The following is a 144,179-nucleotide window of genomic DNA, read 5'->3' on the forward strand; positions in this document are numbered from 1 at the left end:
GATCTCTGGATCTTTGTAATCTGACCACAATGACAAGTGGTGTGTTCAGCGGTGTGGACACAAGACGATTACTTTGGTTCTGTTTTCTTACCTCAGCAGTGGAAGCCAGATGTTCATCACCTCTGTATCTGACTGTTAGAAGTCAGGTGAAAGAGTCACATTTAATAACTGATGCATGACTCCTCCATTGTTGTTAATGGGTGCAATATTTGTGACATCACTGGAGGACCTCAATAGTGCCATTTTCTGTCACAGAGCAACATCACCATACAACGTGTGCCAGTATTCAGTTTATCTAACTCAAACATTTGAATCTCTCAGCAGAGCTTAAGACGTTGGTGGCACTTAACTATGCTACATAAAGTTAGGGTTAGCCTTAAATTCATATTTATACTTTTAAATACTCCCAAATTTTACTTTTTCATCACATAATTCCACCTCATCCAAAAGTAGAATCCAATTTAATTTGGCCTCTGTCATTCTGTCAATCTGTTTATTTTGCTACTCAGTTCCCTTAAAACTATCTATATCAAGTTTCTTTATTTTCCTAACAGTAAATATTTCATTTGCCTTCTTCTAATATGTTCACATTAAGCCTTTTAGAATCTCCAGATGACTCCACAGGACACTAAAGCTCTGCATGTTTCTGCATATTTCAGTAGCTTCACATCAGTAGTCGACATTCAGATTGATTCAGGTGACGTCATTCCATGAAAAGACCATGTATGCAATCATCATATCACAGGAAGAGCAGATCAGATTTTAATTAAGAGACCACTATATGAGCAGATATTGTATTGAGATAACAGCAGGAGTGTATTCAGTCTATCAAACTCTCAGGGTGGTTGTGTTTTGACAGAGCGGACCTCAGTTCATCTCTCTGCACTGTCAGTGACCTGAACCTCTGTCTCATCCCAGGGGAGAGTTTATTTTCTACTGTCATGTTTATCTTTGCCTTGCACGCACAGAGTATGTACAAAACTACAGAAAGCAAACAAAAACAAAAAGTTATGAACAGAGTGTAAATCCATACCTATACTTGTTAATAATTATTAAAAAAGTTGATTGAATTGTGTCATAATTTTGTGTCAAGCTTGTTTTTATTCCTCATGTGAGTTTAATGTGCCTCCTTCCACACATAAAGCCTGCACATAAAAAGCAAAGGCCAAGTCATCAGTAGCCATGGAGAACAATTATGTAATGGAGGAGGCTTATCAAGTCTCTGTCAAGAAAATAACCTGATGATGTCATCAGTTATCTCAGCTCAGAGTTCACTACTACAAATCAGGCCTGGACTGGGAAAAAAATTCAGCCCTGGACTTTTTGGTCCAGACCGGCCCACTGCAATCCATGCACAGATACTGTGCCAACTCGCGTTGATGCACATTTAAACACACAAGCCCTTAATAACACTAGTATACTGAACAATATCCCTTATATTCTGGAGACTTGAATGGGCTTGAATTAGTTTTAACTGTATCACGTGAAACTGTTGAACGAGCAATAAACCATAAACACTGACTGAAAAAAATATGTAACATCATAGGCTACATATGTGTTATGGTGTTAGATCAATGTCCTTCATGAAGAAATTAGACTATAGGCACAAAGAAAGGTGAATGTTGACACTTAAAACACTTTAACTCCAGTGACCTGATTTGGGGGAAGTCATTATAGATAGAAATGATCAGCTCTACATGCTCAGATCACATCACATTGCAACATGTGAACATGTAAACTTGCAGATTTGTAATTATATGCCATCCTTTGATGAAAATAGTGGTTAAGTGGTTAATAAAAGCAACTAATCAATTAATCAGGATAGTATATGAATATGATTGTTTTCCAATACTTTAGATAACTAGATTTAGGCCTAGTTGTAACACACCACACTATTCAGAGTTTGTTATTTATCATGTTAAGTAAAGTTCATCCTAGACAGTTAGTAACTTTTCTGAACATTTAATGAGTGTTTATTCACACCATGCTGCAGGCACACACCTGCTTTGGACTGTATCACCACAGAGTCTTCCTCAACCTGCTGCTGCACCACCATGGCAGCGGGACCCTCACCTGACTCACTGTCCGACACCTGCTGCTGAGAGGGACCCACTCTGAAGCCGCCCCGCAGCAAACATTTCTGAAATGTTTTTGCTCGTAGCAGCGTCGGTTGCTAGAGCTTTTCTTTTTTTTTATCTCTTTGTTTTTCCGCTCCGCCTTTTCGCTTTTTAGCCGCATTGTCCATTTTGTTGTAGTATCTCTCACTATCTCTAATCTGATTGCTTGTCATCAAAGGTGATTGGACAAGGGGGGGGGGCTCAAGAACCAGCGTGGGTGGGACTCCTGGGCCTCTGTAGCCTATCATAGGGCCACTGGGCCAGGTATTCTTTAGACAGACAAGCCAATGGGCCTCTAATGTGTCTGCAGGCTGCAGCGGAGCTCTGTGGGCCGGTGCATGTTTCTGCCCCTGGGCCGGGAGAGTAACCATGGCAAAGCGCAGCAAAAACTAAATAAACAAATAAAAAAAATAAAAAAACGGCAGCCACCGGCCCATTATTGACCGGCCCACCGGGAAAAGTCCCGGTACTCCCTATGGCCAATCCACCCCTGCTACAAATTAAAGGAGAGAATAACATTTTTAAAGTCTTTATTAAAAGTGCCTTTGTCTTATTGATCCTCCAGTCCTCCCCCTTTCTCTTCAATCCATCCCATATAAGGTGAGCAATCAGTATAACAGAATTCATAAATCAATAGAGTTGCATTATTGGAAATGTAGGATTCATTGTTTTTGGAGCCTCACATATCCTGATTCTTAGTCCTGTATGAACCAATCTCACTCATTACTAACAACTTTAAACATTTAAACATTAACTGCTCTTTCTGTGTCCCCTCCAGTAAAGTCAGTAATCTCTCATTACCTCACCATTATTTTACCATTACACCATCTTTTATGTCCCCTCAAGCAAAGTAAAGCATCATTCTACAAAACTAGCAATAGAATCTAAAGTTTTTACTGGGAATCCAACCTCAGCTCCTTCATAATAAAGCAGAGAGAGCAGGACTGATAAGATAAGATATTCCTTTATTAGTCCTACAGTGGGGAAATGTTTACCATATTGCAGCAAGTGGACAGTGAAAATAGAAAGAGCATCAATAAAATAAAATGAATAAAAATGAATGAATAATAACTAAGTACACAAGCAATAAAAACAATAGTAGAAAAAAATATAGTAAAAAAAGTAACATTATGTAGAAGAGTAATATTGGTGTTGAATGCTAATATACCTGAGTTACAGATTTTTAAGTGAAAAATATATATTGCACAATTGAACTGAAAGTAATAGTATACCTGAACTACTGATAGTCATATTCAGAAAAGGTATGCATTCATATTCAAATCCACATCATTAGAGACTAGCCTGTAAGCATAAGCTACATCACTGTGTAATACATGCTGTAGATAGACACTTTATTAAATCTGATGGAAATTGAGGCATCAAGTAGCTCATACGACACATACAAATCACCAATACATGCAAGGATTTTGACAAAGAATGTATGTTTCTTATAATCAGGTAAAAATATATGTATATATTTAAATCTATTTTACATCAACACCACCACCTGGTATCACTGACATGAACATTTTTATTATTAATACATTGCTAGCTGCTCAGAAAGTAATGTAGCTTACAATAAAGTGTTACCAGAACATCATGATGAATTGCAGTAAAAGGATGCTACAGTTTTTCACTAATACAATTGATAAAGTAAGGATGTCAAAGATGCTGATTCAGGGTTACTAATGTATTTTTATTGTAACTGTATATTCATAAAAAGTCAGCAGAATGCAGGAAAGCAGGTTGCTGAATCTGAACATTTTACAGGAGGACAGTGAGGCTGCAAAGAGTTATTTTATGATGTAATGATGTAAGTATGGAGGGTTCAAAGCTGATTGCAGTGATAATAATGGTTGCTTTATGTCTCTGCATCAGGATCTGAACAGTTAGTTACTGTGTATTCTTTTGCGATTATAAGGAAGGAGAGTCTGTGTATGTCTCTAACTATTCATATTATGTGGTGAAACTGCTCATTTTTATTTCACAGCGTCTTCCACAACTCTGTGTTCTCTCATTACAGCTTCTATTGTTCTTAATTATGCTCCATTTCTTCCCTCATGGCCCCTCAGGGATCAGTGCAGTTCCAGTTTTTAACCTCAGTCTAGTTTGTAGTGTCAAAGAGCAGCGAGGCGTCTCCCTGCTGCAGGATCAGAGGACGCCTGTTAACTACACTGTGATCATAATGAATGACAAGACACAAACAGATCTGGGACACACTGTATGGAGTTAGATATGGTCATTGGTTCTGTATAGACATGTCATCAGACCTTCAATTCAATTCCTGTGTGACTCATGTCTGGCTCTGACACTAGGTAAAACTGTTAACCCTCACTGTTCATATTCTGACTCATCATTAGTCTCTACACCAGTTCACATTCATAAATTCCCCATCAGTCATTAATAATGTTTGATTAATCCTTAATGAAGCTGTGAGAGAGCAGACAGAGTGTATTCTGTTTGTTTATGAGGAAAAGACATTCACAATCATTAATTTATGATCCAGTAGAACATTTTATAGAATATGAGTACAACATGCTTGAATGCAGATTTTTGTAAAATATGGACATTTGCATGTATCAGCTGCACAAAATAAAAAATAAAATAGATGCATTTTATTTCCATTTTTGTATTCTGTGGGTCATATTAGGGGGAAAAAGAAATATATAATAGGGTGTTTTTATAGCTCTTAAAAGTAAAAGTTGGTCAAACTCTTCATTCTAGATTATTTGTTGTCATCTGATTTTACAGAAAATCCAAAGTCTTCTGATTTGTTACAAGTTGTAGCACACGTACGGTGAAAAAAATCAAACATAAGTTATAAAAGTTTAATTTAGATTCTATATAAAACTTTCCAGGGGTCTGTAGGTACATTTACATTTACTACAACAAGACTTTGAATGTCAAACACAGTTGTAATCAATGACATGAATCATTGCTGTGTATAGTTCTGTCATGATAACTACTTTTATTAGATGATATATTGTCTCAGAAATGTCATTTGAAGATCATTTTATATCACTGATATATGATATATATATGATAATATAATAGCATTATAATGCAAAGAGGGTGGGGGTCATGTCCATGTGTCATGATAAGTCCATATATAGACATGATGATTTATTATTTGTGTCAGTTTGGGACTGTTGTGTGTGCATGCTGACTCACTGACACGGCTTAGCAGGACACTTTAAATAACATAGAGCCATCATAAGTCAGTTATTAGTTCCACCTGCTTTTGTGCTTTTTCTGCTATGAAGTCAAAATGTGTGTTGTCATTAATGATCTGTTAATAGACACTTCAATGGCTGAGCAATACTATATATATGGTGGCTTTCAAGTGCATTATGTAATCTTTAAAAACAACTACATAAATCCAGTGGTTTGAAATAATACCTGTACATGCACAGTCACAATAGCACTGCAGCCAACTGTGCAGGCAAATGACTAGTCAGTGTATCCTGAGGTCCTCTGCTCATCCATGTACCAACATGAAAGTACACAGATGAAATGTACAGCAGCATCTCCACTCCAATCAAAACCCAAAGATATTGATGAGTTCCATCATGATGCTGCAGAAAAGAATAACAGCATCAAAAGTAAAACACGAGACAAATCTGTCATTTAAACACATTTAATGTACATTAATCCAAGATAGATTTTATAACAATATAAAGGAGTATACATTTAATATAGAACGTGTTCCAGATTATAGACTCTTTCTTTGCATAAGAATATTTCATCTTCAGTCTAAAATTAGAGCATCTCTGTCTTCAGTTTCACATCTCACTAAAAATAAAGCATCTGCAGGGTTCATGAAAAACAACAGGCATCTAGAATGTATCAGGTAAATTCATCACTGACTGTACCACTGCCTCTTTGGCTTTCATTTACTTCTTCAGCATCATTTTCAGAAACAGGTGAGTTCTTATTCAAATAGAAACTAGTTATATGTTCAGCTGTAAACAGTGAGCTCTGTGGATGATCCTGAGTAACAGTGTCTGGGGTGTATAGTTTCTGGAAAGATGCTGCGAACCGAATTTCCATTCACCTCCTGTGCTACGAGATGCTGACAGAAGTCTCACGATCTCAGCCAATCAAAATCAACCTGCATGACATCATTTTACACTGTGACTGTTCACTTTCTCTTAACATGCTGCTAATGAAGGCCTAGTGAAATAAATAACCCTGAACCTTGTGTGTGAGGTTCAGGTTTTGATGGTGCTGGTTAACTGTGGAGGTGCTTACTCACTGCACTGTACTGCACTGTACTGCACTGTACTGCACTGTACTGTACTGGGAGGTGTTCCTGTTATTTTCTTCTTATAATGTGGACATAAGTAATATTTCTTCTTCCACGTAGAGCACAATAACCATGGCACACAGTGCGTGCCTTCATTTACAAACTCACTGAAACACAGAAATGTGGAGAAACATTACGAGGAGGTATAAACATGATGATTGATGAATTAGTCATAAATAAAGCCAACATTGCTGTGTGTGATAAAAATGATTTAAAGGACAATACTGATGCTTTTTTCATCTTTTAGCTCCTACAAATCACACAGACGTCACATGACTGTTGACCATTTTTCTAAAGCATCTGTTTTTAGACTGATCCTCTACCTTACAGACAGACAGTAGTGTTTCTGCTCGTTTCATTATGACATGAAAATCAACTTGCAGAGAACTTGAACATCATCACATTAAAAGTGATGTTTTGGTCATGTGATAATAAAGCTGCAAATAGGGTCTGGTTTAACTCTTACATACTGTTCAGGGATAAATTTGACCTGTTTTTACATTTGAGAGCTTGAGATGTGAACCACAGTTTACAAAAATGGAAATAAAATGCGTTTTTTATTATAGTGTAGCTGATACACAGCATTCAAATGGGTTCAAATGTTCTCCTGGAGCATAAAATAGTGATTGTGAATGTCTTTTTTTTTCTCCATAATATTAATCAAACAGAAAGATGAATCAAACATGTATTAATGACTGATGGGGAATTTATGAATGTGAATTGGTGTAGAAACTAATTATGAGTCAGAATATGAATAGTATGTAAGGGTTAACGTTCTCTTTTTATTCTATATTTGGAGCCCCATTAGCTTCCTTAAAAAGGTTGCCATTCTTCCTTAGATCCACAACTAGGGGTTTGGGGGTTTTTTCCCTTTATTGGACACTTGGTGGCAGAGAGGCCAACAGGAAACAAGGGGAGAGAGAAATTAAAGGGTTAGGGTTAGGGTTAGAGGGACGTTGCAGGTATATAGCATGCACTATAACCACTCAACTAAGATTGCACCACACATACCTAGAGCTTTTTATGTATATATGAAAACCCTCAAAATCCCTCATGAAACAAGTAAACCAGTAATAAAAAGAATTAAGCAGCCAGGTTCATAAGAAATATTCCTCTTTGTCCAGATTTGACACTCAAGCAAGTTTCAAGTCGCTGCAAGTTGGCATACTGACATGAAGGGACGACTGTCTGAAAGGTAGGACACTAAAAACTTCACCGCCCATCAGAATGTATGAACAGGAACAGATTGGACTATGTGACATGTGAACATCTAAAATAATGGGGTCGTCACAGAGGGTTAAATAGGTGTGTTCCTGCCCTTTCCTGTTTCTACGTTTACTTAAGCCTCGTCTTCGTCTGAATTTCTTGGCTCCTCTGGCCGGAACAAAGGATTGTGGGTCAGTTTTTGCAGGTCATCCGCAGTTATCTCTCGCATCCTCCCGTCCATACCGAGCTGCATGGGCTGAATCAAGTTGGTCCTGCAGGGAGGAAAGATGAAAATGTAAATGCCACTAAATGCCTCTGATTGTCTGTCTTATCATTTTCAGTTATAACGGATTGACTAATTAACAAAAATCCATATGTTCATGTATACAGTTAATCAAATATTCAGTGATATGTTTAATTATACTATACTTCTTACAAGGCTTTCTACTCTGAAATGAATTATAAAGAACCCAAACAGAAGAAGTAGCAGCAGAGTGTACTGATCTGCTCAAACTGACTGCTTCATGTGTTCAAGTGTGTTTTTATCAGTTTTTATTGACCTTGACAGTTTATCAAACATTTGGACCAGCTTCATAGCTTCATATTCTTTCTGCTCCTCTGTCATTCCCTCCATAGGATTGGGCTGCTCCTCCTCTACAACACCTGTAATTGGGTTTATCCTGGAGACATAGACAGAGACAGAAAATCAAAAAGACAGAACATAAACTTTTTCTTTTTGGGATCGAAGCCACTGCAAAATGAATGACGTACTTGCCTTTATCACACACTTTAACCTCAGTGACCCACAATATTGAGCTACTGTCCTGCTTAGGCCAAACAGCCAAACCCTGATTTTCTCCACCGTCAACAAAGCTTGCAAAGATAGACTTAGGAGTATTAAGTAAAGTACTGCCAATCAGCCAGCTGGCATGCTGGCACGTAGAGAACTTGCTCAAGGGGCATAGAAGGTTTCCTCTCTGATGCAGGAACTGCCCCAATCTACTGCAAGAGGTAGAATAGGACTGAATATAACCCTCCTGTTTTACTCGAGTCAATTTTGAGAACAGACATTAACTCAAAGGGAGGTATAATTTAATTAAATTAGGCCTATTGACCATAATTTCTAATAATAGGTGTAAAGCTTGTGGTAATAATTTGGAATGAAGTTGGTTAAAAAAGGTCTAACACAGAATTGGGTGATCATTTATACCTTGTTCTTTATAAACAGTCAAACCAAACCGGGTCAATTTTGACCTGGGATAACAAAAGTTACCAATCAATGGGAAAACAACAGGAGCGATAGTCGGGCTCATCAATATACCCAGCACTGCCTCTAAAACACACTCCTGGAATGGAGCTGGACATGCTTCTTTTCTCTGAGTTGGCCAGGGTGAGAGGTATCAAGCAAGTACAGGGGTATTCACAATGTCCTGGCTTGTGTCCAAACAAGAGGGTCACTGAGGCCCAATTTACACCTGGTATTAACATGTAATCCATATCTGGATACCTTATCTGCATAATGACACTTTTCACCTGATATTAAAATGTGTTCTTGTTTTGTCAGCTGTGCCTGCATTGTGATGGATCTTAATATGCAAATGAGCTATAAATAGTGCATTCCAGGTCAAAGAAATTGCTGCCATGAATGGACGTCATTCATTTTTCTGTGAAGGAAAACTTGTAACTATTGTTGCTATTTGTAGCTTTTACAGAGTTTGCTTTAGCTGGCAGGAAGAGGCGGAGCTAAGTGACCTTTCACCTTACTGGCATGATGTTTTTATATGAAAGTGTTTACACCAGCTGAGGTCCAATCACAATGCAAGTTTGACCACCTCTAAATGTGGTCTGGTGTAGTCCAATCACATTCTGATCACAATGCGTTGAGTGCATTTACATCTCGTATTAACATGTGATTTTCTTTATCCAGATACAGATCACATGTTAATACCTGGTGTAAACAGGGTATGAGTTTCATTGTCGCTATGACCATAACTGTTCAGAGAACCTGGAATTCTTCACTTCAACACTCACAGGGACAATTATTGTGACACCTGGAGTGGGATGATGCAGGCCATATGAGGAATGGCCTACATGGCATTGTTCTACTACTTCTGTGGTATAAATATCCATAACAAACATATGTCCTCACCTTTACCTGAGTTTACCTCACAATCTGACTGTTAGAGATAAGGTAAGAATGTAAGAGGAGTAAAACTGCCGCTCCTTTGTGTTAGAAGGATGCAGGCATCTAATTGGGATGCCTCATGTGGATATATTTCAGACATGCTCAACTGGTGGGAGACCCAAGACCAGGCTGGAAAGATCATATATCCTATCAAGTCTGGAAACACATGTGGGAAGTCCTTGAGGTCTCACTACTAATGTCTGTAAGGTTCATTAGTTAAAGCTACACAATATCACATTAGGAAAACAATGAATCAGTATACATCAGACACTGAGATAAGGTTACAGTGGTATGGTGGTACTGACTGGGATTTGGCCTCTCTGTACTCTTCTGTCTCAGAGTCTTCATCTTCAGAGTAGACCCCCGAGTCTCTGCCCCCTCTAAGCAGTCCTCTGGCAGCCAGCAGGCCTGCAGCATTTCCATATCCTGTGTACTTAATGAACCTTGCAACTTGATAGAGAACATAATGCTGTTATTAAGGCAGTATTCCAATACATCAAAAAACACTAGATACTATGTCAAGACAAAAAAACAATCCAACAGTCCAGTTTACATCTTTACATCAGCCTTCATGAAGTGATTCTTCAAAGATGAACTAGCCAAGATTTAATGATCACAGATGTTTTGATCTGTGGGCGGCTGTGGTTCTGGAGGTAGAACGGTCATCGACCAATTGGAAGATTGGCGGTTTGATTCCCGGCTCCTCCAGTCCATATATTGATGTGTCCTTGGGACCCCAAATTGCTCCTGAATGTGTATGAATGGTTAGTTTTGATAAGCAGGTTGGCACCCTTCGTAGTAGCTTCTGCCATCAGTGTGTGAATGGGTGCATGAGATGTAATGTAGAAGTGTTTTGAGTGGTCATAATGACCAGAAAAGTGCTATATAAGTACAGTCCATTTACCATCTAAGATGAAGACACAGCTCATATCGTAACAGTTTGTTAAGCAGAACTTCTTACAACCAACAGCAAATTTTGACGATTGGAATGATGTGGAAATTTCAGTTGATCAGTCGAGATAGTCGACAACACAGATGACCCACTGACTTAAAATCAATCATACAAAAATCAACTAATGGACATTTCCCTCACCACTTTCTTTGCAGAGAACAAAGAGGAATTCTGCAGCGCAGTCCTTAACGTCAGTGTCGATGTGTGTCATCAGACGGACTAGTTTGTTCCTCAGAGCATTGCCCACCTCTGGCTTGTTCTTTACATCGCGCAGTGGGGGCAACACCTACACACACAATGACATGGATATCAATAACACATTAACTCTCATTGTTTATGTCTTCATCATCATTCATGTCTTCACTGCCCCAGCCCAATACTGACCTTTGATCTGAGGAACTTCCTGGTTTCTCTATGAATGCGAGCACTCTCAGTCAACAAGTTCAATGATGGGAGGAGGGTCTCCTTCAGCTTATGTCCCTGTGACACAGACAAGCAAACTTTTAAAATGTCATAATAAATACCACCATTCAGTTTGACTATCAAATGACTCAGCCTCCTCAAACACATCCTCGTACAACATTGAAACATTGTCAGATTCACAATGGACAAAATCAATGCAGCAGAACCACAGACTGACTTTTTTCATTCCATACATTCTTCCTTGTCAAAATCTTGCACCTACATTACCCGGAAAGCAACTCGACTGTCAGTTCAGTCAGAGATTCAGGTGTGTTATGCTAGTAGTGGCTAAGGGAGCCTGGAGCTGCTAGCCTGGAAACATACTTTGATGGGTAAAATCAGTTGAGTTCCTCTTTAAATCAAGTTTACAATAATACAATCTAATATTGTTATTTTAGACAATGCAATCCAAAGGGCCATTTTATCCAGATTATCTAAAGCACCTCATTTGGAGGCCAACTTGTGAGCACACCTAAAATATTGCTAATATCTTATTTGCTGTAGAAGCAGCGCAGAGGTTTCTGGCACATCTTCACCAATTTCAAGGTGCACGGAGAAGGGAAAAAAGTCTAAAAAATATCCCTTATTGCACATGGCTGTATTAACCTGTTGACTTGGGACCCTGCGCCCTTGTCGATGATGTATAACAGTGGAGAGCAAATTCCTAAAGTCTACAGCCAGTCTAATTTAAAAAAACTCAATAACATGCATGTTTGGTGCTTCTAGGTGTTTGCAGCTCTGGTAACAATCCAGCCTTGGGTGTTGCACATGAGAATAATGTGCATACAACTAAGGTAAATACAATAGGTCAAAGTTGAAGCCAGAAGTTGGTCTGTAAACAGTTTTTGTAATTGGTTGACTGGTGTTTCTTGTGCTATCACATTCTGTTGTGTGAATGTTACAATGTCTCTAGATCTCAACAATGAACTAATGACTCATTTCCACCATTGACTGTCAGGAACATTGTTCATTGAGTCTTTCTACTGATGTACACATTTTTTGTTATTTATTCACAAGTGTATGTTTTACGTGTGGAACCGTAACTAGAACATTGTAGAAACCAGATGTCATCCCATTGCTGTGTGACTGTTAGAATGCAATGGAAACTATTCATTTAACAATTAACACACAGCTCCATCTAGTGACAAAGATTATGCTAAATATAAAAAATATACTAATTTGTTTCTTTTTACCCCCGATACAATAGATCATAGAACCAACCAAGCACTGTATAAATATAGCACATTAAAATATTTGATTCAAATTCACACCCTCTTACTTGTTATCAGGTAATGAACACACATACACATGGAGCCTTATCTCACCCTGTCAAGTTTTTTTTCCATGAATTCCAGCAACATGTTGACAGTATCCATGTTGACCCCCATGTACTCGATGGAGCCTTGTTGCACCTTGGGCATCAACAGTACATCCAAACAGGTCAGAGGGAGGTTACCCAGCAGGTTAACAGTATGGCTGGAAAAAAGAGAGGGATCGGTAAGAGGGTCAGTCACTGAAGAGCAGGGTATGTTACCCAGAAAAGAAGAAACCAGTTTGACTGTATGAAGTCATCACTGACAGGATGGGTGTTGTCTTACCTGTGGAACTCCTCAGTCCTCTCATCTCCATCTGCACAGCTCATTAGGCAGTGTCTCAGTATGGCCCCCAAATGTCTGTACTCTGCTGCCTCCTCCTTCACACACAAGTGTTAAACACATATTATTATTATGTTCTCATGTGAAACCTCATCACTGTGCATGTGTGGATTCATGTTAAACAGATTAACTAATGGTCAATTGTTGAGCTTTTGACATTGAAAGCAATTGTTTTCTGCTGTCAAGAACATCTCTTACATACAACATCTTCCAAAAGAAGGCATATACATCTTTATAACTAAAGACTTCTTACATGTGTCTAATTACTTAACAAGAGAAAGTCGCTAATGTAGTAGTCTTTTCACTGGCTTTACTTTTTAGTAGCCAGACTAATGGCTCTATGGGCAGCACAGTCAGTCAGTCAGTTCAGTCCAATTTGGTACAGACTGAATTATCTCATGACTTTGATGCCTGGACTTTTCATATTGTGGCACCTTGTTTCAACAACTGTTGCCTGGATTGGCAAACACTTGGTACAGACATACTCGGTCTCATAAAGGATGATAATAAATAATACATTTAATATGGACCATACTTTTTATTCATAGTGAAATTCAAAGTGCTTGAATTTCACTATGATGAATACCACTGAACACATAACATAAAGACTATAGTAATAGGAGTTCAAAAGAAAAGCCTTTCTGAATAGAAAGGTTTTTAAGCCTTTTTTAAAAGAGACTGGGGTCTGTGCTGCACTCAGATGAAGGAAGGCTGCTCCACAAGCATGCTGCAGCAGAGCAGATGGCTGATACCCCATCGGGTTGAGCTTGGAACTGGGGACTGCTGGCAGATTTGAGGGTGCAGGAGGTTTGCGTGATCAGTTCCTGGAGATGGGGAGCCAGTGCAATGAAACAATTGGTGTTCTGAATATACTGGAGGCTTATGAATACTCCTCCTCATTACAGTGGTCTAATCTTGAGATAGCAGCATCTGATAGGGATTTTAAATGTTTTTGAGGTGGTAGAATGATGTTTTGCACACCCAGATTAATGTCTGAAGAGGAAAGGGACTGTGAAATGGCTGTGGCTATCAAAGGTGAGATGAAGTGTGGGGGATGACTGAATCTGACGTGGAGTGCCAATGAGGAGTACTTGAGTTTTGCTGCTGTTTAACTGGAAGAATTTGTAGTCATCCAGGCATTTATCTCCTTAGGTGCTGAAGTGTGACATGGCTGTGGAAGAGCCTGATATACAGCTGGCTATCATCAGCATTGCAAAGAAAAAACAGCTCTTGTCTGCTGACGACATGTCCAAGGGGGAGCATGTAGATGGTAAACAGGATGGGGCCAAGAACTTATCATTGTGGAATACCACAGGTGACAAGGAAGCAATTTAGACTTTCATGATCCCAGTGAAACATAACCAATCCTACCACAAAGGTAGGACTGAAACCACTTAAGAGCAGAGTATGACAGTCCAATGATGGTGTGGAGGTAGTGTGGTGGTACAGCAATGTTTCAGTGTTGTGTGCTGAACGAAAACCTGTCTGAACACACCTTGGACAGGAAAGGGAGGTTGGAGCTAGGTCTGTAGCTGGCAAGGATTTCTGGGTTCCAGAGTGGGCCTCTTGAGGAGGAGCCAGATAATTACGACCTTTAAGGCAGATGGAACACTACCACTTTAAACAGGAGAGGTTGTATAGTTTGGGTGATCAGGGCCTGAGAGTGGGGATGTATGATTTGAGCAGAGCTGTGGGAATGGAGTCCAGAACACAAGTACAGGGTTTCATCTTCCTGAGGATTTCCTTAACTTGGCTCTGCCTGATGCCACTAAAATGTTGTCACGTTGTTGAACTTGACTCTGAAAAAGTTAATAAAGCTGTTACATTGCTCTTCTGTAGCCCCAAACGGAAGATGACTGCAGCTTCAGGATATAATTACATTGGAATGGAGCTGTGACCAAGGATCTTTAAGGGACTTTGAGTAAGTTCTTTGATGTTAACAGAAGGCCAGTTTATGGACAGCGAACCCAGAGTGTGCGAAGTGTCATTCCAGGACATTTCCAGCTGTTTTTATTTTCTACAGTTTGTGACTGAACAAGGGAGCACAGCATGAAAACTGACCTCACTCATTTTGACATCGGCATGAAGATCAAAGACTGCTCAGAGATGTATAATGTAGAGTGCTACTAGTTCACCCACTGATGCAGAAGCTGGGCAAATGATGTGGATGGAGGTCCACAGTCATTATGGCTGGGTCACTGTACTTTTGAAGTTCCAAAAAAAGCATTTGACACTTAGGTTTAGTAGAAGGTGACAGCATGGTCAACTCCACTGACACCACCTTCTGGTGGTCAGACATACCTAGACACACCTAATTAACATGATGATACACATTAAGACTGGTGTGTGGACTTGGCTTTACTGTATGTTAAATACAGTAAATTATTGTATTAAAGTCTGTGTAAAGTAAGAATAAATATGTGTTCTGAGTTTGACATACCACAGTGCCCACCGAGTTCGCTGAAACCCCGCCCCCTACCAAGTGTCACCTGTCAATCAAAGTCACCACCTCTACCAGAAACATGGACGCTATGTCTGAGCGCTTTCTGCTGCTAACTCAGCTGCTAACTCGGCGGCTAACTAGCTAACTGTACACCCCCCATACTCAAGTAGCGGCCCGCGGGCCTTTTGTGGCCCTCGGGGTGTCTTTTAATGGCCCTCGAGCTGTTTTGAAAAGTTTTTTTGATTATTAAAAAAAAAAAAAAAAAAATTGCGCTGGGTGCTCTTATTTTGAAACCGCGCGCCGCGATCTGTACCAGAGTCGCCTAACCAACGAGCACGTGCATCAGTGTGTCTCCCTGGCAATCACACCATATCAGCCCAGGTTTGAAGCATTGGCCAAAGAAAGCAGAGGCCAATTCTCCCATTAAAGAGGACATGTGAGAAATGTGAAATAGTTTGGTAAACAAAGCACAAAAATGGGCTGTCTGAAGGCTATTTGTTTTTTTTGTTTTTTATCTTGAACAGGGTTATGTTTGGTTTTATTTAGTTATTTATTTTAATATATGCCCAAATTAAAATTATATTTTTATTTTAGGAAATATTTTTGTTTTTAATAAAAAGGAAATGTTATGTTATAAAATGTTGTAAATGGTTTACATACGTTAATGTTATGATATGTTATCGGACGTACACGGTCCCAATAAATGGCCCCTTGAGTCACTGAAAAAAATGTTTGTGGCCCCTCATCATTTCTACTTGAGTACCCCTGCTGTAGACTGTAGTAGTAGTAGTGTGTGCTGAATGTATTTATACCTCTACAGCAGCAGGGGCGGGTTATACCAATTTTCAGACCCGCCCACTAAATCCTGAACACAGAAATGTTGAAACACAGTTTGTGAAGCCTAGCTCCACAATTCAAATCTAAATGTTTGAAATGCTTTTTAGACATTTTTTAGAAATACATTTATGACCTACTTAAAATGTCTGAATTCAAGTTTACAATTATTAGTACACTATTGGCAGCAACAACTCAATGGGGTTTCAACCTTTTCATGGCTAATGTTGTACAGAATGTGTAACTATATTTAGTACCTCGTCAACCTTGCGCCTAGTTGTGTCAAATGTAACATTGAACAGTATTTTCAGTATTTCCATGCCGCGTTCTATCTCCTGCCGGCTCAGAGGTGGGAGGTCTTCAGGTGGGACGCCTTCTGACCCTGCCCTGGCTGTCTCCAATGTATCTGGCCAACACAGACCCATTGTAGCATCCAGCTGGTTCCCTAGAACATACATATGACATATGACAGGAAATTATAATATTATATAATAATATATTATTTTATACATGTATTTTTATGTGTCTTGTTTGATTTACTTATCAGGTTATTGGACTTGAAGACATCCCAACATGATAAAACAAACATGATCATGTTACCTGGGAGACTAGATAGAGAGCTCAGTGAAATGTGTTACCTAGCAGACTGACGCCGTGAAGCTCCTGAGCCAGCTGTGCCCTGACGTCCACTCTCAGGGCAGTCAGCAGAAAGGTGAGGCGCAAGTCAAAGAAACGGACCTGGACAAAGAGATAACAGGCATGAAGTCTTACAGTATTCACTATTCTGTATCTATCTGCTTTTTCGTCTTCAGAGTAAAACTACACTTTTAGAACAATGTTTTAAAATGAAAACGTTCTCCGTCTACGTAAATGTTAAATGAAATTTAATTTATGTAGAAAACATGTTTATATTCTTCAAAGTATGATCTATGTTTGGCTATTGGTTTTGTATTGGTAACAGTACTTAAACCAATTTCAAATACCAGCACACCAGTCTTTACAATTTTTATCATTATGAGGAAACATTAAACACGTTCTATAAACTGTTCACTATAAAAAATGAAAATTGAAAAGTGATTATTATTATAATAATGTTCATACTGAATGCATCTGCACAATATTCTCTATCAAAACTATTCATTTATTTTCCTATAACATTGTCTCATGTTTAGGTAAACTAACACTTGGTTAAGATTAGGCAAATATGGTGGCCTTGGTTCCATTTTGGAAAAGTGAACACTTTCAAAAAAGCATTTGCTAAAGCAGATTAGTAACATATAAACACATTTTGTAGGAGACAGGATTCCAGAGTAGTGGGACGCTGGAGACACAGACACAACACATGCAGTACTAGCAGTCAGTAGAGTACAGATCTCTGCCAGGTGTGTACAGTCAAGATGGAAGAGAAGATAACAGAATAGTGAAGCCTTGTTTTTAGCTTAGCTGATTGGAGGAAATGTATACTTTAAGTATACTTTATAAGGTCATGTTAAGTTTACAAAAGTACACTTTCAAGTATACAACAAGTACACTCATTTATATACTACTAGTGTACTAGGTATATACTTCTAGTCCACATTTTAGTTTATTGAAGTATACTTAAAGTATAGCACAAGTACACTCTTCTGTATACTGCCATTGTACTAGTTCTATACTATATAAGTTTATAACAGGGGTAATACCTCAAAGCTAATGTGTGTAGTGAAAAACAGTTTTATTCTGCTAAATTAAATGTAAGCACGAGTCAATGACTTGACCTTATTCTGTACTTGGATCAAGATATACTAAGTATTAGTACTTTGTGGCAGAAAGAAGTAAAAAGTATACTAAAGTACAAGTATAAGCTTTAGTATTAAAGTATAAGTCTAAGTCTTAGTATTAATGTACTTAGTCTTAGACTTTTCTTTATACTTTTCAGTATAAGCCAAGTATACTTCACTATACTATTCTTAAGTATATAAAATATAGTATATAAAAAGTAAACTTCAAGTATACTGCCTCAGTTTTAGTATAAAATAAGTATACTCGTAGTACACTTGAATAAACTACTTTTTGCTAAGGGTATGGGAAACCTTGGAGAATCGTGAGAAAACACACTCACAAAATGATAATTTATGATCCTCCTAGCTTTCATTATTTTTGCCAGGTTAACTCTCACACTTCTCATCCAACTGTCACATTAAAACATCTACCTCACTAAGCATCCATACCTCATGGTTCCAGGTGGGATCATAACACTGCTTCAGCCTCTCTGCCACTCCCTTTATCAGCTGCAGATCAGCTGCTACCACCTGCCAAGATGAATGTAACAGATTAGAACCATGGAATCCTAAGCAGCGATCATTTATCTGAGGCTCTGTATGAATGGATGCAGGTGTGAGGGGAAACACGGCAGACTGACCTGTCCTATCTCGTTGTGTAGCAGGATGTTACAGATGGACTTGAGCGCCTCAACGATCACTTCCTGGTCAGGATTTTCTGCTGCCTCTTTTCCTCCATCACCCTCCTCCCCTGGTAGGAGACAGCAGGGAAAGGTCAGGTAGCTACACACCCCCAGTCTATATTTAGGATTCTTCACAGGGGGAACGTAGGATGAAAGATACATAAACTGAGCTGATGATGTGCCAGCTGTTGCATGTCTTTTTCATCTCATTAGATTTGTGTTTAATAGTTCCACAGAGGTGTGCTGTCCTGAATGTGAATCACTGCACAAGCCAGCAACAACTCTGAGCATCACACTAATGTCAAATAAAACAATGATTGTGGATTGTATCCTCCATCACTTGGAAGCAGAGGGATCTTCTAATAGTCAGTATAAACAGGAGGAATGATTACAGCAAGATAAACCTGTTTCAATGCCCACATGAACACCTGATTGTTATTTTAACCCTCCTGTTTTCCTTGAGTCAAGGAAAGAAGGAAGGAAGAAGGGAGGTAGAAGGAAAGAAGGGAGGAAGAAGGAAGGAAGGAAGGAAGGAAGGAAGGAAGGAAGGAAGGAAGGAAGGAAGGAAGGAAGGAAGGAAGGAAGGAAGGAAGGAAGAAGGAAGGAAAGGAGGGAAGGAAGGGAGGAAAGGAATGAAGAAAGGGAGGAAGGAAAGGAAGGATGGAGGAAATAAGGAAGGAAGGGAGGGAGGGAGAAAGGAAAGAAAGAAGGACAGAGGAAAGAAGGAGGGGAGGAAAGAAGGACAGAGGAATGAAGGAAGGAAGGAAGGAAGGAAGGAAGGAAGGAAGGAAGGAAGGAAGGAAGGAAGGTACAGTCAAAACAGACAGGATCAATTTGACCCGGGAGGACGACAGGAAGGTTAACACAGAATTAGAAAAACTGTGAAACACAATTCATAAAAGTCTGGTGTTCCATGTTGCAGGGGGAAGATAATGTGATGTCTAACATAAAATGGGGAAAAGTGTCAGGGAATTTGGGGAGGGCAAGCAATGGAGGAAACAGCAAAACAGAATCAGCATGAAAAACCTGGAAGAGCTGTCAGGAATTACCTTGGTCCTCCACCTGCTGGTTGTGATCAGGTGTGGCGTTAGTAACCACGGCAATGCCGGCGTATCGGGCGAGTGTGGACATGGCAGCGCGGCTGATGAAGGGGGCCAGACAGTGTTTGTCTCTGGATAGAATCCGTACCGTTTCTAGACAGGCCAGCTGGCAGGAAGGCTGCAACTCCCTGTTCAGGAGAGCGAGCACCAACTCCCCCAGACGCTGCGTCACACGAGAAAAACATCACACAACACCTTCAGGGTTAGATCTGAACTATACTTCTTACAACATTCAACTAGAATTACTCCAGCATGCAGTGCTACATTCCCATCATTGACAAGGGGATGTTTTCTATCATCATGTATTTTGTGATGTCACTGTGGAAGATCATGATAAAAATAACACAAAATAACCAGCTCTACATATGTGTTTGATAACCACATTTGAGGGATCATTACAAAAAAATGCATGTTTATGTATATATTCAGTGTACACATAACATTATCAGTCAATATATCAATATCCCTAATATCAGTATCTGCATCAGCTCCTAAAATACTATCAGTCTGGCTGTTATTAAGTACTGCATAAGCCCATCAAATGTTGTCCTCATCTCACTTACTGCATGTCTCATTATTACTTTGTATATAACCAGTATGTTATATGGTGAAGATGCTGTTTGAGAGGAAATGGTGACTAGTATATTCAGTAGTGAGTCTGTCAGTCAATGAATAATAAAAACATTTCCAGTAACTTGTATCTTGCAGTTTGATGCACTGACCACATGTAGGCAGCTACAACTGGCACTGATATATGGTAAGCTGTCTTTCATAATATCCTCCTATAGAGTGTGTGTATGTGTATATTCAGTGTGTGTATGTGTGTGTTGGCTAATAAAGGCATAAGATGACAGTTAATCTGCACTTGGACTGAATTCAACCCTGAACTCTGAACTAATCTACCTTTCTTTCTGTGCCTCTGGGCTTTAGAGCCATTTTCATCCTCTGCTGTCACAGTGAACTAAAGTGAATATAAACAAGAACGAGGTCACTGTCTCGTGTACTGTGCAGCAGACAGGAGGAAGACGAGACAACTTGGTCTTCATCACTGAAGCCTTTTCTCTCAATAAAACCAGAACATACTGTTTGAAAAATGAACAGATGATGGATTACTGGATACTTTCATGTGAGGAGTTCATTTTTGGGGTTTTCCGTAACAGGTGAATGGAAGAACTTTTTTCTTTTTTCCCCTCACAGTTTTCAAAGGCATTTTTCCTTTTAAACAATTTCTATGGACGTACACATGTGGTAAAAAAAAAGAAAAAAAAAGGTTTTGGGGGTCACCATAAATAAGTAGAATTTAGAGATTAAGGTAAAAACTAAATTCGTAAAAAGTGACAACACAAACAATACATGCAAAAACCCAATGATTTGATGTTTAACTGTTTGTATCTATAAGTACAACACTAATAAACTATTGTAATGAAATAAAAGGGATATCAATCTATTATCACCTCTCTAATACTTTACCTAAAGGCTTGACCTAACTTCAAACCACAAGAGAACACCAAATCCGGAGATCTTATCCTGTTATGAAAAAGCGTCATCATGGAAAGTACATGGATCTATTTTTAGGTTTGGACCTAATGTCTGCTGTATACTGTACAATCCCTTTAACTTCCTGCAGGTACTTACTCCAAATCATGTTTTAGCAGAAATAGGACAGTGTAATATAAAGTATTTATGTCTATGTTCTGGACTAAGATGATCATGATTTATTGATATATTAAAGTTGATAAGGTGAAGATGATAACTCCAATATGTGTCAAATACTACTCCACTAACTGAGGGTGGTCTCTTCTGCAAATCTGAGATATTGTGTGAAAAAATGTCAAATATAAATGTTGATTTGAAATAACATAATCTGTGAATGTATATAAATGTGTTGGTTACTTTACCATTTACAACCACAATGACTCTTTTCACCTACAAACTATTCACCTCAATCAGCTCAGAGATACATTGTTAGAATCTATAACTCAACATATAGAAAGTGGGCGGATCATCGATGACAACTTTTTAAAGTCAGACTTCAACTTGTTTTCAAAGGTTCTATTAGCTCTATCATTTAACTTAACCCTTACATACTGTTCATTTTTACATCCAAGAGCTATAAAGACACACCTTTTTCTTTTAGCCTGAAAATTGATGTCTTCCCCTAATCTGACCCAGAATATACAAAAAAATACATATTATTATTATATTATTATATTTGAGAAATTCATTTGATCATTCATTTTTTACATTTAATATAATTCATTGAAATAACTCTCATGTTTTATGTAACATTGGACCACAATATAGTGTCTTTAATAAAGTTTTTTTTTATCATAAAAACTAAGAAATAACTCTCTCTGCTCTATGAAAGCTTCATTAAGGATAAATCATGTTTATCTGTGACTGATGAGGTATTTATGAATGAGTTGTGGTTCAGAAGTTTTATGTGAGGAAATACTGTGACAAGTCAGAATATAATAATAATAATAATAATAATAATAATAATAATAATAATAATAATAATAATAATAATAATAATAATAATAATAATAATAATAATGCATTCTCTAAGCGCCTTTCAAAGCACTCACCTTACATACATAACATAACAACAGTATATCAAACAAAATAAATCAGGTAACATTGAGGTGGAAGTTCAGTTTTTGCAAAGATAAATAAATAAATATGAATATGACTACATAGTGCAATAGTACAATAAATAAACAAGAATGTGATTGCATAGTTAGTGTGAGACAGAGTATGCCAATCATATTCTCGTTTTCAGGCAGGAATATGAACAGCAATGTGAGAGTTAAGTGTCATTTTGATCCATGCTGTAGAAATGAAAATGAAACTGGACTTTTAAACTAGTCCTCTATAAACTAGTTTTATTCTTTATTCTGAGCCCTGTTCACTTCCTTGCTAGTGTTGCAACAAAGTGGTTTTAATGTGGTTTGTTCATTTCAACTCTCTGAGCTGATTGAGAGGAAAGCAAACTGACTTTATATCTACATCTACTGACAGAAACCCACAGTTTATCTTGGATTTAGCGTGTAAATATCATGATCAGGAAGTCATGGTGCCTGGTTGCTGGTCCCCCTGCTTCCAGTCACTGCACTAAGCTAAGATAATTGCTTCCCAGCTCGCAGCTCCATATTAACACAGAGATATTAGAGTATCTGACGTATCTGTGCTTCTCATCTAACTCTCTGCAAGAAAGCCAGAAAAATATATTCCAAAATGTCAAATGATTCCTTTAAATTAACAAAGTAATATTACATTGCTCACATGATTTAAATCTGACAGAATGCGGACAGGATACCCAAAACTGTCATGATACCATTATGACAGTGTAATGAAGCGGAAGGGTTAGGGTTAGGGTTAGGGGTTGGGGGTTAGGGTTAGGGTTAACCCATTTTCTGGTCATGTCACTTTGATTAATGTCAAATTGTCATAATCAAGACAACCCAAACAATGTCAACTTGTCATTACAAAAACCGAAAGACACTTAATGACAACAGTTTATGACATTGACATAATGTTTATGACGCATTCATGGCTGTGTCATGTCACTCTTATGACGATACCTTCAAGTAAAGTGTTACCTTATTTCCTGCATGACTGTGACTTTAACTCTACCATACTCTCTGTCTCTCTGTCTCAGTCTCTTTCTGTACCTATTTGTCTCTTCCTTCACAACAACCACCAGGGGAGTTGGATGAGACTTTGTTTCCACCCAGACTTTGTTTTCCTGTATCATTCCCTGGAGTCTGGCTCCTCTGTTTCCTCCTTCCTTCCATACAGCCTCACTGAGTTATTAGTTGCAGTATTAAACCAAGGTAGACATCATTAATTATAAGAGGATAAACTGAACTTACTTATGTTTTAATATACTGTCACTACATCTGTTTTTTTTATACTTACCTAATCCTCAAGCTGAACTGAATCATCAGTAATGTAACTGAATCAGTAGGATTTAACCTTGGAGCTCAACGCAGTGACTCAATGAACTCAATTGCCCTGATCAGAAAGTAGCAAATTAGCAAATCAGCTAACCATTAACCTCCACAGTCCACTATTTACACCCATTAAAGATCCCCTCCACATGTGTTTTAAGGCATATGGAAATATGATTTTTTTTGTGACAGTTTGTCCACAAAAACAAGTCAATTACATGAAAATTGTCAAAATCACATTGTCTCCTTCTCCCAGAATCTATGATTATGCAAATATCATTTCAGAAGTCAGAAGTCTCCTTCTTCACTGTAAAGTCTATTCTCAGTGTGTGTGTGCACTGAAACCTTCAGACTTCCACATCACACTTGTTTAAGGTGCATCCTGGACCATGACGATGATGATCCTGCTCATATTTACGTGCCAAGAAGAAGAAAAGTGAAGTGGAGTGGGACTTTAATGAATCACTATCATCTGGGTGACTTCCAACATCTGCTTTCTGGTTGTGGTAAACTGAAGCCAAAATTCTGGAACATGGACTCTGTTATGTGGAAGATAAACTGTGGGCACTGTTTTACAAAAAGAGAAGTGTAACATGTGGTTTACTGCTATACTCATACCTTTTGTAGCTTTTCTTGCTAAAGCACCAGGCATGTATACACACACACATACACACACACACACACAGATGATACAGAAGAGGTGAGAGAGTGTTAGAACAGTTTACTGTCAGTTTCCATGTGTTCTTTTACTGATGATTTCTGTGTTACTTTGGGGCAGAGTTGCAATTTTAACCCTTTCATGCATAGTGGGCACTACAGTTGACAGCTATTCAAAAGCTGTTTTCTTATATATGAATAGATTTTGATGGCAAAGTTGCACTTCAGCCATCATAGTGGACACTAGTGCATCATCCCATACACTACCACTTCATCTGCAGTCACTTTTCTTGGTTGTAAATCAGTTACTATAATGTAATTTGATGAAAAAAAGAAGTAATTTTTTTTTTTCATGCCTAAAGAGAAATAAAAACACCTGACTGAGGTTATCATAATTCATGCATGAAAAGGTTAAGACATGTTCCATACATTCCATATTGATTTTTTTTACAGATAAATGTGAGCTTCAAAATGTGACATATACCCTTACAAATACCCTTGACAAACAGTAAATGTACAGGAGTCATACCTCTCTGTCCTGTCCTTCTCCCTCTCTGAATGTAAAGCACTGGTTCATCTGTGGGAATTAAAAAAAAGCACAAAGGCAGGTGTGAGATAAACAAGAAGAGCCAAATAAAGGAGTGGAAACAAGAGGAAGAGGAGAGAAAATGGAAAAAAATGCAGGAGAAACAGTGTACAAGCATCATAAAGAAGTGTTAGTTACAGAATCATCAGACAAGCAACAATGAGTTCTTTTGTCTAAGAAGCAAAACGTGGAAGTAGTGTGACATTGTTGTAGTGCCACCAAACCTCAAATGGAGAAAGTTGAGGTGGATGGCTGACTGTACAAAACATAACCTCTCAAGTTATTTCCTCTTAACCACTATATGAACTGATTTGGCCATGAGAGGACACTGGGGGAAAAACAATCACTTTTATTGTTATTGCCTATTTACATGTCCAGCAGACACACAGCTACATTATCATTCATTAGGAATTTGTTTGTGTCCACCTGATAAATATTCACTGTCCTTTCAGGGCTGGATGGATTACAAGAATACTTACATGAGAACACGGGACATTCGCAACAGAAAGTGACATTTTCTTAAACCAGTTTTAAAGCTGCATTGTTTTACATTTGTTTGCTTTTTGTCACTTGTGGCAGCAGACATTTCCACTATGTTCACCAGCTTGTCTCTAGTTATGTCTTGTCTACTGTTTGGTGCTGGGCAGGTAGTGTACAGCGAGTCAATCAGAGCTTTTTCATTGGAAACATCTGTCTGCTGCTGCTAGAAAGAAGGAAGTTGACAGTGGAGTTTATGGGCTGGAAAACCCACACACTGAGCTGAAAGAGGCTGTTCTGTAGAGCTGAGGGGAACTTCAGAGTTGGTGATAATGATCTGTTTGTAGTCTTTTAATACATTGTTAATGTAAAAATATTGATTAGGCAAGTTTTAAAGACACATTCACTAATTTTCAAGTCAGGAGCCCAAATGAACATGTAAAGCTGTTTTCTTGCTGTAATGATTCCTCCTGTTCATACTGACCATTAGAAGATCCCTTCATAATACACTTACAATGGAAGTGATGGAGGACTAAATCCACAGTCCTCCTTCTGTGTAAACATGGATTTAAAAGTTAATGTGAAGTTAATATGAAGCTTCAGTGTCCAGATGAGTCAAATCTTCATCTTCTATGTTTCAACGTTACAGTGTTTTTAGTAGCAAAGTCTTTTTGTTACTATACTTCCACCACAGCTCAACAGGAAACACTAAGAGGTAATTTGATGGTAAAAAGACTATAAATGTGTCAGATATCACTTGATATGACTAACTCACACTGCTGAAGCTCAATAGAAGCTGATCATCTACTTTTAAATGACTGTGTGGACACACTGTGGATTTTGTCCTCCATCACTTCCATTGAAAGCACATTTGGGAACCTGACTATTGTTTTAAGATAACTTGAAAAGTTACAAAATTGTTAACCTGTCCTTTAATCAGATAGTTTGCATTTTTGAAGTGGGGTCATATGAGGTACTTATACATAGTCAGTGTATTACCTGCAGTAGACATTTTCTCAGCTGTAGAACTTCACTATTCCTCTGCATGCCACACATTGTCACAGCACTTTCTGAAACAAACAGCTTATCTGCAGTGCAATGCAGTGCACAGCACGCATAGGAATATGGAAGTTCTACAGATGAGAACATGTCATTTATTTTAGTTTCATTACTTTCTGAAGTGCATGTAATGTACAGCAGACAGAATAAACCAGAGGAAAACTGGGGGAGGTATATAACAGACAGCATGCAGCTTACATCCCCTTCAACACTAAGCTCCTCATTTCTGAGAGCTCTTTAGTACAGTAGGATTTGACTTGGCTGTAGGAGACTCTATTTGTGTATCAGAGAGAATCTAATCCTATTGCCTTTAAGATCAACTCCCACACACCATAAGTGTCTGTGAGAGGCTGAGACCCATGCAGCACCGCTCACCTGGGGTTGGCAGACAGCATGTTGCATGGCTCAGGTGACATTTAAACAAATGAAGCAGACCCACTTTGAGATTTAAACTGCACTGCAGACATAATATATATAATATGTAAGATGTGTAAGTATATTTACAATATGTGAATTGAGCATTTGCAGTTATAATCCTCCACAACAATTGACTGAAGTTTTATGTTGGGTTGAATCAATACAAACAATCACATTGCAAGAAAGTGAAAGATTTTTGGATCGATTTTGTATCATTTTACTATCTGTGGACAATATTAGACAACAGCATTGTAAGTGTGAAAGCAGAAGCCCTTAGTACCTGTAGCACCAAGCAGATATATAATAATCAGCCACCACTCATAATAACTTTAGAAGATGATAATATGTCAATGTTGTGTTTGCAGTTTGTTTTGCTGCCCCCATGTGGTCGAGAAAAGTTATGAATGCAGCTTTAAAACTAGTTCTACCTGATAAAAGTTTAAAGATCCCTTCCAGATATTTTTAAGATGTCTATAAAATACTCTACTTTGAGTAAGCATTTGTGTCTTTGTGTGGGTTTTCCACAAAACAAGTTGAATTATCTTGTCAAAACCCTTTACAATTACATTTTCTCCCTCATTAAAAATTCTAGAATCTCAGAAGTTTGACAGGTGGACACAAGGGCTGCATTCACACTGCAAGCCAAAATCCGATTTTTAGCCAATCTAGATTGGAACCAGATGGCTCTTATGAAGTCTGAACAGTCATAACATGAGATCCGATTTTTGCAAACCAGTTTGAAACCGCCTTTGGGAGGAAGTTTCAAATCGCATTTGGACAGATGTGTCTGAGTCTGAACAGCTCCAAACACTCATATCGGATTTGACTGTCTGTGACGTCTCTCTACGTCTCTACGCTACGTCACTCTATGCGACACCAGACCTGCGCTTATTCCAGTTGTTGTTGCTAGGTGATATCACTGGAGGCAACGGAGGATGTCGAAAACATCATTCCATGGATAGAGGATGAAACCATACTCTTAATCTTTGGGGAGATGGCTCGGTTCAAGCGAAGCTCGAGGTTTTGCTGTTGCTGTCGCAATTATATGACATCACACAATACACGGTAGATGACGCCTCCACTCCGACGACGTTGCCACAGCAACCTGTCAGATTGGTCATTAATGTGGCCCAGTCTGAACAGAGCCAAATCTCATTTGGACACTTGCTAAAAACAGTGTGGACAGTCAGGCTTAAAAATTAGATTTGAGAAGGAATCAGATTTGAATCAGATTTGCCTGCAGTGTGAACACAGCCAAGATGTCTCCTACTTCACTTTAAATTCCATACTCAGTGTTTGTGCACTGGAGGTTTTGAAGTTTCTACATCACACTTCTTTAAGTTATATACTGGATCATGATTGGCTTGCAAACTATTTGTCATGTCGCAAAATCATGTTTGTAGGCCCACCTCTTAAAATTATATGTTCAATCACGCATGAAACTTCAGGTTTGAAAAGTGAAGCCATTGCCAGAAGTGATTTGAACCTGAATTCTCTCAAATATCCAGCAGGGGGCAGCTTAGGCATTTTCTTTTCGCTAATTTGTGTTTATTAGATAGCATATTTGATAGATGCATTATTAGACAAATAGATTCATTATTGGTAAGGGGATCGTAGTGTCCTCCACCTTAAATTTGTTTTAAATTTAAAAACAAATTTGCTACATTTCTACCAATAAAGTCACAAAACAGCCACCTGCACTAGTCTAGATTAGTTAGATTGAGGGTGCTATGAAAACCAAGAATACACCAATAACAGTATATAAATGGGTCGGTCAGGACAAGAAATTATTACTAAACGTATGTCTATTTCATTTGAAATTATATAAAAAATATTATGTATCCTGAAATGATAGTACGTTACCTAAAAACCTATTATTGGGAATCGCAAGAAAGTTTCAGTGACAGAGACACAGGCAATCCTGTAACCATATTAATAGCTATACAAGAAGTACTGGAAGAACTGACATTCAGATACTGGTCAACATGCTAGTCATGACATGCTGCTCTGTCTTGTCTGTCTTTGCGCTATCAATGTCTTCTTTTCACGCCCTGACATTATCAGTCATGAATTTGTTTTTTACTGCATGAGAAAATGGACATGTAGTGTGAGAGTGTGTGAAAAGTATATGAGTCTCAGGGTTAATGTGTTGGCAGCCCTGCATTTTAGTCAAATATGATCAAGTCATACTTATTTATAGAGCATATTCAAAAACAACGTACGCTGACCAAAGTGCTGTACAGAATAAAAATAGGCAATAAAAACAGATTGAAAGACTAAAAACAAAACAACCATATAATATATAGCACAAATCAACAAACATAGTCATAGAATAAGAGCCATTTTAAGTGGGTCCAAATGCTAAAAAATAAAGTGAGTGTTGCATTAGTCTAAGTGGGAGAAAATGAAGGCATTGATGCCTGCTATTAGGTCTCACAAAGAGGAAAGATAGATATAACCGCAAGGGGTTTAACATTGAGTTTGTTAAAGGTGGACATGTTACCTAGGCTGTTGGAAATTGATTTGGTGGCAGTTCATAAGAATAGATTGCACTGGTCCATAATGGGGAGATACAGCTGTGTGTTATCTGCATAGCAATGGAAGGAAATGTATTTTTGGATGATTTGACCAAGGATGGACAAAACAGAGAACAGAGAACAGGATGGGACCTAGGATGGAACCCTGTGGGACACCGCAGGAGAGACTAGCTGGGAGAGAGAGGAAAATTGCCAATGATGATAGAAAAGCTTCGGCTGCTGAGGAAAGATGCTAACCAGTTTAAGGCAGTGCCAACACCAACCCCAGGAACCTGTTGTTCTGAAAACAATGGAAGTTTAGAGATTGGTCTACAGTTACTAGGCAGGGTGGGATCTAGGTTGGATTTTTTCCAGAGGGTCTTGACCACTGCATGCTTGAAACAGTACCAGTGGCCAGGGAGCTGTTGATTATGGAGATGATGCTGGGACCGGCTATCAGAAGTGGGAATAATATCAAGGGTGCATGTGGTAGTTTTCTTGGGATCTTTATGAGGGAGGGTAACAAAATAGGTTGAAAGCTCTTCAAGGGAGATGACAGACCAATGAGACAGCCAGGTCATGGGTGGAGGGGGAAATGTTTAATCCGATGTCTTCAACTTTGAAGATCAACATTTATTTTTATTTCTACTTCCGTTCTGTTTTTCTGAACTCCCTCCTAAGGGCTCTAGTGGTGTCAATAAGTGAAGGCAGGTTTTTAGGAGTATGGTTTCTTTATTTAAGGGGGGCAATAGTGTCAGGAATAGCAAGACAGGTGGTGTTAGTAAGGAAGTAAGAGCCTCTGAGCTAAGGGCGGAAGAGAAGGCTCAATAGTGCAGGTATTGGGAACAGCTATGAGGGCATCAGAGAACTTAGATGCAGTCGAAGAATTAATGAAGCGAGAGAAGCGAGCAGGGAGAGGAGGTTTAGTTTGAGAAGAAGGCGGGGAGGCATCAAATAAAATTGTACTATGATCTGACAGACAAGCATCAATTATTTCCATAATGTGAGTTGGAAAACCAAACATTAAAACTAGGTCAAGTGTGTGGCCTAGCTTAGGGGCCAGTGATGAGCTGTGTAAGGATAAATGATTCAACTAGTCTCTTAAAAAAGTCTTGTTCAGTGTTTAGTTGTACTAAAAGACCCTTTAAGGAGTTGGATGTTTAGTTTTTTCCAGAAATTATATTTTGTTTAATTAGTTTTATGCCTAGCATTAGCATTATCACAGTTAACCACATGCTGTGTCTCAAATCACATACTTCTGTTAGTACACTTCTGTGTAGTACACATTACATTATGTATTTGCTTGTGTAGTGCACACATTTCAACACCTCAAATCAAACACAGCCGTTAAGCACATGACGATTAGCTAGAAAGCTAGTTAAAACATCCTCAGCCTCCATTTCCTGTTTAAACAGTGTTCCTTCCCTTGTGCTACATAGCCAAGATGGCAACCTTTGACAATGAGAAGTGTTCATAGTTACACACTCCATTTTTTGACTGTTTTGAGTGCACCATCTGGTTACTTGTAGTACACTGCATTTTCCCATACTTCTCAGTGTGAACAATACGATACGATATGATTGACTTTATTCTCCCCTCTGGGAAATCTGTCTTGGCCTCAAGCTGATACATAAATAAATGACCTCCAACACAAAGAACAAAACAAAAACAACACATAGAACATCCACATATTGCACATGCCACATAACGCACTAATGCACTCAAAATATTAAGTGTAAGTACAGAAGAACACAATTTGAGACACAGCAATAGACTGCAAATGCAACATGCTAACATGCTAGGATTAGCTCCACCCTCTCGTCCAAATATGGTTGTGACAACAGTCAAAAACAGGAGTCCACTAAGCACAGGCAGAGGTCAGAGGTCACCATGGCTACATGTATTCTATTTTACAGTGTTTTCAATGAGCACAAAGAAATTTTCCACTGTCAGAAGATGAATGTGAAAACAAACAAAAAACAAAGAAGCTCAAACATCCAACTGTAGGAACAAAAATACTTTTTTGTTTTAATTGAAAAAAATGGACTTTAAAAATGTTCTATAGCTGTCAATGTCAAAGTTACACTAATCTTATGTAAATAATCCAGTGTATAAATAATCAAGTGGAAATCCATGGACAATTTAATTCAATATCTTTATTTGTTATGTTTAGGCAGTCATAGGATAAAAAGATAATGATGTTGACAATACCGGGATTCGGATAAATCTACAGTGTGTCAAACAGGCCGGGTCTCCCCTAATACGGATCATCATGACAAGCATCATCTTCTAAATTGAAAGGGTGTTTGTAGATGACACTAAAGCTTGAACAGAGGCTGTTTAAATGCTAGGGGAATATAACATCATAATTGTGTACGCTGAACTTCATATTTCATTATAGAGGGCTGGTCCATCAGCTGATGTTTACCTCCTTGTTGTAGCTCTGTAGAGCCGTCAAAGCAGAGTCTTGCTCTCCCGTCTCAATTTGCTCTATGATGCCATTTAAATCCATTTTCATCGCCATTGAGTTAGCTGCAGCTTCCTCCTAAATTCACCGTCAGAGCAGGGCTGTGTGTATGTGTACGTTTGACACTCAGACTAAAGGTAGACGTTATAGTCGGTCACCACCCACAGATGACTGCATGATGTCTGAATCCCTACCAGCCGGCGAGAAGCGATTAACGGAGAGGATTTGTGCAAGCCAAATGCTGCGTTTACGTTCCCCGGGAAAAGACGGGGGAAACGAGCTTCCCGGTTTCTATTGGTTGGAACGGCAGCTTCCAGGGTAAGAATTTGATTTGTTGTAGAGAGAAAACAAAAATAAGAGTTATGATTGCAATGGTTGTGCAAAATTAAAAAAAACCCTTCAGTCACTCCAGACATGATGTACATTAAGATAAACATATGATAATATTACAACCAGTTCATGAAAGTGAGGTTTGTGTATATAATTGTATTTAACAGTGAAAATGTTTCCTACTGAACTTCCTGTTTTGTCTGTCTGCCATTCTGTACTCTGTCTCCTAGCAACCTATATGTCAAAGCCCCGGGATGAAGTTACATTTGAAAACAAAGCATTTTCATTGAACATGACCAATAAATATGTCCATTACAATAGATCTTAATGGTAAGTCGGTGTTGATTGTAAACAAAACAAACTCTTTTCCTCCTCATGTCACATAGCCTACTTGGGTTTTGGGTTTCCAGTTTATCATCAACTCAAATGTGTCCAAGTAAAATGATTTTATACAGGTTTAAACACTGAGTTGTACAGTTATACAATTGCCTGTGAATGTACATACACATCAGTGTCATAACTGTCCAACTTCCTTCCTCTTGCTGCTGATGTGAAATAGCACAGAAGCTCTACAGACTTAACTGACGAGTACAGATATTGTACTGCCCCTCATCTCTAACACACTCACTGCTCATTAACATCTTTGTGATATCTGCATCTATAGACTATTAATGGAAAAATGTTAAATTGTCACATTAAGAAAAATGTAGTAAATATAGGCTACTATAAGATATCTGACCACAACTTTGTTATAGGTCTTACATAGACAAAAGTGACATAATGCTCCTTCAAACTGACTTTCTATTCTTACAAAGTGTGGACTATGTGGCCTTTTTTATTCTCCACATAATGTCAACTCCACTCCAGATGTTCCTTTTTGTGCTGTTCCAAGACTGTCCAGCAAAGCAACGTCAACTCTGATCTGTATTTAACATCTGAACTGTCCCGGCTTCTTTTTACAGTGTATATACTACACATGGACTTATTATTTACTTTGTGCATACACTACTTACATTCATACTGTACACTCTGGTTCTCCATCAAAGTTATACATCTTGTACATATTAACTAATTAAGTACCTCTATACATTCTTAATATACTGGTATTTAACTCTGTGCACAGTTTAAACTAATCTAAAGAAAAGTGATAATATGGATTAAAAATGGAGGTTCTTGCTCTTAATGTCTTCCAAATCATTGCATGGTATGTGGTTGAGTATACAGAAAATAGGAGTGGGCTACAGAAGTCTGGTAACCTCACTTCTTACTATTTTTGTCATTTTCAAACAGCCCCAACTGACGCTGGTAATGTGCTGACAGAAAGATATTTTGTCCACGCCATTAAAATACATGAGAGGGACAAAATAATAACACTTTTTCAATATAATGCACTCCAGTACACCACCACTACCACCCACCATGACCTCAGTTACAAACATATAGTAAAATCACTTTTCTGACAATGCCAGGAAAAACTGAGAATGTATAAGCTTAATAAAAAAAATTAGTATGGTCAAGGCGAAAGAGTATGATTGCATAGGTGGACCTAATTGTGTTAAGGAGTAAATTGCATTATGTGAACAACACTTAACCCTAATTACATTTGGGATCATTTAAAATTCTACTGATAAAAACTACAGAAAGAGCAATGTTTACTAAAATACCACAAGAATAGTCACGTTAGTAAAAAAAAAGAAAAGAAAAGAAAAGAAAAGTAGTTATTATTTATTATTTTATTTGACTATTATTTTAATCAACTTAAATAAGGAAGAATTATTATCCACAATGTTCACTTGATGATGTCTCTTCTATGTTAGTAAAAGAGAAAAAGAAAATAGAAGTAGTTATTATTTATTATTTTATTTGACTATTATTTTCATCAACTTAAATAAGGAAGAATCATTATCCATAATAGTCACTTGATGATGTCCCTCTATAAACATTATTGTTATCAAGAAGAAGCCAAAGGTAAAAATGTTCTCAAAACGTGTATCCACCACTGGGCGTTTCTCAGTGAGTCAAGGCGTGCTCATGCTATGCGAGGATGTTCGATTTATAAAACAAAGAAAAGACGCAGGTGGAGTTAACGCTTTACATTAATAGTATTCCCCCCAAAATTAGTATAAAACGAAAAAATATATACTAGCACATATCCTTAACATGTTATGCTATTAAATATATTTTACTAATTATGTACAATTAGTTAAACTATATAAACTCCGCTCCTTCCGGGCCACAGTATGTATACCTCGTACAAATGACGCTTTGAAGTGGCACACTCAGTAGCCAATAAAACCTCGAGGACTGGTTTGAGCGACTGAGTGACAGGCGCTGCAGCTGTAGTGGGGGAAGGGAAGGGGTCGCTGAAGTTGACGGAGCCGCCATCTTGAAAAGTGCCCTCCGATGATATACCTTTTCGCGCCTGTCAGAATCAGTTTTAAACGCTTTATTTTCCTCGCCGGAATTTTGTGTTATCTCTGTATTGGGTTTTGTAAAGCTCGGGGCTAATGGCAAGATAAGCTACATGCTGGAGACTCGTCGTTTGCCGTTGTCTGTCGGTAGGTACACTTGGCTGGTGCTGAAGAGACGATTAGCCAGCAGTCTTTAGGTAGTCGGCTAACGTTAGCTGGCCAGCAAGAAGCATACATAGCCATCTTTAGCTGTCAGACACTTGGTGTGCCTCTTGCTAGTACGCGGCTAGGTTAACTGTAACATTACATATCAGTGTTTTTAGGTAACGTGAGATAAAACACTATTTATTCCGCCAACTTCTTAGCCAATTACCGTTAGCTTCATAGCTCACTGCTGCCGGTTAACTTGACGTAGCAGCCTTAACTTCACAGCTAACGTTAACGTTAGTTTGATCCTGATTTTAGGTGGCCAGGTTACCTAACAATAGCTACTGATAGTTAGTGACGTTAGCCGGTCTGCCTGAGCCGGTGTGTTTCTGTTACGTTAGTGCCAGTCTGTTTTGGGCCCTGATATGTAACTTAAGTGGGTATTTGACGTTACTGCAAACGTAGAATTTCAATATCTTAACGAAAGTAACGGTAATATGTGTTACCTGATGTAAATGTGGTAAGAAGTTGTATAATCAGATGTTTTATTTGTGGCGTTTCAATCTCTGTTTAGCTTAAGTTAAATCTTTTATGAACGTTTTGCGGTTTAACTAACTGCAGCTGTGTAAGAGGGCCATCAATGTTTCTCCACGGACGTTGACTGCATGCTATTATTAGATAGCATTATACACATTATAAGAAACGCTAATGGGTTTAATTTGCGGTTACTACTTCAATCTAAGATCAACTGTGTTTTCAGTTGGCCCATTCAGTTGGTTCAGATGTGTCAAATAGAAATGAATGAATTGTGACATTACAGCTAATGTAATTGTAAGTGTTTAGGCTGAAGAAAATTTGGTTTGAGGTAAACGCTCTTGTCTTTTCATTAGTGAATGTTGGAAACACCAGTCATATTTACCTGAACAGTTAGGATCTTGTGACAGTGGCTGGTGTACTGTACTGTCCAATCACACACTGTAAAACGTTGTTTTCGTGCTGTTAGGCGTGCTAGCTTACCCAGTGCGTTTTATGGTTTTTGGCCTGTGAAACATGTCTTAGTGTTTTCTTTGTTTGTTGCTGTATTAAGGTGTCAGTATAATAGAATAATATGTTTAATTCCTTGTTTTGGAGCCTTGCACGTTTGTGTGTTTTATGGTGGTCATTAGTTAGCCTGCTGTTGTTGAGTTAATACAACAAATAACCGAAAGAAACTGAAGCGTAAACAACACAAATGAACTTTGTATGATGGTTTTATGGCTGCATTTTAGTGTTGGGGAAGTTCTGCACCTATTTTATTTATTGAACATTACAGCACACAACACTACAGCCTTTTGGTGCCATCTTGTTTTACTTCAGTCTATGTTGTTATGGGGTTTATACAACAGTGCTCACCTTCTCTCTGTCCATAGGAAACCAGTGTTTACTGTAGAACAGCTTTACACACATTGTAACAACCTTGTTAGTATAAAACTTGTGTTTACTTGCAGCTGGTTCTATTCCATGTATCATATATGCAAACTAAACCAGGACACTGAATGTATAAAGCTACAGACTGAAGAGATTTCTTTGCTAATTTTATTGGCACATTGAGCCATTAGACTCATTAGTGAGATCACAACATTTTCCTAGCACAGTGGATGTTTTGAATTTAACAAAAAAGCAATAAGATGTAAAAACTGAACAGTATTTCCTTGTCATCTTTGTTGTTATCCTGCAGCATCACATTCTCTGTCCTGTCTCATTTACAGATCCTGGTCGAGTAAACACAGACTATAAATCAGGTTTCTCTAGTAGTAGTCTTGCAGCGTTAACTAGGATTCACTTAATCCTTTACCCTGATTGAAAAAAATCCATGCAGAGTAGCCCGCAACACTCAGCGGCTTTGACTTTTGTTGCTGTTTGCGGCTGGAAAAAATAGTTATAATGTATGGCTACTTCCACACCAATATGTTTCTTTTAAAACATGTATCGTCTGCTGTGTTTACACCTACAGTACACACTACTCCGCTGTTTTCAAACATCTAAAATGGAGACTTCTAAAAATGCAGCTAACACTGCAGGGTTGCGTTTTAGTGCGCCAGAAACAGTAACCTCCTGATTGTGTCATATCAGTCATGATGACGTGTCCTTCCTGATTGGTTGCACCCCTATCACATGGTGATGTTTTCTGCTGCCATGGCTACATTATACTCAGTTTTACTCTTCACCGTCGCTGTTCTTCCTCCGTAGTATTTTCTGAAACTAAGCAAACAATCACAAAGTAGACAATCTGCTTCCTGTTTACAGCGGCTCGTGCATGCCCAGTGTACGTGAACGGTCATGTGTCGTGTCAGTGTGGATGCAGATTATTTCAAAGATGGTGTTAACCAGGACATCATTCACAATGTTTTGTGAGTCCTGTTATCAGTGTCCAATTTTTTAAAGTTGTTTTTCCCCGCTGTAATACAGCTGACAGAGTGCACCCCTACCTGTAAAGTCATTTGAACATGTTTGACAGCTCAGTAGCTCTGTATTATGAAAGTGGATCCTGCATCTTCTTTCATTAGTTTCCTATGATACTTTGTACAGTGTGTTGTATATTATACCCATATAGAAGCATATATGGTACTGAACCAGAATAGACTCAGCAGCCAGACATTTCTCTGTTCTCAGTTTAAGAGCCACTCAGATCTACACTAAAATGAGAATATCTGGACCACCTTACAGGTCAGTCCACCTTAAGTGAGCACACTCAGTTTAGGCTAACCCATTTGTTGCTAACTGAACTCTTCCAGCAGTTGTGGAAACAACAGAAGAGAAAGCTGCAGCAGTTCTGAACTGACACACTGTAGTCAGCACTGACACTTTAACCACACACACACTACACACACTACACACAGCCCTAGTCCTTAACACAGCTACACTACTCTTATAACACTAACTTACATGTGGTAGTGCAGGGTGTAAGGTCAGGTCTCAGGTCATCTACATATCCAATAAACATTCATTAAACAAGCTAAGGAATACAATGATGTTGTTATAGTGCAAGTTTTAATTTATTTTAGTATTTACTGATTGCAGCTTGTTGAACACTTAACCCATTTGACACAGTATGCAGAAGAAATGCGACACCTCAGTTATAAGTTGGTGTAAATGAAACTCAGACATCACACACATACTGCTAGAATCATCTTCACTCTTTGCAGTCATGGCAGTGTCTCTGTGTCCATCCAGGACAAATGCACATAAGTGAGCTACGAGATCATCAGAAGACTCTTATAACTCTAGATCCTCAAAATAATCAGCATTAGATTTTTATGCAATCTAGTGATTGTCATCTGTATCCGTGGTTACAGAGGACTCAGAAACTTTTCATGGGGTCAAATTCATTAATATGTACAGACGCTTAATAACATAAAAAATTACATTGGCTTACATAAGCGCTCACAAGCTGATCCCAAATGTCTTGACTTGTGCTTTTTTTTAAAAAAAAGTTTTTTTATTTCCAGTCTGTATATACAAATTCATTTTTTATACATCCATAAACATACAAAAAGAGACAGATACTTAAATAGTGCAGCTCAAAACAACAATAACTCAAGCCAAAGGTTTTAATTTTTTTTTTATTGCAGTCCAGGAAAGGAAAGGTTGCAGTTTAATCTGACAGGGTAACTTCAAACAACCGGAACAAAACAGTCAAAACAATTAAAAACAAAACATAAAATGGAAGTAAACAATACAAATGAGTAAGGACTTACATATCCTGTACCCTTTCCTTCCATCCATGTTATATTTGTTTAATATGGTATTTTTAACATTTGTTTAAACTTACTAAATGTTGCATGTTTTCAGTTCCTTACTCTTAATTGTTCCATAAATGATCTTGAACTCATTGAACTGTATAACAATGATAATTAACATTAATCCTCTTTCATTGTTTTGAAATGAAAGTCATGTTGACTTGGGAGGAATTTTGGATGCTTTCAGATACTAATTACTTTTTAACTTTGTGTGACTTCATCACACTTGCAGACTTAATGAGTTTGTTTGTCCAAACCTCTCTGCACACTTCAAAGAATCCACCTGGGCTACAGACAGGAAAATGAGCCATAATCCATAGTTAGATAATAGAATGTGAAGATAATATTACAAGTGAAGACCCTGCAAATGTCCTTTTTTTTATAAATAGTTAAAAACCAATTCCCAGAGAACCATTGAGAAATATAGTATAGATGAGTTACAGATGATGAGAGATGAAAAACATGAGGTAGTCAGTCCCGTCAATGTGAGTTGAGTTGATGGTAGAAAAACACGTATAACAAAAGCATTCACATTTGGATTCAGCCACCATCACCGTGGCAACATTTACTTCCTGTGTATATCACCCAAAGCACGATGGGAACTCTGAAAACGAATACTAGTGATTTTTTTTTTTTTAACAGCTTTAGCACTGCAGAAAAAATGCCACAGAACAGTAGTTACACTTACATGTTAATGAAAATAATTATGGTAGCAAATGTAAATAAATGAAGTGAAATCCAAGAAAAAACAGCTGAGGATTAAAGGAATAATCCAAAGTTTTACAATCTTATCTGTATGACCCAAACCTTTTAGTTGTGACGCAGCAGGTCTGTGACTACTGAATGCTGTGTTGCTGCTAATGCGCACTGCTTAGCACAATTAAGAAGGGATTTTCATAGTTTCACCTGATGCGTCCCAGTGTTATTTAGGCAGTCATAAACTGGCTGTTGTTAACCATCATAGAGTGATTAATGTTGTAGTAATGAGCAGCACTGGGTATTATAGGCATTACTGTCTTTGTTTTGCAAATAAAGTTGCATGTGAACAATTTCTGCCTAATTACAGATAATATTGAAAATTGCTCCAACATTCCTTTTTAACATGTTTCCATCTGTTCCTCACAGGTGTGTGCTGTTGAACTGCTGTATGTGTGCCGTTTGTCAGTCTGTCCATCACCGCTGTCTGCCTGCCTGTCCGTCCGGCTAGCCTGGAATGGGCCACAACTCCCAAAGACTAGAACACACCTCTTTCTAACCTGAGCTCCGCCACCTGGACTCCAACAAACACACAGGTAAGTGAAAGTCAGCCTCTCTAGTCAGCTACTATGCTCTGTTCTAGGCTCAATTTTAAGAAGGCTGATCCTAAGTGAGGTTTTTGGACATATAGAAATGGCTAAAAATATTAAATGGCAACTGAAAATAGGATACCAGTACATTAGTTTTAATTTGCCATACAATATAAAGCTTTCATATACCAGCATACCGCTGTATTGCTGAAACAGTGGCTGTCAACATGGCAGTAAAATGAGGAGCTGTATGGTCACGACTAGCTGTGTGGAGTATATACAGAGAGTCCTATCAACTGCATAACCTTAATTACCCACAACTAACTCTGTGGCACACAATTTGTGACACATAAACACTAATAATTATATATTTACTAAATAATACAGATGAACGGCATGCTGGGTACAGCTTGCTGGCTAGTCGGGCACAGATTTAGAGTGAGATCTGGGAAACAAAGCCTCCAGTATAATTTGATAATTGGCAACGTCCGTCAGCTTAAGAAATAAATGATGATCATATATATATGCTTCAAAAGTTTGAGTCTGAACCAAAGTGAACACAGGAACTTGCCCCTGTATCAGCATTATGGTTAACTACATAGAGATCTACATCTTGGGCAGTTTGCATGTTAGTTTGTTTATATCAGATGCTGTGGATAACTCGGCATCAGTTGGTTCTTGTCTTCCAAATAGCAAGGATAAAATATAGGGCTAGGTATGGATACTCGATACCTTTTTTAAGGTATCGACAGAAATAAATCAATATCAAGGAGTATCAAGACTTCTCCAGTCAAACAGAATCCATCCCTTTTGCACCCAGAGCTAGAAAATATGACTATTTGTATGGACAGCAGCTATAACCTGTCTGTTTTGGTGAAGTTGTGGTGATTTTGAGTTAGCACGCTTAGCAGTTCAAGCCAAGATGTCACCTAAACGCTCTAAAGTGTGACTACACTACACGTCTGTTACACCAGATAAGAGACAGAACACTAAATGTGGAATGGGTGGAAGCTCTCAGTATCACTTTGAGAGCACTTGGATTAGTATTGGTAGTACTGGTCATTTTTTAAATGATACCCAGCTCTAATAAAATGACACAATAAACACTGTGTAGCTTTCATGGATTGCCACTGGATAAAGGAGGTGCACTAACTGTCCTCCCACAGTTAGGTGTTGTAATCACCATTGTTCATAGCGTTTCTAGCTGAGTGTTAGGTTCAGCCAGCTTCACTCTTTTCATCCAGTTGATTCTGTGGAGGTGAAACAGTTTCCAGGACGACAGTGTTGATAAACGCTGTAAATCCATTTGTAGTATTTACACAGCAGCGATTACTCTCATCCACGGACACTTCCAGATTTTTTCCGAGTCTGGCAGCAACAGGCCCCCCCCCCACACACACCTCTCCTCAGGAGAGCAGTGAGTGCAGGAACAGCAGAGGTAGCGGTTCATGATGGTCCTGTTGCTCTTCTACCTCCATTCTTCATTTGTTTAAACTCCAGCTCAGATAAATCAGCTCAGCCGTTCAAAGTAAAATGACTCACCATCATGCTGATAATAATTTACTCTTTTTTTCTTTTTTAGCTTCCTCACAGTGTAATTGTACTAAAAAGTCAGCCTCATTGATGTAAACATGTGGATTTCAGTTACTGGCAAACTGCTCTGGATATACAGTAGCTATAATGTACCACCATAAACCTCTTTAAAGGCCCCCCCCCCCCCCCGCCCCCCCAAAAAAAGAGCGGTATCTTCTGAATCTTAAAATATACTATGATAATCATTTTTGCTCACACTGCCCAGCTTTACTAAATGCTGTTTTCTCTCTCTGTGATCTCTTTAGAGCCAACATGTTTTGGAAATTTGACCTCCACACCACGTCCCACATCGACACGCTGCTAGAGAAGGAGGATGTGACGCTGACGGAGGTCATGGACGAAGACGACGTCCTGCAGGAGTGCAAGGCCCAGAACCACAAACTGGTGGACTTCCTGCTGAGACCACAGTGCATGGAGGACCTGGTCACCTTCATCACACAGGAACCCTGCACTGATGTTGAGGAGAAGGTTAAATACAAGTAAGAGAGAGAGCCGTGCACAGGATGAAACTAAGGAGATCTGCTTTATATCTGTAAATATAATCACTTTCCATGGGATTGTCATTTTTTAATGTAAAAACTCAAACATACAATATAATTAGAAATTCACAATACATTAGATTACAAATTTGTACCGTTGTCGACTTATTTTTTGATCAGATATGTGGTTAGATTTTCCTTTTTTTTCTTTTCTTTTTTTTAAAAATTTAGACAAACTTGTCTTGCAGCTTCTTGTGCTGAAGTATTAACGTCACAACTTTTAATGAGGAACAGCTTTTGTAGAAAAATATGCTTACTTAAAAGTGAGCTGTTGGGGGGGGAAATACTGCAATTCATAACAGCAGTAAGTATAGAATACTTTCAAACAATATCCAGCTCTATTACAGACTGATGTTTTGGTCTCTCTGTTGCTCAGCCAGATGTGAATAAATTATAAACCTGCAGGGTATTTGTAGCCGTCATTTGTTTTACCACAAAAAGCTTGAAGAAGGAAGTGTTGAATCTTATTGAGAATCCAAAACCGATCACATCATCGTCTTTTAACTTGACATGTAACATTAGAGTCAGACTTCCTCCTTCATAACATCTTGCATCTATCAGCATTTTGTTACAGTAGTGACTATTTATATTTTGCCTCTTGCGTCATGATAAATCTACAGTATATAATGGCAGCTTATTCAGTGTAAACATGGTGTCACAGTACTGGAAACACGAGCAAACCTCTGTTGTTGTTTTTTTAACTCCCAGGTATCCCAACATATCCTGTGAGCTGCTTACATCAGATGTGGGTCAGATCAACGACAGACTGGGAGAGGACGAGAAACTGCTGATGAAACTTTACAGCTTCCTCCAGAACGAGCCGCCTCTCAACCCGCTCCTGGCCAGCTTCTTCTCCAAGGTCCTGTCCATCCTCATTGGACGCAAGCCTGAACAGGTGAGCCTAGAAACAAACGCAGCCTTTAAAACCAGGAAAACACTTGCATCACAATATCCAAAACCTAAGGTGATATCTAGTCTCAGATCTTGATGTAATTGATATTTAATTGGCAGTAATCAGGTCAAGTGCTCTGTAACAGAATATTGTAGACCTGTAGTAAACTGATATCAATGCTTTGTCTGTCTGTGTTTTATAGATAGTGGACTTTCTGCGGAAGCGCGAGGATTTCGTCGACTTGATGATCAAACACATCGGGACGTCGGCCATCATGGACCTGCTGCTCAGAATGCTCACCTGCATCGAACCACAACAGCTACGACAGGATGTACTCAACGTGAGTAGTGGGACAAACATCAGCTCTCCCCATCTGTTCACTGTCTGTTCAGGTAGTTTAAGCTGGACCATCACAACCCACAAGACTAACAATACAACTCCCATTTAGCTCATTGTGATTATTGCGTTGCTCAAATGCCAAAGCTTCTCTGATTGGATGAGCCCATCAAGTGGCATGATGTCACCAGTCTTTGCCTTTTTATTTTAAACTGGAAAAACTCTTCTGCACTTAGTTCCAGCTCGGTTAGTCAAAGCTGAGGTTGCATAATTTAGGCTGGTTTTGCAAGCCTAGCATCATGGTACAGTGCAACATGGGTATGTACTCTGACACTTTCTGTTTGCATGCGTGCAAGGTTACAATATGCATCTGTGGAGTATTTCATAATTGAATTCTTCAGGATGAATTTGGACAGAAGAGGACTAGAAGCTACATTTTCTCCATGAATGACTTTTTTTTGTTGTTTTGTTTGTAAAGCTACTGGAAACTCCAAATGGTCTCGGTTAGTGTTAGACACAAACAGACTTTCTCCTTTCGGTTACATGGTTTCACATGGAGAGGCTGCTTGGTTTCCTCTCAGGTACCTCCAGCACAGTTGTTCCATAGCAACCTCTAGTTTTTTAATACATTCTCCCCACTGAAGATGATACTGAATCTGTATATGTGTAAAATAATGTTTGATATAATAATTTACTTAGAATACTGTTTAAAAGGTCCTGTTCACTTGGTTTCCCTCATAATATTTAGTACTCTGTTGACCATCTGTGTTTCCTTTCAGTGGCTGAATGAAGAGAAGGTGATTCAGAGACTTGTGGACATGGTACAACCTTCTCAAGATGAGGATGTAAGTGCCACACCTGCATGCTCTGGATGAACCAACTTTTTTTTCCTGCTTGTTTTCAAGCTTTGGCTGCATGCATATACAATTAGAAATAATTGTTTGATCATTTGCATGTCCAGTTCTGAGTAGTGCATGTGCGTCACTGAACTGCAGCGGCTTGCACGCTCACAGCATTCACACAGACAGACAGCAGGTGGAGGCTACTTCTGATTCAGTCATATATACTCCTCACACAGGATGAGTTTATTTAGTTTTTCTGCCAGTTAAACTCTGGATGTCACTACTACAAATGAGGAAAATCCCTCTAGATGACACACAGTTCCACAAACCAGATAAACACTCTGACAAACTAAATGTTTGTAGGGAAACTGTCTACAAATAAAGTAATAACATCAAAACTTAAAACAGCAGGCAGGACTCTCAGTTTGAACTACTATCACTGCAAATGAACAAGAGTTGAGAAAATAAGCTCCATGTATTTTATTCCATGTATGTGACATATTCCACTGATACAGACATTAAAACTATAGTGAAAGATGTGATGTTTCTGGTATGTTAATATGGCCACTAGCAGATCATTACCTCTGTATTTTTGCTGAGAACAGCGCGTCATGTGGGCGGAAAAATAGGCGAGAGGTTGAATGTGTAGATTGATGCAGGCTGTGTAGCTGCTCTAACCTGTTAATATGAGCGGTGCTATGATACACACACTGCTCACACACGCAATGTGGAGCACTTCACCCAAATGAAAAAAATGTTGATAGCCCTGCAGATAGATTTTAAATGTTTTCAGGGCCAATCTAATTCATCATTTTGGTTATGGGAAATCCAAATATCTTACATACTAAATTTGATATTTCCTCAACAGCAATGTGTCTTTCTAGAAACAGTGTTGTGGTTAAGCTGGAAAGTCACCAGACGTGGGTGTTTACAGTCTGCATAGTTTTTTACCCTGGTAGAAGATGGTTTGTAATAAAAACAGTTAATAGTTTCCACAAAGACTGGTTGCTGTTAAGGTTCTACATTATGTGAGCACCGCAAACAAATTCCATTCACCACTGGATTGAGGTGGTGGTACAAATCTCATAATCTTGGCAAAGAAAAAAGCCAAACTATCTGCATGGCGACATGCCACCAGTGGTAAGTAGAAAGAAGCTTTTTGTGATTAGGGAGGAGTGAGTAGAACACTGCTTGTTTGTATTCTTATTCTTGATGAAAATATAAGTTATTGGCTGTGTAGACATCCTGCATTCTTCCCACTTCCTTGTGTCCTTTCCTTATCTCTCAATTTGGTTCACCTTTCCTAACAGAGACACTCCAATGCCTCCCAGTCGCTGTGTGAGATCATCAGACTGAGCAGAGACCAGATGTTCCAGGTCCAGGGTTGCTCAGAGCCCGACCCACTACTGTCCACACTTGAAAAGTATGTATTCATTGATGCTCATTGTTTCCACAAGTAAAGGCAACGTTTCTTCTATAATTGTGCAATGAATTCATTCACAAATCAATAATCATTGGGAGCCTCTGTGTGGCAGTCTTCTGAAACACGAGTCAACCTATGTGTCGTTGCCTGGGAAACTCTTGAAATGATTTTAGTGCCTTTTTTAAAATGACTGCAGAGTGAGAGAGTTTGGGATGAAGGTTATCTAACATGAGCATGGCACCGCCTGAAAAGAGAAAAAACTAATGCTTATTAAATATTACTTACCTACAACAGTGATATTCAGTTTTACAGCTTTTATTTACTTGCCAATTTATTATATATTATATTTTACTTTTCATTTTTTGCATTGTTGGAATCAAACTGTGCCCTACTGATGAGGGAAGTGACTCTGTCTGTCCTCCTCAGGCAAGAGACAGTGGAGCAGCTGCTGTCTAATATCTTCGACAAGGACAAGAATGATTCTGCAATTGTCAGTGTTATCCAGATCCTCCTCACATTGTTTGAGACAAGGAGACCAGCGTAAGTATTACTGGCCCTGCCGTTCTTTATAATTTAATTTGATAGTGCATGTACAGTAGATGGAGAGATGGTTGGAGGATGTGAAATGAGGGCAAATTCAGCATAAAAAAGTTTCTATTTGAGACATTTTGTGTGGGTTTTTGTATATACATTAGTTGTTAGTAAGTATAGTGTTTTGATTTATTACAGTTTGTCCATCATTACTATTAGCTATGATAACTTAACACTCACTAAAGTCATTTCTGAGGTCTGTAAATTCAGCAGCATCACTATAACAACCACTTTATCTGGAGGTAAAGCTCAATGTGAACACACACTGGTAGCATAATACAACCAGTGTTAAACTAAAGTACACCTATCTGTGGCACAGTGTGCCTAAAACTGATACTTGTTACCATCTGTCATTATCAATGAGTGGAGGGTAAAAACTGTACATACATGGTTCAATATCTGCCTCCTGTCTGAAAGATGAACAGCTTATTATGTTGACTTTCTGTGTTGTAGGTTTGAGGGTCATATGGAGTGTCCCCCTGGGATGTCCCACCCGTCATTCTCAGTCAACCACAGCATCTTGGAGGCTGTAAGACCCCGACTCAAAGACTTCCACCAGCTGCTACTGGAACCCCCAAAGGTAAAAAAACACAGGGACAGCTGTGAGCATATTCAAATCAAATGTCTTGTAGATTGAAGTTATGAGGTTGCAGGCTGCAGCTGCTTAATTCTTTTAGTCCAAACTATTTTCAGCTTTTTCTCAGCTGCTTTCAGTTTAGTTGGAATTAGTGTATTTTATCAAACACTTGTAAACATGAGTGTTGTTCTTGATGCTGTAAAAGTTTTGTTAAAACGAAGCTGACAGATGGTCCAGCCACAGAATGACTGTGTGACAGAGGGTCTTCTACCATGTATTGTGTGGTTGCGTTTGCACTGAGCTGTGTTTATTCCTCACGACCAGAAGAATGTGATGAAGACGACGTGGGGGGTGCTGGACCCTCCTGTGGGCAACACCAGGCTCAATGTGGTCAGACTGGTGGCCAGTCTGTTGCAGAGCAACACACACAGCATCAACACGGAGCTCATTAACCTCAACACACTGGGAGTCATACTAGTGAGTACACCACTTCTCTCAGTCACAAAACATGAAGTTTCCAGTTTTGGATTGAAGCAACTATCTGTATTGTGTATTTGTTTTGGGCCGTTTTCACAAATATTTTAGTTTTTTGGCATTGCACCATGTAACTTACTATATGATTATATTCCCTATTAAGCAGTTATGTAGTAGTGGCTCTTCGTCTTTTCTGTCTCTTAGTTGAACTTTCTGTCATGTATGTATTGGGGTCGATTTACAATTTCAGTTGATTCTTGCTTGGCTGCAAAATACAGGATTCCAAAATAATTTAAAGACAGCTGAGCAAGAACAGTAAAACGAAATAAAAGCTGCACCACCTGCAAAGCTATCATCATTACACATAACATCCAAGTTATTTAGCTGTGGACCAGATGCTTCAACTACACAGCATGACTCCTGCGTGTCAGAGAGAGAGCAGAGAGGCCAGACACAAGTCAAGAGAAAAGTGCTCTAAAGAGAGAAATGTAGACAGTGAAAACAGAGCTTTTAATCAAGAATAGACACTGTGACCTCATGTCTAGACAGAAAGCGTAGCATCAGCAGTGCATTTAGCAGATCAGCAGCAAGGGAATACACGAGGCGTTCAGGTACACGGTTGAGTGTCGGTCACCTGCCTTTTTGGAAGAGAGCCTAAAACACAATGACTGTAGTTCCCTGCATAAAACAGAGCAAGTTCTTCAACGAGCAGTTGAAAACCAGTTTGTGTTACATCCTGCGACCGTGGGTGATTGTGAAGCTCCACTACGGACTTAAACATAAATCTTTGAGCAAACGCACTCAAATCTGAACCGAAGGCACAGAAAATAAGAACAATCTAAGAGCTCAATATGATCCATCCTCTTTATTTTATGGTGCACATTCTTTTATTTTGAAATGCATATCTTATTTTAGGACTTGAAGTGAGAAAAGAACATTTATGTAATGGAGTACTTATTATTTATATCATCTGTGTGTTTTGGTGGTCAAATGTCAAGATCACTGTTACCTCACAAAACATGTTTTTGGCCATAACTCAATCATTCATTTGCTAATTAATTATTAACTGAACCAGTTAGTTAGCAGTCTATTGAAAACAAAATGACCTGAAACGGACATCCCTAGTCTGGCCAGCCATGGATGTCAACTGCTAATTCATTACTGACATCTAGTAGATGCTACTGCTAGAAACAGCATGAGGCAACCACACCAGTTATCAGTATGATGGAACTCTGGACTCATCTGGATGTAAAAACAAAAGTAAACAAAGTAATAACCATGTCTGTTTCCAGCTTAAACTTTGACCTGCTGGTTATAAATCCACTCAGCTTTATAGAGCAATTATAACTAATGTTTTACAATGTAATTGCTATTGGTTTCCACGGGAAAGAGTTAAACAAAACAAACTAGAAAATAAGAACAAAACACCTAATTGAATATTAAAATAATTAAATCATGTTTTTTTTTCTTCTTCTTCACAGGACATGTATTTCAAATACATCTGGAACAACTTCCTCCACATTCAGGTGGAGATCTGCACAGCCATGATTCTGGCTATGCCCCCTGCCCCCACTGACATCCAACCAGAGACGGAGCAGGAACATGCAAGAGAGAGCATCCTCATCAAACATGTAAGATTAGAACTCTAGAGGAATAAAACATTTACAGCAAGTCTGTCATGTTTCCTTGATGTCATTGTTTAGATCTGGACAGCTGAACAGTGTGTAGTGTAGTGCTCAGGTTTATTTAAACAGACTCAAGTCTTTCAGTGACGTCTTTGTCTACACATAGTAGGCACACCAAATTAGCTTTTTATAATATTTCTTGTGTTTCTCTCCACCAGCTGTTTCAAAAGTGCCAGTTTATACAGAGAATTGTAGATGCCTGGAGCTCCAATGAGAAAGAACAGTGAGTATTATGAGACCATAAGTAACTCTGTCAGCATGTAGCAACTTTTTATTTTGTTGTCATTAGTGTAGATAAACAACAAACCAAACAGTCCTTTGCTCTTTTTTACTATGTAAGATGATCCTTGTCTTAATTGTATTGATTGATTGTTGTGTTTTAGGGCGGAAGGTGGTCGGCGACGAGGTTACATGGGTCACCTCACCAGAATAGCCAACTCTATAGTTCATAACTGTGACAAAGGCCCTAACGGACCGCAGATACAACAGCTCATCTCTGGTAACAGCTCTCCTTCCATCTATCAATCTAATCATCTTCATTTATTACATATATATTTATACTGTGCAAGTGCATGTGCTCCTTCTTCTTGTGTGCAATGATGTGATAACCAGTGTAGAACTATGGAAGTGGAAAACCGGAGTATCTCAGCCTTAAAATATTGACAAAGCTACAGGAAATGCTTCATGTTTGCATGCAGGGAAAATTAGTAGTTTTCACTCACCAGATATTGTGAGTTATTATTAGCAGATCAGTGGTCAATGTATTCGCAGCCACCGGCAAGTGGCTGCACTGTAGGCTTGAGGTGATGTCACCACTTGACACTCTGCTTTTGTTAATAGTCACAGTTGTCCTATATTCTGCTGATATGTTACATTTGTTACAGTAGGTTCTTTATTTTTAATATATTTTTCCAGTTCACACTTCTATATTTTTAGAGGCAAATCTGAGTGACATACTGGTCTTTTAATGTCAGACAGTTGACTCTAGATCTAACTGAAGCATCACTTCACTCTGGACTTAGCATGGATTTATTATTTGTCACAATAAGGAGATCCCACATAAACTCAAGAGCAGCATTCTTTAACAGTTGAGTCAAATGTACAGTATATGAAGATAGTTTAAATGGTGTGTGTGTGTGTCTGTGTGTGTGTCTGTGTGTGTGTCTGTGTGTGTGTCTGTGTGTGTGTCTGTGTGTGTGTCTGTGTGTGTGTCTGTGTGTGTGTCTGTGTGTGTGTCTGTGTGTGTGTGTGTGTGTGACAGAGCTTCCAGCGGAGGACAGAGAGAAATGGGAGGCCTTTATTTCTGGGCAGCTGGCTGACACAAACAAGAGAAACACTGTTGACCTGGTGAGTTAGCACAAGCACAGCTGGATTCATGCCATCCCATGTTGGATGTTCACTGTAATCCTCATGCATTTGTCTGTGACACAGTTTTCATTGCTATTACTCCTGTGGATTTGAAATCAAACAGTGATGAAGTTTTAAATGCTATGTTGCATTGTGGAAGTAAAACTACATCTAAATATACCTAGTTACTCCTGGACTCTACTTTATAATTTATAATAGCATAAGCAAACATGAAGGCAGATTTATTTAATTACACCATGACCAACTGTAAAGACACAGTTTGACTTGACGTCAAATAGCATCTCTGCCGCCCATCTCGCATATGAAATCAATCTTGTGGTTTCCTCTCTTTAGGTGAACACACACCACATCCACTCTTCAAGTGACGATGAGGTGGACTTTAAAGACAGCGGCTTTCACCAGGACTCCTCTCTACAACAAGTAAGATTTCAACACACAGCGCAGGCCCATAGACACATATAAAACAAATACCTTTTTTAAAAGAAGCTTTGTTGTGTAGCCATTGAAGCTTTTCTTAGAATATTGATAGAATGGAGGTTTTAATTAGTGAAAGGAGACCGTATAGTCTGAGGCGGAGAGCATCAAACCAGTTCAGTGTGCGACAGTGTACTATATAAAGCTGTAAGAGACAGGCCTATGTGAACCAGAATAAACAGTTCATTTGTACTAAAGCCTCAGAACTACATACATCATGTATGGTTAGACACTGAAGCCCCTGTCCATCATTAGTTTCACTTAATTGTGAAGCTGTTACAATGTTAAGAAGCTCAATTCTAGGTGATGGATGCATAACATTCATCCAGTCTACATACACTGACTTAATTGATCAAAAATCTAATTTCTGGGTGATGTATGCAATCACTGTTCAAAAGACTCTAGCATGAAGTCAGAGCAGCTGGCTGCAGTCAAAATTCAACAGTTAGATGTATTAAACCTCTGTTATTGTCGTCTATAGGCCCTTTTTATCATAAAACATCAAAATTCCCACTCAGGAAATGCATAGACTCTTAGATTATGTATGTGTGAAAAGGTTTTGTGACTATGGGTTCTGCAGTTAGACTCTACACAGACATCTCTCCACTATCTTTTGAATTAATTTACTTAACTACTAATGTGATAAAGGAAACTTGAAATAGATTTTTTTAACTAATGTCAAAGCATTTGGTGTCTGACTTTAAATGCATGTTTGTGGGGTTTTTTGTAGCTATTAACTTGTTTAGCAGTCATGTTATACATTCTTAGTTTTTTTTAGTTTTAGTTTTTTTTAAACCCAATATATCAATATATGGATTTGCTATTTTCTGTACTGCAAGTAAGCTTTGTGTAGAGCCAAGACTATATCATTATCGTTGGTCCTGGGCTTTGCCAGGCCTTTTCTGATTATCAGATGCAACAAATGACGTCCAATTTTATTGAGCAGTTCGGCTTCAATGATGAAGAGTTTGCTGATCAGGACGATGTTGTGGAGTGAGTACTCATCCTGCATGACTGGACTTGCTTTCTAAATACTACTGTGTAACACTTGAAGGGACAAGACATTAAAGACATGACAAAGCTGGAGGGTCGCTGTCTGATTGAACATTTGTAGATCATGGAAGGCATGCTTCAAGGCTGTGTCCTCAGCCCCATTCATATACCATGACATAACACAGATCATGTATTGTGTTTAATCTATACATTACAATCTGGATCTGGATGTCTGTGCAGCTAAATTAAGATACATCCAAAGTTGTTCTAAACAGCCCAGGCACCTATCATTACCAAGTAGGTTGCTACAGAAGATAATCAGTCACTTCTTCCAGGAAATGCCTGTTTTCCATTTTGATGTATCTAAGATCATACAGTGTGCCAATACAAACATGACTTAAAGAAGAGAAAGTGGATCCAGCTTTGGTGGTGTTGGTGTGTTGTCCCTGTTTTCATTCCTAAAGGGCTATCTGGATTTGGGGCTATAATCTACAAAGGTTGTGGGTTGTTAGAGATAGCTTGTAAATGATCAATGATTGAAAGTGTCTGCTTTAACCTTAGATGAGTTCAGCGGGTGAAGTAGAGCCTTACATAGATCTTGGTCTTAGCATTAAAGGATAGGGCTTAGATGTTTTTTAAGTCTATCTGAAGAAAATACTCCAATAGCATATGTGCATAGATGCTTGAAACCCGTCACAGCTCAGAAATAAGGTGTGACAAGAGCGGAAAAACAAAAAGTAAAAAAGGGCAAGAGTGAAAGAGCATTTCCAGTGACATGGCAACATGTTCTTGCTTTTTTTTAGTTGGCAGCTACCTTCAACCTACAACCGACTAATAAGCCAAAGAAGAAAATACTTGAGTCAGTAATGCAAATAGTCATGAGTTGCAGCCCTGCCCTGCTGTAAAAGATTAAGAACCAAATCTTAAGTCTTTGTTCTTTGTGTTGTTTTGGTTCATTGCTGCAGTTTAGTTCTGGCAACAAGCTGCTCAGGAAGAAAACACTGTCAGTGGAAACATATTCTCCAGTTTGAAAACACATGCCCATTTGATTTGTGTACTAAACACTGCTGAAGCTTCATAATATAGTTGCACACAGTGATGACTGTGGATCATATCACTCACTCTTTGCTGTGGAGTAGCCCCACTAAGGACAGGAGTGACTACAGCCACAGAAAACTCTTTCGTTGTACAGTATACATGCCATTTGAGTATTGCATTGAAGTAGACTTGAAAAACCAACCTATCTGGATAGGATAGGAAATGCAAATACTGCGTGACTCTTGGATGAAATAATCAATACACCAATACAAATGTTCAGAATGCATTCCTCAACCCTATTCATGTAAATGCCTATTACATCCTTAAAACCTACACACACATATGCTAACTGTGACATGCTTTCAGATACTCTGCTCACACATTCAGATTCCAGCTGAATCAAGTCTACAAAATTGCTCCAGTTCAACTTAACAGAATAGCAAAAGAGCATTTGGTTGCATGTAATGAGGCACAGTGCAACACAAACTACTGACATAGCCTAGCCTCTGCCCTGCACATTAAACACACTGCAGAATATTTAAGTCTAAAATAGTACAATGTATGACTGCAGAAGTGGTGCATCAGTATTAAACTCACTTGAAAAGATGTATTGATTGTTGAGATTTGGAGTGAGTAGGAACAGATGTATTGGTGTACCTGCCTGAGGTCTGTCTGGTGATCTTCCATCTGTGCATTCAAGACAGCTGGAGAAGGTCTGACCTAGTCTAGAGAAGTCAGCAGAGAGCTGAGTACATTTATCACATTATCCTTAAAAATCCATTCACTGTGTCTACTGGTCAGATACTTGTCAATGATCATGAATGCACACGTTGGAAAGTAAAGTGGGATTAGGTGAAGAGTATCTTTCAGTACAATAATAGTAACTGTTGTAAAAATGTTATAATGCAGTTGTTTGAGTTTTGGATTTTTCAGCTGGTGATTGTAGGGTTCATGTGTGGACAGGGAGTCTCACTCACTCGTTTCACTCTGGAAAGATCAAATGTCTCAACAGTGACATTTTACTACAAACACCTCCTTGCTTCTCCACTAAAGTCTGATAGTTGAATCAAAACCAGTTTCATCTTGAGCTGTTCTGTACAGAGACGGTTCAGGGTGTGTTTAGCCTCACTCAGACAGGAAGTATTCTAGCTCTACAAACCAAATACTAGTTCCTGCCTTCCTGTCCATCATTGAAATAACTGTGGTTATTCAGGTTTATATTAGTCTAGGTAGGCTGCAGCATGCTGCCTTATATGAAAATGATTGGAATGAAGAAAAAGAACAGTGGTTAGAGATGAGTTTGTAGATAACATCAGTGGAGAAGGTCTCAGAATCTGCTTTGTGTCCAGCATTAGAACATGTAGCAGGAGTTGTTGGAAAGTGTATTTTTGCACCTTTGATAGAGCCAGACATACAGTAAAGTCCTGGACCTATTAGTGCTGGAACCACAGCAGAGACCTGACACTGATAATAATCCTCTCTGGCTACAGTTAAGATGATGATGATTATTATTTATATACTATAATTAGAAATGTTGGGTACAAAATAGTTGGCTTGACTAAATAATGTTGACAGTAGCTATTTTGGCTTCACATTGTCTATGTATGATAAGAAGCCTTTATTCTGTCTGCTTTTGTTTGTGTGACCAGCTCACACAAACATGCATGTAAAAAGAAAACCTGTTATTTTTTTTCTTCTTTCTTGAGCACTACATAAATGTATCATGAAGCTTATCTTTCCTTGTGCTATTGGAACATGAAGTGCTCCAGCCTGTCTGTCTGTGTGCTGCCTTTTTTATATGTGGATGCCTAACGACCCTAACTAAACTAAACTCTGTTCTCTTTAACATTGCAGTATTCCCTTTGATAGAATATCAGACATCAATTTTTCTCTGAATACAAATGAAAGTGTAAGTACTTTGATTATTCATCTTGAATTCATACACAGTCAATGAACGACAGGAGAAAATCTCATTCTCATGGGAAAAAAAATAAAAATGTGTTTGATTTAATATGGCATGATTATTTCCTGTTATCAGTGTTAACATTAATTTAGAAGCAGATGCCACACACTGAGATAAAGCTGTAATGTAATACAGATGTGTAGAATATGAAGATGAATCTTGTCTATAACCTGTATTTGAACCCAAAGCTTGGAGTTGAAGCACACAAGGAATAATACATGTTAATGTCTGCTTCACGGCTGAGTGGCTTTTGTTCTCTAGGATCCAACTGTAGTCTGTATGTGAGTAGTGTACATATAAACAATGTTTAAGTTGTGTGTGTGTGTGTGTGTGTGTGTGTGTGTGTGTGTGTGTGTGTGTGTCCGTGTGTCTGTGTGTCCCCTCAGGCAAATATAGCTTTGTTTGAGGCACGCTGTAAGGAGAAGATCCAGCAGTTTGAAGATGCTGGTTCAGATGAGGAGGATATCTGGGATGAAAAAGATGTCACCTTCGCACCAGAGGCACAGAGACGCCCCAGGTCAGACAAACACACACGCACAATCAATGAAATACTGAATTGGCCTACAAGGCATGGTCAGTTGATAACCTTTTTCTTATTGGAAAGTCAGAGCTCAGATAAAAGCAGAGATGTCTTAATCACATTTTTGCTCCTGATTCTCATCAGTCTTTATATTGAGTTTGGGTCAACCAAATCTAATCCAATATTATTTTTAGTTTTTTTGCCTTCATAATACAACTGCACTGCACACTGAAAATACAGTAATATTACATTTATATACAGTAACATTAGTCATTGGACCAGCTGTGTTTCAAGTAAATACAACCTACATCTCTGCTTTTGTGTTTGTTTTTAATGGTTTCCTATAATAGTGTGTAAATTGTACTATTGTAGTATTTAGTTAGAGTCACACAGCTTCTCTTCATCTCCAGTGTTAATGAAATACATTTTATGCCAACCAAAAATATGAACCTACAATATGCTACTGGCTTCACAGAGGCCTGAAGTCTCAATCTGTCTCTCTTTGTAATTTCACATTAGATAAACTTCTGTTGTGCCTTGTTACACCTTCAAATCACCATTTTCTCTGTGTGCAACCAAACACTTGTGTGCTACATAATATAAGCAAGGGTATTTTTGTGTGTGTGTGTGTGTGTGTGTGTGTGTGTGTGTGTGTGTGTGTAGGATTCAGGGTTTTTTTTGTGTGCAATATTATTATTATTGTATTTTTCTTGTATTCTTTTGGTTTGTCCAGTAAAAAAAGAGATGACTGATAATGATTTTCATGATTTAGTTAGTTGATGAGTGTTTTGATTAATCAAAGTTACTGATTTGTTTATAAAATGACACTAAACTAAAAAAAATACATTTCCCATAAAAATGACCCAAATGTTTCCTCTTTACTCAATGTTGATGTTAATTAACACACTGGCTAACATTCAGTTAAGCAGTATGAGCGTGGGCTTTTCTCTGCTGTATAAAGAGAGGATGAACTCTGATGACTGTAAATAACACTGTGTGTGTGTGTGTGTGTGTGTGTGTGTGTGTGTGTGTGTGTGTGTGTGTGTCAGGAGTTCGGGCAGCACAGACAGTGAAGAGAGCACAGACTCTGAGGAGGAGGATGTGAAGAGAGATCCATTTGAAGCCCCCAACCCCAGCACCGATGACAGAATGGAGGTCGACACAGGTTGGTGTGATCAAGACTTCTACATATCCATCAAAGGACATGATGATGATGATGATGATGATGATGATGATGATAAGAATAATAGAGTAAGACCATCTTTGCCAGTTTGAATGTTTGGCTGGGCTTGATTTAGGATTAGAATTAGAAAACCATTCAGGATTTGGGCTCAGTTCAGACTTCATCAGAACTATGAGTCATTTCTGGGTGTTTGTGTACATTGCTAACTAGGTATCATCATTTTTCAGGGCCAGTGTGGACAGCCAACTTCGATGACATCCCCATGGACACAGGTACCTCCACAGCTCCAGCTTCAAGCCCCAGCAACCCTGCTCCCTCCTCTCCTCTGTCCCCCTCCGCCACCTCCACAGAAGCCCTGTCAGATTCATCATGGAGCTCCTCTCCTAATGCTGCCTCCAGCACTGAAACAACAGGCTGGGCTGATTTCTCCAACTTCACCCCCATCAGGTAGGATGCTGACTGATACTGCTCACTCACTCCTTGTCAGCAGCAGTGCATCGCTCGCTTTTACCTGTCATCCTCTTTCAATCGAATAGAGTGAGGTTTTAAATAGAGATTGTTCTTTTTCAGTCCCAAAGACCCTCTGAGGTGCAACTCTCCTGTTGCCATGGAAACCAGCATAGAGACAGGGGACCCGCTGGGGGTCAATGCACCCATGCAGCCTGAAGGTAAGAAGTGTACACATGCACATCCACGTAGACAGAGTGGTAGTTAAACACACACACACACACACACACACACACACACACACACACACAATCCAGGGGTCCCTCTAATAAAACTTCAGTATAAAATATAACACTTGCCAGTGTATTTGTGTTTACTCGCTTGTCTTTCAGTAGCAACATGTAAACAAGCCAAAATCACTACAAGTCGTTGTGGTTAAGTGTTGAAACAGCTTAAATTAGCTTGACCTTCATCCTCCTTTCTGTACTAACCCTTAGAATGTGACGGCTGGTTGGGAACCAGCGCGGCTTCACCCTCCTCCACCACCTCTAAGGATTGTGGGAGATCTAAAGCAGAGGAGGAAATGACCTGCAACGAGCAGCGTAGCATCACAGAGACGGTCATCAACGGCTCCATGAAAGAAACAGTCAGTCTCACTGTCGACGCCAAGACTGAGACCGCCGTCTTCAAAAGGTTTGCCAAACACGCGCACACACACGCACACACGCACACACACACACTCTCGAAACAACAACAACAAAAAAAGAAAGACATACTGAAGCTGGTGTTGGAAAAACCCAAAGAGGGGAGTGCTGGAAAGCTCTTATTGGGGTATTTTTACCAGAATGTGTCTCATTATTAGTGTGGTCACATCTGTTTGCTTATGAGTGACTTCACACTACACGCTTCTGTTTTAGCTGTGTTAAATTTAACTCAGAGATCTAACACAGGCCCCCGAGGTATTACAAATAAAAAGCTTTTGCTGGTCGGAGAGTGTTTAATTAGAATAGTTAATTTACATAATAAATGGTTAGTTAAAATTGCCAAATCACTAGATGAAGAGGAAGACGGTTCTGAGACATCTAAGGCTCCATTTCTACCAAATTACCAACAACTCTCTTTGCTCTGCCTCATTGGAATGAATCTCTGAGCTTATTGCACGCCTCTCTCTCTCATCTGTGCACTGGACTGAAACACCTGAACCTACAGACGGTCAAAGAAAATCTCAAGGCCAGGGAAATACCAAACAGTTAATGAATATAGGAGCCAGTACACTCTTTCACTGTCTGATAACACTTTGTAACACAATGTTTTCTGACTTCATATGAAAGGAAATATGCCCATTTGGAAATAGTTCAATTTCAAAATGTCACTATCCTGGTCATAAAAGCAAAGTTTGAAGGGAATAATAGGCATTTTCTCTACTTGTTAGGCATAACCAAAACGACAATATCACCTACTTCCTCCAGAACAAAAAACAAGTAAACATCTGTCATTTGTGGAGGTTATAACTCATATAAGTGGCAAATAAATGACAGCCAAGCCTATGTGAGGATAAAGGGCTCTTCTCTAATATTAGATTTAGGCTTTAAATTATATTTGACCATATTATGACTAATTCAAATGAATAGAAGCTAATGACACCCCCCCCCCCTTCACAAAGGCTATCCTGACTGAACAGCTCATTAAAAATGCCTGTCCTATGTCCCCCCCCCCCCCCCTCTCTCTGTTTGATGCTGCATTATACTGTCTGTCTGTCTGTCTTGAGTAAATAACAACTTGTCTAAATGAACTTGAGAGACACTTACAACCTGAGCTTCCCCTCCTCTCTCTCTTGCTGTGCGTTGTGGGTGTGGTCTTCTTCAGAGTGTTGAAATCTTATCGGTATGTACAGCCAATCAGAGATCAGCCTGCAGCCGTGATGTAGTCTTGTCACGTCAACCACCAACTTTTCTTTCCCAATTTTGATCTTCTTCTTCTTCTTCTTCTTCTTTGGTTTCAGCTCCTTTGTTTGTTTTATTTTCATTATCTCCATTCTGCATGTGTTTCTACCAAAGGTGTTGTCCAAATGCAGTTTATTAATGTACTTAAGTTTCTAGTGGTTTTATCTTAACAGGGCAAGCCTATTATAATATAGGCATTATTATTATTATTATTATTATTATTATTAGAAATGACACAACAGAAGTATAATTGCCTCAGAGTGGAGGCCAGCTTATGTTTTGTGAACAGCTGTATTACTATTCACTGTTACATCTGCATTTTGACTGGCTCTGTCCCTCAGCTGTTGTCTCCTTTTAGGATTGATTAAGGTTAAAATGCACAATGGAAGGTGTAACTGCTTAAGTCACAGTACTGGTCGTAGGCGTTTGCTCAGCTAGAACGAGCACAGCTGATTGAATTCATGCAGTTACACAACAGCCGAGCGTGCGTCTCCAGAGAGCAGCTGGAAACAAACCATGAAGATCTGCTCAGCTGATCAGCAGCTTGTGGCCACAATATACATTTTTTAAGATAAACCCAGTGTTTGCATAGTAGATAATATGACTAATGACAAACATTTACCTTCTATTTATAACAGTCCACTCATCACAGTTACTCACAACTATAGAAGACCTGTTATGGCTTAGATCAGGGGTGTCAAACAACAAAAAGCATTGCATAATAATAACCTACAAATAATACATATAACCTGTATATATGATAACTTTACTATAATAAACCATCTATTTACAATACAGAGGAACAGCCTGAGATGTTTTAAGAAACATTAGTGCAATTTCAACAATATTATGTGTCAGTTTTTACACATTTTGCACAATGAGAATATGAATCATTTAAATATGACTACAATATGTATTAATTGTTTTTCAGAGAATTGTATTGTGTTCAGGGTGGAGAAACCTCTCAATCAGCATTTTACATGAACTAAGCTCCTCACAGTTTAATTTGCTCCTCAAACCTGGACCACTCGGTGGACTGGTTCTGGTCCTCAGGCCGTATGTTTGACACTCCTGCCTTACATGATGATCAGAGCTAAGCTATTGTACTCTTAAAATAGAAAGATAGATGCTTTTCAGATGCTACTTATTCCAATCAAATCATAAAAAATGAATGTTCTGTATAGACAGGAAATTGCTGTGTCATTAAGTTTTATTGGATTGAGATGTAAGTTGCTTAGAGAAGCAGCAGCCCTATCATGCAGGAAGAAAAAAACAAACACAAAACCTATCAGTGTCCTTCTATTAAAGATTCAGTTCATGTAAATAAAGTGATGAACTCAGTAATGATGGAGTTATTATTCTGCCAGCACTGATAGAAAAACTATAAACTGATCCATTTTATCTGCCAGACTGTGGCTGAAATGAAATTGTGTGTGCTCAGTCTTGGAGTTAGTGTCACGTTTTATAATCCATTCTAAGACTTACTTTAGTCAGAGTATTGCAATGCTTGTCATTAATACTGTAATTACTGAAAAGTTGAATTTAAAGCATGCCAGGTTGTTTTGTGTCCTATCAGTGTAGCCCCTCAGGATCAGGATTATTTGGGTGTTTGTGGGTGTTTGCTTTGATTGAGGCCTCATCAAGATTATTGGTGGTTCGCTGAGACAAAGCGAGACTGACGGCTGGCACTATTCATTTTGGTCTAATCAGTGTTCTACTCAGTTTGTAGACTCGCCTGCTAATTTTCAGGCATTTGCAGCTTTTTTTGAAAGTAAACCAGAAACGTCACAGCTTAAACAAACCAAACCAGTTGACTTTCTCCATTTGCTGTACATTTTGATGCTTCTCCCAGTTAGCTCATTTCAACACCTCCATCCTTTGTTTTTACCGTGTGCTCTGTCAAGTCAGTTCAGCATGCATCACTGTTCACATCTCACTGTGTGTGTGTGTGTGTGTATGTAAAGTGGTTGGTATGAATCTCTTCATGTGATGTTAATGTATATTTGTGTCTGTGTGTTCCAGTGATGAAGAGAAGAACACCTCTTCAGACAAATACTCAGCAGGGGAGTGTCAGGATTCAGAGAGGACAGGAGTCAACAGCTCAGCCGCTGCCTGCTGTCCCAAAACAGGGTCAGACACACACACACACAACTTATCTAGTGTTCAACACAGCTTAATCGACATTTTGGAAAGTCTCAGAAGTCAGCCTGAGTTTCCAACAGGGAGACTCATATCCAGTTAAGCTCTGCTGACATCACAAATATTGTCATACCACCTGCTATGAGGACACTCCTTTCTCATGGTCAGACAGGTTGATTGGTTGGATTTGGTGTTTTGAGTGGCAGCAGCACAGTGATACCAACATGTTGAGTCACATGACATCCTGCTACCTGAAGTTTACCTTCCTTTATACTAACTGTTACATATTTACCCATATAAGAGCCACAACATACAAATCACATGTATCATTACAGTGTTCCAGTAGTATGGAGGCTGCAGTGTGCCTCTGGAATAATGATTGACTGGTATTGTTCTAAAAGGCCATTTAAAATAATATTAGTATTTAATGAGGCACTTTAACAAAGTAAAGGAAAGGGAAAAAATAATTGAAGTTGACAATTAATGCTATTTCATATTAAAATTGAAGATTAAAAATGGAAAAAAGCTTTTAAATTGACAATAGATTATTAACTTAACTGAAATAGCTCAACAATTGTTCAAGACAGTTGCACAAATATTTAGTGCTAATTACCAAATGTTAACATGGTCAACATTATGTGTGAGAAACATCAGCATGTTAATAGTCTTTGCAAGCATTTCAGCATGCTGACGTCAGCATTCAGCTCCAAACAGTATAGTCTCAGTACAGCTGCACAGAGCTGCTAACATGACTGCTGACTCTAATCCTGTTAGTATTCTGGTGTCACACTGCTCACACATCTGGAACACAATGAATGGACCTGGCACACATTTGCAATGTGCAAAATTTATTTGAATTCATTTAAACAAAGTGAATGAGCGAATAGAATTATTACCTGTCAATTACATTTAATTATTATTATTTAATTATATTAAATTTAATTATATTTATATTAATCATATAAAACTTATAGTGCATAATTTTAATGCAAATGTAATTAATTAGCTTTTTGATTATTGATTATTATCCACCAGTATACAAACTACAGCCAGCACCTGCAGCAGATGTTTGAATTGTAACATAGTGTGAGTGTTGTGTTAAGATGATTCTGATCTTGGTCGTCTTCATATCCGTGTGTCCTGTTAACAGTGAGAAGTGTCGGTCTACTGCGGAGCTTCCCAATGGTCCTCTAGAGGACATGTCAGCCATAGAGGAGGCCAAGTAAGTGTGACTGCACCTCACCATCATGTAAACCACTGCTGTATACTGAGCTCTTATTTTAGCACTCTGATGATGCATGTTTCTCTACTTTCTAATAGCTTTTGCTCTCCCTCCTTTTTAAATAATCCCCCTCTCCATCTTTACCCATCTCCTCCAGATTGGACCAGAGTGCGTCCTCAGAGCCAACCGTCAACGGGCCGGCGTGAAGGTCGCCTAGTGACAGCCAATGGCCAGCCTGTTCTGCCATGCAGGGCCCTCCTCCTGGCCATTCAGCGGAGGCCACTGCTCAGAGCTGTACCAATCACACGCCCCCACCAGGACCAGCAATACTCCCATCGGCTCATCACTGACAGACAGAGAGAAAGAGAGGAAGAGAGAGAGAGAGAGAGAGAGAGAGAGAGAGAGAGAGAGAGAAGAGAGAGAGAGAGACAGGTGTACAGAAAGAAGATGAACTGAAAAGCAAAATGAGAGACATACTCAAATGGATACAGAATAATTTTTTTTCTGCATTTGTTTATATACTATTGTTCTTATGAGGTGATGTGCGACTGATATCTTGCCACTCAAAAATTAAATAGTAATGTTGCTATAGTTAAAGAAATGATTGTATGAATAAAATATTTTATAAAAAGAAAAATGTATACAGAAACATACGATGAATCACCACACGAGCAGGAACAGCTGATCGATGAGCCGACCAAACACTGAGCTGGTGTGAGCGGCTGGATGTGTTAGCCTGCTAACAGTCACACTTAATACAACCGTTGCTCTATTTAAAAAAACAAAAAAAGGAACAAGTCTCACCCACTATTTGATCTGTCTCTGAGCAACGCTGCTCCAACCAATCGAAACACATTTTAAACTTCACTCAAAAGTTTTTATTTTGCTGCAGGTATTCTATTGTAAATGTTTCTCTCTTGTATTCTTCTCTGCTTTTGATTAAGATTCGACACGCCTTTTTTTTTTTTTTTTTGTTATAATTTTTTTTAATTTATTATGGAAGTGAGATGATGGTTATGTTTTGTTACTAAAGAGCCATACCCAAATGTTCTCTCTCTCCTTCTAGCAGGCTGCGTTCATGCTAACCGGGTTCATACCTCACAGCTAGAAGGTTAAACATGAGAGATGACATCATCATCATCACAGCCTCAATCTGAGCGTGTGTTTTTAGCCCTAACGTTTTTCTTTTTTTTCCTAATCTCAAGTGCTTTTTTTTTTTTTTTTTTTTTTTTTTACACCAGTGCTCCTCAACTTTGGGGGTCTCCCTTTAGATCACATTCACTCTTATTAACACCCATTGCAGGACTTCAGATTTTAACTCACTGCAGCATTTTAGAGAAATCTTTTTTAGGGAAATGAAAGGGCTGCTTCAGCTCAACTTTAAGCAGGAACATGAAATGAAATCAAAACTACATTTTAGCAGAATAGAAGTATTTCTGGTAAGTGAAATCATCTTCTACTCTGTCAGATCACAGCAGAGCCACATGTAACAACTGCATGTCTGAACACGACCAGTTTAAATTATGGATGTGGGGAAAAAAAGGTGGAATCTGCTCACAGGTGTTTATTTTAAAAGCTAAGCTCAGACTAAATAGCACAGTGTTAAGAAAACAGCTGTTCTGGTGGTGTGGGGGCAATGTTTATACAGGTACTGTTAAAAACATGGAAGTAGATCCACCAAGTTCAGTTTGACTAATTGATCCATGTGTGTGAAGATGCTGAAACACTGCACACACCTGTTAACATGCTGTTTTATTGGATTATAAAGACTAATCTACAGTTATTTTAAATTCAATCAGAAGTCTTTGTATATTTTGGCTTTTTTGTGTGCACCCCAGCAGCCAGCCACATTAAGCTTTTTTTTTTCTTCTTCAGTGCTGTGCTATTATCAGTCTGAATTAAGCTCCTTTTTGAATTCGAATCAGCTGCTACTGTAAAAGCCTTCATGAGGCGTTTACTGACTTTAAGAAATTTCAAACTTTGGCTGTTTTTTAAGGTTCCCTGTGGAGTTATCTTTTTTCATTCAGTGTTCCTCACTCAAACATTCTGTCTGTATTCTTGTTTGATACATTTTTTGATTCCTCCATAAAACATTTGTTGAAATCTGCGTTGTTTAACTTCCATACATTCATATTCACTTCAGTGTGTTTCAGCTGCATATGTTTGGTGTCATAGTGCCACCTGTAGTTCAGGTTAGAGGAGACAGGGTCAATCTCAAACATTAACAAAACAGGTGACCCACCCATAAATACATGGCTCCATAATGCTATTAATGGTCAAAAACTCTACAGGGTTCCTTAAACTGCTCACAGCCACAACCTGCCACATCTCCACGTTTCCTTTCTTCTAGATTAGAACATATATATAGTCTGTTATATAGAGTTTTAACTGTGGCTCACTAATCCTTGAGAAACACATCTGGATCTACTGTATTTTCTTAACATTTTAAAGGACCAACTGTTATGTGTTTGTCTACTGTGCAAAAATTATAATTGGCTACATACATTAAATCTCTTCTTATTAGAGCTCTAAGTAAATCAATCAGCACTTCATCTACCTGCAGCCAGGATGTGGGTGATAGGGTTTTAGACTGAAGCTTGTTAGTAGTTCAGCCAATATTCTCGCCTTTTTTTTTCTTCTATGGATCCCTTTAATTTCCCTTCAAGTGTAACATGTTGTGCAGCTTGCTAACAGATAGTTAGTATTAGGTTGGGAGAGTGTGAGCCTGCAGGTGTGTCCTCAAGGAGTAAGCTATTTACACTTTCTAGTACAGTTTAACCCCACTTTTTTTCTTTTTTTTTGTCAGATTGTTAATTAAATTTCATCTTCATTTCTGAAGAGCAGTGGTCTTGCAGATGAATTATTGGGTTGGTCTATCATGGGAGGGTACAAAATCCCACCTGAGCTTTCTTTGGTGATTTATATCTTGAGTATTCTCATTAATGAACTTTAAAACACTAAACATCAAGTCATCTCTATCCAATTACATCCTTATGGATCCTTAATATAATCTTCCTTCATGGGATAATATTTGTCCTTGGATAATTACACATGGTATTACATAGTAGTTACATATCTGTGTCTCTGGAGCTGAAACCATCCTAACTATTAATATGATGCGAGTCTGCTGAGAAGTTCTGAAGCTTGATGTTCAAGATCAAGGATGTCATCAAACTCTGCTACACGCTTCTGGCAGCCCTGGAACACCTGGAACACCTGGAACACCTGGAACAGGTCAGAAATCTCTATTTTTCTTTTTTAAACAAGAATGATGGTTTTAGTATCAATCAGAGAAAATGAGTGGAGCACCTTCTCCATTTCTCCAGCTGTACACCTGCACAGATATCACACTGTTCTACACCCACAGAGCAGTTCAGTGTTCAATTAAACCAACACAACATGTATAGACACATTGTTATGGCAAGCCTCTCTTTTTAAATGCTTCATATAATACCAGTATGATAAGCATGTTATATATATATATATATATATATATATATATATATATATATATATATATATATATTGGAACTAACTCACAGGAGTAACAGTGTTTTACCTCATAGCAGCCACCGTTTGTATTTTACCACTATATATAACTGCCTATCATTCTACTGCCTTTGTTACCAGAATACAGGCAGATTCAACATTCACTGACCAATCTTCAAGTCTCAGCAAGTTATTTTCCATCATTCTTTAATGAATACAAACATGGCTCTCTGGACACTGTGGTAAAGTGAGACACTGTCTCATTTTCGTTGCACCTGAACTAGAGTAAAAACGGTAAACATGGTCCAAGAGCAAAGTGAAGGTCCTAAAAGACATATATCCTACATGCTTCGGTGTTCTTTATGAAGATTGAACATTTTCCTCGTGTTTAATCTGGTGTAAGTTTTATTTTACCAATCGTTTATCAGATATTGTTTACTCTGATGTTCTCTTTAACGGTATTAAACCTAATTATTCCCACGGTACCCGTTTGTTGAAATTTCACAATAAAACACTCTCTTTGCTCTTTAGGGAATAGGGAGTGTGTGATGTGTTTGTTTCTAATGTTTTGGGGACTTTAGAGGAACTATTCTTGCGTTGTTTTGTAGATAATTCCAATGCACTACATTACATGATCTCATAGTTTTCTAATGATGACTCACATCAATTTATTTATTTATTTTTTTGTTGGTTGTTAATAGTAGTTGTGGTGAGTAACTCCAAACATTATCTCCTATCATGCATGTAATCCTGAAATATTGTACTTGAATTTCTTGAATTTTGACTTTATGGTCAAAACCAAGTCAAAAGATCTATATGTTATTCTGACTTTGACCTTTCACCAAACTAATTCCTTCATATGTTAGTTCTTCATTGTCTTTCCATCTTCTTCCTGATGTCTTATTCAATCACAGGTACAAATTTGGTTACATTTCACTGCACCAAAGTGGAGAAACCCCACAATCTATCGCTACGCCTTTGACCAACTAATAATAATAACAATAACAAAAAATCCTATTGTTCCCTAAATCTCTGTCTGTCTGTGACTCTCATATCTAAACAACTGTTCATCCGATCTGCTTCAAACTTTGCCATTTTACCCAGGGACATGACAGTTTTATTATCAGTCACATCTTCAATTTCCTTAAGTCAGCAGGGGGCACTGTTTACCCTTTCCACAAGAACTAGCATGGCACTACACTCCAGTATCACAGGTAAAACAGGCTATTAATCAAAAACAATAGGTTATTCATACTTTTTGTTTGGCCCCTAATAACCACAGTCAATGTTTATTTTTTTAATGTGATTTTTTTTAATGTGTGTACAGTTTTAACACAAACTGCAATTCCATTTTTTTCTCTTTGCCTCCAGAAACTGTGCTGTGTCCATTTGCAGGCGCTGAGCATGGAACCACCAGCAACAGTCACACTCAATCTGTAAAAGGAAAAATGGGAATGTTGCTAGATAAGACAGAATTTCAGCCAAACATCTGACCATAAAAACGCATTCTTATTTATCTATATCTAGGCTTCAGAACAACTTAACATGCAACTGTTCCTTCTCTTAAATAAGTTTAACCCTATTTCACCACCTCTTAATTTTTTTTGGAGTATTTGCCTATCATCAGTAGGAAAGGTCTTCCTTACTACTACAACTGTTGTTGCAGATCATTGGAATCTGAAGAGAAAGTGATGGACAGTGAAGGAATATATTCAGTAATTTGCATATGCCAACAATTTGGCACATCAAAATGTAATAATTTCTGAAACCTTAAAAACAATGTTTATCACCTTTTTTTATTTTCAATAATAAAAAAGTGTCCCTGCACCAGACTGTCAAACCGCAGCATCACTGTTATTACTTCTTGTCATCATACCACTGAGAGCTGTTTGTCTTCTGAACTTTGCTTCATGCCATCCCTCATCTCTCTTTACCTTTGTTTCCCATCAGATGTTGATTGTCTGTGTAAAGGGTTAAAAATGCAGCATATGTATTTGAAAGGTGATATAAAGGAAATTTCAAAGATGTTAAAAAAGTCAGTTCATTAAGGGACTATGTTACAGTTGATTGTTAAATAATAATTGATTTTAATTGTGTCCTAAACCGTGATTTAAATGCCAATTACAGTGTACTTTACTGGTTACAGTGTTTGTGTAATACTAAAAGATGTCAGCAGAGGGCGCGTAGCGGTTAGGAGGAACCTAAAACCCACAGAGAAGCAGTGCTGCAGAATAAATCCTGCAGCTAAACAGAAAAGAAGCTAATGTTTTCTGCCTCTGTGTTAATATACAGGTGGGTTAATATTCCCCTATGCATTTGTGTAATGAAGAGTTAATAGTTAAGTTAGAAATAAGTAGTTATGCACTGTAAAATTGTTCACTGTACTTTTGTGAAGCAGATAAAATCCTGCAGTCGAGTGGAAAGGAAGCTAATGTCTGCCTCTGTGTTAATATATACAGCGACCGCCATAGCTTCAGCGGCAGCCGGGTTTCTAGCTACTCCTCCTAACTCCCATCAAGTTAGGGGGGGGCAACATCTGCTTTAAATGAAAATCACTAGATGTCCAAAGAAACATCAATCCATCAGCAAACACAAACATCCACATTGGAAGTGGTGCTGCTGAGAGTGCAGCAGCAGCACATTTGATGAATGGTTGCTTTGCTGCTGTATATAGACTGCTGATAACAGGCATTCCACAGACATTCATTTTTAGATCGCATCATGTTTCCATTGATCATCCTTGAGATGTTTCTACCTGTAGTAAATTCAATTGATTGGACATGATTTGGAAAGGCACACATCTGTCTACATGAAGGTCACACTGTTGACAGTGCATGTCATTACATTAGGAAAACAGGTGTTGTGCCCCCGACAGAAAGTGTTTCCCGAGGCCGCGGGAGCGTGCATTCATTCAGCGAAGGCGCTGTGCTTGCTTTCACCCAAGTAAATTAAAACTAATAACAATTGCATTGTTTAATTCAGTGTTCTGGTGTTGTAATTATCTACGAGGTTTTGCAACATGGCCCACCCAACAAAATAAATGCTTTTATTCTTTTGTACGTCGTAACGTCGTACTACGTACTGAACGGAAAAACCAAGGCAATAATTTCCTCATGTGATGTGACATATAACACGCTTTAATTCAAGTCCTGGTATGGAATTTGTCCAACTAAATAAATGTCAATATCCAAAATCTAGACAACTGTGATTGTTTTCTGGCGTCAATTAAGTCTATTAAATCTACTTCACTCGAAATGTACTATAACAGACAGACGAAGCCTGACCATCACCCAGACAACATGTCCACCTGGGTACCATATGTGCTCAATGTGTGTTACCTGGGTACCAAGTGGGCATGGGCTAGAAGTGGGCAATTGTTCTGGGTTCCATATAGGTTCCATATGGGCTAAGTGGGCATGGGTTAGAACTACGCAAATTTGGTGGGTTCTATATGGGTTACATATGGGCTAAGTGGGCATGGGTTAGAACTGGGCAACCATGGTTGGGTCCCATTAGGGTCATGTATGGGCTAAGTGGGCATGGGTTTGAACTGGTCAACCATATCTGGGTGCCGTATGGGTTATGTGTGGGCTCAGTGGGCATGGGTTAGAACTGGTAGACAGGTCAGTTTTCACAAAATCAGAACCCTGAAGGCATTTTGTGAATATTTATAATATACAACATTTCTAGGGGTATTAAGGGGTGCTGAATCCAAATCTGCTGTATATGAAGCTCAAAAATGCCCCAAAATGCCTCATTAATTTTTTTATTGTTATTATTATTGTTTATCGGTTGGGTATGCGAACAAGGCAGTACAAATTAAGCAGTGTCTGGAAGAAAACTATTTTAATGTGAAATTTTTTGCCATTTAAGGATTCACAGCCTTTTGAATTGCTGGGAATAGACCTCATTGGGAAGTTAACAGAAAGTAAAAATGGACATCAGTACATCTGCGTGATGATTGACTATTTCACAAAGTGGCCACAGGCTTACCCACTCAAATCGAAGAAAGCGAAGGAAGTGTCAAAGTGCATCATCAAATTTGCCATCAGTTCGAAGCCCCAAAAAGGATTCTGACTGACCAGGGGAAAGAATTTGTCAATGCCGTAAGTACTTAAATCCCAGGAAGAAGTTGTGTCCATGTTGTTGATATATTACATATTACTTTCTCAAAAACATTTCCCACAATAATGTTGCAATTCAGATTATGATTAATGCTGTTCTTGCAATATTGTCAAGGATAAATCTATCAATACATTGGACGCAACCACAAGTACAGCATAGACACAGACAGACTAGAAGGTTATCTTGACCAATAAGGAGATGGACAGACACAGTTGGCAAAATACCCCTGTCTCATCTAACAAAGAGCAAAACTAATCCTTTATAGTTTAAAGAGGACAAGCTCTCATTGGTCAACATTTTATGAATGCATGAATAGCATGAAATCATGGGATGTCCTTACTAAACATATGACATTTTTTATGGAAATATAACATAACAGCATTGCTGTTCATCCTGTCTTGCTCACCCAGAATAAAACTGACACAGAGTTGAACTGAGGGTTAATAATACAGCATTGCAATTAAATATTTAACTAAATTCACCTTCACAGTACTAAGAAAACTAATACAATGTGAAATTAAAAATATATAAAACTTCTAATGTTTCATCCTAATTTAATTAGTGTATTTTTGTCAAAAAAAAAAACCCTTATGATTGTAGATAAACAAAGGAGTGTGTGAAATACTGGAAATCGAAAGAAGCCTCTGTTCACCCTACCATCCACAAACGAATGGCTTGGTAGAACGTATGAATGGCACAATTCAGAGGTGAGTACTTTGCTGTAGTCTTAATCAACCACTCTAAACTTGCCTCTGTGCACTTTTTGGCACTTATATGTTGTGTTCTCTCTTGACTAGACTTTTGCTTGTGTTGTATTAACTTTCTGGTGTATGTAGGATAAAAGAATCAGCAAAATGAAATTGTAACAGTTTGAACTTGTTTACTTAAATGCATATGAGTTTTTATTTCTTTTAGGGTGTACCTTTCCACTGAAATGGCATAGGGAGAAATATAAATACAACTTGATGAAATGGTCATGAATATGTTTATTTTAAATTTTCCTTCATCCTCAGAGCCCTGAGCAAGCAGGTCGGGAAGCATCCAGACACCTGGGATGATTATCTGGATGCAGTGATGTTTGGGCTCAGAACAAAAAAACAAATGACAACCAAATACTCCCCTTTCTATTTAATGTTTGGCAGGGAGGCTCGTTATCCGTCACAAATCCCGGAACACTACATGGTTGGTTTATAGGCAATCTGAATTGGTTTCAAATATTTATTCTCCTGTAGATCAAATTTTCACATTTACTGTAATATCCCTGCTGAGTGAGCACATACATATAGGCATTGTTTAGGGGTTACTGTTAGATACATAGATAAAGTTAAATTTATTTTTCTTCAAAGGTTGACACCACTGTGGAGGACATTGTGGGACAGGAAGACTTGTCACAGGACATCGTGCAACAACAGGCGCTGATGGACATTGACAAAGACAATCTTGAGAAGGGGCATGACAAAACAAGGGGCAAAAAAACGTCATCAGACAAAACTGCTGATTTTAAAGTCGGGGACAAAGTTTGGCGACAAAACACAAGGAGCCAACAGAGAAAGGGAGGCAAATTTGAGGCCAGCTTTTTAGGCCCATATCTTATTCTGGCAATCCAGAATAAGAGTGCTGATCTCCAGAATGACCACGGGGCAATAATAAAAAAAATAAATATAGATCAACTAAAGTTGGCCACAGAAGACACACCCAGAGTGCCACACAGGGGTATCCAATCCAAAGGGAAAGCGACAGCCACCCCACCAGCTACAGCCGTCCCAGCTACAGCCCCGCCAACGACAGCCACCCCTGCTACAGCCCTACCGACCACACCTGCCCCACTAGTGACATCCCCACCAACCACAGCTGCCCCACCAGCTACAGCCGTCCCAGCTAAAGCCCCACCAATGTCATCCACCCCAGCAACAGCTGCCCCACAAGCTACAGCCGTCCCTGCTACAGCCCCACCAATGTCATCCACCCCAGCAACAGCTGCCCCACAAGCTACAGCCGTCCCTGCTACAGCCCCACCAACCAGCACACATACATGTGTATGTATTGTATATTGTGTATTGTATGTCAACAATATGGTAACAATAATATATGTAATGGGGCGTTACATTGATTAATGCATTTCAATTGCCACTTGCTTTTTCCACATTGATTTACTACATGTTTTATTTCATTATTATTTTATATGTCTTTTTTTTGAAGATGTACAGGATGCTTGGGCAGGGAAGGATGTCCATATCCTCCTCTCGAAGGTTGGGCCGTACAAATTATTTTATTGGGACAAGCAAGTCGGTCCAGACATGGAGTTGGAAAGTGAGGTACAATATACATTTTTGGAAAATATATAGGTTTAGCTAGTCAACTATATAGCCATCTATGTATTTTTCTGAAAAAAAGATCACAATCGATTGTTTAAAATTTCTTTACAGGTCATTAATGCATCAATGGCGGTCATGGGGCATAAGCATAATCAGCAGAATCCTGGAAAAAAAGCAGCATTTATTGATTCCTTTGCCATGTCCGCAATGTGGAAAGGAACATCTCCAAGACTCAAGGTCCTTTTTTATATAATGAATATACGATATATATCATGAATTCGCTCTCATATTACAATTAATTACAAATTCTTAGGATGTAAGGAATATTTAGATGATTTAAATATTGTAAATACATTCACATCTTAATATTAAATATTTTGATAGACAGTACATTGAACAAAGTTCTTATTAGGAATTCATATGTAGAATTTCTTTTCAATCTTTGTTGTCCTATTTCAGATTAAACCCATGGACTATGACATCATTGTGAGAATTATAAATGAGCATCACCACTGGACAGTTGCGGTAAAAATGATTCACACATAAAACAAATAAAATGAAGTCAGAAGACAAAAGCAGTACACATTTCCTAATGCACTTGAGTTGGTGCAGAAACCATGTCTAATTCTTTTTTATGGAACAATCTACTTAGGTCATCTACCCACAACAAAAGAAGTCCCTCTTCTTGGATCCACTGGGGGAGTCAGCACAAGCCATAAAAACATGTTTAGAAACGACAAGGTAAAGATAGGTGTTCGAATTTAACATTATTAACATTTCAGCTTGTAATTAGGTACATCCACTATCCTGTGAAAATTGACTTACAAATGGACTTAATGGACTGCCTTTGTGGTCTTTAGAAAGCTGAAAATGCTTCACCCTACATGTCAACATTTACCCATCAATACATTGACGGTGGTGGCTGCTGCACAGGGTGCCAACCTGCAAAAAAAAGGAACATATAAAACTGTTAAATTTTGTGTGTGATAAATAACATTGCAACACTTAATGTTTTATTAACATTATTATTTTCTCTCTTCAGGGCATTCATGCGAAAAAAAGGATGCAATGTTTCAAGGTGGACATGTGGTACTGTCCCACATCCGAAGTAATCGGACGGTACCTCATGTGGTGTCTTTGCCTTGAAAGTACGTTTACGATCTAGTCCTCACCCTCACATTAATGTGTTATAATAGTATTGTTCATTTAAAAATATTACCAAAAACATATGATCTTACTCCAATGACTAAAACACAGAAGTTATTCACTGTCAGCAGATTTATGTCAATGTAAAGTGATATGTAGGCACTTTCCTAGTAATGGGTACAGCTTTGGGTAAAGGGGTTAAAATGTCTTTTTCAGTTTGTGGAGCAAATGTTGAAAAGGGAGACAGTGGATTTTCCGGCTACGAGAGACGACATCCTAAACCTCAGGCAGAAAATTGCTGTCTCTCTTCTGCTAGACACGGGTAAATAATATGCCATCAGGATGTCCAAACATTTTTCCTGAAAACTCCTGTAAAAACAGTTATCAAATTATTCTAAAGTTACTTAAATTGTATGACTGTGATATATGACGAGCAGTGGCGATTCTAGACCAAAATTACCAGGGGGGCCAGAGAGGGGCCAACATGTTTTCAGGGGGGGCCCATGTACCTTATATTCTTCGACCTACTTTTGCCAAATATCGGCCTTTTTCTAAACCCAGTGTTGCCTAAAATACCTGCAAAAACACCTGCTTCAGCATCTGAAGCACATACAAAGCATGTCATTAATTGAATTAAAAGCTGAAAACCTCATCTTGCATTAGAACATATTCATTCAGCTCTAACATACCAACTTTCTTCATTAAAAAAAAAAGTTGAATTTCATGAGTCTAAAGCTACATCATGCAGCTCCTGGTGCTAGGGTCAATGATGAACTACACAGTATTTTGCATCAATGGGTTAATCAACTTACCTATTTCGTATTAATCTAACTGTTAAAACACAATGAGCTGCATGTCTTGTTTGAAATGAGCTATACCAATTATAGTTATTATGGAAAAATATAATGGCAAGAAATTCATCTTTTATACATCTTTTTCATTGTACATTTAAACATTAAACATTACCCCATACTAGATTCATCATTAATCCAATCATTAATCAGGAACAAGAAAGTAGGACAAAACACATACAAATCACATTATGACAATATGATAAAACTCTAATGACCAAAAAGGGGAAAACAGAAAATAAAAAGAAATCCCATAATGATCTACAACAGTGGTTCTCAACCTTTTTTGAACAATGCCTGCTTGACCTCATCCTAAGCTGGCCCACACCCCCTTAGAATAAAAAAAAATGGACTAATGCCCCAAATGACAACTAAGCACCACCCCTCTCAATTGTATCCTTCTCACCACCCCCTGGGGGGCTGTACCGCCCCTGTTGAGAAACACTACTCTACAACAACAAGATTCTTCGATTGTGACACCTTGCGAAACGGTCCACAAAAGCATTAAAGTCCAAAGCCTTAGACCTTGCTGATTCTATACTGAGAACCCCCAGGTTGCTTAGACGGTCCCCACACATGGTAGAGCGGAGGTAGTTCTTCACTAATTTTAATGTGGAAAAACTCCGCTCACAAGACGCAGAACTCACTGGAAGTGCTAAAGATATCTTGCAAAGTCTGAATAGCTCAAAGAAAACTTCCTTATATGGTTCAATGAAGCATGCCAATTGTACTGTGTCTGACAGTTTGTCAATCTCACCACGCTGTACTTTTCTTTCTAATAACCGTTTGAATTGATGGAGCTCATGTCCCAGATCGTCAATATTGGCCCCATACAACCGTCCAAAATCAAACAACGTTGTGTCCCTTAGAAAATCAGGACTCTTGGGATTGAGTGATCGGAGACTACGCATTAATTCACAGTTGGTATTTGAGAAGCGCTTGCTCAATTCGGCCAGCATGCTATCAATGACAGGATAAAAAAAATGAGGTTCGGAAAGTCTCTTTATCTCTGTCTAGCTCCCTCTGACCAACAGTGCTGAGAATGTGACAATCGCTGAGTCTGGAGCTTATCTTCCTCTGCCTTTTTGCATTCTGTGTGGCAGCATCGCATTGCTTGGAAATATTTAATACTTCCTGCCACAACTTTTCAAAGTATGTGTCCTCTCTGAAATCTTTCAATGTTTGTACTAAAGTCTCAACTAAATCCACAGCTGTGGAAAGATCGAGATCTGGTGCCTGGAGCATGTCTGATAGGATTTTGGTTTCACCAAACAATTTCCTGAATGTAACCAGATGTACCACAAACTCCAAGTCTAGTTGGGCTAGAGGACCATGGGCCTCAGAAGATTGCTCTCCTCTGCGCTCTTGTGGTAGTTCTTGCAGAACTTGTTTGATTGCAGGTAACCTATCCATTATGTTGCGCAAGGCTACAAATCGGCATGCCCATCTAGTGTCACTCAATGACTGTAACTCTCTTGTGTTTCCATACATGTCCTTCTGAACAGCCAGCCATTTAGCATGCACATATGAGGATGAGGTGAAAACAGAGACTCTGTAGCAACGCAAAGAACTCTGCTGCTTCCGGGACCGTTTTGACCACATCCACTAGCACTAAGTTAAGACAATGTGCACTGCAGTGAATGTAAAGGGCATATTTTGCTTTCTCCTTAATGCGTGCCTGTACGCCTGAGTGTTTACCACTCATTACGGCTGCACCGTCGTATGCTTGGCCTATGAGATGGTTTTTATAGTCAAGACCATGACGTTCCAGTAGCTGGACTATTTTTTCTGTAAGCCGTGCTGCATCAAGCTTCTCTGCAGCTTCAAAATGAAGGAAACTCTCCTTGATGACTCCATTGTAGAAATAACGGAGAATGAACGAAATCTGTTCTTTTTTTGACACATCTTTAGTCTCATCCACCATGACACTGAAGTTTCACTCTGTTTAACTTCTTCAATGATTTCTGATCTAATCATATCAGCCATACACTCTAGCACCTCTGAATTGTGCAGCTTGTATATTTTGCATTATGAATACTTGTCAACCTATGTTTAACAACTGCATCATGATTGGCAACTATATCGAGAATTTCCTTGAAGTTACCTTTGTTATTTGAATCTCCAGATTCAGCATGCCCTCTCTGTGCTATGTTTAGCCTAGCTGTAAGCAACAGCACCTCACCTATTGTTTTTATGTACTCTCGATTTTCCTTCACTTGTTTAGTGTGCTGCTCATTAACCCTCGTATTGTCTTCGTTTTTACTACGCACCTTTTGTCCTCCCGGGTCAAATTGACCCGGTCTTGTTCAACTGTTTATAAAGTATGTAGTATAAAATGATCCTCAATTTTTTTGTTTCACCTTTTCAGTGAACTTGTTTCCAACACATTAACATATATTTTACATTTTTTTTTTGTAATGTATGGTGTGGTAGATCTCATTTACATGAAATTATACCAACTTTTTGAGTAAAAAGGTCAGACATGATGAAATATTTTGACTATAGTTAGGATCAGAGGCACATATGTTGATGTACTATCACAGACAGGTATAGATCAAAGTTTAGTCAGGATATTGTTTTGAAACCATATACATTTTTTTAATGGCAGCAAATAGTCACACCTGTTGTCCTCCCGGGTCAATTTGACCCGGTCTTGTTCGACTGTTTATAAAGCATAAAGTGTCAAATGATTACACCATTCTGTTACATATTTTTAGCCAACTTCATTCCAACTCATTACCACATATTCTAAACTTATTTTACACCTCTTATACTTTTTATTATGATTTATTACTAATGTTGGATAACCACTGACTTGTATGTCAAACATTAGCCAGGATATCCACAGGTCAAAACTGAATGATACAATTGTATTCATAAATAAGAGAGAACAAATGACTATGATTTGCAAAGCACAGCATTTATTTGAAAACTTCTCCAAAACTATTTTCAACTTCTTTAGAAAAATACAATGAACAGAGAAACTGTGTGTGTGTGTGTGTGTGTGTGCGTATGTGTGTATGCACATGCGTGCATGCAACTTCAAATCAACTAACACAAAAACAGAAAAACAGTCCATGTGTCTTCATTTGCATGAGAGGCAGGTTACGATGCTATGCGCTTTGCAAATATGTGCATCGCATTTTTGGCACCTGATGCTGGATTTGTTGTCAGTTGCACAGAATCGGCACCTCTTCCTTTTGAGTGATGGGTGAGGAGGAGCAGCTGCAGGGGTCGATGCATCCTGCTGGATTTCCATGACCAAGGTGGCAGAGTCTGGCGTGCGGGGAAGTGCCTGGCGCCTCCTTATGAGAGGTGCCACAAGGTCCCTTCCAAGTTCCTCAAGGAACAGCCTCCTCCTGTGGCACTTCCCCTGATTCCAGCTTGGGTCTATCTCTCTCCACAGCACAAAGGCGTTGTATGCAGACACATCAAGCATGTTATAAAACACAGTCAGGGGCCAACGGGCTGTCATTCTTTTACAGCTGTATACACTGGTGACCTGCAGCAAAAGTAACAAACAACAAATCAGTCAAAAATTAATTCTTATTTTCTTACATAAGAATGCAATGCATTGACCTGAATGAATAAATATTACAATACCTTGTCGAGGTTGTCGACTCCCCCCTTGTTCCTGTTGTAATCCAGGATGATCTGGGGCTTTTTGTCCTCTGCGGTGCTAACTGCAGTGTCCCGATGCAGAGTGCTCATGAGAAGCACATTCTTCCTCTTTTTGGGGCAGTAGGAGACAAGAACGTGCGTGTCAGTGAACACAAACTGAGAAGAGAATTTGGCCCTCTCTCTTGTTGCCAGCAGTGCAGGGGGAAGCTCTGGTTTATTCTTCCTCACAGTTCCTACCATGGCCAGCTTCCTCCTTAGCAGCTCCTGGCCAAGGGTATAGGATGTGAAAAAGTTGTCACATGTGATGGTGTGCCCCCGAAGACCCTCTGTCACCTCGAGAACCACACGCTGGCCCTGATTTTTCTCCGGCTGGCCATCTGCAGGTTTGCCTGTGTATATTTGCATATTCCAGGCGTAGCTGGTCTGGGCATCGCAGGCTACCCAGATTTTGAGGCCGTATTTGCCAGGTTTATTCGGCATATATTGTTTGAAACCACATCGACCTCTGAAAGGTACTAGGCGCTCGTCCACTGTCACATCAGTGCCGGGGGTAAACATGAGTGGCAGGAGACACACCCACTTATCCCACACCTGTCGGATGGCAGCCAGTTTGTCTCTGGCACGGCGCGCTGGTCTGGTGCTGCGATCATCAAAGCGAATCACTCTAGAGATGATGTGGAATGTCTTCAGTGGCATGGTGGCACGAAAAATAGCCCTCCCAGAGTGAGTGTGCCACAGGCTGGATGTAGCCTCCTTACTGGACCGGTAGACACCAGCAAGAATCAAAAGACCCAGGTATCCCTGTAAATCTGTTTGATCCTTGTTATTCCAATTGTCCCCATACACACGACGCCCCTCCTTGTTGGTCATTTCCAGCACTATGTTTTCAATTTCTTTTGGCATAACCAACTCAAATGTGGACTTTATGCTATTAGCACGAGAAACAGCATACCTTGTTGGCCCTCGGGGGCTCCTCTCCCTCACTGCACCCAACATACGCCGTCGGTCACTTGGAGGAATTGAAGACCAGAGAACCTTTCCATTTTTTGATTGGAAAATATCTTCAACTTCAGCAGGCTCCTCTTCATCGCTTGATTCCTCCTCATCAGTTGGAGCAAAATCTTTATCACTTTCAGTGACATTCTCTTCCTCTGACACTTCCTCCTCTTCTTCTGCATCTTCTTCCTCATCTCTCTCCTCCTCCACAGGGCTCAAAATGAGGTCAAGAGCCTGTGATACAGTGTAGGTCCTCTTCATTATGCTGTCTCCGGGTGAAATGTGAAATGCCCCAAGGATGCTATATACTCTGTCTGTTTTGTTTATTGTTATCTTGTCCCCAATTGGGTAAAGACATATCAAAGGTCTAGATTTTGTTTGCTTTGAAGTGTGTTTGAGTGTTGCTAGGTCAGAATTTATGCTGAAATCAGGTTTACACATCTGTAGCTTTGGAGTTGTGTGTGTATGTGTGTGTGTGTCTGTATGTGGGGGGGGGGGGGGGGGGGGGGTGTTAGAGGTAATTTTTTTTGTGTGTGTGTGTGTGTGTGTAGCCCCATGTAGGTAGTTCAGAAGTTGTAATGAAATCAGGTTTACACATCTGTAGCTTTGGAGTTGTGTGTGTATGTGTGTGTGTGTCTGTATGTGGGGGGGGGGGGGGGGGGGGGGGGGGGGGTGTGTGTTAGAGGTAAATTTGTGTGTGTGTGTGTGTGTGTGTGTGTGTGTGTGTGTGTGTGTGTGTGTGTGTGTGTGTAGCCCCATGTAGGTAGTTCAGAAGTTGTAATGAAATCAGGTTTACACATCTGTAGCTTTGGAGTTGTGTGTGTGTGTGTGTGGGGGGGGGGGTGTTAGAGGTAAATTTTTGTGTGTGTGTGTGTAGCCCCATGTAGGTAGATCAGAAGTTGTAATGAAATCAGGTTTACACATCTGTAGCTTTGGAGTTGTGTGTGTGTGTGTGGGAGGGGGGAGGGGGGGGGGGGGTAGAGGTAATTTTTTTGTGTGTGTGGGTGTTTGTGTGTGTGTGTGTATATGTTCATTGTGCTGGAAAGCGCAATAGCGTGACCAATTACACCACTAAATGTGACCGGGTCAAATTGACCCGGGAAGACCACAGGTGCTATAAATTTTAATAAAACACACATAATTTATCAAAAATAGTCATAATTAATTTTACTTGCAAAGAGCATAGTCAGGGACCATCCATGTCATTTTGAGGCAATTATATATAAGAAAACCAAAGTTATGACATATTAAATGTTGTCTTCGGGTCAAATAGACCCGAAGACAATACGAGGGTTAAGGACATTTTCCAGTGTTTTATTTGTTTTTACCGCCCTTTGATAATCCCTCCATGCCATCATTGCTTGGTTGTGCCTGTCAGATTTGAGGTGAACTGCAAAACCTCCCTCTCTCTCAGTCGCCTTTTTCCAGTTTTTAAACCCCAATGCGGAATCGAACACAGTGGTTGCTGCATTTGGTGGGCTAAAGTGGCAGCATGCAAAACAAAACACTGAGTCACAGGTAACAGAGTATTCAAGCCATTGATGTAAAGCATACCAACTGGCCTGGAAACAACGCTTCCTGCCTCCCATGATGGTGGAAGAGAATGTCTTCATCTGTGGCTGCACTGGAGAATCATCCCTACACATGCTGATATCTGGAGGAAGAAGAAGAAGACACACTTTACTCAGAGTTTCACTGTGTATGATGGTAGCCAGAGTAGGTATTGCAACTATGCTGCTCACTGAAACTGTTGCCAATTCGATCTTTTCATGAATATTTACCAAGTAATAAACTAATATTTACTAGTATGTATTCCAGCTAGTGCTACAAATGTCTATTTTTTTATTTAAATTCAAAATGGTGGACATGGAGAAGATCCCCCCTTGTCATGTGTGAAAAGTGCAATTTTCCCAGTCATAATGAATACTTATTTGATGGTGGTGGTAAATATTCATGAAAAAGGTAACATTTGTGAATGGGCATGAGTTCTGGTAATAAACTACTAAAAATACTTTTACTTTTATAGGATATCGTGACCTGCATTTACTGTTAATCGGTACTGCTCACACACACACACACACACAAACCTGATGGTGCAGCAGCATTAGGCCTGCTCAACATGCCTGCTGCTGACTGACTTGCCATCCCTGCACATCCCTCCATTTCTGCTTCTCTCTGTCTAGGTTCTGACTGCTCTCCATCCTCCTGTTCTCTCTCATCTGGCTCCTTTTGCTCCCTCTCCTCCTGCTCCACCTGCTCTCTCTCCTCTGGCTCCACCTGCTCTCTGTCCTGCTGTCTCTCCTCCGGCTCCACCTGCTCTCTCTCCTCCTGCTCATCTCCCTCACTCTCTCTCTTCCTCTTCCCGATAGGAACGAAAAAGGACCGCATGTCCTTGTTCCGTTTCATGACTAGGTTTACAAAAAGTGATCGTTTAGCTTATAATGGTTGGGGATACATATTAATTGCGATCATGGGGAGTCGTGGTGACCAGGCATGAATTACAGTTGGTCTAAGACGGTATGATCATAGCAAAGTGTTAGCCTGCTAATCAGACATATAAACATATTAAACTATAAATTGCACGCATTAAAAGACGTTTAGCATATCAGTCTAGTTTCCTACCTGCATTAGGGTACGTGACATATCACAGCCAGGATATATGCACACACCAGAGACAATAGCGTAAAGTCTCGGACTGCTCGTTATGTAGGTCATGATCACGGTGAACATGACCTAACATTGCCCTCTACAGTATCAAGATGCAGTCTGTTATACGCTAAAAATAGGCAATAGTTTGCTCACTTAAATGGCTTCGCTAATTCTTACAAACATCACATCAGCAGCAATTTGGCAAAGTCTAAAGTTCTGACAGGGATATTCCCGTAACAGTAGCTAACTATAAGTTCCCAAACCGAATGCACTATTCAGTTTAAATCGGCTTATTCATCGAGTACAGTAACTTTTAGGAAATAAATTGTTTCCTCTCACATCAGCCGCGTTGTAGTCCAACTCCAACACACACTTCCTGTGTGTGTTGCGCTTGGAATCATCCGTCAATACACGTAACGTTGCAAACTCGTTACGCTCTTCGCGCCAGCGGTTAGAAATTATTTTTTATATCATTGGCTGCTCGGCACAGGGGCCATAGGGGGGGCCAGGACCAATTCTACAGGGGCCCTGGCCCACCCTGGCCCCTGTCTAAAATCGCCCATGATGACGAGTAAAATCAGGCACGTTCTTCATTTTCCCCCATTTTTTTGTTTCCTTTAACAGATGACCTGTCTGACAAATGTCACTTTTGTGGGGAAGAGGAACATGGCACAGACTTGAATTGAGTAACTAAATCAATTAAACGACTGAGATTTCTAAATATGAAATTGAATGTGTTCTGTTAAGAATTGTATTGCAAAATTAATGTCAGATTAAGAAGGACTAACATTGTAATTTTATTGTAGCTCCATGTGAAGTACTGTGTATGACAAAGATAACATTAATAAAATGTGCATGTTCTTACTGAGGACATTGTATTTTAAACCCAATTGTCTTTCTCTTACAGATTCAGTGTGACATTTGTTTGAGGTGGTTCCACCATCTGTGTGTGAAAGGCCCACCAACAGACAAACCATTCATTTGTCTCGCCTGTACCACTGTGTAGATAACGTGTACATTATGAAGGTGTTTTGTGTGACTTATTTTCAGTATGTTTATTTGTATTAATATTGTGTAATGTTTTAGTTATATTTTAATTATCTTATTTGTTTTTTGTTATTATTAAAACATAATAGTAATTACTTGACTACATCTTTGTACATGTATTCTAAGTTTACCATCTTTTTATAAAACAAATCTTTGCACAAAAAACTGATGTCTGAAATAATAAGTATCCCCCCTGTAACTTGAGCTAGGATAGAGTAATCTTCTCCATACTCACCAGTGTTACTAGACATGACCTGAAATACTCACAAAATGAAACACAAGATGACAGTGCCTCATCTGTCTAGTGTAGTGTTTCTCAACGGGGGCGGTACCGGCGTTAGGACAGTGTCGGGGGGCGTTTTGAATGATCCAGCTGAGAGGGGGGCGCTCAGACACAAATGGGGGGCGTTAGTTTATTTTCACTTCAGTATTTATTTATTTTTTGCCAGAGAAATGCTTGTTAATCTCAATTTACGCATTTATGAGGAAAAAATATTTAGTTCATACATGAAATAAGTCGTGTGGACGCTCAATATGGCGTCGCACTATTGTTTACCTTCCTCCCATAATGCATTTCGCGGTTGCCAGGCCAACCGACTCTGTTTGACAGCTCCTGACAGTTGACAGAAGTCGAACCTATGAATCGAACCCGAATTCGCGGGTTAAAATGCCACACCCAATCAAAATGTACACAAGCACAATTACGTATAAAAAGTTTAATATCAAAACTAAATCAAACAACATGGCGGAAAGCAAGAAGAAGTGCAGACAGTAAAATGTTGAGTATATTAACTATGGATTTATTCCCTCACCGACAAATATCCATCTCCCGATGTGCCTGATTTGCGAGCAGGTCTTTTCAAACGAAGCCATGAAACCGTCTCGTTTAAAGGACCATCTTAATAAGATTCATCCAGACAAGGCATCTAAGGGTACGGCATATTTCCAGGCCCTCAAGGAGCAGCACTCCAAACGGAGCATCTCCAGTCTGTTTGCCCGGAAGGTAGATAGGTCCGAGAGTGGGTTAGTTGCTTCCTACAACATATCTTTGTTGATAGCGAAGTCCCGCTTACCTTTTACCGTGGGGGAGAGGTTGGTTCTCCCTGCTATTAAAGAGGCCATCTCCACTGTCATGGAGCGGGACCCGGCACCGGTGTTAAAGGCCATTCCCCTCAGCAATGACAGTGTGGCGCGGAGAATTAAAGAGATGGCGCTGGATACCGAACAGCAGCTGTGTGCCACACTGTGAGAAAACTATTTTAGTATCCAGCTGGATGAGACAACCACTGCAGACAACAATGCCATGTTAATGGCATATGTCCGTTATGTGTGTGGGAGGGATGTGTCTGAGGACATACTGTTTGCAAAATATCTATCCACTGACACAAGAGGAGAGACCATCTTCAACGCCTTGGATGAGTACCTCCAGGCCAATTCCATCCCGTTTGGCAACATCCTCGCCTGTGCCACGGACGGAGCTCCCGCTATGGTTGGGAGGTACCGCGGGTTCGCAACTTTGTTAAAGGAGCGTGTGCCAAAAGTGTTGGCAGTGCACTGCGTGCTGCACCGCCACAACCTCGCATCCAAGGCAATCAGTCCATCCCTCCACCAGTCACTGAACACTGCAGTCAAGGGCATAAATAAAATCAAGGCCCATGCCCTTAATGACCGGCTCTTTAGGCAGTTGTGTGGGGAAAACAATGAGGGCTTTGAGTGTCTGCTGCTGCACACAGAGGTGTGCTGGCTCTTGAAAGGCAACTGCCTGGCGAGGCTGTGTGAGTTATTCGCATCAGTCCTAGAGTTCCTCGAAAGGGTGGATGCAGAGCTCAGGGGTATGCTGTGGTCCAGCCGTCACGACATCCACTACCTGGCAGACTTCTTTCAAAAAATGAATGAGGTGTCACTGAAGCTCCAAGGAGAGGCTGAGACACTCGTCCGCTCAAAGGCCACTGTCCGCAGTTTAATTGCCAAACTGGACCTGTACCGGCACAATTTGGGCAGACGTCAGCTGAACAGCTTCCCTTACCTAACCAAGGTTTAATAATATTGATTTATTATCATTATAAAATTATTATAATAATAATAATAATAATATTTATTGTAGTAGTAGTAGTGATATAATACCAATCATATTAGCAATAATAAAGTAAGGCATAGCTTTCATTTTTTGAATATTTTTATACTTACATTCAGGTGCTGGATGACCTGTCAGACAGCCATCTGCTTCGTTACACGGAGCACTTGATGGCTGTGAAAGCAGACCTGGAGATCCGTTTCAGGGACCTCGAAGAACTGGTTGTCCCTGAATGGGTAACAGAGCCATTTCAGATGGATGTATGCAGCTGTGATGTGGCACTCCAAGAAAGCCTTATTGACCTCCAAAACGACGAGGAGGCCAAGGCAACGTTTCGCGTCTCTGGGTGGCGCGCCATGTGGGCTGCGCACGGTGCGCGTTTCCCCCTGCTGTGGGAGAAGACCCGTCTTCTGCTTCTGGCTTTCCCAACCTCATACCTCGTTGAGCAGGGATTCAGCCAAGCTCTCCACATGCAGACGAAGTACAGCAACCGTCTGAATTTGGTGGACTCTGGTGCACTGCGACTGAAACTGACATCTCTGCACCCCGCTGTTAAAAAACTCGCAGCAAGCCACCAAGCACAGGGCTCACATTAAGTTGTCCCTAATGTTGCCCACTAAATGTCCAGATCACAGCATTTGTAGTTCTTTGTTGTGTGCTGTTTTAAATTGGCAACTGCTGCTGCTGTCTTGTTCTCCACTTTCTGTTAGAAGGCAGTTAATTGTATATAGGTTAATTGATGGTCTGCTTAATTAAGGGCGTGACCAAACATGTTATTGGCCAATTGAGGCATGTTGTTCACGTGAATTAATGTTAAATGTGTGTTTGAATGTGGAAATACAAATAATACATTTTTTTCAAACCATTTTCCCTCATTGTTTTTAATCATACCCTCACCTCACCCTCTGATTCCTTAAGTTTTTATCCTTATGATCATTTTGACCACAGCAGCTTAAGCCAAAAATGATTATATTAAAATTGTTGCTTGTCTAAAAGGCCAGTCAAATGAAACCTTACGCACCTATGGGAAATGTGCAAATTATCATACAATGTCACTGACTGACTTAAAATTAGAAACGGCCATCTTTTCTGTAGGCTTATAAGTATGTTAATTCCACCTCTGCTACAAGAACAAACTAAAAAAACACTAAAATGTATTTTGTTTTGTGTATTCATTTTTTTTATGAAATTTGAAATAATGTTTAGATAAAAAAAAAAAAGAGCTTAAGGACAAGGAAAACATAAGCAGTTACCCAATTGGTGTCCCCATCCAGCTCCCCACAGATATGATACAGGTTTGACAAGTCATCTGCCAAAACAAGGAATAAAGATAATTTTCTTAACTATGAGCAATGTTTGTCAGAGCAAATGAGCCTAATATATGTTCATTTTAAAATGTAAGAAAAAAGAATAACCTGTGTTCTCAAGAAGAGAGGCTGCAATGCTCTCTTATATTGAAGACACCTGTAGTGGAGTTGTCAAACTCCAAGGGCAGTCCACCCAAGATGCACTCAGCAAACTGTGAATAAAAGATGCAAGAATGGATTTATCATGGGAAGGAACAGTAATCTTAAAATAATTATTTGAATGTCATTGAACTATACAATGCCCAACACCAACACTAGCTTTAATCTTTGTGTAATTTTAATTAATTAAAGCAACCCAGTGCATGTAAAATTGGAATGCCAGAACATTCTTAACTATTTTACATTCTTTCTTCCTCTGTATATCAAATAACCCTACTTTTGATTAATACTCTTAGCTGTACTGACAAAAACGAGCATTGCACCTGTTCCGTGCAATTTTTTAATGAATTTAGTTGTAATGCCTTTGCATCCATGCATGGTTATTAAATATGCTTTTGTGTAACGTCAAACATTTAAGGCAAAGTTCAGAGTTTAGATCATCTAATCAATGATGGAGTTAATGTGACGGACATTAGCTTCAACTTATACATGTTACAACTTTCAGACGTCTCTACGTAAATGTTTCTAGATTGACTACATCAAATCATCAATAGCCAGTGTGCACGTTATCAATTAAACTTGCTATTTTGATGACCCAAGAGCTTTTGCTGCTTGTGATTAAACATTACTTTCATTCAAATTCTTATAGTATGCTTAATCATACTGTAATACAAACCTTCAATGCATAGGCCCCACAGGACGTTGCATCATTTTGAATTGGGTGGGGCATGGTCTCACATGCCCATCTTGAGGGATTTAGCCCCGTGTCTCATGAATGATCTAAAAGACAAAGACATATTATCTATATATGCAGTAAAAATTGGTGCAACGTTACTTGAACAGTCTTTTAATAAAATGAACATTTTAAATGTCCATTGCATCAATGTCCTTAAAATTTTGATAACACCAAAATATGCAAAGTTTCTTACAGTTTCAAACCACATTTTTATTGGAATAAAGCATGAAAATGGAGAATGATTAAGTAATTACAGACATAACTTTGACTTGTAAGTACAGAAAGCATTGTAAAAGGCTAAATCTTTTACACATTTTTACTACAGCACTGGGAAACAATATTAGTATAACCTTTAACTTGTTTTTTTCCTTATTTGCTTTAAACTTGAGATTGACATTGAGAAATGAAAAAAAATCAGGGTTTCAATAAAGTAAGACTTTTGAAAAAGGAAATGGTGAACAGTCTAGGAAAGTTCTATATTTTTAAAGTCATGTGGCAGTCGGTGGATTAAAAATATTTAACAGGCCTATCATTTTTTCAAAAATGTGTATTTCTTTGAGTTTCTAACCTCCATATGTAAGACTTTCCCCTATTTAAGTTCTATTTAAGTTGTATGTTAACACTAATGTGAAAAAACCATTATACTGTACTGACTTGATAGGTTCTGCTATATTGGCACATTTAACATATTTTTATCTAAATATTACTTAAATTTCACAGTGGTGTGTCCTAAGTCTGGCCAGTATTTACAGTAAAAAAAAATGTATTTATGTCTACTTCAGTCTTATACACAGATTGTACTTTGCTGTCCATGATTTTTAACCTATTGTACTTAAAGTGTCAAAGAAGAATTCATACTAATTTACCTTGTAACATTCTTGCAGTGATTGACAGATGTTTTTCTTTAACCCAGTGGATCCAGAAAAACGGTATTTTTCTCTGCTGGCAAGATCACCTAAATATAGAGTTAAAAATTAATAAATATACTGTAAGAGTAGCGTTACAGTTCTTCAGCAATACTATGCAGACTGCATATTCAGCATGTACACACACACACACACACACAGTATGTTTAAATATACAAAAATATAAAACACAATACCATAAAGATAAAAAAAATAATTACCACCAGCATCCAGTGATGACCCTTGTTTACAATACCCACGATTAAATTGTATAGCAGTGGGACAATCTGCAAGATAACATAACAAATCAAAAATGTCTGGTGATTATAGCATATTTTGGTGTATTAATTATTACAATAACATGAGATAATATTGTTTAATACCTTAACTTTGGGTTTCTGTTTCTGTTTCTGTCCCAAATGCGGGTGATTTCAAATGAGTCCAATGCATATGCCCTGTCTGTGTTCTCTTCATTATATTTTTTAACAAGCAGGGTCAGATATGCATTGATAACCTGCAATTTAAAAATAAAAGGTTAAAAACATATTTTGCATGTCAAAAAAATAATTAAAATGTTGTGTGCCTAACTTAAAAGTATGCTCAATACAGAAACCATTTTAAAAGAAAAAAAAAACACCTCACCTCACTTTCAAACTCCCTTTGTGGTCCAGTATTGTAAATGTCCCCAAAGAGGATTTTATATGGGCCAATTTTGGAAAGGAGGACATATACCTTCTTCCCCTCCCATGCGTCTTTCACATCTATAAAAGTAAGTTTTAAAGTTGTAGAATGACATTCTGTGAGGACTTCTTCTAAAATACACTTGGGATACAAAATAATTTTGCTCAAATGCAAAGCTTTTTGAATAACCTGTTTTTGTACACAAAAATGTTGTTTTTCTATTCATGACATATTGAGGGTGTAATACATTCAAATTATTTAAATTTGGATTATTCTGATGTTTATTTTGACTTCCAGGCTATTTCAAGTTTTCTGATGGAAAAAAAAATATTCAGCAGAACTTTTAACTCATCACTAAATTTATCTCTGTATTTTACTGTCTAACCCTAACCCTAACCCATCTTTATTTGCGAAATCCTCTGAGTTGTTATGACTGTTTATAAATCTTTAGCAGACCGGAGCCCACCCATAAAAACATTTAAAGTTGCAAGTGAAGTTAATATATATAAAAGTGAATACATTTATCAAACAGGTGCTTGAGAGTTGAGGAGTTTGTGGATGCAGGTGAGGCAGGCAGCTAACCTGAAAGGGCAGCGGCCCTTTGCCCTGTGGTACTTTCGGGTGGGTCTTCAGAGGAGGTGGTGGTGGATAGGACAGCAGAGGTGGTGGTGGTGGATGGGACAGCAGATGAGGTAGTGGTGGGTGGGACAGCAGAGGAGGTAGTGGATGGGACAGCAGATGAGGTGGTGGTGGGTGGGACAGCAGAGAAGGAGGTGATGGATGGGACAGTAGAGGAGGTGGTGGTGGATGGGATGAGTTTGTGGGGAACTCTTGGTTGTTCCTCCGTAAAAGCAACCAAGTGATCAGGATTTATTTTTGGTATAGTCACTCCTTGGCTGTCCAGAAGATCGACACTTTTGCCTTGTATGGCCAAAATGATGTAGGGTCCAAGGTAAGTGGGATCCAGTTTACCCCCTTTCCTCTGCTGTCTCCTCACATTCTTCCTCAGAACCTTCATCCCCACCTTTAAGTGAGGAGTAGGTTTTTTTCCTTTTGATTTTTTTGGAGGTTTATTGTTTTGGATTGCACTCTGAAGTGCATCATCCAGTTTGAGGATGCCCTCTGTAACCTCCTCAACAGATAGGTTGTCCTCAACACTGCTATCCACCTATAAAAAAATTCACAATTAAATTGAAGCACTAATACACAAAGTGTTGTTGTAATGTTACATTATGACTATAGTTACAATTTAGTTTGTTTATTCTATATACAAAGTGCAACTCACCCTGTACTCATCAGGTATTTGGGAGGGGTACCTCGCCTCTCTACCAAACATTAAATAAAACGGTGAGTATTTGGTAATCATTTGGCACTTAGTTCTCAGGCCAAACATGACAGCATCCAAATACATATCCCAATTTTCGGGCCTTTCCTGGACCAATTTGGACAGTGCCCTAGAAAAAAGAAAAATAATAGAGCACTTCTCAATACATTTTTAAGTCTTATATTTGTTTGTTTTTTTAAATATGAAGTTCAAAATTATTTCTACATGTTAAAATAGACATACCTCTGGATGGTCCCATTCATCCTTTCCACCAGCCCATTGGTCTCTGGATGGTAGGGTGAACAAAGGCTTCTTTCAATCCCCAACATTTTGCAGACCTTTTGATTAATCTGTATTAGGGATAAATAAAGACAGTAAATGGAAAAAAGCATAGATGGAATAAGATGTGACTATGATATCCAAACATTTATTTTAGAGTTAAATAAGCCATTTCCAAAATTATGTTTGCAATAGATGTTCATTATGTATATTTATTTCATGTCAGTAGTTCTTCATACATACTTCGTTAACAAACTCCCGGCCTTGATCAGTTATTATCCTCTTGGGACATTCGAACTGGTAAAAAAACTTTATTATGCATTGGGTCACTTCCTCTGCGGTTTTGTTTTTTATGGCCTATGCCTGGGGCCACTTTGTCAGATAGTCAATCAGTACGCAGATGTACTGATTGCCTGTTGTGCTTGTTTTTAGTTTTCCAATAAGGTCCATCCCAACAAGTTCAAATGGTGTGCTGACCTATAACAAAGACAATATAACTCATTAAATGTGTTTAATATTTCCAGTGAAATTACTGTTAATTATTAATTTTTGTCTAAAAGGAAAAGATGAAACAAAAACACAAGTGTTTTTAAATTCTTTCTTTCTTACCTTTATTGGTGTGTATTCCACCTCCTGCTTGATTACAACGCTGCTGGCCTGGCATGCAGTACACTGCTTCACCTGATAACAACAACCAATGAACAAAGTATTACAATGTTCTCAATCTGTGTGATTTATAATGCCATAAAAACACGTTTTCATTTCTACATCATGTAAATGTTTAGAGTGTATAGCATTAACAGACAATTTTATAAAATAAAGGGAATGTTTTGTGATGGGAAACATTGGTTCATACTGACCCACTGATTTTGTCCTCTGACATGCCAGACCAGTAAAATCTTTTAGAAATGGCGTTTCGGGTCTTCTTCTGCCCACAGTGTGCCCCTATGCTGCTTGCATGAAAGTCCACAAACACTTCGTTTGCCTCCTCTTGCCCACATACCACTTTTGCCTTAAGGGACTGAGGCGTGCCTTTGTACCTCAAGTAGTACAACTGTCCATCTGTAATGAGTGAAATAAATCCGAGTTGTAAGCCATTAATGTATTAATGAAAGTGATAGTATTGGAATCAGTTTCACTGTAAAATTTACATAGAAATTGTATATTTTTTTACGGCAGCGTATTGCTGCCAGGCCAGGAAAAAAAACGGATCAGTATCATGTTATAACGTGAAACGTTTTATGTTATAACAAGAAACTATCACGTTATAACGTGAAACGTTTCACATGATACTGATCCATTTTTTTCCCTGGCGTGGCAGCAATACGCTGCCAATATCATCCACCACATTCAATTACAGGAGAATCTCGCCATGTCTCAACCCAAGCATGAAGTAGAACTTGATCAAATCCTGTAAATGAGCCATATTCCTCAATTAATGTTTCCTCATGCCCACAATGTGAAACATATGTTATCATGTTATAACATGAAAAGTTTTATGTTATAACAAGAAACTATCACGTTATAACATGATAGGCTACTGATCCATTTTTCTTGGCGTGGCAGCAATACGCTGCCTTATGTTTTAATCTAAACTTCATTCAATTAAAAATGTCTGTACAATAAAATTAAACATAAAAAAATTTTTTTTTGATCAGAATCCAAAATCAGGCGGAGGTACCTAGTTTTAAAACCATTTGAGCGTGCGTGCACCTTTTTATATATTTTAAGACATTTTAAGACTGTTTAGTATTCGTAGGGACTCTGCTGTAATTCGTGTGTCAAATACAAACAGTATTTGACACACGGGACTATTTATGATGCCCAGTGTAAAGGGTACATTAAATTCACCTTGCGGTGAAAATTACTTTTTTGGGTTATAGAGAATGTGAAGATGACGTCACGACCGTTGCATTTTGGGTGTCGGCGCCATCTTTGGAGGAACGCAAATGTAAACAGAAGCTGGGAAAACGAGCTAGAAGAAAAAGAGAAAGAAATGGAGATGGGGAAGACGAACTAACAGAAATGGAGAAGGGGAAGGAAAATGAAGGAGGACCCTACCGTGACAAACTCAAATTAAACGCGAAGCAAAGGTACACAGAGAAACTACAAATTATTAACGGTGTTGATCCATTCATTTTGACAAGCAAGGATTGGATTCAAGACCCTGATTTACTCCCTCCACTGACTTATCCAGACATAGTCAATTATCTCGTTTTTGGACTGAGTGCATATACTTTAAGAGAATTCAAATCATATAAGTCTTTAGAAGCCCATGAGCAGTTTTGCAATGGGTGGGTGCAAGATTTGCTCATTCACAAGCCGGAGAACTGCGAAAACACAGTCGTACTGGCAAAGGTAAGGTTGCCTCTTTTTGACACATACACATTAAAAAACTTAAGAAAATGTGCTTATTGTGTTGTTTCTTTTTCTTCCAAAGGTCATGCACTCCCAGCGTCTTAACGACGCTCCTCTGAAGGCTTGGGTTATTGTCAGCTCAACTGGTGAAGTTTACTCAGCTCATTGCACGTGCATGGCTGGTGTTGGTGAAACATGTACTCACGTTGGTGCCCTGCTTTTCAAAATTGAAGCGACTGTACGATGCAGGGAAGTGAAGACAGTCACAGACAAACCTGCATACTGGATCCTGCCTAGTAATGTCAACAAAGTGCATGCTGCAGTGGGTCATCAAATAAATTACACCTCTGCTGCTTCCTCCCGAAAATCCCTGAACAGACTCCTGGATGGCGAGACTGACATCAGGCCTGGCTTGAGGACTTGTGCCAGTAAAAGCAGCATACCATCACCTACACCTTTGGAAATGAAAAACTTCTATGCAGATCTCCACAAAGCTGGTGGCAAAGCTGCAGTACTGAGTGTGCTGCCAGAATACTGTGAGGAGTTCAGAGATCCTGTTCAGCCTGCAACAAAACTGAAATCTCTTCTCTCCCTGCGTGACAGTAGTATGGATGGATGTGAGTACGCACTTCTGGAACAGCACTGCCAGTCACTAAAATCACAAGCTGAAGTGTCAGCAAAACAAGCAGAACAGATAGAAAGGTGCACAAGAAAACAGCAGAAATCCTCATTATGGTTTGCAGCCCGAGCAGGCAGGATTACAGCCTCCAAAATGCATGCTGTTTGTGCAACAAACATCAAGTCACCAGCACTGTCAACAGTAAAAATGTTTGGTATCCTAAGAACACATGTACCACAGCTGATATGATTTGGGGCATAACAAATGAAGCAGAAGCAATGAAGGCTTACATTAAAAAAACCAGGGGACAACACGGCAGTCAAGAGGTTGCCACATGTGGATTCTTTATCAACCCCTCTTTTCCTGAGGTAGGAGCTTCCCCAGATGGCACAGTGAAGTGCATTTGTTGTAGTAAAGGTTGCATAGAAATTAAATGTCCCTCCAAATACAAACACAGCACCATCCATGAGGCCTGTTTAGCCAAAGACAGTAACTTCTGCCTTGAACTTGTAGATGGCGAATTAAATCTGAAGAAAGGACACCCATACTACACACAAGTCCAAACACAAATATTTGTTACAGACAGTAAGTACTGTGATTTTGTAGTTTGGACACTCAAAGACTGTGCTATTCTGCGTATACTGCCAAACCCTGAGTTTTGGAGGACACACCTACAGAAGGCCCAACAGTTTTTCACTGCAGTATCCTTGCCAGAGCTGGTTGCACAGCACTACACTAAACTAAACCAGAAAAAAACACTTTGCCTTTAATGGAACGGCAACAAAACACTCTGACGGAGAAAAAGAAAGGTAAACGGCGTCAAAATACAAAGGAAAAACACTGGTGTCTGTGTCACGGACCAGAACATAAAGGTGACATGGTGGCATGTGATAATGAAAACTGTAAAATCCAGTGGTTTCATTTAGCATGTGTCGGACTCAAGGATGCACCTGCAGCAGATGACGTCTGGTTTTGTAGCTCCTGCTCAAAGTAATATGTTCATTGGGTTCTGATTAGTCTCCTATGCAATGGTTCAATTTTGGTCATGAACTTCTGATCAAATGTTTTTTCTCTGTTATTATTAATAGCCCATAGTGACTCCTGCTCAAAGTAATATGTTCATTGGGTTAATTCAGTTTACCCATCTGTAAATTTTGACTACTGTTGTTAAAAATGCCTTTTGAATCACAATATGAGGCTTGCACTACCTCCAGAGGAATATTTTATTATTTTATTATATTTTATATTTTCACTGTTTTAAAATATATTAAATTACAATATTTTTCTGGACATGCTGCTGTTGTCAATACTTGTTATTTAAATGGTGTGTGTTAAATGCTGCATTCAGTAAAGGGATCTCTCTGTAGGAACCATTTAAACAAAGACACATTTGAATGCCTTTATACGGTCTTTATTATGTTGTAAATTTGCTGCCTTGAGAAAGAGGTTACAAAAAGAGCAATTACAATTGTGATCAATCATTCATCAAAAATCTGTGTCTTCTAAACTAACGACACATTTGTGACAGACAGAAAAATGCATAGCTGTTAAAGCTTTTAAAATACTGCAGGACAAAGTTCCTTTGCTAAAGCTTCAATGTTTCATAGTTGATTGACATGTAATTCTTTAGCAGAAAGCTGAAAGACTGAAAATAGTCTGAACACTGAAAACACAAAAATAGAGGATCATATTATATATGTCATTAAATGCAACATATTTTGCAGCAAACATTAATTAATACTCAGAGGGTAAAATTACATTAAAATCAACCCCTCTATTTTTTGTCTGGGCCCATTCCTGAAATGAATACTCGGACCACACACAGTTGAGCCAGTCCTTCCCATTTCCATTGTGAGCTTTGCTCACCTGGAGAATATCTCCCTAGTGAAGGTGACAGAGGTCATGGGAGGAGAATGCTGGGGCTTCAGGGACCGGCATCATCATCATCTCACATCACAGTACAACGCTTGAAGACATGTTTGTGAGTGCACAACAAACCACAACAATCTTGTCCAACAATGTTACATTTTCGCCTTCACACGGCAATACCATGTTGATTGGGATTTTTGAGGACAGTATCTTGTATTTGTTTCGTACAACTCCAATGACTCTTTCCACGTGGATCCTCAGGTGTGCAAGAGATCTTGTTTCTTCCACATCCTTTGCGTCCAACTGTCGTTGACCTTTTGTGAATGCTGGTGTTTTTACTTCAGCACACACCATTCCCACACTCTCCTTAATGTCAAAACCCCGATCTGCCAAAACTAGGTCACCTGGCAGAAGTTTATCCAGGAAGCCACATTCCTCCGTTATTCTTTTGTCACTTGTGCGTCCACCCCACCCTTTGGAAATGAATGAAATTACTCCTTGAGGAGTTATACCAATGAGGTATTTGAGTGTGTGGCTGTGCTTGTAATGTGAAAATGTCTGTGCCCTTGCCTGAAGGTTTGATGGTCTTTTAATGAACACTTCAAAACAGTCAATAATGGCAGCTACGCGATTCCCAAATGTCTCACTAAACTGGTGTGGCATACTGACTTGTAAACTGTCTCTGTCAGGCCAATGCACTATTGGAGCCAGGCGTGCATACAGAACATTAAGAGTTTTGTGAAATGCAGCACTCACTGTTCCTCTGTGCACATCAAATAGGTGACCAATGTGCTGCAATGGCAGATCCAATCTCAGACACATGAGAGTGACCAGTATCATTTGAAATGGAGTAAGCTTTCTTGTTCCCTGTGGCAGAAAGGGGGTTACATGGGACAACAAAACATTAAAAGTTTCATAATTTGGAAGTCCAGTGTAATATTTTACTCTGCTATCATCACGCTTCAGAAACTCCTCTGTAAATTCTTTTTCGGCAAGTTTACGCTTCAAATTCCTATTTTCCTCCAGTAGACGGTTGATTTCGTCGCACCTAGGCTTGCACTGCACACACTCCTCTTCACACTGGTCATCAGGATGTAGCACTGTGCCTGCTTCCTGTTGTGCCCTGTCCTCTTCTTCTTGTGTGTTGTCTTTTCATTGTGTAAATTATACCCAATAATGCAAATACTAACATGAGTTCACAAGCATTAAGATAGAAACAAAGACTAAAGACAATTTGGAACATAACCAGTTAGCTGAGTTAGCCGCCGAGCAAGCAACCAAGTTAGCCGCGATCAGGGAACATAGGTAACGTAGGCGTCAAAACACACACATTTTAGGCCAAAGATATACACCAGATTGTACCAGCAAAAGCAGAGCAGAACTCACCTGACTGAAAATGAAGAGAACACACTCTCATATGTTCAGGGATGTTGGTAAATGTTACATCTTTTCTCCTTACAGCTGCTGTCCACGCCATTCGCCGTCTTTTGGTCAGCTCCTCAACTTGTGGTCCTTCGTTTTTTTTCCACTTGGGAAAGGAGAAAAAGCGAACGCCATTGTCCAGTTTTTTGCCAGATCTATCATGTGATCTACTGTGGCATTTTTTTACGCAGCAGTACTGTCCCACCATGATTACGTTTAAGCGACTTTGAGGATTTTTTAGGGAGACAAGTCGATGGGAATGTGTTTACAACCGCGATCCTCCAAAGATGGCGCCGACGCCCCATAATGCAAAGGGGCGTGACGTACCTTCACATTCTCTATTGTAATACCAACCGGGAAAGTTCCATCCTTTTTGAAAGAGAGTATCTGCTCAAACAGAGTGGGATCCATAGCGACAACAACTTGTACAGATAAAACAGTGTCAGGTTACAACGAAGTTAGAAAGTACATCAAATTCTGCATGCGTCACTTGTGCGCATTGGACGCAAGATGTGTGCAGATTTGGATACATGTGCAGATTTGGATATGTGTGCAGATTATGATATGATATGATCAGGTAAATATAACTCTGAAGAGTTACATGAAGACATATTGTGGCAGAAAACCATTTTCAGTATCAAATTTGGTAAAAAAAAAACTGCATTTTCTGCGTAGCATTGGCCCTTTACACCATTTCCAGAGGGTACAGAGTAAAGGTTAATCTATAATGAGCTAAATATTGCTCTGTTGAGTAATAGGAAGTCATTTTAAGCAAGAAAACACTTTTCATTATCAAATTGATGGCAATAATCAATTTTTGGTTTCAGGCATCGAGATGCCTGCGACCAATGCTGTTTCCTTAAATCCAACAGCAGCACAGCGCTTGTTTAGACAGGGACATCAGGCACCGGGATGCCTACGACCCATGCTATTTCCTTAAATCTAACAGCAGCACTTTGCTTAGTTATGGACATCAGGCACCGGGATGCCTGCAACCCATGCTGTTTATTTGTCCAACCACAGCACTTCGTTCCAACGGGAACATCGGGCACCGGAATGCCTACAACCCCTGCCGTCTCTTCATTCCAATCACAGCACTCGGCTTAGACCAGAACATCAGCACCAGGATGCCAATGACCCCTGCTGTTTTTCACTACATCTGCACCACTTCAATTCGGCCAGGATGTTTGATGTCAGTGACCCCACCGTTTACTCAGCCCAACCTTGGCTCGCCTAGTTCGACAGCAGGCAGCTTTTATCGTGGACATCCTGCTCTAGTTGCCACAGAAGCCTGCTCTAGTAAAGGTTCCTGGCACCGAGAGCTGCCAGCACTCTGCTTCAACCGGAACTTCTGCCACCGGGATTCCAGCGCCCCACTGTCTCATCATCAAGGTACCAGGATAACCCATATTTGACTACACTGATCCCTGCAGCTCATTTCTCCCGGGCAGTGACACCGGGATGTCACTGCCCCCAAGTGCTACTCCCGCAACTTCATCAGACAGAACGATGCATCGTTCTCTGCCAAATGGCCAGCTGAGACCACCCCCTTTCACACGTTTAACGTAAACTACCTGTCGTTCTCTCTCATCACTTCGACCATTTCATTATCAACGCCCCTTTCATATGTTTAACATAACCTACACTTTGTCCTATCTCATCACTTCTACCATTTCATTATCAATGCCCCTGTCACACGTTCAAAGTAACATATATATGTCGTCCTATTTCACCACCATAACTATTGCATTATCGACGCTCTATCGTATCGTCCTGTCGCGTCTGTCTTCCTTGTCACGGAACCAATCCTGTCTCGCCGAGCTTCGCTTGTGGTTCCATCTCCTCTCTAGCCGGAACGGCATCTCCTTCTTTTATGATGACCAGCTGACTAACTCCCTTGACATCCAGCTACACTGATGCCGCTCCTTCTGTTGATTTTGGGGGTTTCTACAACGGTAGATGGTTAGCATCAGAATGGCCCCCAGAACTGATGGACAATTGCCAGGTCGCTTCCTCCGCCTCTTCGAAATCTACCCCCGTAGTATCCACCGCTGTTCTATGGGGACACGAATAGTCTAGTTAATCCATTCTTATACACTATGATAATCTCAGTTGTTGAAATCATTAACCAAGGTCGCTCCAACTCCTTTTCAATCACGCCATTCATGCGTCGCTCACGTGGCACTCCATCACTAACCAATATCCCCCGCGCCGCCTACGTCCCAGGCCACCATAATACCATCGCTGACTCTCTCTCTCATTTTATGTTCCAGAAGTTCAGAAACTTGGCTCTGCACGCCAAACCGCTGCCGACTCCAGTTCCTCCATATTCTGCACTGACTTCAATCTGTAAATCCATCTTTAATACTACTGATCTTCGAATTCCAAACTACAATATTAACAGCTTATCTTCTACACTCTCCTCCTACTGGACAGCTTGGAATAAGTTCCAACACTTTCATGACCGACACAATATCATTTCCCCCTCGTTCTATCTCACCACCGTCAACTGCTACATCACCTATGCTCATTCTGCCATAAACATAAGAACACCTACTATCAAATTCTACCTCAGCGGTACTAGTTTTTCTCTAAACTAATCACAGGTAATCCCATCCCAGCCATAAACCATCCCCAAGTAAGTCACTTCTCGCTGGTCTCGTCAGCCAAGAACCAGCCAAACGGGTTTCTCTTACCGCCGATCTGCTGTCCACTTGCTTACACACCATTCACTGAGGATACCAAACTCCTCACATCGCCCTGACCCTCAAAGCGAGGTTCATATTCCATATTCCATATAGCATCTTCAGTTTCCTTGGATGCTCAGAATTCACTGTGTCACCATCACACTTCGACCCGTGCCGTCTTGCTTGTATCTTGGACTCTCACTATTAACGCTCATTAACGTATCACAGCTATATCTGCTCAGACTCAACGATATAAGATCCGCACAAGCACGTCTCAAATAATTGGAGGTTTTTTGGGGGTTCGTCACTGCCCGGGCGCAGCGGCGGATCCTTCGTCCGACCTCCCCACACCGCATCAAGAATCACCGTATCAAGAATCGTTCCGCATCAAGAATACACAATTCATTCAAATTCTGTCAATAAATCTGTTAAAACGTATCTCGTTGGTGATGTGTTCCTTGCTCGTGAATGACCGTTTAATCCAAAGAAAATCAGACGTTTTATAGTGCTACCGCTCATCGGGCTGCTGTGCGCGCTCCCGCGGCCACAAATCAGATTCTGGCAGACGATCACTTTTTGGCACGACACCGTGTCTGAATCTGCTGAATCTCCCCAAGGATACGGCTGGATTCAGACCTATGGTTCAGACCCATCAGCTAAATTACATTGTAATAATTGTTACGTGTTTTTCAGTGACAAACGTGTATTTTGTGTTTTTATTAGTCACGTAGCATATCTGCTATGTTTTTCATTGACAATTATGCAGGGTGATGCAGAAGTGTTAGGAAAGTAAATTTGGGCCAATATCTCAATTTTTCTACAAAACTTAGTTAGGCACATATGCTATTAGGCTAACGATATCTTTGTTGTTTCATTGTTAGAGTTTACACGATGAGAGCACTGGCTCAGACCTGAGCTACAGTCCTGAACCGAGCACGTCTTCAGCTCCTAGGGGACGCGGTCGTGCTAGAGCCAGAGGAGGCCGTGCTAGAGGGGGTGCAAGGGGCAGAGGCCGAGGAACTTGAGGTCAAGGACGTGGAGCAAGCCGGACTGCGACTGGAGAGCTTTTACAAGATGATGATAGTTAACGAGTGGAGAATCTGCAAGCTCAAAGAATTGCAGATGAGCAGGTAGCCTTTCTAAAATAGCCTCTTTTTTCCTGATCTCAACATTATCAAGAACTGTAAACAATGACCTGCCATTTACTGTGAACACAACACTTCTGAGTTTATTGTCATTCATAAACTGTAAAAGAAAAATATAAACAAATGAAACTTTCAACTCTGGTCCAGCAACATACAAAAATATAATAAATTAAATTACAATATTAGTAATAATAAAGGACAAGATGGTGAGAAAGTCTAATCTTTTTGATCAACTGTTTTTTTTACAGGCTAGAATTGAACGACTGAGCTTGGAAGAATCTCATCAGTTGCTTCAGATCTGCCTGACAAGGGACCCAAGCCTCATGTTTGATATCCTGCAGATGTCAGCATCAGGAGATGCTCCTCCACCAGGCCCTCCAGCTCCACGTCTACCTACATGGTGTGTGTGCAGGAAGTGCTGTGGGCAACAACCTGTTTCCTAACCCTAACCTTCACCTGGAAGTATACATTTTACATTTTAAATTTGGTCTTTTTTAATTTATATTTTGTCAGTTTTTAATAAAAATTTGAATGTGATGAATGCCTTTCATTTGACTATTTCTGCAAAAGAAGCAATACATTTTCTCACCACCACATTAAAAATAAGTGATTACAGAATAATTACAACAAAATTGGTATAACCCTTTTTATTGTTACATAAATAGTCTGTACATTTTCAACATGAGTGTATCTACACATTGGAAAAGGTGTTTCCAGGTAAGGTAGACAGGTCAGGCTGTGTGTAGGGAGTATTTGTCAGCGGTGGTGATCTACTCCTTTGGCAGTGATTTACCTTTAGGAAGAATATCACAATTACACATCTGACAATAATGAATACATTTTTGAGACAATCAAAGAATAAGAATACTTACAGCTTTATTTCCCATTTCTTTTGCACATAATTATGTTAGAACTTCTTCATCAAACTACAATATTGTAAGAAAACTCACCTAGGCCTCTGCTGAGTTGGGTCTGCAAAAGCTCCTGTGTGCTTTTGAGCTTAGTGTGGGTAGCATACTAGAGGGGTCAACAAGGGGGGTTGCTGCAGTAATGGCTGGGCTGGGGGAGGGACAGATGTCTGCTCAAACAAAAAAAATTAACATCATCTCATCACGTCATCATTTCTGTGAAGATTACAAAATCAGAAAATACTGTCAACATACATTTACTCTTCATTCATAGAGGACAAAACAGAACTTTTTATATGTAGAAATAGAAGTCTTGGGTTTGGCAGTTGGACCAAAGGAGCATAAAGATTGATATAAACTGTTGAGAAGATCCTCAGTTTGTTCCTATCCTCTCTGCATAGCATCTACCAGAGTATAGTCCATAGACAAGCTTGTAGCATGATCAATTACTCCACCAACACCACACAAAGTTAGAGGTACAACTTATGCTAGCTGTGTTTTAGTTTAGCGTTGATGGTTGTTGTTGTTGATGTTAACAACTCAGTGTGAAGTGCTGGACCTCCTAAGGTGAAGGACAGGTTTTATCCTCAGGCCTTCATATTTCTCAAAATATCTAGTCACTAACATTTAGGCTCCGTCCCAATACTACCACTTCACCCTCGCACTTCACCCTTCCCCTTAATTTGCACGTTCACGTGAAGGGGTAGGGTGTCCCAATTGTTTTAGAACTAAGTTGAAGTGTTGTTCGACCCTTCAAACAGTCCCTTCACACCGAGTCCGATGAGAAGCAGACTACGGTTGAAGGGAAAGATTACATTTCCCAGGATGCCTTGCGAACACCTTGGTAACCTTGGTAACCGACTATCAACAGTTTGAAGGAAGATGGCTGCTGAGAAAGAAATTTACAAATGTAAGTATATCTTCACAAATAACTGTTTAAAAAATATGAAACATAAGGATATCTAGCTGTGCATTATGCAAAATAGTTTAGTAGAATATGATTGTCAGAAAAAAAATCGCTATTTCACCTTGTGAATGAACGTCTGTCTATAGAGAGTAGCAGCTAGCTGGCCAGCTGAGTAACGTTAACGTTAGGTTGTAAAAAAAAAAAAAAAAAAAAAACCCTGCTATTTATTTATTATGACATGTGGGTAAATATGTTTGCCAAAACCTGAAAACCTGACGTGTTCATTCGCACACATAGGAACACTATTTGCCTTGAGTTTTTGGCAAACGTAACCTACGGTGGAGCTGTATATGAATGTATGTAACGTCAAATGTAACGGTTGAAAGATAGTTGGTTGCAAGCTGACAGACGGTGTCTAATGTTACAATGTTAGGGACTTCCGACCAGACCAGGGCACTAATAAAGTTCAGGGCAGAAAATGAGGAGCAGTTCACTAAAAAGAAATATGCTTCCAAGCAGCTATATGAGTGAGTTACCAATGAACCATGAATATCTCTGCTAAGTCCTGTAACCAGAGCCTAATCTACATCATTGTTTGTTGTCTGATACAGGACACTGATCAATCAGCTGGGCCTGGAGGGAAAGGTGAATGTACAGCAGGTTGGAAAGAAATGGGAAAATTTAAAAAAGAAATATAAGGTAATTATTTGGTGAGATATGTGTGCTGCATGTTATCGCCATCTGCCTTTACAAATTAATGCGTAATTTAGGTATCAGTTATTCACTTGTGTATGCGTGTGTGCGCACGCACATGTATGTTTGCTATTGCAGGATCTGAAAACACCAAGGACAGGTTCAGGGACTGAAAGTGGGGAAAAAACAGCTGCCAACTGGCCATTCTACCAGGACATGCATGAGGTTCTTGGCGGCAGGCCATGCATAGAGCCCCCTGTATTGGTGGCATCTTTATGCAATGATGCCACAACATTACTGATGGTAAGTAAGAGAATTACACTAAAACTGATCACTTATATTTAACCAGTGCATACTGTGTATGGTACTGAACCGATCTGGTTATTAATTTTCTATGTACAGAGCATCGTTGAACCAAGAGAGGATTCTGCCTCCAGTCCTGGTCTTCCAACCACTCCCACTGCTCCTGATCCCACAACACCGCCTCCCAGGAAGAAACCCAAGACCAATCCTATCCTGGAATTCCTCAAACAGGAATCCGCAAAGGAGCAGAAGAGGCACGAGGAGACTGAGGCCAAAACAGAACGTTTCCTCAGCCTATTTGAGAAGCTTGTAAATAAAATGCCAGAGCAGTAATTTCTTTGTTCTATTCTGTTTCTTACTTATTTATATATGTTATTGCAGATGTGTAAAAACCTGTGTAATAGCACACCCAAAATCCCAAACAAGTTTTCCAAACATAATAGGTGTAGGTTCCTAATTAATGAAGCCTTAGCTTGACGCTCTAATCATTCTCTCCTTGTAATCCACACGAACGATAATAAAAACTCCACAGATCCTCTTGATTCGGTTCAACTGTTTACTTCAAAAATGAAACAGCAGTACAAACATTAATCCAAGATAAGAAAACTGTCAATATTTTAATCTGTAAATAGCTATTTTTATCTGCATAAACATAAATCACCATTTTAAACTATGAACTTAAATTATTAACCAAATATTAACTCAAATTACATTTAGGCTCTTACAATAGGAATTACATATTATTTACATACCTGTAAAAACAAAGAACTCACAACATGTTTTGCAAATGTTTCATCTAGAACAAATATATAAACAATAAATATAAATATATAAACAAATAATATATATAAATATATAAACAATAAATAAGAAAATACAGCACAGAATTATTTAATGATAACAATGTAATTATTTAATGAACTATTTACAAGTTTGAAGGAGCATTACTACTGAGGCACCTCTATATTGCCAGTGATCAGGGCAGCAAGCCTGTCCCTCGTGGCATTCCCTGGCTTCTCATGTGGTGCAGGGGCTTCCTGCAGAGGTCCTGGAGCCATGATGTCCTGTGCCACATCATCGTCAGGTTCAAGGACATCGCCGTTGTCTATGCACACATTGTGGAGGAATGCACACGATGCAATAACCTGAGGCGCAAATGTGGGCTTCACCTCCAAGGCCTTGAAATGAGTAGACCTCCATCGGGTCTTCATCACACCAAAAGCTCTCTCGACTATCGTACGCCCCTTTGACTGATGGTAGTTAAATCTTTGCTGCTCCTGTCCATTCACTGGTTCCTTGTATGGCGTGATTAGGCAGATTGGAGTCTCCAAACATGGATATCCACCATCGCCAAGTAGAAAGTATCCATCGGGAGGGTACCTTTTAGACAGGTAAAAGGGGCTATTTTTTAAAAAAAAAATCCAACAAAAACATCTAGGAATCTCCCAGATGCATCACAAATGGCCTGCATGTTAATAGAGAAAAACCCCTTGTAGTTGAGATAGTCCAACCGGTGAGGTGATGGGGGCTTGACTCGAATGTGACAGCCATCAATGGCACCCACAGCTTTATTGAACACTGGATTTCTAGATAGCTGGCCAAATCCAAGTCCAATATTGTCCAGATCTGCAGGCATGGGGAAAGAAATGGCTCGATGTAGGTTGTTCCAAATGTGTTGAGCAGTTTTGTGAATGACTCGGTGGATTGTTGATCGGGGTACGTGGAATACCCGTGACACTACACGATACGACAGTCCATGAGCAAGCCAGTAAAGGTATATGAGGACCTCCAGTTCATGGCCCCAGCCATGATCCTGCTCGCTTTTCAGCAGTCTCTGCAGGGCATGTATGGCACGTCTACATAGTCTAAAGTCCTCCATGAGCTCCAGCTCTACATTGAACCATAACTGCAGGATGGGCACATTGACATTGAGATGACAGTAGGTCATCATACGGCCACTCTGAAAACAAAAAAAGCCAAAAATCAACATTATTGGACAAAAGTCACCAGCTTCAATATGCACAAATGCCTAGGCTAAACTTCACTATTTTTACTAATTAATTTCAGTCAGTGTGCATTGTGATGTCTCTAAAATACAAATGAAAAAGAAAGAAAGAAAAGCAAACACTGGTGGGTGGTGAGTGGGTTAGCGAGGTATATTGCACACAAAGCCAGGGTATGCTGTCATACGAAAGTATCACTTAACTTAACTTACAACGAGTTAAGCCTCGATATTAGATCGCCTAGATGTCTAACTTGCTTCGTAGGATACCCCACTGGCTAACGTTACTACTAAACAACAACAACACTTACTAGGCTAACTGTTTACACAAAAGTCATTCAAATTTAACTGTAACTGTTTCAACAGAAACGCTCGCAAAATTTTAATACACTGTAACGTTAGACGTTACCGTTAACAAATCACCAACATACCAGTTACGTTCAAGGACAACATTACATACCTGAAAGACATCCTCCATCGCTAGTAGGCGTCGAAGACATCTTCTGTTCGTCAAATTTCTTCTCCGTTGGTTGGTTAAACGGAGAAATATTATTAACGCTAACATAACACCTGGAGTGGGCATTGTTCATGAATGAAATTACTACCACTACTTTCGTTGATGCGTGTGACGTAGGTGAACTCGTTGGCGAATGATGACGCAATGACGCATCGAGTGCTGTCCCATTTCACAGGTAAAGATTTCAATCCCTTAACACTTCTCACTCCGTTGTGAAGTGGCACTCGCCAGTAAAGGGCACTTCAATGAAGTTGAAGGGTGAAGGGAAGACTATTGGGACAGGGCCTTACTCAATGTCTGTATAATGATATGGCAGATATCACTGATAACACATATTGTATGTGCAATTATGCTTTTTTCTGAAGTACCTCAAATGGCACTTTGAGGCACATAAAACAGAAAAAGCTAGATATGAAAGACAGATATTTATATCCCACCAAAGACAACGTTGGTCAAAGTCATATTCATAGCAGCAGCAGCAAGTTGAACTCACCGGTCGGACAGAGACTCAGAAACAATAGTTGAACTGGAGGGAGAGTAGGTCTCATCAATCAGTGTTTAGACGGCGTTGAGGTTGATCGGTCCTTCTCATGGCTATGAAAACATAAATGAGCTACATCACCACAGTTGTAACGTGTAAAAGCCAATATACGTAGGTCTTTTTATCACAATAATAATGCAGACACTGATGACTAGGGTAGAGTAATATCTTTAAAAATTAATATACTATAATCTATTCAATACTAGCGTCACCGACCCATTTTTAACCCACAGCAAAGCTAATATTAGCATTACGCTAATACAACCTACAAAAGTAGCTACATTAGCATAACTTACATATATAACAAATCCTCCCCGAAGCAAAACAAATAGTTACCTGTCCAACAGAAAGAGAGCAACCTCGGCATCACTTTTCAGGGCCTTCATATCCCTCAGTTGTCTCCACCGCTCAAATGCTACTCCGATGTTTACTGTGGTTTGACCTCTTGCTTTATCCAGAGCCTTTTTATTAGCAGTCTTTTCATCCTCTGGCTTTCTCTTTTTTGCCTTTTTGTCAGGACGAGCCGTTACAAGTAACCGTGGAAGTGGTAATTTCTCAGCCATTGCTCAGAAATGAGTATTAAATCTGTTCTTCTATAACTCTGTAGTTCTGCAGAGAGGTGTGCTGTTTTTTCCCGGCAACAGCGACAGTTGAAGACTGTGCACACGTGCAGTAGGCAGGGAGAGAGGGGGGCGGATGCAGAACTAGACATGAAGGCACCCGATTGGTTTTTGGATTGGTCGGAGTTTTATCAGTCCAGTGGCTGCCACAGAGGTCAGATTTTTTCCGTTCCTTTTTCTAAAGACATAATGTATTGATACCTCTGATAATAGAAGGACCATTTCACCCAGTATAACAAAAAGTGCTTCTGAACAGGATTACCAACCCTACCTTGAAATAACTAACTTGTTGAGACAAAATTTTGGTCAAAATGCTTGTTATTTCAACTATAAACTGCCTCTGGTCTGAAAAAAAAACAGACCTTAGACTGCAGTGATTGACCAGTTAGAAGATTAATGATAGATATTGGATGTATTTAATATGTATTATGTACTTAACCTTAATGTGTAGGATGAAAATTATTTTTTGTTGTAGACAATTCTGTACATCTCTGACTACTTTTCTCACATTTTTAAGGTTTCCTAAAGACAATATCTTAAGGAAACACTGGGAACTGGCGTTGAAACGGGAAGGCTTTGTGGCTAAAAAGAGATCTGTGTTCTGCAGTGAGCACTTCAAGGCAGATGAGTTTGACAGGACAGGGCAGATTGTCCTTCTGAGACATGGAGTCATACCATCTGTCTTTAGCTTCCCATCTCATTTACAAAAGGTATGTGTGCCATTTGGCTAAAGAATTCATTCATGCATGTCTATGATTCATGTCTGTAAGCATTTGATAACAATTTAATGCCACACTTTTCTAAACTTTTTTTTTCTGTCTACATGGAATAAAGTACAGTACACTTTCTGATGCTTAAAACTTTTTTTCTTACATTTTAGCAAGTACCATCAAGGACCACAGAAGCATCAAGGAAAGCTGAGGAGAGCCTGCCAGTGGACTTGCCTCAGCATTTCCAGGAAGCTGAACCTCAGTCTAATATTGTAAGTATTTGCATGTAATATTCCTCAAACAGATGAGAGCATCAAGGCCCTGACCATATTAAAACCTCTATCACAGTTGCTCTCTGCCACTCATTTTAGACACTCTCAATTACACACGAGCATACATTAAAACAAACTGTAGTTGTTGAATATGTGTCCCTGACATTAAGACGCTCATACCCATCTCATACATGAGATTAAGAATGTGGGCCAGCTACATTTGTGAGTGATGAGTTATAAACATCACTCAATATTTTCATCCCTCTTTCCACTAGGACCACAATTATGCCTTACCTGCTTCTCCCACTGCTCTAAAGGCCAGACTCAATGAAGCTCTGGCTAGAGTGGAGAGTCTGGAGCACGAGAAGAGGAATTGCTTGATCCGGCAGCGAAGGGCGAAGAAAAAAATGTGCACACTCTTCTTGAGGATTTGAGGGAGAAGAACCTCATAAATGAAGAGCTGAAAGACAGGCTGGAATTCAACTCGGGTAAAATGGAAATACTAATTTAATGCTTACACTATGTGTTAGACTCCTCCTACCTTATTATTGAAATTAGTTTCTGCTAACTTAATTCCAGATCTTCAGGTAGACCTCTTGGCCAAAAAGGGCCATGAGTATACCAGAGAGCAGAGAGAATTTGCCCTCACGCTACACCTTCATGGTCCGAAGGCATATAGTTACCTGAGGGAGTCTCAACATCTTCCTCTCCCGCATCCCCATACATTGTAACGGTATTCTTCATGTTGCCTAATTGTTAAATACATTAACCACTTTATGTTTTGTGACAGTGAAAATGACCGATCTAAAAGCTCACATCAAATTATCACATCACATAATGCATTCTGATACATTTTGAGCTTTCAGATATGCTATTTTCCCTTTGTAGTTTTTCCTATAAGGATTAAAGTGGTTAAGTTACCACTTTTTATTTCTACAAAGGTGGCTGGCTTTGGTCTATGCTAAGCCTGGCCTAAATAAGATGATGCTGGACATGCTGGGAAGAAGATGCGAGGAAGACCAGACTAAATATGGATGGGTGACACTGATGCTGGATGCCATGGCCATAAAAAAACATGTGCAATACAATCCCCAAACTCAAACAATGTCAGGGTTTGTGAAGGGATTTAATGAAACAGATGTTGCCACAGAGGCTCTCGTGTTTATGGTGGTTGGCATGCAAGGGCATTGGAAAGCTCCAATTGCTTACTATCTGATCAGTGCCCTCTCACCAGAAACACAGAAGGTCTTAGTTGTTCATGCATTGGAAGAACTTCATGCTCGTGGTCTGAGAGTGGTGTGCATGACAATGGATGGACATGCATCTAACATCAGCATGTAAAACCAGCTCGTCTGTGAGCTCAAGGGAAACCCTCACAAACCCTTGAAGACCTCTTTTGAACATCCAGTGACTGGTGACAGAGTGTTTGTCATGATGGACGTCTGCCACATGCTGAAGCTTGCACGCTTGCATGTTGGTAAATGCTGATTGTTGTTCTAGGCTTATTTGCTTTTTATTATATTTTATTGTTGTGGTGTTTCTATGTACATAATTATGACCGCATGTGATGCTTTACATTGTCCTGTCTGTACTTGTGTGTGCTGTGACTAATAAAGATTCTGATTCTGATTCTGAAGGCATACAGCCCAATAATGAACACCACTGGCCCCATTAACTGGAAGTACATCATTCAACTGAATGATGTTCAGATGAAGGACGGACTGCATGCTGCAAACAAAATCACGCACAAGCATGTCCACTTCGACAACCAAAAGATGAAGGTGTCCCTGGCGGCACAGACTGAGTCGCTCAGTAACAGTTGCTCTCCGCACATTGAGGGACCTGGGCTACTCACAGTTTAAAGACTGTGAAGCAACGGCTGAATTCATTGAGGTAATATGATCAGGGACGTACATAGGGCCGTAGAGGGAAGTTCATGTTGAACATACTGAAATGAATAGTTTTCAACTTTTTAATAGAGTAGTATTAATTTGATATACCTGTTTAAAACACTGTTGTGGAAATGATTTTAGATGTTTAAAGTTTTAGACGATGGGCCGGGCCTGCATACAAGACACACAATTTGGCATTGACAACCACCACTCAAACTTGCTGAGTTTAGTGGTGTCTGTGTTTCACAAAATTAGGATGCACCACATTGCTAAAATCACTTCAATCACATTCCAGAGTGGCAGCACATGAAAAAAACTGTGCAAAACAGTTCTCTTTCAGGGCTTTTAGCTCCCATTGGCCTGAGAGTGATAATTTAAAAAAAAAATAGTACTAATGATATAATAATAATAAAATGACAATGTTGATAGTATTATTCATTATAATAATAGTGATGATAATAATAATAACAATAATACTAATTCAATGATGATAGCAATATAAATATAATGATAATGAAAATATGATAGCAATATAATTATAATAGTGATGATGATAATAATACTAACAATATAATGATAATAGCAACATAATTATAATAATCGTGATGATGATGATGATAATAATAATAATATAATGATAATAGCAACATCATAATAATAATAATAACAATAATAATAATAATCAAATGAAATCTAACCCTACGAGCACTTCTCTAAATAAAGACTTGAACACACCTAAACGTTTTCTGGGTTCCTTTTGTTCTATTTATGTCTTTATCTGTCTGTCTGTCTGTCTGTCTGTCTGTCTGTCTGTCTGTCTGTCTGTCTGTCTGTCTTGACAATTGAGCAATTTTATTTATTTATTTTATTACAATTCAGCGATGTATGAGCACTTTTTAATAGTGCAAACCATGGTGCAAACAGTCATTCCTCTATAGACGTAATGCGCTGCAGGAGCGAGTGGCCCCGTACCAAGATGGCCGCCGTGTAGGCGCGTCGCTCCAATTGGCAGCAGAAGTCAATGCGGCGTCTACGTATATATGTCAATGATTGTAGCCCTCAGGTTACAGGTACTCATACTTTCTGCTTTATATACACAATCTTATTCACTCATGTCCCAACTAACCATGGTTATCTCATTTCAAACTACTATCTGACTCTACTACACTCATAAATGATCATTTAGTCAACTGCATAAAAGCCACATTTGAAATATTTACTTTTCAGCTGAGCACAATGAGGACAGTCAGCAGCAAATGAGACTGAAGAGATCATTGGAGACACCTGCAGCTACAGGTACTCATACTTTCCAATGAACCCTTTAAGACATTTGCCCGTAACCAACATGTGGCCCCTGGTTATGTAGAACTCATTTCAGACAACATTCTGACTTTTAAGGTCAACAACGAATGGCAGCTCAGCAGTGGAAAACAACAGACAAAACCAGAAAGAGGAATGAAAACTTCAGAAGAGCATGGACAGCTCCACACCAAGTCACACATGCAGTTCCATTTGATACACCTCACATGATTTAGTCTGCATTTCCTGCACTGCTGTTATGTTCCCTTGGGAGACATAATTGCATGTATTATATTTTATATAATTTCTATATAAAGATGTACATATCTTCTGTTGACAATCCCTAAACCTTTGTTGTATGGCAAGTTCTCCTTTTGGTTTCTTTGTGTGTGTGTGTGTGTGTGTGTGTGTGTGTGTGTGTGTGTGTGTGTGTGTGTGTGTGTGTGTGTGTGTGTGTGTGTGTGTGTGTGTGTGTGTGTAGAACAGGTTAAACCTACGCTTATTTTAAGATATGTCTGTGCAAGTCCCTTTGAGTTAAGCAAGTTTAAATAAGCATTTTAGTCTGGCTTTAGGCTTAACCCTTGTCTGTGAAACCAGCCAAATATGTATTACAAACATAATTTTAGGAATTTAGGAAGTTTAAACACTCTATGTAAGGTGAAGAGAGAATGGCTTTATCCTAAACACTAAAAAGACCAATGAAGTAATCACTGATTTCAGGAAAAAGAAATTGCACCATAAGGGACTACATATCAATGGGAAGGATGTGGAAGGGTTTGTCAGCTTCAAGGTTCTGGTAAATTATCCTGGAGCATGAACACAAGAAGTGAAAAATAGTGGATTTAAATGTTGGTTTGTCCCCCAGGAAAATGTTCTTATCTTCTGCATGAAGTATAGGTTAATAATGACCTTTAGAACATCCCTCTGTCCCACACAGAGAAACACAACTCAATGCACCTGTATGTAGTGCATGTAGTGCATGGTATTAATCCCTGTGTTTAGTCTTTCAGGCAGTCTACTGCATACATGAAGTTCTTCCGAGCATCCTTTAACTTTACACCTACATGGATGCTACAGTCAAGTTAACCAGAGCAAAATAGCTGTGGCTATAAAACTACATATTAACAGCATTTGACGGGTTTTAACTGGTGTAATGAGGTCTGGATGGTGACATTTTCAGTTTTTAAAAAAAACAAAATACAGGTTTCACAAACCTGAAAGTGGGTTGAGACTCATTTTTTCATCAAATGTGTGTGTGGGGAGGAGAGGGGAATATCATCATTTATGTTTCCCCTTAAGCTGGAATCAGACGCTAACTTGAGCGTTGACTCCAGTGCCTCATGGAGACATCATGTGACACATCCATGCTTGTGTATTGGCAACAAATCTACCAACAAACATATCAGAAAATGTTTTTACAACACAAGGAAAGTCACACCACTTGGAACACTTCTCTGGAAATCTTATTTTAAAGACATGTTGGCATAGAGTGGCTTGTTCCTTCAATTTTTAGAAAACTACATCTTAAATATTACACATCTATCCAACCAATGCATACATTTCTAGATTTTTACAAACACATGACAAACACTCTTTTGTAAAACTGAAAAAGATGTCATTCATTTATTTTGTAATTGCTCATTTTGTGTTTTATTTTGAAAGTTTTTACAAAGTAAAAACATCAAAAACAACCCCATCATTTCAATAATTTTTAATTGAAGTAAAATATTATTTTAAAATATTTTTAAGTTTTATATTGTATTTTAAAAAAGTAACAAACGTTTATTTATTATCAAAATGTATTCAGAATGTTTTAAAAGTCTGTCACTTATGCCTTTGTTTTTTATTTGTTTATTTTTCTTTCTTTCTATTGAAAAGATTGTTTTCTTTATACATTTTTTTTTTTTTTTTTTTATTTATATTATTAATTTGTGCACTGGAATGCTTGTTTATTCTTTGTTGTTTGTAGCGCTGCTGCCTGACAGACCTGATTCAGGGATTAAACACCACAATATCACTCCTGTTGTAGCGCTGTGCCTGACAGACAAAGTTCAGGGATTAAACACTACACAATCACTCCTGTTGACAGCCAGCTCAGCTAGCCTGATGCTAGTCAGTGTTGCGAGCAGCTAGCGTGTGTGTAAATGGTTGAGCTCCTCTCATGGTGTCAGTGTGCTCGTCCTTCTCTACTGTAGTGTCTGCTGTGGATGTAAGACATGCAGGACAGGTACAGTGAGGTCGGGTTCGTCCAGCAGATACTCGGCTTGAATTTAGTGCCGAGAAAGAACGGCACACACCGAGGCAACGACACCTCGCTCAGCGACTTCTCAGGTACAAAGTGTGTTGTAGCTAACAGTTACTGCTGTACACAGGAAGCAACATGACAGCTGTGTTATCATGTTTGTGTTTAATGAACGTCAATGAGCTCACTTCCTCTGATATGTGATCATGCAGCTGTTGGATGCTAGTTAGTAGCTGTTAGCATTGTTGAGGTACATTTGGTAAGCTAGCTAACTTCCTGCTTCATCACCGGTTGTTTTAACCGTCAGACTGTGATGGTTCACACACCTATGTTGTTATTTACACGTAGACAATATGTCAAATACATAAACAAGCACCAAAGTGATAAGATTTTGTATCGTGAATAACAGTTGATAGCATTGTTCTAAGCTAGCGTTAGCCTAGTATGTTTTCAATGTAGTGCTTTGTGTGATACACTGACAACCTATTATGTTAATACTTTGCTTTCATATAGCTGTGAGTGAAAGAGATTAACATAACTTTAGAGATAAGTGTGTGTGTGTGTGTGTGTGTGTGTATGTATGTATGTATGTATGTATGTATGTGTGTGTATTTGGACTGTATAGTGTTGGGCATGGGCAAGCTACTTAAAGTGTAGTGAGTTAAGATACGAGTGACATTAAATGACGTGTGATTGTCGTCATCATTATCATTATTATTGTTATTATTACTTGTTGTATTTTATATGACTGGTAGTTTAAACAGTGGTATTGCCATTAGGCCCACTCTGTAGTAGCAGCCACATAGTATCTTCTCTACTTAATCAGGGTAATTCTGTCTGTATGTATGTATGTATGTCTGCATCTGTATGTCATTTGTGTATAATAGAAAGTCAGATATGCAATATTAGTGTGATCAGTACCATCTCGGTCAAGGCTAGTGATCTAATGTTAACTAACCATTAAGTGATGTTGATCCAGATTCATCTTAGTTTGTGAGACTCTACTGGATGAACAGCATTCCTCCTAAACATGGTGGAGATCACATCATTCTTATACTCAACAATCCTTCTGCGTTCTTTGTGTCAGCTTTGTCCTTTCATTCTACGACCATCTGTAGATGAAGCAGCCACTGGAGTATAAATGAGATAAAGGGATTTGAGCCAGACAGTCAGAATCACATTTAGATAAATGAATAATGAATGATTTATTCCATTTAATGCCCCCAATGCACTGTGTGGAGCTGTGAATAATTTGCACTGTGGGATCAACTGATTGGTGGGTGTATGATGGTGTGTTCCTGCAGAGATGTGGTATGGAGTGTTTCTGTGGGCGGCTGTCTCCTCTCTGGTCTTCCACCTGCCTGCTGCCCTGCTGTCCCTTGCCACGCTGAGACAGCACAAGATGGCCAGATTCATGCCCATAGCCATCCTCCTCATGGGCATCGTGGGGCCGGTATGTGGAGGAGTCCTCACCAGTAAGTCCTCTGTCTATATGTGTGTGTGTGTTTGTCTACTTGGACGTCCACAATAAGATTTTTTTATCCTGTGAGCAGCTTTGCCTTTAAAACAACAGTTACTTGGCATATATAAATATGTCTAAATGTAGGATACAACATCTGGAATACCTTCTTTTTCATTAACTTCTAAACACTGATTGACAACCTTTGAGTTGATCAACTTTAATTAGCACATGCTGCTCATTTTCTCTCTCTCATGCTCACTCTGTACACCTGATGACCTTTATTTGATAGTGTTTATATGACCCGGTCCAGACAAGCTCAGGACATGTAGATGATGGTATGTTAGTGAAGTGTGATGTTACAACTTAAAAGTGTTGGTCAGCTTTAGCTCTGGCATCGTGGGGCCAGCGTTGATATTAGTGAATAAAAAATTCTGATATTGCGATATTGGCTGATCTTGTATATGAGTCAGTGACAAATAAGGGTTGGCAAGATGAGTAATTCAAAAATATGTTAAAAACTATTTTTAAAAGCAGCATCAGGTTTGTTTAAATGTACATTTAGTATTGTGTTGGTTTTATATCATTTGCACCATTTTTTACCAATAGTAAGACTGAATGCGCCTGAAAATGTCAAATGGTGTAAAGAAGAATGATAAATATTAAATATTTTATCCACCTACCTTGCTTCATTTTAAAGCATTCTGCACTTCTGCATTTAAAATAAAGCATTTAGTCAATATTTAGTAGGACTTTTTTAAAAAGCTATATTGCAAAAGTGGATTATATTTATTCCCCATTTTAATTAACATTTATTTTCCTGTATATAATCAGATTTGTTATGAAAGAATACTTGTTACCCCAATTGACACTTCATCACATCACTTTATTGACCCGTATACTGTTTTCAATGGCCCTTCAAATGTGAGACTTGAGACAAAGATATTTAATGAAGGCATGATATTTTGCAAATTAACTATCAACCTTATTGTATAAAATGAAATCCGTGCACTGAAACAGTAAACTTACTGGGAATTTAATCATTCTAAAAAGTATAAATAACTAAATAAAAACAGAAATCATATGTACTTGAAGAAAAAGCATCAAATATACATAAACTGCATGTGATTTAGAAGTATGGCTGGCTGCTCAGACAGTAGATCAGCTGGTGAATACTTACGTGTGTGTGTGTGTGTGTGTGTGTGTGTGTGTGTGTGTGTGTGTGTGTGTGTGTTTAAGGTGCAGCCATAGCCGGCGTGTACAAAGCAGCGGGGAAGAGGATGATCTCTCTGGAGGCTCTGGTCTTCGGCGTGGGACAGTCCTTCTGCGTCCTCATCATCTCCTTCCTCAGGATACTAGCCACCCTCTAGCAGTGCTGAGGCCCGCCTGGCTGGAGACCCCACCCCGGTCACAGCCTCTACTGACGGGACCTGAATTTAACACTTGACCTTTTTTTGGCAAACCCCCGGGACACACGGCGACCAATCAGGCCCCCCCCCCCCCCCCCCGAGAAATGATGTCATTACCTGCTGATGGACCAGGAGTAGAGTGGATGTTATTCAGAGCAGGGCAGAAGTGATGCTGCTGTTCACATCATACAGCAACCACACCCTAAACCTGAGATCTCACATGATCAGGACTCTTCAGGCTCTGGCACTGCATTCCTTATTCATTCCAAAGTCCAGAGAAGCCCTTAAACAGTGATTCCTGTATGATGTGACAGCAGCAGGATGCTCTTCTCCTCTGTCAGCAGCAGGATGGATTCTCCCTCTGACACTAACTTCTCTCAGGAGCTGTGCGTGTGTGTGTATGTGTGTGTTTGACTGTCAGAAACACTGAACAGCAGCATGTAGACTGACAGGAAGATGATGCTTATATGCAAGATTCTGGCTTTTTTTCTCCCCCCCCCCCCCCCCCCCCTCTTGAGGCCTTAATTTCTATTTTTCTAACTTCCAAAGTGGTGTTTCTCTTCAGGGCTGTCTTTCTTTAACACTCTGTCTCTTGCTGCTCTTTATATGCTCTTCCATTGTTCTTTTATTTTATTTTTTTTTGTTTGAATTTATGAGTTAGAAGCAGCTACATGTTCCCTTCTAGCTTCCTGTCTTGAAGCCCTGCACACACAGCATAGAGAATGTCCTCCCACTTTCTCTGCTCATCTTCTTGCTTTGTTTTCTCAGAGTGAACGCAGCAGAGTTTTGTGAACACAGGGTGCAAAGATGCTCCCATTACTAAACAAACCCCCCCCCCCCCGCCCCGTTGTCTTTCCCCTCTTTTAAATCATCTTTTACAGGTGTGTCATTTTTGTGACAGTGAATTGCTTTGTATATACATATTCTCAAATTGTTTCCAGGTCTTTGTAGCTTTATGACCAAATATTTAGAAAAAAAGGTATTTGTTTTTTTCTGCACTAAAATGTGCATCAGCTGGTTCAATAGCAGTGTGCTCCTGTCTAGATTTTACTGGGCTCATCAAATTCCCACAGCCTCCAGTGACTGTTTTACATGGTTTAAACACGCTTACACACACTAAATGTACATGTAATCCTTTGCATTTGCAAGCGGTGCTGTTTCTCTATTAGCATCTGCTTAGTAATAGTGCCACACTTTTTTTCACTGCTTTTTCATTTGATATTTAACTTTATGTAAGCTGCTCCTGTCAACAGCTGAATGAGTCATTTCCAAAAACACACACTCATCTTTTGCTTCCATTCACTTCCATCAAATTCTCCCATTGCTTATAAACCATCTCCCAGCTTCCATGTGTTAGTTTGGTTAGAACTAGCTGTGCATATCAGCTAAAAATATTTAAAGAAGCAGTGTGAAGGATATAGTGGCATCTAGTGGTGAGAGTTGAGATTGCAAACGACTGAATACATCTCCTCTCTGGGTATGGGTTAGGGTTAGGGTTATCGTTATCTGGTTCTCTGGCTGGGTATCAGCTGAAATACATAGATAGTATTGAAATGTCTCCCATCAAACGTCATCCCATTCTGCTAGATGCCACAAAATTATACACACTGCACCTTTAAGGTTGAAACAAAGTCCATATAGAAACATGCATATTGAAGTGAACCTGCAGAAGTTTCTAGTGCAGATTGTTTTGCACTTGACATTCCAATTAGAGAGTGCCCCCCACCCCCCCAATTTGTCTCTGCTCATGTAATAATAATCCTCTAAACATAATGCAGCCACACTTGACTGCACTGAGATCTCTACATCCTAAACTGCAGACGTATTTGCATATATTCCTCATAATTCCCCGTGAACCCCCCCCCCCCCACCCAACCAAAGACTGAGCTGGAATTCTACATGCGCAGCCTGTACGTCACCAGCTAACACTTCAGTCTTTTTCCTCCATCTGTCAGTTACATAATAAGCGGTGCCTCAGCAGTGAGCAGGGGCAGCAAATCAAATTAAAGCTAGAATGTAATTTTGGCTGCAGATTATTTTTGGGAAGCAAAGATGGTGAAACGAGGAGACTGCAAATGACAAGACTAGAGAAGTTGAGCAGCCTTTTGCTTTTCTCTGATTGGAAACACAATGAAATGATGGATCTTCAACTTTTTGGAGCCATAAAATGAGAATAATCTCTGCCACACATAAACACTATTAACTGCTTAAAGAGTATTGATTTATGTTGAAAAAATGTCAATGATTTTATATTCAGCTGTGAGCAGCTCACTGTACATACAGTATGCCGGGGATGATGCACACAGTCATTTGAGGAGAGAGAAATGAAAGTACAACACTGGAAAATCAGCATACTTATTGAAATGTCAGGCTGATGCAGAGATGAAGGAGCCTCGTGTAAAATGAAGTCTGGTTGAGCCCTGGGCCTTTGCTTTTACGCTGTACATTTTGAAGAATGTTTATTTTTTTATGGTTGTGTAAATTAGCTTTGTGTGCGTGTGTGCGTGTGTGCGTGTGTGTGTGTGTGTGTGTGTGTGTGTGTGTGTGTGTGTGTGTGTGTGTGTGTGTGTGTGTGTGTGTGTGTGTGTGTGTGTGTGTGTGTGTGTGTGTGTGTGTGCTCTCTGGTTCTGTTACAGCAGCAGATATGGTGAGGTTGACACTGAAACCTCCACATTGATCATTTTAGTCTGGTATTTATCACTAATGGTAACTCACTCACTTTTTACTCCGTCGTTGAAAGCATCATCAGTTATGTAATGTGCTGATTTGACTAAGCTAACTAGCACTTTATTACCGTAAATAAAGTACCGTTTATTACCAGTAAATATCTCGGTAATCACACTAAACTACTCTTTCATTAAAGGCAAAAGGTCAGAGGTCAGACTGCATGAGTGTGAGATGATGGTAAATATGTTATTCTTTACATTCTGCTTTCAGATGTCAGCTGCTTAAAGGGGAATGTGAAGTCAGAGCACAAAAAGTAGATTTAGTAATACTAATGAAAAATAGCTACATGAAAGGCTCAGTTCCTCCAGGAAAAGGAGAAAAAAAGGATGAAAAGTTAACAATAAAATGACCCAAAAATCATAAGAGTAAGTCATAAAGTTTGACTCATTTTTACTTAAGTCATAATTTCCATTTGTTATGAGTATTTTATTTTTGTCTTCTTTTTTTTTCCTGGCAGAAATGAGCTTCCATACAGCCAGTTGTCCAAATACAATGACTTTATTTAACCTCATTAACCTGCTGCCTGCTGGGATATTCTACCAAATAGACTCCAAACACACTAATGTATTATACATTACAGGCTAAGCTGTTCAAATACAACAGAGTAAAATGACACGTGATGCTGGACTTTCTGCTGTAATGGAACCAGTTGTTATTGTGTGGTTTCAGCTGTTTGTTCCATTTTTACCAGATTTCAAAGGTTTTAAAGGTTGATTTTACTATAGTAAATTAAGTGCCAATGGTTGATATTTTCATGAAATAAAATTGTTTCAACTATAATGTGATTTTGTGTTCCTGGCCTTTGGTAACCTCTGGTGGTGATTAATGGGAACTTCAACAACACTGATGACATGTTAACACAATAAATGACTTCTGATAATGAAATATAAAAGTCAGAGGTAGAACTATATATTATAGTACAAAGAGATGGGATGTAATAGTAATGATACTATTTAATTATACTATTTACTATACTTGTACTTTACTACATTCCTGTGACAATTGTAGTTACTATTTAACATATGATTTTACATACCAATTTGTATTTATGTTTGAAATTAAACAACACAGTTTATAAACAGTTCCAGCTAAAGGGCTGTTTCACTGTTTGTTTAAAAAACAACTTTATTTATTGTCATCATTTCATTTTATGTATTTTGCACATGTAATATAAGCTACATAGTGATGACATTTTTGTCAACATAAGTAATGTGATTATAGGTGTCACCTAGTGATACAACATAATTAACATAGCAATTAGTTAAAGTAAATCAATCATTATGTACAGTACAGATTTAAATTGTTACAGTATGCTGTAGTCATTTTAAATTCATAGAAAATTCATAGAAATGAAGTAACTTTTTAAAAGAAAGTTTTTTACAATGTTTTTACTGTTTATTTGACCATGCTTATTGTGAAAGTAAGAGCTTGAAGCCAGGACTTTTACCTGTGACAGTATTCCAACCGTTTCTAAAGGATTTGAGTACTTCTTCCAACTAGTGGCAAAATATAATTGACATGCAGAAATGGCACACAGACTATTGTGGGGCTGAAAAATGAATTGTAATCTGAACTAAATCATTTCTGACTCCCAAATTCCGGAAATATATACAGTCAGTTTGTTCTCATTCCAACTGTTAAAAATATAAATATTCAATATTTGTAACAGGTTTCACTTCAGAACCTGTGAAAGCTGATTTTGCAGGCAGGATGTAGCTACTGGTTATTCCTTCAAGCTAAACTTTATATATATGACACACTTTATATATATGACACAGATGTGAAGACTCATATAAGCTTCACAGCTACTAAATGACTGTGTGGACACACTGTGGATTTAGTCCTCCATCACTTCCATTGAAAGCACTTTGAAGGAGATCTTTCAATAGTCAGTATGAACAGGAGGAATGATTACAGAGAGGAAACACTCTTTCAAATTTAAACCAGGAAGCAGCTCCACAAGTGTTGCTAACTGGCCTCATTGGACTTGGAAGAGTTACTCTGGAGTCCTCAATGAATATCAGTTTCTGTCTGCAACATTTAAACATCACAGCTCTGTAAATACAGCTTTTATAGTTTTTATAGCATGGTGTAAAGGTCTCTCTCTCTCTCTCTCTCTCTATATATATATATGTATATACATATATATATATATGTATGTCATGTCATGTCTACAATGGCTTGAAGTGTGTTGAGTTTCAGGGAGTGTGTGTGTGTGTGTGTGTGTGTGTGTGTGTGTGTGTGTGTGTGTGTGTGTGTGTGTGTGTGTGTGTGTGTGTGTGTGTGTGTGTGTGTGTGTGTGTGTGTGGTAAATCTGTACATTGCTTTCAGTCTAATATCAAACGAGAGATCTACTGAAGAATGAACTGTTTTCAGCAGTCCTGTCAGTGAAATAGAAGAAGAATTCTTTTGGCCATGAGTTAGTAAATGTTAATGACCTCGTTACGGTCAGTTGGGATGAATCTCTCACTGGACAACAGAAGCTTTGAGTGTCTCCCTTCTCCACATCTGTTTCTATGCAGGATTGTCTTCAGCTTTAGTTTAGAGAATGATGCAGTTATAGCATTTATTTTGAAGAGTTTTGTCTGTTAGCAGGGTTAGTCAAAAGATTTTCACATTTCATGACAGGATGACGTTTAAAACATTTTAACCTACTTAGACAGAGGTTAAATTTATTACTAAGAACTAATACAAATGTAACTTTATCTCCCTCATCTTCTTCCCTACATTTAAGAGTAGGCTTAAAACTTTCCTTTTTGATAAAGCTTATAGTTAGGGCCGACCAAGCTTGTCCTGGACCAGCTCCTAGTTTATGCTGCTATAGGCTTAGACTGATGCGCTCTCTCCTCCTCCTCCTCCTCCTCCTCCTCCTCCTCTCTATCCATTTACATTCATGTACTATTAATGCATTCACTAACTTAAACTTCTTCCCTGGAGTTCTCTGTGCTCTCTCGTCTCATAGGTGGAGGTGGGGACGTTAGGATGACAGATTCCTGTCCTGGACCTACTATTTTGAGGGTTGATTTTCAATGTGCTTCTCTCTCTCTCTCTCTCTCTCTCTCTCTCTCTCTCTCTCTCTCTCTCTCTCTCTCTCTCTCTCTCTCTCTCTCTCTCTCTCTCTCTCTCTCTCTCTCTCCTGCCTGAGGTTTCTTACCGTTAAAATTGAGTTTTTCCTTGCTGCTCTAGTGGGAATGTTGAATCTCTTTAAATTAAACTAAAGAGTACAGTCTAGACCTGCTCTATGATGACTTTTGTTGTGATTTGGCGCTATACAAATAAAGATTGATTGATTTTTCAGATTCCTTTATATACATACTAAGTATGTATATAGGTAGCTGATTATTATCCTTCTAGCACAGTGTTTATCTTGCTATACAGCTTTGGACAGACCTATATATAAAAGCAGCATTTGTTTTAACAGCAAAAAAGCCATGCTATGTGACTAACCTCACAAACTGTTCTAGGATAAAGGCTACAGTTTAGACTGCAGGGACTCAAAGACCAGAACAATCTAAATAGGGTGTGACTAAACAAACTTGTGCAAACTGTACAAACATCCACTGAATGGAATAATATGAGCTGCAACGACTACAGACTTTTTATTCTAGGAACAGTGGAGAGATGACAGGAATTTTAAACAAATTACAAGTGGCTCAAAACAAAGCTGCAAGACTAGTTCTTGGTTGTTCTCCAAGAACTAGTGTTGCAGAAATGCATGAATGTCTCACCTGGTTGAGAGTCAAGGATAGACTATCTGCTAATGTACTAATATACTTGCATAGAATAATTAATACTCAGACTCCAATTTTTTTTTAATAATAATATCATTTACTGCTCAAATACTCATTCTCATAACACTTGAGGGGCGAATAGTGGACTGATTACTCTACCACTACATAAGTCTGACTCTATGAAGTTGTCAGTATTTTATAGGTCAATTTGTTTGTATGATTAAGGGAAAGGCTGGTTTTAAAAGAAGATTAAGAATGTATTTGATATCAATGTACTGTAATGTAATTATATCATCATCTTATTTGAGTGTGGTTGGGTTATGTGATACATGACTATATAATGTTTTTCTTTCATTTTTATATATTTTTATATTTACTAGAGATTGTAATGCCTGTTGTGCTCTATTAAATATTATTGTCTGGACCCCAGGAAGACTAGCTGTCGTCTTGGCGTCAGCTAATGGGGATCTTTTTAAATAAACAAAATAAACAATAAACAAAATAAACATGGCAGCCTATAGGGAATTTCATCATGTTTTTTCTTTCACTGAAACGGCACCCAATCCTGCACTTCCCTATGATAGACTTGTGGGAACCCTTAATAACACTTTTCCCACTTTCATTTCACCAGAAAGGCATCTGTACAGAACCTCTAGATCACCCCATCACAACAGCAACTCATATTGCACTGTGTTACATCTTGTTTGGTACTTTAGAATAGAACAGAGATAGAATAGATACTTTATTATCATTGCATTGATAAAACAATATAACAAAACTTAGTTCAGCAGCATTCTATATCAGCTTCCTAATTGTCTTAATAATAATAATAAATAATGTCTTAAAATCACCAGGTGTCCTAAAATAAATAATTGCAGGATAAATAGTAATGATAAATAGTAATTGTCATATAAAATAGTCACGCTTTCAATAATTCAGTTATAAAAGAAATGCACTGGTTGCATTCTGCATATTGTATTTCCTAAAAGCTTAGATCTTCAGCTTCTTCAGCAAGGAAAAACAGTGTGTCAGTCTGTTTGAGTGTGCTCAGATGGTCTTCAGTCTGTAGGGGAGAGTGGAGAAAGGTGACCAGTCCAGGGTGTGTTGGGTCTCTGAAGATGCTTTTTGCATGTCTCTGTAGGCAGGTTGAGTGGATGTCCTTTAACTTGGGAAGAAGAGATATGATGATCCACTGTGCTGTGTGTTTGAATGACTTGCTGCAGGTTCTTCCTGTGTGTAGCAGTGCCACACTGTACAGTAGTATGTCAAGTTGCTCTCTAATATGATGCAGCAGTAAAAGTTCATCAGCAGCAGTTTGGGCAGCTCATTGCACTGTAGGATCCTCAGACAAAAAGTCTTTTTATTGGGCTCCAGAGCATCATTACATTTCCTTCCACTAAGCATCCATGAGGCATACTACTCTACAGACCCTTTCATCCTGATCAACACATAACTAACACAGTATTTACAGAATGTTTCCTGCTTTGTGTGGACACCTTACAGAGATATTTTCACAGCAAGCCCACACACGCCCACCTACTGTACTGTAGACTGTATTTATCTCCTCTGTATCATGGCTACTGGATTTTCTGGCTCTCATCTAACAGATTTTTTTATGCTTTTATGCAGGTGGTTAAGTGGTGCTATGCTGCTGTTTTATGTGCTTATTGTAGACTTAAATCTTCATCTGCTAAGTTACAAGTACAGTAGAAAGGATTGAAAAAAGTGTGAGAGGAGATCCAGGTAAATACAGATCAGACCAGCGGATTAAAACTACAGTCTGTGTTGTGTCTGCTAGTGTAAGCCTCTAACATTAGGAGCATGACCTGTGGGTGAACTACTGACATCTAACTGCACATTTCAATTATGTAATAAGCCCACATATAGTTTGGCACAAAAATGAAGTTACTGCAGCAGCAGGGGCTAAACAGGTTTTGTAATTCAGCTTAAAATATTGCAGCAAATTCTATGAAGCTCCAGGTCTTGCTGATGGAGTCCAGTGTAGCACATTAAATCTATCATCACTTCAGTATAATTTCATATAAAAAGCATGGCTGTCTGTTCTCCTGTCTGGTCTGTCCTACTGTCCCACTGTGTGTTTGTATGAATCACAGCACAGTGTGAGGATGATGTTGTTTACATGCTCCTGCCTGTTATAAGCTACTTATCACTTCCACCCACTGAATGCTACACTGCTTCTGTCCACACACATGCACTGTTTTTTGTTTTGTTTTGTTTTGTTTTTTGGCTTTTTCAATTGACAGATGAATCATTCAGTCTGTAAAACATCAGAAATAGTGTACTGTTCTGTCCATCCAACAGTTAAAAACTCAAATGTATTTCATTTACAATGATATCAAACAGAGAAAAGCAGCAACATGGAGCAGCATGTCACACTGGAACCAGAGAGTGGTCTGGTTTTTGCAACAGAAATGACTTTAATGATAAATCAATCATAGATTTGATGGAAGTTTTATCTCAATGCATAAGTGACACAAATGATGATCACCATATATGTTAACATACCTGTTCCTGCAGGGATCATGATGTAGATAATAAGGAACATAAAGATATTCATATATACTATATGCTGAGCTGTGTGGTCATAAGTGCAATAAACATATTATATATCTACAAGCTTTATATCGTACATACAGAATATAAATAACATACATTGAGCATATACTCGTAAATACACCTTATATGCTTATATACATACTGTGATCATCATTGTTTGAAATAGTCTGTGTGGGTTTTGTTTTACAGCTCTGTCATGTCTGAATTATATCCAAAGAAGGTTTTAAGATAAAGATTCTTCTTTTTTTTTAACCTGTATTGACCAGCCTGTTATTACAGCACTACCTTTTTCATCTTACTTAAATATGTGTATTAATAATAAATGTGCTGTAATGTGAATTAAAACTCTATGAGAAGCACTGAAACACTTTATATTAAACACATTCCATCTAATGTCATGTCCATCAATGTACTGATGCATTAAGTGTCAGTACATTGATGGACAAAAAGAGATACTAACATGCATGCTACACTTCCACTGAGCTGTTGTTGTATTGGACTGCATTAGATTGCACAGGTGTCCCTAATGAATTGGCTTGATGAGTGTATCAATGCTATTTCAACTCATCTGTACAACCTGCATTTAAACAGCACACACAGTGAGCCCAGGTTTGTATATAAGGAACATGGTTTTATTGGTAAGAGGTTAATACAGTATGTGCACAGTTGTACATCATCACAGGAAGCTGGAAAGTGGTCGCTCGTCTCGTCAGCAGAAGACAGATGGAGAGGCGGAGACCTGGGGGCTGACAGGTCTGCATCTTCATCTGAGCCGGAATGCTACTCTGCTCTCGGTCTTCTTCTTCTTCTACTACTTCTTAGTCTTGTAGTCCTCCAGGTGAGCCAGTACCCAGCTGGATGGACCCAGAATGGCGACGAACAAGGCTGTCATGGCTATTGCATTCTCCTGAGGGACAAACATACACAGACAAGACACCATTGAATTTATATCACACAAGTTGGCAGCATATGAGACTACTTTGATTTCCGTAATGTAATACTCTTTCTATGTGATACTTATAGCGTGACTAATATAGCAGATGTATGTCTGTTTTCTGATAGTTGTTGTTTGCTAGACTCATGTCGATTTATGGTCATATAAACTAACTTAATGTTTGTTGACTTTGGCACAGAAAAAGACCTCTTTTAGATTCTGTACAGATTCAATCCAAAAACAACATTCTGTTGTTTTCAACCATGTCCATCTATTTTTATGACTCACTCCCTAGTAGGAGTTGCAACATTCTGGTTTTCTCATGAACCTCATCTCCAGTAAAGTATTATATTTCAGGGGGAAGGTCCAGATTTGACTGGTTGTTCTTGCAGGTCTGCTCTCTGTCCTGATAGTTACACTTCATATATTAGTTAGTTACATGCCAAATAAATTCTGTAAGTTAAATCCTCTCATAGAACAGAAAAAATGGCAGATTTTGTGTGGGGTGATGTGGCCACTAGAGGCACTGTAGAGTCGTATTTTTATGAGTGATGGATGCACATCAAATTTCAGCTTCTCGAATGTTTCACAAGGAGGGAAATGTATTCAACAAGTTTATTTGACCATTTCAGTTAGAAACTTTGAATATACACATAACTTTATTTGTTTAAAAAAACATCACAGGGGACCTTTAATACGGTGTAATACTGTAGCTATATCAGTATTGGCATGTACTGTATGTTGGTGGATGATGTATGCTAAAAATATCTTACTGTTACTGTCATCGGATAATAGAGTTTACTTTTATACAGTAAAATGTGAAAATAGATATAGGATTATGTATATTGTTTTTTAGCTTTTTGCTTTATTAGTGTTTTGCCTTAAAAATCATTCATCAGTGTAGATGTCCAATAATAAAAACATATTTTTTTAATACCCCAGTTTGAGGATTATGAACATGTATTTCTCTTTTTAATGGGCCTACATCTCAATGCGTCAGAGTTATCAACAGGAGCAGCTCACAAGCATTCAATGACTCTAACTACAGTCTAAATATAGCAAAGTTTCTAGATTTAGGTCAGAGGTGCTTCAGCCAATAAGCAGACAAAACTTACATTAAAATATGAAGCGAGGGAGTGTGAAAAAAACAGGAGAACATGCACACAGTATTAAATATATTCAGTACTTTACATGCATGTAGCTGACTACACAGACTGGGTCAACACTTACTGTACAATGCACCACATTTATATACTCACAGTATAATTCTAATGATTTGCTTTTTAACCAGTCCTGCAGCACTTATTAACAAAGACATGAACTTTTTGCTGACTTCTGTTATTTACTTACTTCTGTTTCTGCTATTTATAATCTTACTTCAATCTAAGCTCTCATTGTTCTCATAATAGAGCTAGCAGATCAGCTGATTTAGTCGCTTTAATCGAAGCAGTAATTCGTCTTAAAAATCTGTTTATCATTAAACCATTTCCTCTTTAACATTGTGGACTTCATGGGCGCTGAATGTAACCGACTCAAGGACGGAAGTGTGTAAATAATATTGTTCCCACACAGTTCCTGGTGCTGATAATGTGTCACACTGCGCAAAAACATGCAGTGGTTTCCTAATATGATTATGTTTAAACAGTAAGTCATGTATAGTCATTAATAGTGGCTTCAGGCCCTCTCTGTCTGACCGTCATTATGAAGGTCAGTCTCTTGGCACCTGCTCAATACTCAGCATGCTATCACACTATCAAACTTATGTTACTTATAAACTGCTACAGTTACGCAACAATCACCTGCTGCAGCAAATACTGAGAGGAAATAAAATGCTCTAAAAACAAAGATCCATTTCTTAGTGGATATTTGACAACATTGTGACGCTTGTTATTTTTGTCTGATATCGAAGAGATGTGTACGTGATGAATTCAGGCGGAATAATGGCTATAGACACTGACGCACTTCTCATAAAAATGAAAAATAATGACGCAGGAAATTGATCGTTTAAGATTTGCTCACCGAAAAAATAAGATATCAAACGTCTTTTGTAATACAAATGAATATTTATGTTTTTAAAGGAGGCAGAAATGTGAAGTTTGACGCAGTTCATGGAGCGTGGCTCTGCTGTGTCATATCACGCAAGCATTTGACGCGACGCAGGATAATTGATCAATAAAGCTGACTAACTGCAAGCTACTCAAGAGGCTGTTGCGGGGAATACGTGTTGCTCCCGCCGGAGTGGATGATCTGTTACGGTCATATTAGGTCATGAAAGTGATTTTGAACTCACCCCAACAGACACATGGTGTTTAGCAGGTTTGTATGACCAATTAGCCACCGGGACCAGCTGAGTCCTCAGAGCGCTCCTGAACAACCGGGAGGCGGCGGGCAGAGACATGGTGACGGGTTGGTGCTGATGACCGGACGGACAGGAGTTATAGAGCTCAGACTGCAGGCAGCAATACACCTACTTATTCTGTTGACCTTACTTTCACTTCTTCTGTACGTGCCAGACGCAGTGCGCGCGCGTATTTGGGTGCGCGCGGGCGTGTGTGCGTTACGTTTTGTGCTCCAGGCAGCGTCGAAATGTAATTGGCTGTCTCACCTCGGGGTGTATGATACCGTGACCGATAGGCGCGGGGACGTGTCCTCATATCACCCTGCTGTTGCTGCTAGTGCTGGTGCGCAACATGGAGACATTTTGGCTGAGAGAAGCCTCATGAACGCTGCAGCTGCTGCGGAGATACTTTAATGCCTTGTTGTTAGGCTGCAGACGGAGACGACTGCACTTCTGTCCAATATTCGTGATACAGGAACAATAACTGAGGTCAGATCAGGACACATCCGTTCTTAAAGAAAGAATGTCAGCCAGCATTGACACATTTAGACAGAGGAAATCCCACGTGCCAAAGACAATAGTGTCCTACATATTCGAGGTCTGGAGGGTCCCGGCATTGACCAAATGTGGTAAAAAAGTTACCAAACTAAATAAGATAAATAAATAAATACACCATTAAACAATGCAAGGTTATGTTAACCTCCAATTACCTGATAATTATTAACTTTTTTAAGTCTATCCTTAACTAGGTGATTAAAATCAATATTTGTATTTTACCCTTCTTTTCATCATTTGATTTTTCAGCTCCTTCAGTGTGGTCTCAGCACACATTGAATCACTTGGGCCAATCTATTCCTTAGTTTTCCCCATGCAACATTCCCATGCCCATCACTGTATTTCCAGTTTCCTCAATCTTCATGATAATGAACCACATACAATATGTCCTATCCCTACCTGGTTCAGTGTGTGTGTGTGTGTGTGTGTGTAGTTGTGCATATTTTACTGGGTCTTTCCCTTTTTTGGAACAAACCAGTAGTAGTAGTTGTAGTTTATTAGTATTAGAAGAAGCTTTATTTGTATAGCAAATTTCATGAATTGATTAATTCAAAGTGCACGGCATAACAGGTTCAATGAAATAAAATTAAATGGAACACTAAATAAAAACAAAAGAGAACACAAAAGTACAAGAATCTATAAGACAAGATTTACAGTGAAGATCTAAAACTATTTAAATGTTAATGAAAAGCTTTTAGCAGTGTGTTTTTAGCTTTTTACATAGTCAGAAGTGTTTATTAGCAGTGGTAGTAGTAGAGATAGTAGCATAACATTGGCAGTAGTAGTAGAGGTAGTAGTAGTAGTAGTAGTAGCAGTTGTAGTAGCAGTATGGAAAGCCCTTTGAGCATTTATTACATATCCTTGATATCAAATGTAAGTTTCCTCAACTAGTTCGGTCTTTGGCAGCACTAGTTGGACATTTTGTCAAACTAGTTGGCCATTTTGCCGTACTAGTCGAACAAAAACTCGAACTAGTTACGCTTTTTCAGCAACTAGTGACACTTTTGGCCGACTAGTTCGGACAAAAGCCGTACTAGTTGAGCCGAGCGCCACACTAGTAGCGCCAAAGTCCCAACTAGTACCCTTTCAATGTGCACTAGTCGACTACTGGACCCAACTAGTAAAGCTCAAAGTCTTGCTAGTTAACTAGTGCGTTGCAAAACCGCCGACATGTTAACTAGTCGAGTGCAAATTTGCCTTACTAGTTGACTAGTAAAGCTCAAAATGTTTACTAGTAGTACTAGTAAGAGCCAAAATGTCCTCTAGTACTACTAGTAAGAGCCAAAATGTCTACTAGTTACACTAGTGGACTGTTTTTGACTTTACTAGTACTACTAGTAAGGTCAAAATGTTTACTAGTAGTACTAGTAAGAGCCAAAATGCCCACTAGTTACACTAGTTGCACAAAATGCAAATGACGAGGCATGAACTGAGGTTTCCAATTGGCACTCTAGTATGGAAAGCCCTTTGAGCATTTATTACATATCCTTGATATCAAACGTAAGTTTCCTCAACTAGTTCGGTCTTTGGCAGCACTAGTTGGACATTTTGTCAAACTAGTTGGCCATTTTGCCGTACTAGTCGAACAAAAACTCGTACTAGTTATGCTTTTTCAGCAACTAGTGACACTTTTGGCCAACTAGTTCGGACAAAAGCCGTACTAGTTGAGCCAAGCGCCACACTAGTAGCACCAAAGTCTCAACTAGTACGCTTTTTTGCGCACTAGTCGACTACTGGACCCAACTAGTAAAGCTCAAAGTCTTACTAGTTAACTAGTGTGCTGCAAAACCGCCGACATGTTAACTAGTTGAGTGCAAATTCGCCTTACTAGTTGACTAGTAAAGCTCAAAATGTTTACTAGTAGTACTAGTAAGAGCCAAAATGTCCTCTAGTACTACTAGTAAGAGCCAAAATGTCTACTAGTTACACTAGTGGACTGTTTTTGATCTTACTAGTACTACTAGTAAGAGCCAAAATGTTACTAGTAGTACTAGTAAGAGCCAAAATGCCCACTAGTTACACTAGTTGCACAAAATGCAAATGAAGAGGCATGAACTGAGGTTTCCAATTTGCACTACAGTTCAAAATAAAGAAAACCAACCAATCAGGACTCAGAATTTCCTCATTATCCCGCCCGTTTCACGTGCATGCAGTCAACTAGTACTACTAGTTACTGTATTCCCGTACTACTAGTACTACTAGTGAAGCTCAAAATGTTTACTAGTAGTACTAGTAGGAGCCAAAATGTCCACTAGTAGTACTAGTAGGAGCCAAAATGTCCACTAGTTGCACTAGTAGGGAGTTTTTGACCTTACTAGTACTACTAGTAAGATCCAAAAAGTTTAACTAGTTAACTAGTAACACTGATTTTTGTCTTACTAGTTAACTAGTAGAGTACATTTTGTCCGACTAGTAAGACTTTGTACCGAACATGTAAAGACTTTGAGCGAACATGTAGGAAATTTTTCGTACATGTTGACACTTTGCTTTAACTAGTTGAGCCTCGCGCCGCACTAGTAAGCGATTGCGTGCAACTAGTAAGACTTTTATTTAACATGTTGGGCTTTTTGTCGAACTAGTTGACATTTTCGGCGCACTAGTAGATGTTTTCGTCTTACTAGTTCGACAAAATTGCGTACTAGTCGGCATGAGCACGTGACTAGTTAACTAGTAAAGCATTGCAACTGTCATACATGTTAACTAGTGAAATTTTATCATGTCACTAGTAGTACTAGTCACGCACTTGTGTTGACTAGTACGCAATTTTGTCGAACTAGTACGTCGAAAACATCTACTAGTGCGCCAAAGACCTCAACTAGTTCGACAAAAAGCCCAACATGTTAAATAAAAGTCTTACTAGTTGCGCGCAGTTTCTTACTAGTGCAGCACGATGCTCAACTAGTTAAAGCAAAGTGTCAACATGTATGAAAAATTTCCAACATGTTCGCTCAAAGTCTTTACATGTTCGGTACAAAGTCTTACTAGTCGGACAAAATTTCCTCTACTAGTTAACTAGTAAAACAAAAATCAGTGTTACTAGTTAACTAGTTAAACTTTTTGGATCTTACTAGTAGTACTAGTAAGGTCAAAAACTCCCTACTAGTGCAACTAGTGGACATTTTGACTCCTACTAGTACTACTAGTGGACATTTTGGCTCTTACTAGTACTACTAGTAAGGTCAAAAACAGTCCACTAGTGCAACTAGTGGACATTTTGGCTCCTACTAGTAGTACTAGTGAGGTCAGAAACACTCCACTATTGCAACTAGTGGACATTTTGGCTCCTACTAGTACTACTAGTGGACATTTTGGCTCTTACTAGTAGTACTAGTGAGGTCAGAAACACTCCACTATTGCAACTAGTGGACATTTTGGCTCCTACTAGTACTACTAGTAAACATTTTGACCTTACTAGTACTACTAGTAAGGTCAAAAACACTCAACTAGTGCAACTAGTCGACATTTTGGCTCCTACTAGTACTACTAGTAAACATTTTGAGCTTCACTAGTAGTACTAGTACTACAGAAATAGGGCAACTAGTAGTACTAGTGGACTGCATGCAAATGAAGCAGGCGGGATAAAGATTGTGATTGGTCAGTGTTGAAACTGTGTGCTGGACCTCTTAAAGGGCCTGCGCTGTATAGTAAGCAGCAGCCATTTCAGGAAGTGTGTTAATTTGTTTTATTTTGTATTAACATGCCAATACATTGAATGCATTTTGTAGATTAAATGTACAATGACATGAAAACCAAAGTGAATGTAACATTAATCTTTTTATGTATAGAAAATGTGCAACTACACAATTTATTTGAAAAAGACTGTTCCTATTTCATTTAAATGATTTTTATGATAATTATGTTAATTACAAATTCTTATGAATTATATCAGCAACATTTATAATCTAACATCTTTTATTTTTAAATAGGCAGCTTCTTTGTACGCCCCCATTCCCACCTCCTAATTAACATTTAGTTGTCTACTAGTACTACTAGTACTACTAGTGAAATGCTACTAGTAGTACTAGTAGTACTAGTAGCATTTCACTAGTAGTGCTAGTAGTACTAGTAGCATTTTACTAGTACTACTAGTAGCATTTCACTAGTAGTACTAGTAGTACTAGTAGCATTTTCTTAAAACTTCCACTAGTACTACTAGTACTACTAGTGAAATGCAGCTCGTACTACTAGTACTAGTAGTTGCATTTCACTAGTAGTACTAGTAGTACTAGTGACAACATTTTAAAAACTTACATCCATGTTAGGGACAGACAGGAAGTGGAAGTGAAGTGTAAAAACATAAAAATAAAAGCCAAGATGATAGAATTGCTTTAATTCTATTAAAAAGTAACACCCAACATAGTGCAAGCACAGGATCTAATAAAATAAATAAATAGGTCTACATATGCTACATCAATAAAGTATTTTGTTCTTTTCATTTAGACATAATATATATTTTATCCCAAAAATGTGTGATATATTACGTTGCTTACTTCTGTACAGCTTTGGGAAATACGCAGTCGCACAGGATTTAATCTGTTTTGATTTTCAAAGCCTGACTTGATTGTCAGCAGTATTGTAATCTCTGAAAGGGACTCATTTTGGTCAATATTTCCCCTAAAAAAGAAAAAACAAACAAAAAAGAAAAAGCTTAATTTTATATCTTGGTCCTTCAAAGTTGTCTCTGAAACTAGGCCTGGGGTGGCTTGTGTCTGTGAAATGAGAAAATTAGAACTTTGTCGTAGAGTTAAACCAAACACATCGTTGGAAAGGTCTCGACCTGGAGAGTAACATATGTTGGTATGAAGGTTCTACATGGCTCTTGCTGTGAAATATTGACCTTTGAACCTTGACCTCGGTGCATGTTTGAAGGCTTATAATTCAGGAACGAAAGGGCTTCAGACATGGGACCAACTGTTATAGAGAGCTCTGGACCTCAGCTATCATGTGATTATAGTCAACAACTGGGGGACTGGTAAATATGGCTAAAATGAATGTTCACCTATTTAACAATATTTAAAAACTGATTACACACGTGTGTTTACCGCCCCCTTAAACTCCTTAGTGTACTCTCAATTATAAAAATAACTCAGTATTTACAACTTCCAATTGTAGGAAAAACACTCATAAAAAAATACAAGAGGCAAACGATGCATCTGAACTGCTCGATGTGCCACCTGGTGGTTGTCGGTGCACACTGCAGCTGCTCCTGGATAAATGATTTCAACCCCTTCACTGTAATCACATCAATTGGAATGAGTGACATAGAGCCAACATATGAGTGTAATATGCTTGTTGTTGATAAAAGCGAGCCTAGCAGAGTTTATTTTTCTGATATAGGCTCATTCATTGTTTATAAAGTAGCTAAAAAACAAGAAGTTGTAGACACATTTGATTTTAATTATTATTGCATAATATGCTGGATGAGTTATTGTCACTCACCAGAAAAAATATTGTATACTATTTCTCTGTGGTTACTTGGTTTTAACCATCACCACTGCTAAATAATATGATGATATGATATGAATGATAAAATGTTCATGTGACCGTGTTGTGTTGTTTAAAAAGGCCAAAAGGAAAATGAATCAAGCAGTGAACAACAGAAAAACAATTGAATACCTTTATATTCATTGTCGTTAATAGAAAAAGTAATTCATTCTTGCTTTATCCTGCATGGATAGCAAGCAAAGAGCTGGTGGTTAACAACAGTGAAAACTGATCAGGCTTTATAGGGTTACATTTTGGCTGGGTGGACTTCTTGCTGGAGAGCCAATAGGAAGGTTCAATTCATGCCCCTGTCCTGCCTCCCGATTAGCATTTAGCGTAACTAGTGTTACTAGTGGGCATTTTGGCTCTTACTAGTTCAACTAGTAAACATTTTTAGCCTTACTAGTAGTACTAGTGAGGTCAAAAACTCCCTACTAGTGCAACTAGTGGACATTTTGGCTTTTACTAGTAGTACTAGTAAGGTCCAAAACGCCCTACCAGTGTAACTAGTAAGCATTTTGGCTCTTACTAGTACTACTAGTAAACATTTTGGCTCTTACTAGTAGTACTAGTAAGGTCCAAAACGCCCTACCAGTGTAACTAGTAAGCATTTTGGCTCTTACTAGTAGTACTAGAGGACATTTTGGCTCTTACTAGTACTACTAGTAAGGTCAAAAACAGTCCACTAGTGTAACTGGTAGACATTTTGGCTCTTACTAGTAGTACTAGAGGACATTTTGGCTCTTACTAGTACTACTAGTAAACATTTCGAGCTTTACTAGTCAACTAGTAAGGCGAATTTGCACTCAACTAGTTAACATGTCGGCGGTTTTGCAGCGCACTAGTTAACTAGTAAGACTTTGAGCTTTACTAGTTGGGTCCAGTAGTCGACTAGTGCACAAAAAAACTTACTAGTTGGGACTTTGGTGCTACTAGTGTGGTATGGAAAGCCCTTTGAGCATTTATTACATATCCTTGATATCAAACGTAAGTTTTCTCTACTAGTTCGGTCTTTGGCAGCACTAGTTGGACATTTTGTCGTACTAGTTGGCCATTTTGCCGTACTAGTCGAACAAAAACTCGTACTAGTTATGCTTTTTCAGCAACTAGTGACACTTTTGGCCAACTAGTTCGGACAAAAGCCGTACTAGTTGAGCCGAGCGCCACACTAGTAGCGCCAAAGTCCCAACTAGTACCCTTTCAATGTGCACTAGTCGACTACTGGACCCAACTAGTAAAGCTCAAAGTCTTACTAGTTAACTAGTGCGCTGCAAAACCGCCGACATGTTAACTAGTTGAGTGCAAATTCGCCTTACTAGTTGACTAGTAAAGCTCAAAATGTTTACTAGTAGTACTAGTAAGAGCCAAAATGTCCACTAGTTACACTAGTAAGAGCCAAAATGTCGACTAGTTACACTAGTGGACTGTTTTTGACCTTACTAGTACTACTAGTAAGGTCAAAATGTTTACTAGTAGTACTAGTAAGAGCCAAAATGCTTACTAGTTACACTGGTAGGGCGTTTTGGACTTTACTAGTACTACTAGTAAGAGCCAAAATGTTTACTAGTAGTACTAGTAAGAGCCAAAATGCTTACTAGTTACACTGGTAGGGCGTTTTGGACCTTACTAGTACTACTAGTAAAAGCCAAAATGTCCACTAGTTGCACTAGTAGGGAGTTTTTGACCTCACTAGTACTACTAGTAAGGCTAAAAATGTTTACTAGTTGAACTAGTAAGAGCCAAAATGCCCACTAGTAACACTAGTTACGCTAAATGCTAATCGGGAGGCAGGACAGGGGCATGAATTGAACCTTCCTATTGGCTCTCCAGCAAGAAGTCCACCCAGCCAAAATGTAACCCTATAAAGCCTGATCAGTTTTCACTGTTGTTAACCACCAGCTCTTTGCTTGCTATCCATGCAGGATAAAGCAAGAATAAATTACTTTTTCTATTAACGACAATGAATATAAAGGTATTCAATTGTTTTTCTGTTATTCACTGCTTGATTCATTTTCCTTTTGGCCTTTTTAAACAACACAACACAACACGGTCACATGAACATTTTATCATTCATATCATATCATCATATTATTTAGCAGTGGTGATGGTTAAAACCAAGTAACCACAGAGAAATAGTATACTATATTTTTTCTGGTGAGTGGCAATAACTCATCCAGCATATTATGCAATAATAATTAAAATCAAATGTGTCTACAACTTCTTGTTTTTTAGCTACTTTATTAACAATGAATGAGCCTGTATCAGAAAAATATACTCTGCTAGGCTCGCTTTTATCAACAACAAGCATATTACACTCATATGTTGGCTCTATGTCACTCATTTCAATTGATGTGATTACAGTGAAGCTGTTGAAATCATTTATCCAGGAGCAGCTGCAGTGTGCACCGACAACCACCAGGTGGCACATCGAGCGGTTCAGATGCATCGTTTGTCTCTTGTATTTTTTTATGAGTGTTTTTCCTACAATTGGAAGTTGTAAATACTGAGAGTTATTTTTATAATTGAGAGTACACTAAGGAGTTTAAGGGGGCGGTAAACACACGTGTGTAATCAGTTTTTAAATATTGTTAAATAGGTGAACATTCATTTTAGCCATATTTACCGGCCCCCCAGTTGTTGACTATAATCACATGATAGCTGAGGTCCAGAGCTCTCTATAACAGTTGGTCCCATGTCTGAAGCCCTTTCGTTCCTGAATTATAAGCCTTCAAACATGCACCGAGGTCAAGGTTCAAAGGTCAATATTTCACAGCAAGAGCCATGTAGAACCTTCATACCAACATATGTTACTCTCCAGGTCGAGACCTTTCCAACGATGTGTTTGGTTTAACTCTACGACAAAGTTCTAATTTTCTCATTTCACAGACACAAGCCACCCCAGGCCTAGTTTCAGAGACAACTTTGAAGGACCAAGATATAAAATTAAGCTTTTTCTTTTTTGTTTGTTTTTTCTTTTTTAGGGGAAATATTGACCAAAATGAGTCCCTTTCAGAGATTACAATACTGCTGACAATCAAGTCAGGCTTTGAAAATCAAAACAGATTAAATCCTGTGCGACTGCGTATTTCCCAAAGCTGTACAGAAGTAAGCAACGTAATATATCACACATTTTTGGGATAAAATATATATTATGTCTAAATGAAAAGAACAAAATACTTTATTGATGTAGCATATGTAGACCTATTTATTTATTTTATTAGATCCTGTGCTTGCACTGTGTTGGGTGTTACTTTTTAATAGAATTAAAGCCATTCTGTCATCTTGGCTTTTATTTTTATGTTTTTACACTTCACTTCCACTTCCTGTCTGTCCCTAACATGGATGTAAGTTTTTAAAATGTTGTCACTAGTACTACTAGTACTACTAGTGAAATGCAACTACTAGTACTAGTAGTACTAGCTGCATTTCACTAGTAGTACTAGTAGTACTAGTGGAAGTTTTAAGAAAATGCTACTAGTACTACTAGTACTACTAGTGAAATGCTACTAGTACTACTAGTAGTACTAGTAGTACTAGTAAAATGCTACTAGTACTACTAGTACTACTAGTGAAATGCTACTAGTACTACTAGTACTACTAGTAGCATTTCACTAGTAGTACTGTAGTACTTGTAGACAACTAAATGTTAATTAGGAGGTGGGAATGGGGGCGTACAAAGAAGCTGCCTATTTAAAAATAAAAGATGTTAGATTAGAAATGTTGCTGATATAATTCATAACAATTTGTAATTAACATAATTATCATAAAAATAATTTAAATGAAATAGGAACAGTCTTTTTCAAATAAATTGTGTAGTTGCACATTTTCTATACATAAAAAGATTAATGTTACATTCACTTTGGTTTTCATGTCATTGTACATTTAATCTACAAAATGCATTCAATGTATTGGCATGTTAATACAAAATAAAACAAATTAACACACTTCCTGAAATGGCTGCTGCTTACTATACAGCGTAGGCACTTTAAGAGGTCCAGCACACAGTTTCAACACTGACCAATCACAATCTTTATCCCGCCTGCTTCATTTGCATGCAGTCCACTAGTACTACTAGTTGCCCTATTTCTGTAGTACTAGTACTACTAGTGAAGCTCAAAATGTTTACTAGTAGTACTAGTAGGAGCCAAAATGTCGATTAGTTGCACTAGTTGAGTGTTTTTGACCTTACTAGTAGTACTAGTAAGGTCAAAATGTTTACTAGTAGTACTAGTAGGAGCCAAAATGTCCACTAGTTATACTAGTGGAGTGTTTCTGACCTCACTAGTACTACTAGTAAGAGCCAAAATGTCCACTAGTAGTACTAGTAGGAGCCAAAATGTCCACTAGTTGCACTAGTTGAGTGTTTTTGACCTTACTAGTAGTACTAGTAGGAGCCAAAATGTCCACTAGTAGTACTAGTAGGAGCCAAAATGTCCACTAGTTGCACTAGTAGGGAGTTTTTGACTTTACTAGTACTACTAGTAAGGTCCAAAAAGTTTAACTAGTTAACTAGTAACACTGATTTTTGTCTTACTAGTTAACTAGTAGAGGAAATTTTGTCCGACTAGTAAGACTTTGTACCAAACATGTAAAGACTTTGACCGAACATGTAGGAAATTTTTCATACATGTTGACACTTTGCTTTAACTAGTTGAGCCTCGCGCCGCACTAGTAAGAAACTGCGCGCAACTAGTAAGACTTTTATTTAACATGTTGGGCTTTTTGTCGAACTAGTTGAGGTCTTTGGCGCACTAGTAGATGTTTTCGTCGTACTAGTTCGACAAAATTGCGTACTAGTCAACACAAGTGTGTGACTAGTACTACTAGTGACGTCATAAAATTTCACTAGTTAACATGTATGACAGTTGCAATGCTTTACTAGTTAACTAGTCACGTGCTCATGTCGACTAGTACGCAATTTTGTCGAACTAGTACAACGAAAATGTTGACTAGTGCGCCGAAAATGTCAACTAGTTCGACAAAAAGCCCAACATGTTAAATAAAAGTCTTACTAGTTGCGCGCAGTTTCTTACTAGTGCGGCGCGAGGCTCAACTAGTTAAAGTAAAGTGTCAACATGTATGAAAAATTTCCTACATGTTCGGTCAAAGTCTTTACATGTTCGGTACAAAGTCTTACTAGTCGGACAAAATGTACTCTACTAGTTAACTAGTAAGACAAAAATCAGTGTTACTAGTTAACTAGTTAAACTTTTTGGATCTTACTAGTAGTACTAGTAAAGTCAAAAACTCCCTACTAGTGCAACTAGTGGACATTTTGGCTCTTACTAGTAGTACTAGTAAACATTTTGAGCTTCACTAGTAGTACTAGTAGTACGGGAATACAGCAACTAGTAGTACTAGTTGACTGCATGCACGTGAAACGGGCGGGATAATGAGGAAATTCTGAGTCTTGATTGGTTGGTTTTCTTTATTTTGAACTGGAGTGCCAATTGGAAACCTCATTCACCTCAGTTCATGCCTCGTCATTTGCATTTTGTGCAACTAGTGTAACTAGTAAGCATTTTGGCTCTTACTAGTAGTACTAGTAAACATTTTGGCTCTTACTAGTAGTACTAGTAAGGTCAAAAACAGTCCACTAGTGTAACTAGTAGACAGTTTGGCTCTTACTAGTAGTACTAGAGGACATTTTGGCTCTTACTAGTACTACTAGTAAACATTTTGAGCTTTACTAGTCAACTAGTAAGGCGAATTTGCACTCAACTAGTTAACATGTCGGCGGTTTTGCAGCGCACTAGTTAACTAGTAAGACTTTGAGCTTTACTAGTTGGGTCCAGTAGTCGACTAGTGCGCAAAAAAGTGTACTAGTTGGGACTTTGGCACTACTAGTGTGGCGCTCGGCTCAACTAGTACGGCTTTTGTCCGAACTAGTTGGCCAAAAGTGTCACTAGTTGCTGAAAAAGCATAACTAGTACGAGTTTTTGTTCGACTAGTACGGCAAAATGGCCAACTAGTGCTGCCAAAGACCGAACTAGTAGAGGAAACTTACGTTTGATATCAAGGATATGGAATAAATGCTCAAAGGGCTTTCCATAGTAGTCATAGTACCAGTAGTAGTTGAAGTAGTAGTAGTAGTAATAGTGGTAACAGCAGTAGTAGTTGTAGCAGTATTATAATAATTATTATATTATAATTAGTAGTAGTAGTTGAAGTACTAGTAGTAATCATGCTAATAGCAGTAGTAGTTGTAGCAGTATTATAATTATAATTATTGTTATCATTATTATTATTATTATCACTATTGTTATTATTATTATTATTATTAGTAGTAGTAGTAGTGATAGAAACGGTTACAGTGGTTGCAGTGTCAGTTGAAGCTGTTTAGTTAACAGGTCAGTTGTACCTCTGAGGTAATGACACCATCTAGTGGCTCATCAGTGAAGTCCTCCCTGATCACAAAAACACTGCTGCATTGACATTTGTATTCTGGTACCTACAGTTTAGTTTAGTTTAGTTTAGTTTAGTTTGCACAAGTTAAAATTACACACAAAAAATGACAGATAATGACAGTGAATATGGAGTGCAGGGAGAGGCAGAAAACACATATGGGCTTTTTCAAAGCCTCCACCTATAAAATGTTACACAATATCACATAAAATAATATAACTACGTAGAACACACCAAATCATTTCAACATATATATAATAACAATAAAAAATAAAAACATGCATCGTTACATGAAAAGAGAATGGAACAAACAATTACAAAACAGCAGTTAAATGTTCTTATAACTTTTGTTACGAACCAGCTCAGAGTCCGCAACAAAAACGGGAATTACACATGATAAAGCATGTAAAATAATATTTATTACAAACTTAACTTAAAATAGTCATTTTAATTGTCACACATAAATAATTAATGGAGTTAAACACAGTGTGACATACTGTGCTAAAATGCTGAGAATAATGACAAAAAATATACAATGTACAGAATAAACAAAATGTATAAATATTTTTAAGCCCATAACAGAACAGGATTATACATTCAATATGTGTATATGTAAAGTGTATACATATGGCATAATTATAAGACAAACTACATGAGCTTTTTCTGAGTGTCTCTGCGTTGGACGAGGATCCTCCATAACAGTGAAGGTTCAGTGGTACTCTTCACTGAGTATACCACTGGTGTTAAGCAGAGGTGTTAAGATGTTTCCACAGCACCAGAGTAGAAGAGAGACTCTGCATTTTCTAAGCTGGTGAATGTTGTGTCTGGCCTTTCTCACCAGGATGTCTGTGTGTGGAACATGTCAAATTCACTGCGATGGGAACTCGATTGGAACTCCCTGGGAACCAAAGGGGCTCACCCTCTCAACAAGTATTCTTTGACATATTCACTGACACACCACTACTCCTCAACACGTCAAAGAATCCATCATCACCCTATGTCCAAGTCCTCCAAGACCTTCCGTCTCTATGACTTAGGACCAGTTGCCCTAAAATCCATGATCATGGAGTCCTTTGTTTGAGCACATCTTCCTTGCATACCTGAACACTTGCCCCACTCCACTAATGGACCATTACCAATCTGCAATCTGTTGATAGTAGTCCTTCACCACATACTGCAAAATCCCCCCCCCCCCCCCCCCCCCCCAGTGTTGGGAAAGTTCACGTTCTACATGAACTAGTTCAGTTCATAGTTCACACATTTTAAAACGAACTAGTTCAGTTCATAGTTCGTAATTCCAAATTATGAACTAAGTTCACAGCTCCAAAAAATGAACTAGTTCAGTTCTTTTTTTCAATACGTTGCGAACTATACTCTTTTAAAATTGTTGCCACAGCCAGCAATTATTTCATTAGTTTAACAAACTATGTGTCAGATTTCATCCAGTTCTATGTACCGTTTTAGATTAGCAAACGATGTAACTGAAGTTCGGATTTTATTTTTCAAAGCCGGTGGGCAGAGTTTGCACATAAACGTTAGATTGTTCCCTTCCTTGTCGATTTTCTCATAAAAATCGCTAAGATAATTATATGATACCTCCTTATGTCCACATGCTGCTGTCGCCTCCATGGTGTTTTTTGTTTTGTTTTGATGACGGCAGTGCGACACTGGCTGCCGTTGCCTTTGGTTGCCAGATCCACTCAAATTGAGCTCTACTCAACTGTGGCGCTCTCGCACTTGTTAGAATCTGGCACAGACAAAGAAGCACACGCAACGGTTGGGCAACACTTTAGTGCGGTGTGTTTTTTGCCTGAACCTTATTGAACGAAATTAAAAAAGAGTGAACGTGACGTTCACAGACACCAGAATGAACGCGTTCATAGTATCGTTCATCAGGCAGAAATACCGTTCGTTCGTTCACGTTCACCAAAATTATGAACGAGTTCATGAACTTTCGTTCAATGAACGCGTTCATGAACTTTCGTTCAATGAACGCGTTCATGCACAACACTGCCCCCCCCCCCCCCCCCCCCCCCGCCTCCTCACACTGATGAGGCACTGAGATAAAGTGAAGCATAGAAATGTATGTGATTACATATAAGGTAAAGAGTAACAAAGAAACCAAAGGAGAACTTGCTATACAAGGTTTAGGGATTGTTGACAGAAGATATGTACATCTTTATATAGAATTTATATAATACATGCAATTATAGCATGAAAGGGTTAATCAGAAGATATGAGTACCTGTAGCCTCAGGCGGCTCCGATCACCTCTGCTGTCTCATTCTGTGGCAATTGTCCTCACAGCACACTGCTGAAAAGTCTAGACAGTTTGTTTAAATGAGATAATGCATGATGACACACCACTGGTTAACGAAGTCAATATATATTGATAATGAGATTTCTGAAAAATGTTTATATAGGTTATGACACACAGACTAAATTATAATATAGTGGACCCAATGAATGAAAAGGTTAGGCTTTACATGCATAATCACATTGTGAAGTATGATCTAGTTGCTAATGAATATGTTAAAAACTAAAATCTAAGGAATCATTTCTATATCTTGGTAAGGATGGGTAATGATAGAGGAAAATGTGAATACTGTCGTGTTCAAAATTTGAGGAAAGCGATGCAGGCAACGTTTGAGAGTTCAAAGATAAAAGTGTTTATTTGACAAAGCAAAGAATTATACACAGCTGCGGACTTGGTCTACTTTGCTCGGAAGTTCTGTAGAACGTCCGAACATTTTTAGTTCCTTATATACCTTGCAGTTTGGGTGATGCTATGTGCCACAATCTCATTGATTGAGATTGATGAGATTGTTTTGTTCTTCTCATATGTGGGCGTGTCATATGCTTTAAGTTTGTTGTTGATTCAGGTCTGTGATCTGTCAAAATAGATAATGTATTTGGCGCCACTTCCTCTTTAATTATCCCACAGGAACCCTAAATCTTCCAGTGGAACAGATGCATAAACTGTCCTGCTACTTGTCTCGTATTGTTTACTTTCTTCCTCCTTGATATCAGCTGTCGTGCTTGCTGAGAAGGGAAGATATATTTTCACTTCTGTCTCTTAAAGTTGAATTAAAGGTCTTGGTCTTCTGGTGAATTTTTGAGTCAGCAACACACAGCATCACTACAAACCACAATAACCACTCTGTCTGATTGGTTTATGCAAGTATTATCTGAAAAATATATATTTACCCTTGTTTTAACCACTGTTACACCAAAATCTGTGACCGTCAGAAATGGTGACCTGTGTTGCTGGCTCTCTGCTGAAGAAATTGCTTATAAACCTAAAGTTCACCTTAACCTCAGAAGAGACCTCACGTCCCTCACTAATCTAATAGACAGTTGAAAAGGAAATGTGTAGATTGTTGATATATATACTTTATAGATATAGTGATTGTTAACTTTGCAGCTTGGCTGTTTAGTGGTAACCAACATGAATGCAGCCTCTTGTAAAAAATGAAGATCAACAATGATTACACTTCCAGCATTATCCAACCACCAAAAAAATACTACGCCAGAAGTGTGTGTGTGTGTGTGTCCGCAGCGCGTGTATTTGTGCTAACAACATACTCCCAGACCCTCATTCATAAACCAAAGTTTTTGTTGGGCGAGTTATTATTTAACTCTGGAACAAAACGGATCTTAACCCTGAGACCAAGAGGAACATAATGCATGAATTCATGTCGTGGAAGGATAATTACATGGTTGGAAGGCTGTATGGATGAGAAACTAACAAACTGTAGCTGTAGCATTAGCATTATCATTAGCTACTGTGTGGACTGTGTTTTGTGGTTTCTTAAAAATGC

The 144,179-nt window shown here is 38.9% G+C and overlaps 5 protein-coding genes and 1 pseudogene across 7 annotated transcripts; 3 read left to right on the top strand and 3 right to left on the bottom strand.

Moving 5' to 3' along the window:
• Window positions 1-7,712: 7,712 nt before the first annotated feature.
• ric8a (RIC8 guanine nucleotide exchange factor A) lies at window positions 7,713-31,892 on the bottom strand. The gene is made up of 14 exons (XM_053318561.1): window positions 31,797-31,892; window positions 24,843-24,890; window positions 19,653-19,866; window positions 18,562-18,671; window positions 18,371-18,451; window positions 16,799-16,898; window positions 16,418-16,605; window positions 12,827-12,921; window positions 12,554-12,704; window positions 11,151-11,246; window positions 10,908-11,052; window positions 10,120-10,264; window positions 8,190-8,309; window positions 7,713-7,901 (listed from the first exon to the last, which is right to left on the bottom strand). Exons 1-14 carry the CDS (start codon window positions 31,890-31,892, stop codon window positions 7,763-7,765), a joined length of 1,728 nt encoding a protein of 575 aa, XP_053174536.1. The 3' UTR covers window positions 7,713-7,762.
• Window positions 31,893-34,542: 2,650 nt separating this feature from the next.
• On the top strand, window positions 34,543-62,377 carry ppp6r3 (protein phosphatase 6, regulatory subunit 3). 3 transcript variants are annotated; one of them, XM_053318560.1, is made up of 25 exons: window positions 34,543-34,723; window positions 39,628-39,794; window positions 41,627-41,860; window positions 42,629-42,815; window positions 43,015-43,152; window positions 43,928-43,993; window positions 45,301-45,413; window positions 45,840-45,953; window positions 46,458-46,584; window positions 46,906-47,058; window positions 48,537-48,686; window positions 48,899-48,963; window positions 49,124-49,239; window positions 50,002-50,087; window positions 50,442-50,528; window positions 51,529-51,575; window positions 54,468-54,522; window positions 54,963-55,093; window positions 56,146-56,261; window positions 56,507-56,726; window positions 56,850-56,947; window positions 57,224-57,419; window positions 60,692-60,799; window positions 61,959-62,030; window positions 62,188-62,377. In XM_053318560.1, the coding sequence occupies exons 3-25, from the start codon at window positions 41,634-41,636 to the stop codon at window positions 62,234-62,236; spliced, it is 2,721 nt and encodes a 906-aa protein (XP_053174535.1). In that variant the 5' UTR covers window positions 34,543-34,723; window positions 39,628-39,794; window positions 41,627-41,633; the 3' UTR covers window positions 62,237-62,377. The 3 variants fall into 3 exon arrangements, with proteins under 3 accessions (XP_053174535.1, XP_053174534.1, XP_053174533.1); XM_053318559.1 differs by having other exon boundaries at window positions 46,909-47,058; window positions 51,478-51,575; XM_053318558.1 differs by having other exon boundaries at window positions 41,629-41,860; window positions 51,478-51,575.
• A 10,469-nt stretch (window positions 62,378-72,846) lies between these two features.
• On the bottom strand, window positions 72,847-78,573 carry LOC128359513 (piggyBac transposable element-derived protein 4-like). The gene is made up of 3 exons (XM_053320007.1): window positions 77,560-78,573; window positions 77,109-77,458; window positions 72,847-72,901 (listed from the first exon to the last, which is right to left on the bottom strand). Exons 1-3 carry the CDS (start codon window positions 78,571-78,573, stop codon window positions 72,847-72,849), a joined length of 1,419 nt encoding a protein of 472 aa, XP_053175982.1.
• Window positions 78,574-81,043: 2,470 nt separating this feature from the next.
• Window positions 81,044-84,939, top strand: LOC128359514 (zinc finger BED domain-containing protein 5-like; annotated as a pseudogene).
• Window positions 84,940-112,592: 27,653 nt separating this feature from the next.
• Window positions 112,593-115,689, top strand: tmem170a (transmembrane protein 170A). The gene is made up of 3 exons (XM_053319519.1): window positions 112,593-112,829; window positions 114,045-114,215; window positions 115,439-115,689. Exons 1-3 carry the CDS (start codon window positions 112,715-112,717, stop codon window positions 115,567-115,569), a joined length of 417 nt encoding a protein of 138 aa, XP_053175494.1. The 5' UTR covers window positions 112,593-112,714; the 3' UTR covers window positions 115,570-115,689.
• A 9,570-nt stretch (window positions 115,690-125,259) lies between these two features.
• Window positions 125,260-128,117, bottom strand: LOC128358551 (cytochrome c oxidase subunit 8B, mitochondrial). The gene is made up of 2 exons (XM_053318880.1): window positions 127,868-128,117; window positions 125,260-125,550 (listed from the first exon to the last, which is right to left on the bottom strand). The coding sequence occupies exons 1-2, from the start codon at window positions 127,973-127,975 to the stop codon at window positions 125,455-125,457; spliced, it is 204 nt and encodes a 67-aa protein (XP_053174855.1). The 5' UTR covers window positions 127,976-128,117; the 3' UTR covers window positions 125,260-125,454.
• Between the last annotated feature and the right edge of the window lie 16,062 nt (window positions 128,118-144,179).

This window comes from Scomber japonicus, chromosome 5 (assembly GCF_027409825.1).
Source record: "Scomber japonicus isolate fScoJap1 chromosome 5, fScoJap1.pri, whole genome shotgun sequence".
In the NCBI taxonomy this organism is placed as follows: domain Eukaryota; kingdom Metazoa; phylum Chordata; class Actinopteri; order Scombriformes; family Scombridae; genus Scomber; species Scomber japonicus.

What these genes read in the sequence shown, in the direction of transcription:
- ric8a (XM_053318561.1), bottom strand. Translation starts at nt 31,892, where the DNA reads ATGGCGATGAAAATGGATTTAAATGGCATCATAGAGCAAATTGAGACG. An exon ending in TACAGAGCTACAACAAGGAG is followed by an intron (nt 24,891 to 31,796) that starts GTAAACATCAGC and finishes TAATTCCCACAG; the next exon opens with ATGAACCAGTGCTTTACATT. An exon ending in TCACGGCGTCAGTCTGCTAG is followed by an intron (nt 16,606 to 16,798) that starts GTAACACATTTC and finishes TGTATGTTCTAG; the next exon opens with GGAACCAGCTGGATGCTACA.
- ppp6r3 (XM_053318558.1), top strand. Translation starts at nt 41,634, where the DNA reads ATGTTTTGGAAATTTGACCTCCACACCACGTCCCACATCGACACGCTG. An exon ending in AACCTTCTCAAGATGAGGAT is followed by an intron (nt 43,994 to 45,300) that starts GTAAGTGCCACA and finishes CTTTCCTAACAG; the next exon opens with AGACACTCCAATGCCTCCCA. An exon ending in ACACACTGGGAGTCATACTA is followed by an intron (nt 47,059 to 48,536) that starts GTGAGTACACCA and finishes TCTTCTTCACAG; the next exon opens with GACATGTATTTCAAATACAT.
- LOC128359513 (XM_053320007.1), bottom strand. Translation starts at nt 78,573, where the DNA reads ATGTTGGGTGCAGTGAGGGAGAGGAGCCCCCGAGGGCCAACAAGGTAT. An exon ending in GAGTCGACAACCTCGACAAG is followed by an intron (nt 77,459 to 77,559) that starts GTATTGTAATAT and finishes CTTTTGCTGCAG; the next exon opens with GTCACCAGTGTATACAGCTG. An exon ending in GACAACAAATCCAGCATCAG is followed by an intron (nt 72,902 to 77,108) that starts GTGCCAAAAATG and finishes TTTTTTTTGCAG; the next exon opens with GTTGGCACCCTGTGCAGCAG.
- tmem170a (XM_053319519.1), top strand. Translation starts at nt 112,715, where the DNA reads ATGCAGGACAGGTACAGTGAGGTCGGGTTCGTCCAGCAGATACTCGGC. An exon ending in CTCGCTCAGCGACTTCTCAG is followed by an intron (nt 112,830 to 114,044) that starts GTACAAAGTGTG and finishes GTGTTCCTGCAG; the next exon opens with AGATGTGGTATGGAGTGTTT. An exon ending in ATGTGGAGGAGTCCTCACCA is followed by an intron (nt 114,216 to 115,438) that starts GTAAGTCCTCTG and finishes TGTGTGTTTAAG; the next exon opens with GTGCAGCCATAGCCGGCGTG.
- LOC128358551 (XM_053318880.1), bottom strand. Translation starts at nt 127,975, where the DNA reads ATGTCTCTGCCCGCCGCCTCCCGGTTGTTCAGGAGCGCTCTGAGGACT. An exon ending in AACACCATGTGTCTGTTGGG is followed by an intron (nt 125,551 to 127,867) that starts GTGAGTTCAAAA and finishes TTTGTCCCTCAG; the next exon opens with GAGAATGCAATAGCCATGAC.